Source organism: Notolepis coatsorum (genome assembly GCF_963971535.1).
Source record: "Notolepis coatsorum genome assembly, chromosome: 4".
Lineage (NCBI taxonomy): Eukaryota > Metazoa > Chordata > Actinopteri > Aulopiformes > Paralepididae > Notolepis > Notolepis coatsorum.
Window position 1 is genome coordinate 120,878,351 of NC_140168.1, and position 144,179 is coordinate 121,022,529.

The 144,179-nt window shown below is 45.8% G+C and overlaps 1 protein-coding gene across 1 annotated transcript; it reads left to right on the forward strand.

Moving 5' to 3' along the window:
- Positions 1–46,821: 46,821 nt before the first annotated feature.
- LOC311227198 (transmembrane protein 272-like) lies at positions 46,822–119,053 on the forward strand. The gene is made up of 5 exons (XM_084312757.1): positions 46,822–46,885; positions 105,841–105,972; positions 106,344–106,394; positions 115,359–115,565; positions 117,776–119,053. The coding sequence occupies exons 2-5, from the start codon at positions 105,867–105,869 to the stop codon at positions 117,997–117,999; spliced, it is 588 nt and encodes a 195-aa protein (XP_084168883.1). The 5' UTR covers positions 46,822–46,885; positions 105,841–105,866; the 3' UTR covers positions 118,000–119,053.
- Positions 119,054–144,179: the final 25,126 nt, after the last annotated feature.

Consider the following 144,179-nt stretch of genomic DNA (forward strand, 5'->3'; position numbering starts at 1 on the left):
GCTGTCAACCATTTTACACCTACCATGGTATAAATGCATGTGAAATGCATTACACCTTTGGTGTAAAAGACGAAAAAAACACTTTGCCTGAATTTAGGTGTTTATATACCGTAGTACTTATCCTGTTATAATCCTAACGAAAACCAGTCATATCTTTCAGCAGTGTGAAATGCTGTTTAGGGTTAGTCTTTGTATGGATGTGGCAGTCTGGAATGCTGTTTAGGGTTAGTCTTTGTATGGATGTGGCAGTCTGGAATGCTGTTTAGGGTTAGTCTTTGTATGGATGTGGCAGTCTGGAATGCTGTTTAGGGTTAGTCTTTGGATGGATGTGGCAGTCTGGAATGCTGTTTAGGGTTAGTCTTTGTATTGATGTGGCAGTCTGGAATGTTGTTTAGGGTTAGTCTTTGTATGGGTGTGGCAGTCTGGAATGCTGTTTAGGGTTAGTCTTTGTATGGACGTGGCAGTCTGGAATGTTGTTTAGGGTTAGTCTTTGTATGGATGTGGCAGTCTGGAATGTTGTTTAGGGTTAGTATTTGTATGGATGGATGTGGCAGTCTGGAATGTTGTTTAGGGTTAGTCTTTGTATGGATGTGGCAGTCTGGAATGTTGTTTAGGGTTAGTCTTTGTATGGATGTGGCAGTCTGGAATGTTGTTTAGGGTTAGTATTTGTATGGATGGATGTGGCAATCTGGGATGCTGTTTAGGGTTAGTCTTTGTATGGATGGATGTGGCAGTCTGGAATGTTGTTTAGGGTTAGTCTTTGTTTGTATGGGTGTGGCAGTCTGGAATGTTGTTTAGGGTTAGAGTATTTGTATGTATGGGTGTGGCAGTCTGGAATGCTGTTTAGGGTTAGTCTTTGTTTGTATGGATGTGGCAGTCTGGAATGTTGTTTAGGGTTATAGTCTTTGTGTGTATGGGTGTGGCAGTCTGGAATGCTGTTTAGGGTTAGTCTTTGTATGTATGGGTGTGGCAGTCTGGAATGCTGTTTAGGGTTAGTCTTTGTTCAAGTTCAAGTTCAAGTTCTTTAATAGTTGTCATACAGAAGTACAGAATACTTTCATACAAAATGCTTCTTACTGTTACGCTCCAGAGACTGTGCTAGACAAGATAGTATCAAATAACATAATATAGCATGAATTTAGAAGAAGAAAAATGAGGTCACAGTGTTCGGTATAGACATATGTACAATGTTCTGAGTTACCATATAATATACAATACTATGCAGTGTACTAATGTACAGTACTATCTAGTGCAAAGCAGAAATGGGATGAGGTACAATTTTAGGTACAATTTACAGTAAGGTGTACGAGTTGTAGTGCAATCCTTCATCCATAAATATAAAGTGTGGGGAGTGGGTGCTACAGTGTGTTTGTTTAAAGTGGGTGTGTGCTATAAAGTGTGTGGAGTGGGTGCTACAGTGTGTTTGTTTAAAGTGAGTGTGTGCGTGTGGATGTGTGTGCTATGTGCGTTTGGTGGTTGTTGTTGTGTAGTGTTCATTCATTGTTCGTTTAGCAGCTTGATGGCCTGGGGATAGAAGCTTCTTCTGAGTCTTTCTGTGCTCGCCTTGAGACTTCGGTATCGCTTGCCTGACCGCAGCAGTTCAAAGAGGCAGTTGTTCGGGTGACTGGAGTCTTTAATGATTCTCTTAGCCTTGCCCTTGCAACGCTTGTAGTAAATGTTCTGGAGGGTGGGGAGCCCCCCTCCAATTGTGCGTTCGGCTGAACGTGTCACTCTTTGTAGTCTGCTTCGGTCTTGTGCAGTGCTATTCCCAAACCAGGAGGTGATGTTGCCGGTCAAGATGCTCTCTATTGTACATGAGTAGAAGTTCTTAAGGATCTTCTGGCTGACTTGGAACTTCCTTAGGCGCCTGAGGAAGTAGAGGCGTTGTCGTGCCTTCTTCACAACACTGTCAATGTGTGTGGTCCATGTCAAGTCCTCGGATATGTAGGCTCCGAGGTACTTAAAGCTGTTGACTCTCTCAACCGGTGCCCCGTCGATGCTGAGGGGGCTGTAGTCCTTGACCCCCGACCTCCTGAAGTCCACAATCATCTCCTTTGTTTTGCTGACGTTCAGGGAGAGGCTGTTTTCCTGGCACCATCCCGCCAGGACCTTGACCTCTTCCAGGTAGGCCCTCTCGTCGTTGGCAGAGATCAGGCCCACCACCACTGTGTCGTCAGCAAATTTGATGATTGTATTGCTACTCCGCTGAGCCACACAGTCGTGTGTGTACAGGGAGTAGAGGAGGGGACTCAGAACACAGCCCTGGGGGGCCCCTATGTTGAGGGTGATGGATGAGGAGGTGCAGTTGCCTGCTCTCACCACCTGGGGTCTGCCAGTCAGGAAGTCCAAGACCCACTGGCAGAGGTCATAGCCCAAGCCCAGGTCCCTGAGCTTGGCTATGAGTATGGAGGGGACTATGGTATTGAATGCCGAGCTGTAGTCGATGAATAGCATTCTCACATGTATGGATGTATGTGGCAGTCTGGAATGTTGTTTAGGGTTAGTCTTTGTATGGATGTGGCAGTCTGGAATGCTGTTTAGGGTTAGTCTTTGTATGGATGTGGCAGTCTGGAATGTTGTTTAGGGTTAGTCTTTGTATGGATGTGGCAGTCTGGAATGTTGTTTAGGGTTAGTCTTTGTATGGATGGATGTGGCAGTCTGGAATGTTGTTTAGGGTTAGTCTTTGTATGGATGTGGCAGTCTGGAATGCTGTTTAGGGTTAGTCTTTGTATGGATGGATGTGGCAGTCTGGAATGTTGTTTAGGGTTAGTCTTTGTATGGATGGATGTGGCAGTCTGGAATGTTGTTTAGGGCTAGTCTTTGTTTGTATGGATGTGGCAGTCTGGAATGTTGTTTAGGGTTAGTCTTTGTATGGATGTGGCAGTCTGGAATGTTGTTTAGGGTTAGTCTTTGTATGGATGTGGCCGTCTGGAATGTTGTTTAGGGTTAGTCTTTGTATGGATGGATGTGGCAGTCTGGAATGTTGTTTAGGGTTAGTCTTTGTATGGATGTGGCAGTCTGGAATGTTGTTTAGGGTTAGTATTTGTATGGATGTGGCAGTCTGGAATGTTGTTTAGGGTTAGTCTTTGTATGGATGTGGCAGTCTGGAATGTTGTTTAGGGTTAATCTTTGTATGGATGTGGCAGTCTGGAATGTTGTTTAGGGTTAGTATTTGTATGGATGTGGCAGTCTGGAATGCTGTTTAGGGTTAGTCTTTGTATGGATGTGGCAGTCTGGAATGTTGTTAAGGGTTATAGTCTTTGTATGGATGTGGCAGTCTGGAATGTTGTTTAGGGTTAGTCTTTGTTTGTATGGGTGTGGCAGTCTGGAATGCTGTTTAGGGTTAGTCTTTGTTTGTATGGATGTGGCAGTCTGGAATGTTGTTTAGGGTTAGTCTTTGTATGGGTGTGGCAGTCTGGAATGTTGTTTAGGGTTAGTCTTTGTATGGATGTGGCAGTCTGGAATGTTGTTTAGGGTTAGTCTTTGTATGGATGTGGCAGTCTGGAATGCTGTTTATGGTTAGTCTTTGTTTGTATGAATGTGGCAGTCTGAATTGTTGTTTAGGGTTAGTCTTTGTATGGATGTGGCAGTCTGGAATGTTGTTTAGGGTTAGTCTTTGTATGGATGTGGCAGTCTGGAATGCTGTTTAGGGTTAGTCTTTGTTTGTATGGATGTGGCAGTCTGGAATGTTGTTTAGGGTTAGTCTTTGTTTGTATGGATGTGGCAGTCTGGAATGTTGTTTTGGGGTTAGTCTTTGTATGGATGTGGCAGTCTGGAATGTTGTTTAGGGTTAGTCTTTGTATGGATGTGGCCGTCTGGAATGTTGTTTAGGGTTAGTCTTTGTATGGATGGATGTGGCAGTCTGGAATGTTGTTTAGGGTTAGTCTTTGTATGGATGTGGCAGTCTGGAATGTTGTTTAGGGTTAGTATTTGTATGGATGTGGCTGTCTGGAATGTTGTTTAGGGTTTGTCTTTGTATGGATGTGGCAGTCTGGAATGTTGTTTAGGGTTAATCTTTGTATGGATGTGGCAGTCTGGAATGTTGTTTAGGGTTAGTCTTTGTTTGTATGGGTGTGGCAGTCTGGAATGTTGTTTAGGGTTAGAGTATTTGTATGTATGGGTGTGGCAGTCTGGAATGCTGTTTAGGGTTAGTCTTTGTATGGATGTGGCAGTCTGGAATGTTGTTTAGGGTTATAGTCTTTGTGTGTATGGGTGTGGCAGTCTGGAATGCTGTTTAGGGTTAGTCTTTGTATGTATGGGTGTGGCAGTCTGGAATGCTGTTTAGGGTTAGTCTTTGTATGGATGTATGTGGCAGTCTGGAATGTTGTTTAGGGTTAGTCTTTGTATGGATGTGGCAGTCTGGAATGCTGTTTAGGGTTAGTCTTTGTATGGATGTGGCAGTCTGGAATGTTGTTTAGGGTTAGTCTTTGTATGGATGTGGCAGTCTGGAATGTTGTTTAGGGTTAGTCTTTGTATGGATGGATGTGGCAGTCTGGAATGTTGTTTAGGGTTAGTCTTTGTATGGATGTGGCAGTCTGGAATGCTGTTTAGGGTTAGTCTTTGTATGGATGGATGTGGCAGTCTGGAATGTTGTTTAGGGTTAGTCTTTGTATGGATGGATGTGGCAGTCTGGAATGTTGTTTAGGGTTAGTCTTTGTTTGTATGGATGTGGCAGTCTGGAATGTTGTTTAGGGTTAGTCTTTGTATGGATGTGGCAGTCTGGAATGCTGTTTAGGGTTAGTCTTTGTATGTATGGGTGTGGCAGTCTGGAATGCTGTTTAGGGTTAGTCTTTGTATGGATGTATGTGGCAGTCTGGAATGTTGTTTAGGGTTAGTCTTTGTATGGATGTGGCAGTCTGGAATGCTGTTTAGGGTTAGTCTTTGTATGGATGTGGCAGTCTGGAATGTTGTTTAGGGTTAGTCTTTGTATGGATGTGGCAGTCTGGAATGTTGTTTAGGGTTAGTCTTTGTATGGATGGATGTGGCAGTCTGGAATGTTGTTTAGGGTTAGTCTTTGTATGGATGTGGCAGTCTGGAATGCTGTTTAGGGTTAGTCTTTGTATGGATGGATGTGGCAGTCTGGAATGTTGTTTAGGGTTAGTCTTTGTATGGATGGATGTGGCAGTCTGGAATGTTGTTTAGGGTTAGTCTTTGTTTGTATGGATGTGGCAGTCTGGAATGTTGTTTAGGGTTAGTCTTTGTATGGATGTGGCAGTCTGGAATGTTGTTTAGGGTTAGTCTTTGTATGGATGTGGCCGTCTGGAATGTTGTTTAGGGTTAGTCTTTGTATGGATGGATGTGACAGTCTGGAATGTTGTTTAGGGTTAGTATTTGTATGGATGTGGCTGTCTGGAATGTTGTTTAGGGATTGTCTTTGTATGGATGTGGCAGTCTGGAATGTTGTTTAGGGTTAATCTTTGTATGGATGTGGCAGTCTGGAATGTTGTTTAGGGTTAGTCTTTGTTTGTATGGGTGTGGCAGTCTGGAATGTTGTTTAGGGTTAGAGTATTTGTATGTATGGGTGTGGCAGTCTGGAATGCTGTTTAGGGTTAGTCTTTGTTTGTATGGATGTGGCAGTCTGGAATGTTGTTTAGGGTTATAGTCTTTGTGTGTATGGGTGTGGCAGTCTGGAATGCTGTTTAGGGTTAGTCTTTGTATGTATGGGTGTGGCAGTCTGGAATGCTGTTTAGGGTTAGTCTTTGTATGGATGTATGTGGCAGTCTGGAATGTTGTTTAGGGTTAGTCTTTGTATGGATGTGGCAGTCTGGAATGCTGTTTAGGGTTAGTCTTTGTATGGATGTGGCAGTCTGGAATGTTGTTTAGGGTTAGTCTTTGTATGGATGTGGCAGTCTGGAATGTTGTTTAGGGTTAGTCTTTGTATGGATGGATGTGGCAGTCTGGAATGTTGTTTAGGGTTAGTCTTTGTATGGATGTGGCAGTCTGGAATGCTGTTTAGGGTTAGTCTTTGTATGGATGGATGTGGCAGTCTGGAATGTTGTTTAGGGTTAGTCTTTGTATGGATGGATGTGGCAGTCTGGAATGTTGTTTAGGGGTAGTCTTTGTTTATATGGATGTGGCAGTCTGGAATGTTGTTTAGGGTTAGTCTTTGTATGGATGTGGCAGTCTGGAATGTTGTTTAGGGTTAGTCTTTGTATGGATGTGGCCGTCTGGAATGTTGTTTAGGGTTAGTCTTTGTATGGATGGATGTGACAGTCTGGAATGTTGTTTAGGGTTAGTCTTTGTATGGATGTGGCAGTCTGGAATGTTGTTTAGGGTTAGTATGAATGAATGAATGAAAACTTTATTTAACAGATTGCAGAATGGGTACAATACAGTACGGCTCAATACATACAATTGTTAAGGGGATGCAGACCTGAGAAAGACGTTTGTCTTGTTTCCATCAGGGTCCCCCATTTTCAAATCATATAGACATTTATGACATCACATACACAACATACATGACATTTATGGCATAGGGACATATAGGTATTTAGTACTGATACATTTGTGACATAAACGGTATTCAAATATACAGTACTGTTACCCCTAGATCCTGACAGAGTATATACATATGATGGGGAGGGGACTGTACATTAGGAGGGGGTGGGTGGGTGGGAGAGAAATATACATACGGCGGGGAGGGAATATATACATGCGGTGGGGAGGAGACTGTCTATTAGGAGGTGGTGGGGGTTTTGGGCATTTACGGTGGCCAGTTTCGAATTGCAGCCTCCCGTAGGTGCTCTTTAAGAGCGGTTTTGAATGTGGGCAGGGATTCACATTCCTTTACAGCTTTGGGTAGGGCGTTCCACATTGTTGTGGCATAATTGCGAAACGTGTTTAGTCCCTTGTTTGAGCCGAATCTGGGTTTAACATGATTTGTTGAGCTTCCTCTGGTGTAGTGGTTGTGGTATTCACTGACCTTTGGGAAGTATTTTGACATGTACAATCATCATAGATCTAGCCTCTTTATTTTGCTCTCAAAGTGCACCAGATTGATGCATTTAACTTTAAAATGTAAAAAAAAAAAAAATTACGGGGGGCATGCCCCCGGACCCCCCTAGAGGCACAGCACCGCTGCTGATTGATTGATTGATTGAAAAGTTTATTAACAGATTGCAGAATAGGTACAGTACAGTACAGCTCAATACATACAATTGTTAAGGGGATGCAGACCAGAGAAAGACTTTCGTCTTGTTTACATCAGGGTCCCCCATTTTCAATTCATCATAACATATATGACATACATTGATTGATTGATTGATTGAAAACTTTATTAACAGATTGCAGAATGGGTACAATACAGTACAGCTCAATACACACAATTGTTAAGGGGATGCAGACCAGAGAAAGACTTTCGTCTTGTTTACATCAGGGTCCCCCATTTTCAATTCATCAGGACATATATGACATACATGACATACAGATAGTCAGTACTGCTACATCTATACATTTATGACATACCAGATTTGCAAATACAGTACTGTTTGTGATACAGAAGGAGTCAAGAAAAGGGAGTATATACATTTGACGTAGAAACTGTACATTGGAGGAGGTTGGGTGGGGGGGGTTGGGTACATTGGGATATTGACAACCATACTGGGTAATTTACATTGGAGGTGGTTGGGGGGGGGGGGGGGGGGGGGGGGGCCCACTGTAGAAACACGTAAAACTGTACATTGACTCAAAATTATGCTAATAGTATTTGTATGGATGTGGCAGTCTGGAATGTTGTTTAGGGTTAGTCTTTGTATGGATGTGGCAGTCTGGAATGTTGTTTAGGGTTAATCTTTGTATGGATGTGGCAGTCTGGAATGTTGTTTAGGGTTAGTATTTGTATGGATGTGGCAGTCTGGAATGCTGTTTAGGGTTAGTCTTTGTATGGATGTGGCAGTCTGGAATGTTGTTAAGGGTTATAGTCTTTGTATGGATGTGGCAGTCTGGAATGTTGTTTAGGGTTAGTCTTTGTTTGTATGGGTGTGGCAGTCTGGAATGCTGTTTAGGGTTAGTCTTTGTTTGTATGGATGTGGCGGTCTGGAATGTTGTTTAGGGTTAGTCTTTGTATGGGTGTGGCAGTCTGGAATGTTGTTTAGGGTTAGTCTTTGTATGGATGTGGCAGTCTGGAATGTTGTTTAGGGTTAGTCTTTGTATGGATGTGGCAGTCTGGAATGCTGTTTAGGGTTAGTCTTTGTTTGTATGGATGTGGCAGTCTGAATTGTTGTTTAGGGTTAGTCTTTGTATGGATGTGGCAGTCTGGAATGTTGTTTAGGGTTAGAGTATTTGTATGTATGAGTGTGGCAGTCTGGAATGCTGTTTAGGGTTAGTCTTTGTTTGTATGGATGTGGCAGTCTGGAATGTTGTTTAGGGTTATAGTCTTTGTGTGTATGGGTGTGGCAGTCTGGAATGCTGTTTAGGGTTAGTCTTTGTATGGATGTATGTGGCAGTCTGGAATGTTGTTTAGGGTTAGTCTTTGTATGGATGTGGCAGTCTGGAATGCTGTTTAGGGTTAGTCTTTGTATGGATGTGGCAGTCTGGAATGTTGTTTAGGGTTAGTCTTTGTATGGATGTGGCAGTCTGGAATGTTGTTTAGGGTTAGTCTTTGTATGGATGGATGTGGCAGTCTGGAATGTTGTTTAGGGTTAGTCTTTGTATGGATGTGGCAGTCTGGAATGCTGTTTAGGGTTAGTCTTTGTATGGATGGATGTGGCAGTCTGGAATGTTGTTTAGGGTTAGTCTTTGTATGGATGGATGTGGCAGTCTGGAATGTTGTTTAGGGTTAGTCTTTGTTTGTATGGATGTGGCAGTCTGGAATGTTGTTTAGGGTTAGTCTTTGTATGGATGTGGCAGTCTGGAATGTTGTTTAGGGTTAGTCTTTGTATGGATGTGGCCGTCTGGAATGTTGTTTAGGGTTAGTCTTTGTATGGATGGATGTGACAGTCTGGAATGTTGTTTAGGGTTAGTCTTTGTATGGATGTGGCAGTCTGGAATGTTGTTTAGGGTTAGTATGAATGAATGAATGAAAACTTTATTTAACAGATTGCAGAATGGGTACAATACAGTACGGCTCAATACATACAATTGTTAAGGGGATGCAGACCTGAGAAAGACGTTTGTCTTGTTTCCATCAGGGTCCCCCATTTTCAATTCATATAGACATTTATGACATCACATACACAACATACATGACATTTATGGCATAGGGACATATAGGTATTTAGTACTGATACATTTGTGACATAAACGGTATTCAAATATACAGTACTGTTACCCCTAGATCCTGACAGAGTATATACATATGATGGGGAGGGGACTGTACATTAGGAGGGGGTGGGTGGGTGGGAGAGAAATATACATACGGCGGGGAGGGAATATATACATGCGGTGGGGAGGAGACTGTCTATTAGGAGGTGGTGGGGGTTTTGGGCATTTACGGTGGCCAGTTTCGAATTGCAGCCTCCCGTAGGTGCTCTTTAAGAGCGGTTTTGAATGTGGGCAGGGATTCACATTCCTTTACAGCTTTGGGTAGGGCGTTCCACATTGTTGTGGCATAATTGCGAAACGTGTTTAGTCCCTTGTTTGAGCCGAATCTGGGTTTAACATGATTTGTTGAGCTTCCTCTGGTGTAGTGGTTGTGGTATTCACTGACCTTTGGGAAGTATTTTGACATGTACAATCATCATAGATCTAGCCTCTTTATTTTGCTCTCAAAGTGCACCAGATTGATGCATTTAACTTTAAAATGTAAAAAAAAAAAAAATTACGGGGGGCATGCCCCCGGACCCCCCTAGAGGCACAGCACCGCTGCTGATTGATTGATTGATTGAAAAGTTTATTAACAGATTGCAGAATAGGTACAGTACAGTACAGCTCAATACATACAATTGTTAAGGGGATGCAGACCAGAGAAAGACTTTCGTCTTGTTTACATCAGGGTCCCCCATTTTCAATTCATCATAACATATATGACATACATTGATTGATTGATTGATTGAAAACTTTATTAACAGATTGCAGAATGGGTACAATACAGTACAGCTCAATACACACAATTGTTAAGGGGATGCAGACCAGAGAAAGACTTTCGTCTTGTTTACATCAGGGTCCCCCATTTTCAATTCATCAGGACATATATGACATACATGACATACAGATAGTCAGTACTGCTACATCTATACATTTATGACATACCAGATTTGCAAATACAGTACTGTTTGTGATACAGAAGGAGTCAAGAAAAGGGAGTATATACATTTGACGTAGAAACTGTACATTGGAGGAGGTTGGGTGGGGGGGGTTGGGTACATTGGGATATTGACAACCATACTGGGTAATTTACATTGGAGGTGGTTGGGGGGGGGGGCCCACTGTAGAAACACGTAAAACTGTACATTGACTCAAAATTATGCTAATAGTATTTGTATGGATGTGGCAGTCTGGAATGTTGTTTAGGGTTAGTCTTTGTATGGATGTGGCAGTCTGGAATGTTGTTTAGGGTTAATCTTTGTATGGATGTGGCAGTCTGGAATGTTGTTTAGGGTTAGTATTTGTATGGATGTGGCAGTCTGGAATGCTGTTTAGGGTTAGTCTTTGTATGGATGTGGCAGTCTGGAATGTTGTTAAGGGTTATAGTCTTTGTATGGATGTGGCAGTCTGGAATGTTGTTTAGGGTTAGTCTTTGTTTGTATGGGTGTGGCAGTCTGGAATGCTGTTTAGGGTTAGTCTTTGTTTGTATGGATGTGGCGGTCTGGAATGTTGTTTAGGGTTAGTCTTTGTATGGGTGTGGCAGTCTGGAATGTTGTTTAGGGTTAGTCTTTGTATGGATGTGGCAGTCTGGAATGTTGTTTAGGGTTAGTCTTTGTATGGATGTGGCAGTCTGGAATGCTGTTTAGGGTTAGTCTTTGTTTGTATGGATGTGGCAGTCTGAATTGTTGTTTAGGGTTAGTCTTTGTATGGATGTGGCAGTCTGGAATGTTGTTTAGGGTTAGTCTTTGTATGGATGTGGCAGTCTGGAATGCTGTTTAGGGTTAGTCTTTGTTTGTATGGATGTGGCAGTCTGGAATGTTGTTTAGGGTTAGTCTTTGTTTGTATGGATGTGGCAGTCTGGAATGTTGTTTTGGGGTTAGTCTTTGTATGGATGTGGCGGTCTGGAATGTTGTTTAGGGTTAGTCTTTGTATGGATGTGGCCATCTGGAATGTTGTTTAGGGTTAGTCTGTGTATGGATGGATGTGGCAGTCTGGAATGTTGTTTAGGGTTAGTCTTTGTATGGATGTGGCAGTCTGGAATGTTGTTTAGGGTTAGTATTTGTATGGATGTGGCTGTCTGGAATGTTGTTTAGGGTTTGTCTTTGTATGGATGTGGCAGTCTGGAATGTTGTTTAGGGTTAATCTTTGTATGGATGTGGCAGTCTGGAATGTTGTTTAGGGTTAGTATTTGTATGGATGTGGCAGTCTGGAATGCTGTTTAGGGTTAGTCTTTGTATGGATGTGGCAGTCTGGAATGTTGTTAAGGGTTATAGTTTTTGTATGGATGTGGCAGTCTGGAATGTTATTTAGGGATAGTCTTTGTTTGTATGGATGTGGCAGTCTGGAATGTTGTTTAGGGTTAGTCTTTGTTTGTATGGATGTGGCAGTCTGGAATGTTGTTTAGGGATAGTCTTTGTATGGGTGTGGCAGTCTGGAATGCTGTTTAGGGTTAGTCTTTGTTTGAATGGATGTGGCAGTCTGGAATGTTGTTTAGGGTTAGTCTTTGTATGGGTGTGGCAGTCTGGAATGTTGTTTAGGGTTAGTCTTTGTATGGATGTGGCAGTCTGGAATGTTGTTTAGGGTTAGTCTTTGTATGGATGTGGCAGTCTGGAATGCTGTTTAGGGTTAGTCTTTGTTTGTATGGATGTGGCAGTCTGGAATGTTGTTTAGGGTTAGTCTTTGTATGGATGTGGCAGTCTGGAATGTTGTTTAGGGTTAGTCTTTGTATGGATGTGGCAGTCTGGAATGCTGTTTAGGGTTAGTCTTTGTTTGTATGGATGTGGCAGTCTGGAATGTTGTTTAGGGTTAGTCTTTGTTTGTATGGATGTGGCAGTCTGGAATGTTGTTTTGGGGTTAGTCTTTGTTTGTATGGATGTGGCAGTCTGGAATGTTGTTTAGGGTTAGTCTTTGTTTGTATGGATGTGGCAGTCTGGAATGTTGTTTAGGGTTAGTCTTTGTTTATATGGATGTGGCAGTCTGGAATGTTGTTTAGGGTTAGTCTTTGTTTGTATGGATGTGGCAGTCTGGAATGTTGTTTAGGGTTAGTCTTTGTTTGTATGGATGTGGCCGTCTGGAATGTTGTTTAGGGTTAGTCTTTGTATGGATGTGGCAGTCTGGAATGTTGTTTAGGGTTAGTCTTTGTTTGTATGGATGTGGCAGTCTGGAATGTTGTTTAGGGTTAGTCTTTGTATGGATGGATGTGGCAGTCTGGAATGTTGTTTAGGGTTAGTATTTGTATGGATGTGGCTGTCTGGAATGTTGTTTAGGGTTTGTCTTTGTATGGATGTGGCAGTCTGGAATGTTGTTTAGGGTTAATCTTTGTATGGATGTGGCAGTCTGGAATGTTGTTTAGGGTTAGTCTTTGTTTGTATGGGTGTGGCAGTCTGGAATGTTGTTTAGGGTTAGAGTATTTGTATGTATGGGTGTGGCAGTCTGGAATGCTGTTTAGGGTTAGTCTTTGTTTGTATGGATGTGGCAGTCTGGAATGTTGTTTAGGGTTATAGTCTTTGTGTGTATGGGTGTGGCAGTCTGGAATGCTGTTTAGGGTTAGTCTTTGTATGTATGGGTGTGGCAGTCTGGAATGCTGTTTAGGGTTAGTCTTTGTATGGATGTATGTGGCAGTCTGGAATGTTGTTTAGGGTTAGTCTTTGTATGGATGTGGCAGTCTGGAATGCTGTTTAGGGTTAGTCTTTGTATGGATGTGGCAGTCTGGAATGTTGTTTAGGGTTAGTCTTTGTATGGATGTGGCAGTCTGGAATGTTGTTTAGGGTTAGTCTTTGTATGGATGGATGTGGCAGTCTGGAATGTTGTTTAGGGTTAGTCTTTGTATGGATGTGGCAGTCTGGAATGCTGTTTAGGGTTAGTCTTTGTATGGGTGGATGTGGCAGTCTGGAATGTTGTTTAGGGTTAGTCTTTGTATGGATGGATGTGGCAGTCTGGAATGTTGTTTAGGGTTAGTCTTTGTTTGTATGGATGTGGCAGTCTGGAATGTTGTTTAGGGTTAGTCTTTGTATGGATGTGGCAGTCTGGAATGTTGTTTAGGGTTAGTCTTTGTATGGATGTGGCCGTCTGGAATGTTGTTTAGGGTTAGTCTTTGTATGGATGGATGTGGCAGTCTGGAATGTTGTTTAGGGTTAGTCTTTGTATGGATGTGGCAGTCTGGAATGTTGTTTAGGGTTAGTATTTGTATGGATGTGGCAGTCTGGAATGTTGTTTAGGGTTAGTCTTTGTATGGATGTGGCAGTCTGGAATGTTGTTTAGGGTTAATCTTTGTATGGATGTGGCAGTCTGGAATGTTGTTTAGGGTTAGTATTTGTATGGATGTGGCAGTCTGGAATGCTGTTTAGGGTTAGTCTTTGTATGGATGTGGCAGCCTGGAATGTTGTTAAGGGTTATAGTCTTTGTATGGATGTGGCAGTCTGGAATGTTGTTTAGGGTTAGTCTTTGTTTGTATGGGTGTGGCAGTCTGGAATGCTGTTTAGGGTTAGTCTTTGTTTGTATGGATGTGGCAGTCTGGAATGTTGTTTAGGGTTAGTCTTTGTATGGGTGTGGCAGTCTGGAATGTTGTTTAGGGTTAGTCTTTGTATGGATGTGGCAGTCTGGAATGTTGTTTAGGGTTAGTCTTTGTATGGATGTGGCAGTCTGGAATGCTGTTTAGGGTTAGTCTTTGTTTGTATGGATGTGGCAGTCTGAATTGTTGTTTAGGGTTAGTCTTTGTATGGATGTGGCAGTCTGGAATGTTGTTTAGGGTTAGTCTTTGTATGGATGTGGCAGTCTGGAATGCTGTTTAGGGTTAGTCTTTGTTTGTATGGATGTGGCAGCCTGGAATGTTGTTTAGGGTTAGTCTTTGTTTGTATGGATGTGGCAGTCTGGAATGTTGTTTTGGGGTTAGTCTTTGTATGGATGTGGCAGTCTGGAATGTTGTTTAGGGTTAGTCTTTGTATGGATGTGGCCGTCTGGAATGTTGTTTAGGGTTAGTCTTTGTATGGATGGATGTGGCAGTCTGGAATGTTGTTTAGGGTTAGTCTTTGTATGGATGTGGCAGTCTGGAATGTTGTTTAGGGTTAGTATTTGTATGGATGTGGCTGTCTGGAATGTTGTTTAGGGTTTGTCTTTGTATGGATGTGGCAGTCTGGAATGTTGTTTAGGGTTAATCTTTGTATGGATGTGGCAGTCTGGAATGTTGTTTAGGGTTAGTCTTTGTTTGTATGGGTGTGGCAGTCTGGAATGTTGTTTAGGGTTAGAGTATTTGTATGTATGGGTGTGGCAGTCTGGAATGCTGTTTAGGGTTAGTCTTTGTTTGTATGGATGTGGCAGTCTGGAATGTTGTTTAGGGTTATAGTCTTTGTGTGTATGGGTGTGGCAGTCTGGAATGCTGTTTAGGGTTAGTCTTTGTATGTATGGGTGTGGCAGTCTGGAATGCTGTTTAGGGTTAGTCTTTGTATGGATGTATGTGGCAGTCTGGAATGTTGTTTAGGGTTAGTCTTTGTATGGATGTGGCAGTCTGGAATGCTGTTTAGGGTTAGTCTTTGTATGGATGTGGCAGTCTGGAATGTTGTTTAGGGTTAGTCTTTGTATGGATGTGGCAGTCTGGAATGTTGTTTAGGGTTAGTCTTTGTATGGATGGATGTGGCAGTCTGGAATGTTGTTTAGGGTTAGTCTTTGTATGGATGTGGCAGTCTGGAATGCTGTTTAGGGTTAGTCTTTGTATGGATGGATGTGGCAGTCTGGAATGTTGTTTAGGGTTAGTCTTTGTATGGATGGATGTGGCAGTCTGGAATGTTGTTTAGGGTTAGTCTTTGTTTGTATGGATGTGGCAGTCTGGAATGTTGTTTAGGGTTAGTCTTTGTATGGATGTGGCAGTCTGGAATGTTGTTTAGGGTTAGTCTTTGTATGGATGTGGCCGTCTGGAATGTTGTTTAGGGTTAGTCTTTGTATGGATGGATGTGACAGTCTGGAATGTTGTTTAGGGTTAGTATTTGTATGGATGTGGCTGTCTGGAATGTTGTTTAGGGTTTGTCTTTGTATGGATGTGGCAGTCTGGAATGTTGTTTAGGGTTAATCTTTGTATGGATGTGGCAGTCTGGAATGTTGTTTAGGGTTAGTCTTTGTTTGTATGGGTGTGGCAGTCTGGAATGTTGTTTAGGGTTAGAGTATTTGTATGTATGGGTGTGGCAGTCTGGAATGCTGTTTAGGGTTAGTCTTTGTTTGTATGGATGTGGCAGTCTGGAATGTTGTTTAGGGTTATAGTCTTTGTGTGTATGGGTGTGGCAGTCTGGAATGCTGTTTAGGGTTAGTCTTTGTATGTATGGGTGTGGCAGTCTGGAATGCTGTTTAGGGTTAGTCTTTGTATGGATGTATGTGGCAGTCTGGAATGTTGTTTAGGGTTAGTCTTTGTATGGATGTGGCAGTCTGGAATGCTGTTTAGGGTTAGTCTTTGTATGGATGTGGCAGTCTGGAATGTTGTTTAGGGTTAGTCTTTGTATGGATGTGGCAGTCTGGAATGTTGTTTAGGGTTAGTCTTTGTATGGATGGATGTGGCAGTCTGGAATGTTGTTTAGGGTTAGTCTTTGTATGGATGTGGCAGTCTGGAATGCTGTTTAGGGTTAGTCTTTGTATGGATGGATGTGGCAGTCTGGAATGTTGTTTAGGGTTAGTCTTTGTATGGATGGATGTGGCAGTCTGGAATGTTGTTTAGGGTTAGTCTTTGTTTGTATGGATGTGGCAGTCTGGAATGTTGTTTAGGGTTAGTCTTTGTATGGATGTGGCAGTCTGGAATGTTGTTTAGGGTTAGTCTTTGTATGGATGTGGCCGTCTGGAATGTTGTTTAGGGTTAGTCTTTGTATGGATGGATGTGACAGTCTGGAATGTTGTTTAGGGTTAGTCTTTGTATGGATGTGGCAGTCTGGAATGTTGTTTAGGGTTAGTATGAATGAATGAATGAAAACTTTATTTAACAGATTGCAGAATGGGTACAATACAGTACGGCTCAATACATACAATTGTTAAGGGGATGCAGACCTGAGAAAGACGTTTGTCTTGTTTCCATCAGGGTCCCCCATTTTCAATTCATATAGACATTTATGACATCACATACACAACATACATGACATTTATGGCATAGGGACATATAGGTATTTAGTACTGATACATTTGTGACATAAACGGTATTCAAATATACAGTACTGTTACCCCTAGATCCTGACAGAGTATATACATATGATGGGGAGGGGACTGTACATTAGGAGGGGGTGGGTGGGTGGGAGAGAAATATACATACGGCGGGGAGGGAATATATACATGCGGTGGGGAGGAGACTGTCTATTAGGAGGTGGTGGGGGTTTTGGGCATTTACGGTGGCCAGTTTCGAATTGCAGCCTCCCGTAGGTGCTCTTTAAGAGCGGTTTTGAATGTGGGCAGGGATTCACATTCCTTTACAGCTTTGGGTAGGGCGTTCCACATTGTTGTGGCATAATTGCGAAACGTGTTTAGTCCCTTGTTTGAGCCGAATCTGGGTTTAACATGATTTGTTGAGCTTCCTCTGGTGTAGTGGTTGTGGTATTCACTGACCTTTGGGAAGTATTTTGACATGTACAATCATCATAGATCTAGCCTCTTTATTTTGCTCTCAAAGTGCACCAGATTGATGCATTTAACTTTAAAATGTAAAAAAAAAAAAAAGTTACGGGGGGCATGCCCCCGGACCCCCCTAGAGGCACAGCACCGCTGCTGATTGATTGATTGATTGAAAAGTTTATTAACAGATTGCAGAATAGGTACAGTACAGTACAGCTCAATACATACAATTGTTAAGGGGATGCAGACCAGAGAAAGACTTTCGTCTTGTTTACATCAGGGTCCCCCATTTTCAATTCATCATAACATATATGACATACATTGATTGATTGATTGATTGAAAACTTTATTAACAGATTGCAGAATGGGTACAATACAGTACAGCTCAATACCCACAATTGTTAAGGGGATGCAGACCAGAGAAAGACTTTCGTCTTGTTTACATCAGGGTCCCCCATTTTCAATTCATCAGGACATATATGACATACATGACATACAGATAGTCAGTACTGCTACATCTATACATTTATGACATACCAGATTTGCAAATACAGTACTGTTTGTGATACAGAAGGAGTCAAGAAAAGGGAGTATATACATTTGACGTAGAAACTGTACATTGGAGGAGGTTGGGTGGGGGGGGTTGGGTACATTGGGATATTGACAACCATACTGGGTAATTTACATTGGAGGTGGTTGGGGGGGGGGGGGGGGGGGGGGGGGCACACTGTATAAACATGTAAAACTGTACATTGACTCAAAATTATGCTAATAGTATTTGTATGGATGTGGCAGTCTGGAATGTTGTTTAGGGTTAGTCTTTGTATGGATGTGGCAGTCTGGAATGTTGTTTAGGGTTAATCTTTGTATGGATGTGGCAGTCTGGAATGTTGTTTAGGGTTAGTATTTGTATGGATGTGGCAGTCTGGAATGCTGTTTAGGGTTAGTCTTTGTATGGATGTGGCAGTCTGGAATGTTGTTAAGGGTTATAGTCTTTGTATGGATGTGGCAGTCTGGAATGTTGTTTAGGGTTAGTCTTTGTTTGTATGGGTGTGGCAGTCTGGAATGCTGTTTAGGGTTAGTCTTTGTTTGTATGGATGTGGCAGTCTGGAATGTTGTTTAGGGTTAGTCTTTGTATGGGTGTGGCAGTCTGGAATGTTGTTTAGGGTTAGTCTTTGTATGGATGTGGCAGTCTGGAATGTTGTTTAGGGTTAGTCTTTGTATGGATGTGGCAGTCTGGAATGCTGTTTAGGGTTAGTCTTTGTTTGTATGGATGTGGCAGTCTGAATTGTTGTTTAGGGTTAGTCTTTGTATGGATGTGGCAGTCTGGAATGTTGTTTAGGGTTAGTCTTTGTATGGATGTGGCAGTCTGGAATGCTGTTTAGGGTTAGTCTTTGTTTGTATGGATGTGGCAGTCTGGAATGTTGTTTAGGGTTAGTCTTTGTTTGTATGGATGTGGCAGTCTGGAATGTTGTTTTGGGGTTAGTCTTTGTATGGATGTGGCAGTCTGGAATGTTGTTTAGGGTTAGTCTTTGTATGGATGTGGCCGTCTGGAATGTTGTTTAGGGTTAGTCTTTGTATGGATGGATGTGGCAGTCTGGAATGTTGTTTAGGGTTAGTCTTTGTATGGATGTGGCAGTCTGGAATGTTGTTTAGGGTTAGTATTTGTATGGATGTGGCTGTCTGGAATGTTGTTTAGGGTTGGTCTTTGTATGGATGTGGCAGTCTGGAATGTTGTTTAGGGTTAATCTTTGTATGGATGTGGCAGTCTGGAATGTTGTTTAGGGTTAGTATTTGTATGGATGTGGCAGTCTGGAATGCTGTTTAGGGTTAGTCTTTGTATGGATGTGGCAGTCTGGAATGTTGTTAAGGGTTATAGTTTTTGTATGGATGTGGCAGTCTGGAATGTTGTTTAGGGATAGTCTTTGTTTGTATGGATGTGGCAGTCTGGAATGTTGTTTAGGGTTAGTCTTTGTTTGTATGGATGTGGCAGTCTGGAATGTTGTTTAGGGATAGTCTTTGTATGGGTGTGGCAGTCTGGAATGCTGTTTAGGGTTAGTCTTTGTTTGAATGGATGTGGCAGTCTGGAATGTTGTTTAGGGTTAGTCTTTGTATGGGTGTGGCAGTCTGGAATGTTGTTTAGGGTTAGTCTTTGTATGGATGTGGCAGTCTGGAATGTTGTTTAGGGTTAGTCTTTGTATGGATGTGGCAGTCTGGAATGCTGTTTAGGGTTAGTCTTTGTTTGTATGGATGTGGCAGTCTGGAATGTTGTTTAGGGTTAGTCTTTGTATGGATGTGGCAGTCTGGAATGTTGTTTAGGGTTAGTCTTTGTATGGATGTGGCAGTCTGGAATGCTGTTTAGGGTTAGTCTTTGTTTGTATGGATGTGGCAGTCTGGAATGTTGTTTAGGGTTAGTCTTTGTTTGTATGGATGTGGCAGTCTGGAATGTTGTTTTGGGGTTAGTCTTTGTTTGTATGGATGTGGCAGTCTGGAATGTTGTTTAGGGTTAGTCTTTGTTTGTATGGATGTGGCAGTCTGGAATGTTGTTTAGGGTTAGTCTTTGTTTATATGGATGTGGCAGTCTGGAATGTTGTTTAGGGTTAGTCTTTGTTTGTATGGATGTGGCAGTCTGGAATGTTGTTTAGGGTTAGTCTTTGTTTGTATGGATGTGGCCGTCTGGAATGTTGTTTAGGGTTAGTCTTTGTATGGATGTGGCAGTCTGGAATGTTGTTTAGGGTTAGTCTTTGTTTGTATGGATGTGGCAGTCTGGAATGTTGTTTAGGGTTAGTCTTTGTATGGATGGATGTGGCAGTCTGGAATGTTGTTTAGGGTTAGTCTTTGTATGGGTGTGGCAGTCTGGAATGTTGTTTAGGGTTAGTCTTTGTATGGATGGATGTGGCAGTCTGGAATGTTTTTTAGGGTTAGTCTTTGTATGGATGGATGTGGCAGTCTGGAATGTTGTTTATGGTTAGTCTTTGTATGGATGTGGCAGTCTGGAATGTTGTTTAGGGTTAGTCTTTGTATGGATGGATGTGGCAGTCTGGAATGTTGTTTAGGGTTAGTCTTTGTATGGGTGTGGCAGTCTGGAATGTTGTTTAGGGTTAGTCTTTGTATGGATGGATGTGGCAGTCTGGAATGTTTTTTAGGGTTAGTCTTTGTATGGATGGATGTGGCAGTCTGGAATGTTGTTTAGGGTTAGTCTTTGTATGTATGTGGCAGTCTGGAATGTTGTTTAGGGTTAGTCTTTGTATGTATGGATGTGGCAGTCTGGAATGTTGTTTAGGGTTATAGTCTTTGTATGGATGTGGCAGTCTGGAATGTTGTTTAGGGTTAGTCTTTGTATGGATGTGGCAGTCTGGAATGTTGTTTAGGGTTAGTCTTTGTATGGATGTGGCGGTCTGGAATGATTCAGATTCAGATTCAGACAACTTTATTGATCCCGCGTGGGGCAATTCATATTTGCAGCTTCACCAACAAGCAACAAAGACAAACAAACAACAAAACATCTCAACGACAGCACGGCAAATAAAAAGAGAAACACTCCATGTGATACAATCCAGCAATAAAAGTAAAAGTAAAAACAGACAACCAAGTGCAAAAGGCTACTTAAAATGACTACTGTCTGTGTTTAAAAGTCTGATAGCCGAGGGGACAAAAGATTTGGCGTAGCGGTTGGTCCTACTTGGTGGGACGTCATAACGGCGGCCAGAACAGTGAAAACCGCTGAGACAGAGCGTGCAGAGGTTGATTTGTGATGCTCGTCCCTTTCTTGACCACCTGGTCCATCCAGAGAGAACATAGGTCTCTCTGTTTTACTCCAATTATTTTGGAGCACACTTTCACAATATACTGTAGGCTGTTCCTATCTTTAATGGACAGGCGACTGAACCAGCAGATAAAAGAAAAAGTTAGGAGTTAACCCTAAACAACATTCCAGACTGCCACATACATACAAAGACTAACCCTGCTGAGAAAGCTGAACTCTTTTAATGTTAGTGCGAAGATCCTGAGCACTTTTTATAGTTCTTTTATTGAATGTTGTTTAGGGTTAGTGTTACAAAGGGTCAGATTAAACCGAATATATATATTTATTGATTGATATATATTGTATACTATTTGTATATTGTCTGATATCCCTTGTGTATTCTTTGTACATATACACGGAATATCCCTTTAACCTAGTACAGACCATAATATTTCGTTCTCCTATTGGAAGCGATCCCCTAGGCGCCAACGGCCATACCCCCAATGCCGAGTTCAAAGCCACCGTCAAGGCTTGTCTCAACATGCCCGGTTCTGCGCAAGGATATGAGACAGGAATAAAGCTGGTACTAGTTTGTTCACCTAACATATAAATATGGCGCAGGTGAATACAGAAGTAGTTCGAGTTACCCAAGTGAAGCCTCACCCACGATACAACGTGCGGTGAAGTAGGGCCCGTTTGGCCCCAAATAGAGCATTGAGACCAGGATACAGCAGTAGTCTTGTCTTATCCTAATACGTTCGTTCAACGTATCGTTCGCTCCTTACTAGTAAAGCCTTCATCACGAGTCAACGACCAAGTGAAGTGAGCAACCGTGCGTCTAAATAGAGCACTTATAACCACGTGCGAATAGGATAGTAGTGTCAGAGCTTAGTGGAATAACGTCAAGTTCGACCTAGTTAATGTGAAGTACCGCGCACCGGAGAATCTACACCGGTGAATGCAGAGCCCCTTTCCGGCTGGATTATTATTATATTGCTTTGGTCCTGTTGGAGCGGAGGAGAATCGTCTACCAACCCACTACTGTGTGGGATTTACCCGTGAGGAACATCACTCGAGCCCGTCTCTTGGAGAGGCTGGCCGGCTTTCATCTATGCTGCACGCATACTTGGATTACAGCTGCTGCTTTTCGTCTGCTGATCCAGGGAGTAATATACCGCCTCCCATAGCAGGAGCTTATTGAGTCCCCGTTGATCCAGACTTTGCATTCGAACATTTCCTCCCCCTGCTGGCTTACAACCGGTGGGAACCCCCTACCAGTATCTCCCGCTGCCTCCCCAGAGTACCATAGATATAATTCCTAAGATTCAGGTTGTATTATTATCTCCTGCGTAATATGAGAATGGACATACGTTATTGATTTGCCTACGCACATTCCTTTGCCTTATAAGCGCATCCAAAGTAAAGTATATTATGTACTATCATTGCTGCTAATAAATACTTAAATCCAGTTTTGTGTGGAACCGAGTCATTGTGGGAAGTGTTCATCATAAGATACCTGTGTACTGTATGGCCAGTAGTAATGTACATAAGACGGTAGTGGTTTAATGATACCATACTTATTAATACAGTCAGGGAATTGTACCCCTCAGTTTGGTCCTTCAATTGGTCCTTCGAGCCCCGGATAAGAATTAGCGTAATATTAATATAATATTAATATTAACATGGCCGATGATGAACACTCCACAAACGGTTCTCCTAAGCTAGATCGCCCGGAGCGCAGACGGCAGCCACCTCTTCACCTAGAGGACTACGTTGTCAGTCCAATACCTAGCTTTAAAAGGAAGTTAAATACGGATAAAATAAATAAAGCGGATAGTAAAAGTATGTCAAACCCTACCGACCAGGCTACCCCGCCAGTAGAGACCCTAGTGGGTTCTAACGTAACTGACCAAGCTCACGGTGGGGACCAGGAGGGACCCGACATGACTTTACCCCCCGCCGACGCCAACGAGGTAGTCCCCGGAGAGCTCCAGGATAAAAAAAGCGCTCCAGGGACGGAACCCGACCCACTACCAGAAGAGACGCACACCCAGGAGAAGGATCTCATCGGAGCGCGACAGGAGAACGGATCTCCAACGAGCACTGCCAGAAGCCGATCACCTCCGCCTGTGTCTTCCCCCAGCGAAGCAGACAAGATGCTGGCGCAGGCACTCATCGCCACCCTGGCAGCCTCCACCGAACGCGATCGACTTCAGGGTGAACGCGATCGACTCCAAGCGCAACAGACGAGCGAGCGCGAACAAGCTGCAGACGAACGAGAGCGCCTTCACGCGCAACTCCAAGCGCAAGCCCTCCGTGAACGCGAACATTCTGCAACCGAGCGAGAGCGCTTCCAGGCGCAACAAGGAGTGAAGACGACCGCATAAGACTGGAGACCAGACGCCTTCAGACGGAAGAGAATATTGAGAGAAGCCGCGCCGATGCGCAGCACGCCGCCGCCAATGCACAACGCGACGCCGCCAATGCACAGCTCCACGCAGCCCATGCCAGCGCCAATGCGCAGCGCGACGCCGCCAATGCCCAGCGCGAAGCGGTGCGCGACGCCGCCCATGCCCAGCGCGAGGCAGAGCGCGACCGGCTGCAGGCGCAGATGATGGACAAATTGATTACCATGGCGACACCCCCTCTCTCCGCACGGAGCTCCCGGAGATCGTCACGACAAGGGTCTAGGACACACTCCCCTACCCGACCAAGCGACCCGGGACCCCGCCAACAGGAGGATCCTGTCCACGTCTCCGAACCCCCTCCCCGGCCGGTCCATACGAGACCCAGCAACCGGGAAGAACCGGACCACGCCGAGAGACTGAACAGAAGACTCCAGGACCTAGCAGAGGAAGAGGAGGAAGAGGAGGAATGTCAAGCCGACCAGCAGCAACGTACTCTGGACCAGGAGGCCCAGTACAGCCCCGACCAGCAGCAACGGACTCTGGACCAGGAGGTCCAGTACAGCCCAGACGTCAGCCCCGAGGCACTGCGCTACAAACCCCCGACTCAACTCACAGGTGAGTTTGACGCACCGCCAGCCCCGAGGAACAGCACCTGGGTACCCGGGCTTCGGTACCCACCAAGTACCAGCCCAAGACGACACGCACGGGGAGACTCGCCCAGGAGGCCTCTCCCCCAACGCTCACCGATGTGCCAGCCATCCATGGCATCGTACCTTGGCACACCGACGTTCCCGGACTTCACACACGAGAACAGAGCACAGTACACAGAGCTACGAATGTGCTTAGAGACAATGATGTCCGATGTACCGGATGAAACGTACAAGTATGCTATCCTACTCAAGCACCTGAAGGTGCCCAGAGCGCACAATATAGCGCTGGCATATTCCAACTCTACTACCCCATACACCGCGGCTCTAGTAGCCCTCGACCAACGTTATGGACGCATATGGGACTACGTGATACAGGAGATAAGAGACATTGACCGTCTCCCCCCAGCCAGAGACAACAGAGCATTGGATGACCTCTCTATCAAGGTACAGTCCCTGGTAGGGATGCTGGGGGCCCAAAAGGAAAAGGGGATATACGAACTGTACGCTAACTCTAATGTAGAGAGAATATTAGAGAAGCTCCCTCCCGCCCGACAAGAGCGTTTTCAGCGGCAGAGAGACCACCGCGACCCCAACGGTCCAGAGGCATCCCTCCTAGACTTGTCTGACTTCCTCGCCAGGGAGGTCAGCAGCCTACGACTGGACACGTTCGTATGGAGTGGACCAAGCCCAAGACCAGGACCTCGGGGATCAAATGATAACCGCCGGTCGGTGACCGTTATGCACCAAGCCGAATCAGTACCGCAGCACAAGAACCACAACACCCCCTCGACGAAAGAGGACCAGTGGAAGATTGAGTGCCAGTACTGTGAGGGAGAACATCGGCTGTATCAATGCGACGATTTCAAGAAGCTGACCACGGATGAGGTGAGTCAGTGGATCAAGGACCACCGCCGCTGCTTCCGCTGCGCGCGCAGCCACATGGCAGCTGCGTGCCGCTTGAAGAAGAAGTGCGGCAGGTGCGGCGGCACCCACTTGGAGGTCCTGCATGACATCAACAAGCGTCCGCCAGGACAACAGAGTGGGCCCGTCGCGGTAATGTACCATGCCGAGGCGGTGGCACCAGTACCAAAGATCCACCAGACCGCTCCCTACTGTTCCGACTGCTACAGCAGACACTGGGAGTCACGGTGCTACTCGGACGACCGCGAGTCGGCACCACCCCAGACGATCCAAAGCAACCGACCAACAGGAGTGCTCCACATTGACCAGCATAGCGGGACCCCCCGAGTGCTCATCAAAGTGGTCAGAGTGCTCCTGAGCTACGAGGACAAGGTCCTGGACGATGGGTCTGAAAAGACTCTCCTCCTCGCTTCCGCAGCAGCCCAGTTGGGCCTGCGGGGTGCCAAAGGTACCATGACAATACGCACCATCAGAAGGGACCAGAAGACAATAAAAGGTGAGAAGGTCTCCTTCAAGATAGCAACGGTGGACCAGCCCGAGAAGCAGTATAGCATAACCAACGTCTTCACCAGCCACGACATAGGCCTGTCCCAGTACACCTACCCCATCCCACAGCTGATGGCGAAGTATGTGCACCTACGTCAACTACCTATACCGCTTATCGACGGCGCCACACCGACCCTGCTCATCGGCTCCGACCACGCGGACCTCATTCTCCCAATTGAGGCGGCCCACATCGGACCCAAAGGATGCCCAGTCGCTGTGCAGACCCGACTGGGATGGACGCTCCAGGGCCCCCTCTATGGACTTGACAGTCAACCCACGTCTACACGCTGCCTACACACAAAGGCGAGCGACACCGGCCACTCCCTCGTACAGCCCGTTGAGAGGCTATTGACATTAAGCGAGAGGCCTGTGAGAGAACAGTGGGCACAGGAGGGAGTTCGGAACTCCACCCCCCTCAGCTGCGCTCCAGACGTAGCTGACCTCGAACCCAGCACCCTAAGCGACTCCTTGACGGGGCGGCCAGAACCGGCCCCTCCTCAGACGGGGTACAGAGCAAACAAGAGAAACAGACGGAGGAGGAGGAGGCACAGCCAAGCACAGATCAAAGCAGTCTCAGGCCCGCTTCCTCCTAAACCCCCCTTCATCCCGTCCAGTCGTCATGATCATAGACCAGTCACTACCCCGAGCTGCGTGGCCGGCCGGCCGCGTAAGCAAAGTGACCACTGGTGCCGACGGAAAGGTCAGAGCGGCAGAAGTGCTCGTCCAAGGGCGGACATACACCCGGCCCGTGGCGAGGCTGATAGAGTTGCCAAGGCTCCCCGACTTGCTTAATGACGACCATGACCCACTGACTTTGTGAACTGCCCTACCCTCACAACGGACATTGAGTAGTGGACAGTGCGGTTAATCTGTCTCTGCTTATCTAATTAGGTGGGACTAATTAGGAGGCGGCTGTTACAAAGGGTCAGATTAAACCGAATATATATATTTATTGATTGATATATATTGTATACTATTTGTATATCGTCTGATATCCCTTGTGTATTCTTTGTACATATACACGGAATATCCCTTTAACCTAGTACAGACCATAATATTTCGTTCTCCTATTGGAAGCGATCCCCTAGGCGCCAACGGCCATACCCCCAATGCCGAGTTCAAAGCCACCGTCAAGGCTTGTCTCAACATGCCCGGTTCTGCGCAAGGATATGAGACAGGAATAAAGCTGGTACTAGTTTGTTCACCTAACATATAAATATGGCGCAGGTGAATACAGAAGTAGTTCGAGTTACCCAAGTGAAGCCTCACCCACGATACAACGTGCGGTGAAGTAGGGCCCGTTTGGCCCCAAATAGAGCATTGAGACCAGGATACAGCAGTAGTCTTGTCTTATCCTAATACGTTCGTTCAACGTATAGTTCGCTCCTTACTAGTAAAGCCTTCATCACGAGTCAACGACCAAGTGAAGTGAGCAACCGTGCGTCTAAATAGAGCACTTATAACCACGTGCGAATAGGATAGTAAAGTGTCAGAGCTTAGTGGAATAACGTCAAGTTCGACCTAGTTAATGTGAAGTACCGCGCACCGGAGAATCTACACCGGTGAATGCAGAGCCCCTTTCCAGCTGGATTATTATTATATTGCTTTGGTCCTGTTGGAGCGGAGGAGAATCGTCTACCAACCCACTACTGTGTGGGATTTACCCGTGAGGAACATCACTCGAGCCCGTCTCTTGGAGAGGCTGGCCGGCTTTCATCTATGCTGCACGCATACTTGGATTACAGCTGCTGCTTTTCGTCTGCTGATCCAGGGAGTAATATACCGCCTCCCATAGCAGGAGCTTATTGAGTCCCCGTTGATCCAGACTTTGCATTCGAACATTTCCTCCCCCTGCTGGCTTACAACCGGTGGGAACCCCCTACCAGTATCTCCCGCTGCCTCCCCAGAGTACCATAGATATAATTCCTAAGATTCAGGTTGTATTATTATCTCCTGCGTAATATGAGAATGGACATACGTTATTGATTTGCCTACGCACATTCCTTTGCCTTATAAGCGCATCCAAAGTAAAGTATATTATGTACTATCATTGCTGCTAATAAATACTTAAATCCAGTTTTGTGTGGAACCGAGTCATTGTGGGAAGTGTTCATCATAAGATACCTGTGTACTGTATGGCCAGTAGTAATGTACATAAGACGGTAGTGGTTTAATGATACCATACTTATTAATACAGTCAGGGAATTGTACCCCTCAGTTACAGTTAGTCTTTGTATGGATGTGGCAGTCTGGAATGCTGTTTAGGGTTAGTCTTTGTTTGTATGGATGTGGCAGTCTGGAATGTTGTTTAGGGTTAGTCTTTGTATGGATGGATGTGGCAGTCTGGAATGTTGTTTAGGGTTAGTCTTTGTATGGATCTGGCAGTCTGGAATGTTGTTTAGGGTTAGTCTTTGTATGGGTGTGGCAGTCTGGAATGTTGTTTAGGGTTAGTCTTTGTATGGGTGTGGCAGTCCGGAATGCTGTTAAGGGTTATAGTCTTTGTATGGATGTGGCAGTCTGGAATGTTGTTTAGGGTTAGTCTTTGTATGGACGTGGCAGTCTGGAATGTTGTTTAGGGTTAGTCTTTGTATGGATGGATGTGGCAGTCTGGAATGTTGTTTAGGGTTAGTCTTTGTATGGATGTGGCAGTCTGGAATGTTGTTTAGGGTTAGTCTTTGTATGGGTGTGGCAGTCTGGAATGCTGTTTAGGGTTAGTCTTTGTATGGATGTGGCAGTCTGGAATGTTGTTTAGGGTTAGTCTTTGTATGGATGTGGCAGTCTGGAATGCTGTTTAGGGTTAGTCTTTGTATGGATGTGGCAGTCTGGAATGCTGTTTAGGGTTAGTCTTTGTATGGATGTGGCAGGGGGCTAGGCGCTGGGGGATGAATAGGCTGCTTCCTCCTCACGCAAATAATTCTTTCTTCTTTTAACTAGGGGGGGGGGGGGGCGGGGGGGGGGGGGGGGGGGGGGGCGGCGGCGCTCTAGCGCCCACTATGGACGAACCGCCACTGAGACAACATAATATGGTTCATATTTGCCTTTCACTTCTGCTAAATCACATTTATCAATCAAAGTGCTATTTGTTTTTTGTGATCAAATGGGAAAAAATTAATCCATTATAATCTCTGCTTCTCTGCTCACATCGCAGCGACGACCAGAACCTGCCGATTCCTCCTGAGCAACGTCAGAAGGATCCGCCCCTTCCTGACAAAAGAAGCCACCCAACTCCTCGTCCAATCAACAGTCATCTCCTGCCTCGACTACTGCAATGCACTGCTCGCTGGCCTCCCGGCCACTGCCACTAAGCCTCTTCAACTCATTCAGAACGCAGCGGCCCGCCTGATCTCAAACCTACCGAAGTCGGCCCATGTCACCCCACTTCTTAGGGACCTGCACTGGCTCCCCATTGCTGCACGAATCCGCTTCAAGGCCCTCGACCTAGCATACCGTGCGGCAAAGGGAACCGCTCCCGCCTACCTCCGGTCAATGGTCTCTAACTACACACCCTCAAGACCCCTACGTTCTGCATCTTCTGGCCGCCTCAGACCTACTCCTATCTTCAACCATTATCTGAATTAAAAAAAAATAATAATATAAAAAAAAAAATCTAACCCTAACTAACCGTACTGTCATGCACTTGTCCTAATAAACTAACCTACACTGTAGCACTCAACACTTTGATGAACATTGTTGCTCAGCTGATAGAGTTGTATCCTTCCTGATGGCTTGTTGTACAGAACTTGTAAGTCGCTTTGGATAAAAGCGTCAGCTAAATGACTAAATGTAAATGTAAATGTAAATGTAATCAAGACATGAATGGAATAAATCGTGTTTATCTTGAAAGATATAAATGAAACAAGGTGGAGGCAGACAGTGAAGGAACACAGTGAACCTTTTTGTTTCACATTCCCCATGATTACCCAAACACCACATAAATGTGTAGGGAGGGGTGCACAGTGTGAACTCAATGAAAGTGTGTTCTTTTATATGTTCTTCACAGAAAATGTATAATTTATCTTTTAGTTAGGGTGACCATATTTTGATTTCCAAAAAAGAGGACATGCTGTCATGGTTTTTGCCTTATTTCACCTTTCTGTGAGGGACAGCTGTCTATTTTTGCTTTATTTCACCTCTCTGTGAGGGATAGCTGTTAATCCCTGTTCCCTGTGGTTAATTGCCTCATGGGTCGGCAGGTGTGTGGGCTTGATTGCACCTGATGCAGTGCAGCTGTGCCTATGGCCATGTGGAGTCTATTTAAGTTTGGAGATTGCAGTGTCAATTGCTTTTTCATTTTCCTTGTGCTGGCTATAGTGTTGTCAAAAATATCGAAGTATCGATACATATCGATACTGAATATTTAAAACGGCTTCAATACTCATTTCCCGAAGTACCGATACTTTCTGCAGTATCGGTACCAGCTGGCTTGCTCCCGCAAGTTGTTGACAGACAGACGCGCTGCCAGAGCCTTGCCCTTCCGCCTCCTCCTCCTCCTCGCTCAGAGCAACAGACACAAGCTGCTGCAGCCTCCTCCCCCTCACAGCCGGGCAGGCAGCCCTGTCTTCAGTTTGTAAACAACGCTATTATTAGCTAACGTTAGCTGTCGTTCCTCCGTTAGCTTAATGCTAGCTAGCTGGCCACCTATTACTTCATGGAAACGGAGTAACGTCAAGCCGAGCCCACTACACCAGTACACGCATGAACTCGACACAACATTACCCCGCCTCCATGAAGTGTCCAATTAGCAGCAATGTTGTTGAAAATGTAACGTTAATAAATGCTCCGAGCATAGCTCCGGAGAAATCTCTCTCTCTCTCTCTCTCTCTCTCTCTCTCTCTCTCTCTCTCTCTCTCTCTCTCTCTCTCTCTCTCTCTCTCTCTCGTCATAACTAGGAAGGTGCGCTCAGTAGACCTAAAATCTCCAGCAGCCACTCTCTCTTTCTCTCTCTCTCTCTCTGATCTAAAGATAAACAAAGGGTTTTAAAAGTGTATTTATCTTCTCGTATAGTACCAGAGAGAAGCTGAGGAGAATCAACCAGCAACAAAAGCAAAATTTGTTAAAAAAAAATAAAAAAAATTATAATAAAAAAGAAAATTATTATAATTTTTTTTTTGGTATTGAAAGTATCGAAAGTATCGATACTTTTCAAGGTATCGTATCGAAGTCGAAATTCCAGTATCGTGACAACACTAGCTGGCTATACTTTTGGTCAGGCTTCTTATATTTAAGTGTAGTGTTGCCCTATTCAGCATTTAGCCTTCTTTTGTAGCTATACTCGTTTTCGTCTACTGGCTTAGTTTACACTTTATTTTATAAAGGCTGAGTCCTTTATGGTAGTGTTTTCTTTTGTTCTTTTGGAACTGCCCTTTGCACATAAACTCCCTTGGTGGAGGTTTATTGTTTTATGTTTGCAATATAAACTCTGTTTTTAGGAGTTGCCTTTGTGGCTTATTTATTTTCTCTACAATACCTCTTTAATGAGTGTCGTCCTGTTTTTTTGGACATTACTTATTTTCTTGAACGCTCACTTTGAGGCTTCCACCTGTAAAGGTTGTTTTGTGTTGTTTATTTTTCCCCTTCTCCTAAAACGTCTGCGTAAGCAGTTAGTGGTTATCCATTTTACGTATAACTTTAAGAATCCCTATTATCTGCTCATGACCCACACACACACCCACAGCCCTCACAGAATGAAAAAGCCATGAATGGGTCAGCGGATAATACTGGTCTCGAACGTGCACTTGCTGCACAGCATCAAGAATTACTTTCACATATGGAAGCTATCAAACAATTACAAGAGCAACAAGCCCTCATGGTGATACAGCATGGGGAGATGTATGAAAGGTTGTGCAATATGGAAGGTTCCATGCGTAATCTGGCTGACAGCATAGCCAATGCACAAGTATCTTCCCAAATATCTCCTAACGTCCCTCAAGCACAACACACAGTACCCCAGCCATTTCCTCGTGAGGCTAAAGTTCAGCTCCCCTCGCGCTTTAGCGGGGAGTCAGGTAAATGCCGTGGTTTTCTGGCACAATGCCAAATAGTGTACAGAGCCCAGCCTTCTCGTTTTCAGTCTGAGGATTCACGTGTTGCCCTAATTCTATCCCTGTTGGAGGGACCTGCCCTCGATTGGGCTGTTCCACTCATACGGGCTCAGGCCCCAGTCTTAAACGACTCACAGGGACTCATGAATGAGATGGAGATCGTTTTTGATCATGAACTCTACGATAAAGAGGTCACCATGAAGCTGCGCCAGGGCGCCAGTAGTGTAGCTGAGTTTTCCATCGCTTTCAGGACACTGGCTGGGGCTACAGGCTGGCCTGAGGGACCACTCATCACTTTGTTCACCAACGCGTTATCTAATCAGGTTAAAGATGCTTTGGCGGTTGTGGGATCTCCAGACAATTTTGACACACTGGTCACTACCGCCATACGCGTTGATAACCGGATCAGAGACCGTGAGCGTGAGAGGCGCGGCCAACGTTTTCGTGTCCCGCTGGAGGAGGTTTCGTCCTTTCCTCCACAACCTTCAGTGGCCAGCTCGTCTGAACCTATGCAGGTGGACAGCACTTATGTGCGTGACTCCAGGCAGACTGGTTCTCATGTGGACTGGTGCCGGTACTGCAGGAGAAAAGGTCACATGAGGGTGGAGTGTCCGAAACTGAAGGGAGACGGTCAGTCTCACTAGTGGGCCGAGAGACACTAGTGAGACATCACATCACCCCCTTTTGAACCGTTTTGCCTGTGGTTTTAGGCTGGAATAGGCAGTCTGTTAAGGTTGACGCCTTTTTAGACTCAGGGGCAGTGGACAGTTTCATCGATTCTAGATGGGCTGAGGACTCTAAAATACCTGTACATTCCCTCCATAAGCCCTGTAGTGTCACAGCGCTTGATGGACGGCCATTGGGTACAGGCAGTGTCACCAAAAGAACCAATTATTTATCTATGCGGGTTGCTTATGGGAACCATTCTGAGCGCATTCGATTCTTTTTGGTGGATTCCCCCACGTATCCCATTGTGCTGGGTCATTCTTGGCTTAGTAAACACAAGCCACAGATAAATTGGGGTGAGGAGAGGGACACTGTCATGCAGTGGGGCTCCCAATGCCGTCACTGTTGTTTCCAAATTCCTCCGTCACCCATGAGTTATGATCAGTTTAGTGAGAGCGGTTGTGATCCTGTTGAAGCAGTGGGCGGTCTTGGTTTCCAGAGCCCACTCTCTCAACCATTGCACTCCCAGCCATCTGTCGATCAGGATGGGAGTTTGGAATGGGATCCACAGTTTGATTGGGACTCCCTCGGTGAGGAGGTTCCGGCGGAGGACAGTTTAGACAGTTTAGAGGCTCTGTGTGAGGACTTCTCCTCGCTTACTTGTACAGCTGACCCCCTCATGGAGAGCACCAACATCATGAGCGTGGAGTCACACCCGTTACCAGAGGGAGCTACCACTGTCTATGCTGACCTCAGTGAGGTGTTTAGCAAACAAAGGGTCACCATCCTGCCACCGCACCGACCTTATGATTGCGCCATCGAATTGCAGCCGGGCTCTATTCCCCCTCGTGGTTCCTTGTACTCGTTGTCGGTCCTCGAAAGTGCAGCTATGAACACCTACATCAAGGAGGCTGTGGCTACCGGTTTGATTAGACCTTCCACTTCACCTGCGGGTGCTGGATTCTTTTTTGTGGGAAAAAAGGATGGAGGACTGAGACCCTGCATCAACTACAGAGGTCTGAACAGCATTACAGTAAAAAAACGGTATCCCCTTCCCCTGATGAACTCAGCGTTCGAACGCCTCCAGGGGGCATCCATTTTTACCAAACTTGATCTCCGCAATGCCTACAATCTGGTGCGCATACGCCAAGGTGATGAGTGGAAGACCGCGTCATAATGGTCACTATGAATACCTGGTGATGCCATTTGGTCTTACTAATGCCCCTTCAGTTTTTCAGGCGTTAATCAATGACGTGCTCAGGGAGATGTTGGAAAAGTTTGTTTTCGTCTACTTAGATGACATTCTGATTTTCTCCAAGTCCATTTCTGACCATGTCAAACATGTCAGGCAGGTCTTGAGGTGCCTTTTGGATGCACGGTTGTTTGTGAAGGCTGAGAAGTGTGCCTTCCATGTCCGCTCTGTGTCCTTTCTGGGATTCATTGTATCTGAGGGGAGGATTCAAATGGACCCCAAGAAGGTGTCAGCAGTGACAGACTGGCCTACACCCGTCTCGGTCAAGCAGGTGCAACGATTCCTAGGATTTGCAATCTTCTACCGTCGTTTTTATTCGTAATTTCAGTTCAGTGGTAGCACCTATCACTGCACTCACCAGGAAGACAGCACCTTCCCATTTCCAGTGGACTCCCAAGGCTGAGGCAGCGTTCATTGAGCTCAGGAGAAGGTTCAGTTCTGAGCCTATCCTCATTACTCCTAACCCATCCCTGCCATTTATCGTCGAGGTGGATGCTTCTGAGCTTGGAGTCGGAGCTATTCTGTCTCAACGCTCATCGTCCGACGGTAAGGTACACCCATGTGCGTACTATTCACGTGGGCTCTCGCCGGCTGAAAGAAACTATGATGTTGGGGACAGAGAGCTGTTGGCAGTCAAGTTGGCATTGGAGGAGTGGCGCCATTGGCTAGAGGGAGCTGAACACCCATTCACAGTCTGGACAGACCATAAAAATGTGGAATATATCCAGGGTGCTCAGAGGAGAAACTCGCGACAGGCTCGCTGGTCACTGTTTTTCTCTTGGTTTAATTTCCTCCTGACGTACCGTCCCGGGTCTAAAAATATCAAGCCGGATGCTCTTTCCCGGTTATATGATGGATCAGAGGAGGACCGTCCTCCTGAGCCCATTGTTCCTGCAGGACAGATCCTAGCTCCTGTGACATGGAGCATTGACTCTGCTGTACGGAGGGCACAACGTTTGGAACCAGATCCGGGTGGGGTGCCCCCGGGTCGGTTATTTGTACCAAACGGCATTCATTCTCGGGTGTTGAAGTGGGGCCACTCCTCTCGGCTGACGGGACATCCCAGAGTGCACAGAACTCGTGACTTCTTGGCCAGAAGGTTCTGGTGGCCTGGTATGATGAAGGACATTCGGGAATTTGTGGCAGCCTGCCCCGTTTGTGCACAAAACAAAGTTTCTCAACAGTCACCACCAGGGCTGCTTCATCCTTTGCCCATTCCTAGTCGTCCGTGGAGCCACATCGCCATGGATTTTGTGACTGGTCTGCCTCCTTCTGATGGTCACAGCGTCATCATGGTGGTGGTGGATAGGTTCTCCAAAGCAGCTCACTTCATTTTGCTGGTCAAGCTGCCATCTGCTCAGGAGACCGCTCAACTGTTGGTTGACCATGTCTTCCGAATTCATGGCATCTGCCAGGACGTGGTGTCGGACCGTGGACCCCAGTTTACTGCTCGGTTTGGGAAGGCATTCTGTGCTATACTGGGTGCGACGGTTAGCCTGTCATCAGGGTTCCACCCGGAGAGCAATGGGCAAACAGAGCGCACCAACCAGTCTATGGAGAGTACGCTTCGCTGCTTGGCCTCCTCCAATCCGACCACTTGGAGTCACCAACTGGCATGGGCAGAATATGCACATAATTCATTGTGCAATGCATCCACTGGGTATTGGGTATCAGCCTCCACTGTTTCCTGAACAGGAGAGGGACGTGGGGGTGCCATCTGCCGAGGCGTTCATCCGTCGGTCTCGGGCGACATGGAAGAGGGTGCGTTCGGCTCTTGTGCGTGCTGCGGCTTGGCACAAGCGGTCGGCGGATGTACACCGTCGCCCTGCGCCTTCCTACCGTGTGGGCCAACAGGTGTGGCTTTCCACACGCGACCTTCCATTACGGGTGGAGTCGCGCAAACTCGCTCCCCGTTTTGTGGGCCCTTTCACTATTGTTCGCAAGATAAACCCAGTCACGATGCGTCTTCGGTTACCCTCGTCGATGAGGGTACACCCTACATTTCACGTATCCCGCCTTAAGCCGGTTCGGAGGAGCAGGTTGGTTCCTGCAGAGAGACCTCCACCTCCCCCTCGATTCATTGATGGCCAACCTGTGTATACTGTACGGCGTATCCTGTCCAGTAGGCGGGTTGGTAGGGGTATACAGTACCCGGTGGACTGGCAGGGTTATGGGCCAGAGGAGCGCACGTGGGTTCCGGCCAGGGACATCTTGGACCCTGAGCTTGTTCGGGAGTTTCGGAGACGTGTCTCAGAGGGTCCGTCTGGAGCCGCCCCCTAGACCGCCCCCTAGACCCCTAGGGAGTCCTGTCATGGTTTTTGCCTTATTTCACCTTTCTGTGAGGGACAGCTGTCTATTTTTGCTTTATTTCACCTCTCTGTGAGGGATAGCTGTTAATCCCTGTTCCCTGTGGTTAATTGCCTCATGGGTCGGCATGTGTGTGGGCTTGATTGCACCTGATGCAGTGCAGCTGTGCCTATGGCCATGTGGAGTCTATTTAAGTTTGGAGATTGCAGTGTCAACTGCTTTTTCATTTTCCTTGTGCTGGCTATACTTTTGGTCAGGCTTCTTATATTTAAGTGTAGTGCTGCCCTATTCAGCATTTAGCCTTCTTTTGTAGCTATACTCGTTTTCGTCTACTGGCTTAGTTTACACTTTATTTTATAAAGGCTGTGTGAGGTTTTGTCCGCTCCCCACCCACTCGCTCCGTTCCTTTAAGGTATTTTGTTAATTAATTGCATTCCCCGCCACACGCTTATTTCCTGTAAGATGCCGTGTTGATTGGTGCTCTCCCCACCACACGCTTCTGGAGCAATGATCAATTTCATCCCGCAGCTGTCACAGCTTGTCATTAGCGCCCCGTGGCTTTATATACCCTGATCTCCCTAATATCGATGTTGGATCGTTTTGAATATTCCCTGCATCTGCCTGTTCTTTCCCGTCGCTGTTCCCTGTCTGTTGCTTCCCAGGACTTTCGTGAAGTATCCCTGTGGAGAAGCCTGATTCCCCGTACGAAGCTGCGCCTCGTTTATCTGCCCACTTTACGCGCTGCGCTCTGGTGAGTTTTTGGAAACAGTTCTTTTTGGATCACCCGTTTTTTGTGTGTTTGTGAAACACCGAAGAGATCCCGTTTTTGTTATACTGTTCTCACCTATTTTTTGTTGTTGGATTTACACCTTGGAATACCGTATTGTTTTTTCTCTGGACTCTCCTAACTGTGTGTATCACACCGAAGATCAAGTCACTTGGATATTTGTTTGGATCAGTCACCTCTCTGTTTCTGTTGTGCGCTGAGCTAACTGGGATTTCTCTCTCTCCCTCCGTTCCCACCTGGAGTGTATGCTGGGAGGATCTGCAGAGCGGCTCAGACGTCACAAGCTAATTCCTCACCATCACCTACTGGGAGAATCTGCAGAGCCGCAAACATTCTTCACATGCCAGATTCCCCGTTTGTTCTGTTGCTCAACCTAATTCTATCTTGTGACTCTGAGAATAAATACGCCCTTGCTTTGGCTAACTCTGAAACAACTCTCTCTGTGCCGTTGCGCTTGGGGTCGGTTACAAACCATAACAGGCTGAGTCCTTTATGGTAGTGTTTTCTTTTGTTCTTTTGGAACTGCCCTTTGCACATAAACTCCCTTGGTGGAGGTTTATTGTTTAATGTTTGCAATATAAACTCTGTTTTTAGGAGTTGCCTTTGTGGCTTATTTATTTTCTCTACAATACCTCTTTAATGAGTGTCGTCCTGTTTTTTTGGACATTACTTATTTTCTTGAACACTCACTTTGAGGCTTCCACCTGTAAAGGTTGTTTTGTGTTGTTTATTTTTCCCCTTCTCCTAAAACGTCTGCGTAAGCAGTTAGTGGTTATCCGTTTTACGTATAACTTTAAGAATCCCTATTATCTGCTCATGACCCACACACACACCCACAGCCCTCACACATGCTGGCCCCAGCCTCGAGATACTTAATGATAGTTTGCACAATCGAAGCGGGCATGGCCACCTTCATTTCACTATGTCTTGTGTACTGTACTGTATGTGATGAATAAACCTCTTGAATCTTGAATCTCTACTCAAAGTTTACTCAAAGATGCCTTTATTGTTTTAACATATGCTTGGAAACATGCGCCCAGAAAAGTGGCAATTTTTTTTACTTTAACTTGAGGACTGCATACTTTCTTTGCAAAGCTTATCTTTATACTTTATGCTTATAGCACATGCATAAGCCTGGTCTCTTTTGAAAGATAACATTCGGAGGTTTCGTACACAATAAAGAAAAATCACTTTTAGTGCTAATGAGTAACATAGGGCTGAACATGAGTTGAACTTGTGTACTCACGTTTTTGTGTAGTATAGTTGCAATATTCCAAAATAATATATATATTTTTTGTATAAGCTGGAAAACACCGCAAATCCATAGCCTGAAGGGACATGGGCCTGAAGGGACATTAACGTGTGTTGTCGGGCCTTACAAATACATTTGATTTTGATTTGATTATCAATAAGGTAGGATATCTGGAACACACAAACACACTATTTTTTAAATCACATGCAATGAAACTCTGGGACCTGGCTGAATTTAAGACTGCACAAATCATGTTTAAAGCACAAAACAATTCACTTCCGGGTAACATCCAAAAATTCTGTTATAGAGAGGGGGGTTACAATTTAGAGGAGAGTCTAACTTCAAGAAACAGGCTGTTCATTCAACAATGTATGTATATTTCAGTTTGTGGAGTGAATATGAGTTGCATAAGATAATAGAGTAAATGAAGGTATACTGAATACTGTCTTATCTGTATGTCATGTATGTCATATGTTATGATGAATTGAAAATGGGGGACCCTGATGTAAACAAGATGAAAGTATTTCTCTGGTCTGCATCCCCTTAACAATTGTGTGTATTGAGCCGTACTGTATTGTACCCATTCTGCAATCTGTTAATAAAGTTTTCAATCAATCAATCAAGGGGGTAGGAATACATACGTTTACACTTGATTCTATACTCCTGCTTGTTTGTTTTTTAATCTGTTTATTACTTGTTTTTTATTATTATTTATTTTCAATTTATGTTCGAAATAAATAAACGCATTCATTCAAGATATTGTGTGAGCAAAAGTATAGTTAATTTACTCCCTCGAGTCTGGCCCCGCGGATCTCGCAGCTGTGCCCGCACAGTGCAATACTCCAATTTAGCCATTGGCAATTCAGCCATTGGGTGGGTGGCGCTGCTGAGCAGCTGCATGCAGTCCGGGGTGATAATCTGGCGCGCCATGTAAAAAGTCGCACACCTGACATATCGGCATGTAACTCGAGAACCGAGGCACGGATTTTGGCGATTCAGATGGCATTCGAACGGCAACGAATAGCGCTTTAATTCGGTAATTTATAGGTTCGGCGAAAAATGCTGTCCCGAGCCTTCAGATGCTCGCAAAGGGCCGTGAAACTGAAACTGAAAAACAATGAAACCCCGGACATTTCCATGAATTTATAAACCCCCCCCCCCCCCCCCCCGGACGCCCCGGACAGGGCGTGAAAAGAGGACATGTCCGGGCAAAAGAGGACGTTTGGTCACCCTATTTTAGTAAACATTGAAAACGGGTCCAACAGACCCAAACAAGGGTTCAATAAAAAAGAAAAAATGGAATAAACAATTCGGAGAAACGACTCCATTCTAATCCCATTAGCATAGCTTGGAGTCATCTTCCTCATACACGGTATCTTTGTTATGGCTGTCCTCCTCACCTCATAGCCCACCCCGGGGCTGTGCGGAGGGATCTCCACACTGAAGTGGTCCTCCTCCATCTCCGTCCTGAAGTCCCCCATCTCCACCAGCTCCCAGTCCAGCCTGCGGGCCCCCAGGAACAGCTCCCACTGGAGCTCCACTTGGTCCCCGTAGTGCAGCAGGACCAGGATGCCCCTTTCCGTGCATTTCCCCTCCAGCCTGAGAGAACCTGGGCCTGGACCGGGACAGAGCATTGTGAATGAAGGACATTATTATGGAGGTTTGAAGTTCAGGTTTTGAATGTTTTTCGTTTTTGAAGACTTTTAATTCAATGATGGTATTAGTTAATTTTTAAGGCCCTTACTGGTAAGCTACCTCCTTACTACATCATTATTGGTAAGCTACCTCCTTATACTACATCATTATTGGTAAGCTACCTCCTTATACTCATTATTGGTAAGCTACCTCCTTATACTACATAATTTTTGGACATTTTGGAGCCTATGGAACCAGTTCTAGTGACTGGCTGGTTCTTAACACTAGAACAGCCATGGAGAAAATGTCACTGATTCCCGCCGGAAGGGGTCAGATGACCCCACAGCTTATATGAGGAATATGAGAAAAATAAACAGTGTAAACTAATTACCTCTTAATATAAAAATATGAGGTTTACCACAGGTTTGAGTAAAAAAAATATATATATAATAATAATAATAAATAAAAATATAATAAAAAAAAAAAAAAAATTGGATGGAAGAGCCACACATTGACGGGCAAAGGGCCACATGCGGCTCGCGAGCCATGGGTTGGCCACTCCTGCGGTAGACGCTCGCAAAGTGCTGTGACTTTCCACATATATATTCCATATATATGTGGAATAACGTTCTAATTACATTTTCCTGAAGTCATTTTGAAATTTCAGAAACCGTGCCAGATAAGACAGGTACTTTTAGGAAAAGTCATTGAGTGACAGAGCTGGAGCTCGACCGAGTGACGAGGACCCCTTGTCGGCTGTGCTAGTGGTCCCCAGAGTTTGCTCTTAACAGGGTCAAATCTGCATTTTTCTATGATGCCTCCCTAGCTCATGGAATGAACTCCAACAGTCCTTAAAGCTTGAAATTCTCCCCCCTGTTGCAGAGTTTAAAACCTTGATCTCCAACCTTTGTCAATCAAGTTGTACATGTTTTAATTTATTTGTTATCCTTGCTTTTTGCCTCATCTTGTTGTCTTATTGTTGTGATTTTATATGCTGTGTGATTCTATATGTTTTACATGACTGTAAAAGAGGGAAACCTCATTTGCCTTTCGAGTTTAAATAAAGGTTTGAAATGAAAGAATTAAAAAGTACAAGACAAAATAGCTAAAGAAATGAGCTTACGTGTTTGTTGTTGAACGTTGCTTTCTACGGTGGCTCGATGGTAGAAGAGCTCACCGTGAGGCGCGATGATGAGAGCAAAGAGGAGGGGGATACGGTACGCCATATAGCCCCCACTTGGATACTGGCAGAGAACAAACAACATGAACATGCAACTCAAGGACAAGGAGGAGAACATACATAAACATGGCTCTTTTGTCCTCCTTGAAAATTATTCTGAATCTTTGGAACCTATTCTTTTTTTTTTTCTTTCTTTTTTTTTTCTTTTTTTTTCCCCTCCTTTTTCCTCTGATTTTCTCCCATCCCAATGTTAGTCGTTATGCCAATTCCCAATCCCCTTCCTGGTCGCTGCGCACTTACCCCCCACAGTCGGTCTGGGAGAGTGGAGGCTACCACGTGCTTCCTCCGACACACGTCCAGCCAATCAACCGCTTCTTTTCACTTGGCAGCGCGGATTCTCACTGAGAGGGCGTAGCGTGTGGAAGGATCACACTATCCCACTTAGATCCTATCCGCGCTTAGCAGGCGCCCCGACCGAACTGTAGGAGTCGCTGTTTACAACGACCCGGACCCACCCCGCCAGCTTCTCCCACCCTCTAATACTGCCAATTGTATTAGTGTGAACGGCCAGCCAAGCTGGTGACAACCCCGGAGCTGTGAGCTGGATTCGAACAGGCGAAGTTTGGAACCTATTCTACACGTTCAAATGACTGGCTGGTTCTTAGGGTTCCTCCAGTTTGCTCTGAACCAGGAAAAACTGCTTTTTCCTTTGATGCTTCCAACACCTGGAATGTCCTCCTCCGACTGATTCTGAAGCTGAAGGTTCTTCCTTCTCTTGCTGCATTTAAAAGTATGATCTCCGACCACTGTGTGTCGACTTGTAACAACTTTTTTATTGTTTATTCTTATTTATTGTGCCTATACTGTATGTATAAGGGCTGATAATCTGTTTGTTTTGTAAGCTCGTTGTCACTGTAAATGAGGGTAACCTCCGCACCTTACGAGTTGAAATAAAGGTTTGTAATGAAATATATATGAAATAATGAAATATACATGGCTCTTTTGTCCTCCTTATGATGAATTGAAAATGGGGGACCCTGATGTAAACAAGACAAAAGTCTTTCTCTGGTCTGCATCCTCTTAACAATTGTATATTGAGCTGTACTGTACTGTACCCATTCTGCAATCTGTTAATAAAGTTTTCAATCAATCAATCAATCTCCTTGAAAATGATTGGGTAAACTATAGCAAATCCTCTAATTTGCTAAACTTGACCTCTAAATGGGTCTCACCTCTTGACCCACGGCGGGGTGTGTGAACGGGACGTGGAGGCGGTAGGAGTGGCTTCCGTTGGAGTGAGGAAGCCTGGACACCTCCGGGTCCCCGTGGCGGCTCCGGCTCTGGGTCCCGGTTAGGGCGTTGCCCTCGCCCCCCACTGTGACCATCCGGAGGGCCACATCGGGAGGGAAGGGCCCCAAGGTGATGGAGACGACCCCCTGGGATGGGTCTGTGTCTGTGGGAGGAGAGAGAGATAGAGAGAGAGAGATGGGGAAGTACTGAAACCTGCCCAATGTCCTGCCATTGACTAAAAACACACCTTTTCAATCAATATCTGAAATGGACATTTCTTTTTGTAATGTAAAATGATATATATATATATAATTTTAAATTAATAACTAAATAAGGGGCGGCTACGTGGCGTAGTGGGCAAGGCACTCGCCACGAATGCGGAGACGCTGGGCTCGCCTGTTCAAGCCCAGCGCTCCACATTGCTTTCAGTTTAGCTGGTCGTTCATACTAATACACATTGGCCGTATTAGGGGGTGGGAAACTGATGGGTGGGGATCGGGCGTTGTGGACAGCGACTCCTACAGGTCGGTTGGTGCGCCTGCACAGTAAAATCAGGAAGTGTCGGGGGCAGCGTGAGCCTCCCACGCGTTACTCCTCGCCACTGAGAGATCGAGCTGCGCAGGTGAAAAGATGCGACTGCTGTTACCTCAAGTACCGGAGGGGACTTGTGCTATGTATGACTTAGTCCACATTGCAGCCGGCTTGTGGGAGGCAAGAAACAGCGTTCGTGACAGGGGAGGGTTGAATTGGATGATACGAAATTGGGATGGGAGAAAATATAGAAAATGGGAGAAAAAGTGGATAAAAAAAAAAAAAAAAATCATAACTAAATAATAATAATAAAAATAACGAGTAACCTTAGTACCGTCTTTTACTAGTATACACTCTGATACTAAAGAATCTACCATGCCTATATTACTACCTACTATGCCAATACTGTATGTCTTTACTACTATGCACTCAAGACTGTAACAGTTCAACAATGTTTAATGAACAATATCACTGACCCTTCCTGCCGACTTGTTGTACAGAACTTGTAACTAAGTGACTTTGGATAAAAGTGTTCAGCTAAATGACAAAATGTAAAGTATCTTCATCAGACGATGCACTGGCCGTGACCGTTCCTATTGATCAATATCTCGTGTGGGTTTTTAAATACCAATCAATGAAAGGCTTTATTGACAGATTACCCATAAATAAGGAATGAACAATAGAGCAAAGCAGTGCATTAGGCCTAGCAGGTCAGAGTAAGTCTCATTGGAGGCTTTGAAACAGTACTGAACAGGACTGAACACAGACTAAACAACATAGACTGAAGCCTGCATTTCTCAACCAAGGTGCCTTGCCGACCGTTTTGCTGTGGAAAGGTGAGTGTCCACAACGGCTAGCTAGCTGTTCTACTTGAATACTGAATGTTAATATTGAATCAGACTATATTGAATACTGAATGTTAATTCAGGTTGACAGTTGACATCATTTGACAATTGACAGGGGGCTGGAAAGTTGATTTAATAAAAGAAAAAAGACAAATTTAATCAGATTAATCACTTTATTCAAATTGAGGATTTAGTTTGAGCCTCCACTCCTATAAAATAAAAGCATTTTGTCTCCTCAGTTCTAACTCACTCCACACCTTCTGTCATTGTGTTACAGCCACAGCCAGGGCCTTATATGGGTCTCTTCCTGTTCCCGCCACACCATCACCATCACCTACCTGGGCCGGCCTACACACCTGAGAACCCTCACAGTATCACGGAGCCAGTATAAGAGGGCTGCACCCCTAGATATCCTAGGGGAACACTAGATAGCTTGCCCGCGCTGCCGGCCAATGGAGAGCGACGTCACTGAACCGCCGCCATCTTGCCCAGGTCAGCCTTGAGTGAGAGTGAGTGAGCTGCACAGACAAAAATACTCATAACTCGCTGAAATATTGACGGATTTACAAACGGTTTGGTTTATTACAAGCATTATTAACGTGGCTATGATTTATAAAAAAAACATCTTTAAAATTTTTTTTTTTATAAGTATGCAGTATTATAACTACATCTTTGATGTTTATAGCAAACCAACCCGTTTGTAAATCCGTCAATATTTCAGCGAGTTATGAGTATTTTTGTCTGTGCGGCTCACTCACTCTCACTCAAGGCTGACCTCGGCAAGATCAAATCAAAATCAAATCAAATTTATTTATAGGGCCCGACAACACACGTTAATGTCCCCATGGGCCGTACAGGTCTTCTTTAAACAGGTCAAGAAGACAACATAACAATAAGTCAAGAACAGAACAAGAACACCATAGGGTCCAAATTTTTTTTAGATGAATGCAAATAAATGAAAGAATGCAAGCACTCCCAGACATACCCCACACGAAGGTAAGGAAAAACTCACAAAAACCTAACAATAGGGAAAAAAGCTCCACAGGCAGTGTGGAGGAGAGAAACCTTAGAAGGGCCGTTCAAGGGGGGATCTCCCTTCTTAGATGTTGGTGATAGTAGTGTTGCAGACGGACAGTTGGTAAGCATGCACTCATGTGTGTGGTGAAACACAGATGAGTGCATGCAATAGCAACTGTACATTTTGAAAAATTAAAGATAGAGCTAATAGCGATAGCAACTGAACATTTTGAAAGATTAAAGATAGAGTTGATAGCGGATCTATTTGAGGCACAGGGGCGGCGCAGAGAGGGTCACGTCCTCCCCGTCTTAGTCACGGGACATTCAACACTCCGGTCGTTGCTCAGGGACAGCCGGAGACAGGGAGATAGGGGGTGGCGCAGAGAGGGTCGCGAACTCCCCGACATCATCGCGGGACATCCGGCACTCCGGTCACCACTACGAGACCTCCGGAGACAGGGGGGCACGCAGAGGGGGTCGCAATCTCCCGGCCTTCGTCACGGGACGTCCAACACTCCGGACAACACTCCAGGACAGCAAGTCATAGGAAGACAGGGAGACGGGACAGGCGTTAGACAGCTCATGAGATTGTAGTAGGCGGACATAGCAATAGATACAAGTGGTAGGCATATATGTGAATGGAGTAGATATATGAAGTAAGCGTATTATGTGAATAGAATAGAAGTACTTAACCCAGCAATGAAACCGCGTTGACTGTTAATCTGTTAACAGTCTGTTAATCAGTTGACAGGACCACGGACAGACGGCGGAGAATAACTGATCCAAGGCCTCGGAGGTGCATGTAGAGCAGTCACTACAAGCTTGGCCAAGACCCCGAGGCATCCATCACCTTGGTCAGCGCCAGGAGACGGGTACTCAGAGAGAAGGGGGAGGGAGGGGGGGGGGGGGGGGGGAGGGGGGGAGAGGGGGGGGGGGGAAGAGTTAGAGAGTTCCCATGTTTGTGGTGCTGCAAAGGAGCAGACATGTAGTACCCTGTAGTGCCATGTAGTACCCCGTAGTGCCATGTAGTACCCTATAGTACCCCATAGTGCCATGTAGTACCCCGTAGTATCCTGTAGTACCCTGTAGTGCCATGTAGTACCCTGTGGTGCCTTGTGGTACCATGTAGTACCCCGTAGTGCCATGTAGTTCCATGTAGTGCCATGTAGAGCTATGTAAGCCATGTAGTACCCTGTAATGCCATGCAGTACCATGTAGTACTCTGTGGTACCATGTAGTACCCTGTACCCTAACTAAACTACCCTATAGTAAACTACCCAGTGGTACCATGTAGTACCCTGTACCATAACTAAACTACACAGATTAATCTAAAGGTCAGTCCCCGACCAGGTGAGATCAAGGTAGGTTGAAGGAGAGAGAGAAAAGATGAGTCTTAAGCAGGGATTTAAAAGCTTTGACAGAGCAGGCGCCCCTGATGACGGCAGGTAATTTGTTCCACAGGTAGGGAGCGCGGTAGACAAAGGCTCTGTGGCCGGCGGATTTCTTTTTAACCCTAGGGGTCGATAGAAGCCCCGCATTTTGTGAGCGCAGAGCACGAGCGGGCGAGTATCGGGAGATGAGATCGGATAGATAGAGCGGTGCAAGCCCATTTAAAATTTTGTAGGTGAGGAGTAGCACTTTAAAGTCAGAGCGGGCTTGGATAGGAAGCCAATGTAGGGCGGACAAAACTGGTGTGATGTGATCAAATTTTCTAGTTCTAGTTAGTATCCGTGCAGCCGCATTTTGCACGAGTTGAAGATTTTTGATGCTTGAATTAGGTAGGCCTGAAAAAAGTGCATTACAGTAGTCCAGACGTGATGAGACAAAAGCATGAATCAGGGTTTCAGCATCAGCCAGAGTTAAAATGGGGCGTATTTTTGCGATATTACGAAGATGGAAGAATGCAATTTTGGTGACATTTTTTATATGTGCATTAAATGAGAGGGAGGAATCAAAAATGACTCAGAGGTTTTTTATGGTGGAGCTCTGGGATACATGACAGGTATCAAAGTTGAGGGAGATGTCCTGAAACAGGCCTCTGTGGTTTGGGGGGCCAACAATTAACATCTCAGTTTTATCTGCATTAAGGAGTAGAAAGTTTTGCGACATCCATTTTTTGACGGCAAGCAAGCAGGCCTCAAGGTTTTGTAGTTGGGAGGAATCATTTGGCTTAATAGGTATATATAATTGGGTGTCATCAGCGTAAAAATGAAAGTTTATGCCAAATTTGCGTATGATATCGCCGAGGGGTAGCATGTAAATCGAAAATAGCAAAGGGCCCAGGACAGAGCCTTGTGGGACACCACATTGCACTGGGAGGGTCTCAGATGTTAAATCATTATAGACCACGCAGTGTGTTCTATCAGTTAAATAGGATTTAAACCAAGCTAGTGCGAGATGGCGGCGGTTCAGTGACGCTGGTGACTCCGTCCTTAAGCTATCTAGTGTTCTATATATCTATGGCTGCACCCCTGCCACTCCTGGTCCGAGTGTTGTTTTTGCCTCACGTGGTATTAGGACTCTTCGCTGGACCTCTTTTTGAAAACTCTAACCTGCGTCATCCTAACCCCTGTTCTCTGATGTGCAGGACCTCATCCCTGCGGCCTACAGCACTCACCCACAGATCTCACCAGCCTGCACCCCCCTGGAACTCACCTACCCACACAGCACTCACCCACAGATCTCACCAGCCTGCACCCCCCTGGAACTCACCTGTTTGTCTCTCCTCCTGCTTCCAGTTCCGGTACTTCTCCCCCGGCCCCTAGCCCTTGTCCTTCCCTGGCTTATTATTATTATCGATAAAGAATGAATTGCCTTGTATCACGAGGATATACATTTTGACAAATGATCCCGGGGTCGACAGGGAAATACTTGCGGCAACACGTTTGGTGTTGTAAATGCCTCATCGAGTTGCGGCACATCCTGTTGGCAAACTGCTTCGCCAAAGCAACGGCAGAAAGTCCACAGCGGTAGAGAAGGCAAGAGCTACAGAAGGTAGGACATTATTCCACTTTTCATATTTTTTTACAACCAATGATTGTGGAAATCCATCATGGAATTTGGATTTGTAAGAAATGGTAAATCTATTTTACTTAACAGATCTCACTTTGTATGTTATCTATGTAGATTATTAGGTTACTATGTAGATTATTAGGTTACTGTGTAGATTACAATGTAGATTACTACTGTAGGTTACTATATAGCAGGGGTTAGTAACCTTAGGCACGAGTGCCACCACGAGTGGCATGTGGTATCTTAACCAATGGCACACTAGCACTGTATGAAAAAGCTAAATTGTATATTATGCTGTATTGTATTATGAATTGATTATGAGTAGTTATTGTTGTATTGTATTAGGAATTGATTAGGAGTATGTATTGTTGTATTGTATTATGAATTTGATTAGGAGTATGTATTGTTGTTTGAATTGTCTGTATGCCATGTGAATGTTTGTGAGAATATAAAGTCTGTAACTGTATTTGACGTGTTATGGACCCCAGGGAGAATAGCCGCAGCACTGCTGTGGCTAATGGGGATCCAAATAAACTTAATAGCAAGTGTGTGAGAGAGGAACCTTTTTGGAAATGTTGAAGTGTCCTCTCATCCCCATGCCGAGTTACCGCTTTCACAGCCATTGACAGTTGCACAGTCTGTTATTTATGGTAGTTTGACTGATATACCAGGGATGTTTCAGGGTCAGAGCCAATCAGAAGGGTCAGTCTGTTGTTGTTTGCTGAACATTGAGTGTTAAACGCTATTTTGAGACCAAACATGAGAAAACTTTAACTCTTTTAAGCCTATTTACCACTGCTGCTTCTCTGTACCGTAAGTATTTGCGCTATCGAAGCTTGAGCTTTCTTCACATATATGGCGTATTACGGTAATCCAAAAACTGTGGGAGTTATTGAGGAAGTAAACACAAGTAGAATTCTACCTGCTTCAAGGTCAACCACCAAGGTCAAAATTCCACCTAGAAAAAAGTGAGTAAAAAGGAGCCTAAGAAGCATCATCTAAAAGGCCAGGGTTCACAAACTTGATTGCATTTGCATAATCCATCCACTTTTTCTCCTTATTTTTAAATTTGTCTCCCATCCCAATTTCGCCTCGCCAATTCTCCCTTCAATTCACCCCTCCCCTGTCTCGAACGTTGCTAGACCATGCCTCCCACTGGTCGGCTGCAGTGAGGACCGAGCCTTGCATCACGTGTCCCCTCCGGTACACGAGGAGGCAGCTGTCGCATCTTTTCACCTGAACAGCGCAATCTCTCAGTGGCGAGGAGTAACGCGTGGGAGGCTCACGCTGCCCCCGTCATTTCCTGATTCTGCTGTACAGGCGGACCAACCGACCTGTAGGAGTCGCTGTCCACAACGTCCCAGCATCTCCTGCGTTAGTGGCGAGCACCTTGCCCACTGCGCCACAGTTGCATAATAGTTCGAAGTTCAAAATGTACATGTGATAAACTAAATTGATGGTCAATTGCAGTGTCTACTTCACTAAAAACCTGTAAAAATCCCATTCCGATTTTTGTTTTTCTTGTCTAATAACTTGATACACACTAAAAACATACAGTAAGTTCAAACAATAACAGACATTGAAAGCTGAAGTAGTTCTGAAAAAAGGGTGAAAAGCACTTAACTCACAGCACATTCTCTGACAATCACACAGCAATAACGACTACATGTACCCAGGTGGACTGTTTCAGGCTTAGGTTTAAAACGGATGAGGCTGACAAGGCTGAATGTGTCCAGGTATGGCAAGCAAGCATCTCATAAAGACGGCAGCATTCTTGTATAGCGTCTTATATAATTATTAGAGGAAAATGGTTATTAAAACTATTTCTATGCATGTTGCCTATATGGATGGAATAGAATTACAGATCTGTTGGAGATTTACATTTTGATGTGGTGTCATAATTAAACTTACTGTTAAAGGCACACGCCAACATTTTGGGAAATTGGCTTACCGTCTTCTCCAGAGAGAGGCAAGAAGATAGATACCAGTTTCCTCTCTGTGCATTCAGTAGAAAGCTATCTGGCTGCATGTTAGCCTAGCTTAGCACAATGAATGGAAGCGGACAGTGACGGGTAGCCTTCGGGAGAGGTGTTGTTGGACAATGCTAGGCTACCCGTCACTGTCTTCTTCCATTCATTGTGCTAAGCTAGGCTAACGTGCAGCCAGATAGCTTTCTACTGAACGCACAGAGAGGAAACTGGTATCTATCTTCTTGTCTCTCTCTGGAGAAGATGATAAGCTAATTTCCCAAAATGTTGGCGTGTTCTATTAACCGTAATGTTGATATGGCACACTAATTAACAAGAAGATTTTAAAATGGCACTTCATATCAAAAAGGTTGCTGACCCCTGCTATATAGATTACTAGGTTACTGTTACATCTCGGGTATTGAACCCAATATGCAGTACAGAGCAAATATAGACAAGTCTTGGGTATATTTAATAAATATAGAATGGTTGATTATTCAAGCAGGGGTCGATACATGGAGGGAGCACTCGTACAGTCCAGGGGCGTGCGCGGGACAGGAGAGTCAGACAGGCAGGGGTCGATACACAGGAACGGAGTAGTCAGCCAGGCAGGGGTCAGAGGGGTACAGGGGAGTTAGTCAGGCAGGGATCAAGACGGGTGCAGGTCCTCAATACATTCCGGGAAAGGCAAGGAGAGTTTGTCAGGCAGGCAGGGGTCAGAGCACGTCTTATCGAGAGCCAGAGAACAGGGTGAAGAGCCAGGTAGGACTGCGGGATGGATGAGAACAAGGGTTAGACACGGTCAAAGAACAATGGGCTAGAGAACAATATGAGAGAGAGCAGAATAACACGACTAACTGGGAAATACGAAGTTACGATCTGGCAGCCTCATGACATCTGGGGCGGGGTTATATTACTAAAGTAATTGGCCCACAGACGTCAATCAGCTGCTCCGCTGACAGCATCACACCTGCATTCTGCACCTGACTTGATGAGAGAGAGATTACTAGGTTACTATGTAGATTATTAGGTTACTGTGTAGATTAATAGGTTACTATGTAGATTACTAGGTTACTGTGTAGATTACTAGGTTACTACAGTATGTAGATTACGAGGTTACTAAATTATATAGATCATTACGATTATGTTGAACGAAGTCACTCCACCCGGTTACAGTTATATATCATCTGGCTTTGCGTCTCGCTCTGCCTACTGAGATAATATCATTATCTCCAGCACCTAGTGTGCTCTGGGAAACAAAACAAATGCACCCACTTGCACGTGACCACGCCACTCCCATGCGTGCCTCTATATTACGCCGGAAGTGGTCACGCCTCACCCTTCCTCATTCGTTTCCAAACGCGGAAGCACCTCAGATGCACTTTTGAACTGGAACTTTGTTATGTAGGGAAAAATTACGCAATGTTGGGCTTCGCCAGAAGTATGCCAGCCCCCGGATCCTTCTCGGCACGTCCACAGCACGGCGGTCCTATCCTGTGTTTTTTCCTCTCACTTGACAGCGGACCGATGGACTTCGCGCAACGCTTGGCAGTCGATGGTACTGGCATGTGTAATACTGCTTGTTGTCTCGTGAGACGACCGGGCGATGTATTGGCGCGGGGGGGCGGGATATTTGGATAAACGTGGTCATCATGACTCACTGTTGGATGTTTCTCCAAGTATCTTAGCGCGCGCAGCTGGTGCTAATGCTACAATGTTGGGGTGCCGTTTCCCATGTACCCCGCCGGGGCTGTCTTTACTCTTCCCTCCTTTTTTAATTTGTATTTTTATTGATCTTTTTCCCCTTCCTTTTCCTCCGATTTTCACCCATCCCAATGTTAGTCGTTATGCCAATTCCCAATCCCCTTCCTGGTCGCTGCGCACTTACCCCCCACAGTCGGTCTGGGAGAGTGGAGGCTATCACGTGCTTCCTCCGACACACGTCCAGCCAATCAACCGCTTCTTTTCACCTGGCAGCGCGGACTCTCACTGAGAGGGCGTAGCGTGTGGAAGGATCACACTACCCCCCTTAGATCCTATCCGCGCTTAGCAGGCGCCCCGACCGAACTGTAGGAGTCGCTGTTTACAACGACCCGGACCCACCCCGCCAGCTTTCCCCCCCCCTCTAATACTGCCAATTGTATTAGTGTGAACGGCCAGCCAAGCTGGTGACAACGCCGGAGCTGTGAGCTGGATTCAAACAGGCGAATCAAGCGTCTCCGGCGTTTGGTGACGAACGCAATCTCCGCTACCACCTGACCGCCCCCTACTCTTCCCTCCTCTTAACCATTCATGCTGACGGTCAATCGGTGTCTAATGTTGGGGGTTTAGCGGAGGCTTATTTACCCTTTACATGGATGGATGGCCTGACGACAGGGCTCAATTGGCAAGTGTTAGAGGGTGGGGAAGCCGGTGGGTGGGGATTGGATGTTGTGGACAGCGACTCCTACAGGTCGGTTTGGTGACGCCGGTGCGGCGGAAACAGGAAGTAGCGGGGGCAGCGTGAGCCTCCCACGCGTTACTCCTCGCCACTGAGAGTTCGAGCTGCTGCGGTGAAAAGATGCGACAGGCTGCCTCCTCGTGTACCGGAGGGGACACGTGATGCAAGGCTTCTGTCCTCACTACAGCCGACCAGTGGGAGGCATAGTCTAGCAACGTTCAAGACAGGGGAGGGAAGAATTGGATCAAATGAAATTGGGATGGGAGAAAAATAGAAAATGGGGAGAAAAAGTGGATACAAAAAAAATCAATTGTGTGTATTGGGCTAGCCCATTCTGCAATATGTTAATAGAGTTTTCATTCATTTGTCCCTTCACGGGTGCACACCGCAGTGGAGGTTGTTGCATGGCTACTAGTGGAGCAGTGCTTCACTAGTAATAGACTTTGGTCAGCAGCCGCCACTGGTGTTCCGTTCTTAGTGGGGCAGGTGGCATCGGTCCTTTTGCCCTGACATGGTGGAACGGTATCCCGCCCGGCCGAGGCCAAGAGGCAAGTCGGCCCGGCAGGTGGCTGGTGGGCTGATGAAGCTTATACCGCCGCGGTACAGAATTTAGCAGCAACTAACAGCATTGCTCAATTGGCTGCTTTTCTGTCAAAAATGATGTCGGGTGGTGGGGCCTTAGGGCCAGCCGACGTCAAAACCATCGCGCAAGGTTTTGAGGTTATTCAGCTTTTGACCCAGCCGCAAGCTATAACCGCAGGGAGGGCTAGAACGGTTGTTCACAGGCATCTTGGTTGGAGCAATCTCCCCTTGAGGAGGGGAGGGGTCTCGTCCTCAGGGCTCCCCTCTCCGCGGGTGGACCTTGGTCTGTCCACGGAGGCGCGGGCGGTATTTGACCTGGGCTCCACGCCGCCCCACACCGCGCAGCCAGAGGTGAGAGCACGGCCTCGCCAGCGGCCATGTTTCCCATGCCTGAGATACCCTGGACACAAAGAAAACAGGTGATCAGAAGGCCGACAGCCTCGGCGGCCCAAGGGATCGGCTATATTAGATGGGCACGCTCTAAAAAAACTTTGCCATCTAGCTGTGTCTAGCACGCTCTCCGGTTACTCCCCCCCGCTACGCTATGGGACTCAGGGCTCTGATTTGTCCCCTTTGGCTGCGGGCCGCGTTCTTCCAGTGAAGCGCAAGCGGCCCCACATTTTGCTTCTCATGGAGACAGGGGCTGACACCCAGTTGCTAGCTGGGCCTGGGTCTGTCTATGAGAATGCTGTGCTGTCAAGCGGCTCCCACACAACACGTCCTGCGTCTGTGTTTGGTGAGCCTGGTGTTGTATCTGTCGACGGAGCAGGGTTCCCTGTATCTAAAAAATGTTGTCAGAGGGGGAACTCTAGGCCCAGGAGGTCGCAGCGTGGGTTCCCCCCAGCCCGCCCTCGCCAGGCCAGGTATTACGTTAGTGCCTCCCCCGTCTGGACTTCCGATCCCGCGGTGGTCAGTCAGGCATGTGTAATTTGGGTGGTAGTAATATCACTACAGGGCTATGGTGTGTAGAGACCCACCCTATCGGGCAGTGTGGGACCACACACCATGCATGTCCAGCTGCAGAGCAGGCTGTCCTCAGCAAGCTAGGCCGGGAAGATGCTCAGCGGGGGAGCCTATTTCACCAGGGGTGATGGCCGCTCCACCCGTATCAGACCACCCCTTCTGTCGGGGTCCCCCCCTTGGGTGCGATTGCCTCATTGGTAGAGTCAGGGTGCGATATCCCGGCTCCACGGGACACCCTGCTTGCGCGGTTGGCGAGACCAGGGTTGACAACACACAGCGGGAGGGACCGGGCTACCTATCTACGATTCCTAGCGGACCAGCGGCAGTTGGCGGCAGGGGCGCTTTGGAATTTTTACCACGTATGGCTGCAGTAGTAGCCATGTGTCGGTGTGGATGGAGAGAACGCTGAGGACAACACGACGTCAGCGTCGTATATCGACAGACAGGGAGGAGTACGCTCCCCCCGTCTGCACCGGGCGGCGGTCGAGCTCTGGCTATGGGAGTCTCTCAATCTGCGCAGCCTGAGGGCTCGCCACATCCCCGGCAGGGGGAATGTGGGTGCAGATGTGATGTTGCGGGGCGGTCCTCACCCCAACGAGTGGGGACTACGTCCAGACATAGTCAGACAGGTCTGGGACAGATTTGGGAAGGCCATGGTGGACCTGTTTGCGAGCAGACAGTCCCACCAGTGCCCCTTGTGGTTCTCATCAGTCGGAAGGACAACCCTTCTCTGGGGGTAGATGCCTTCTCGATGTATCCGTGGCCGCCCGGGATTCTGTACTCGTTCCCCCCCATACACCTGGTAGCTCAGCTGTTGGAGCGGGTACGTCGGGAGCGCAGGACTTTAATCCTGATCGCGCCGGACCGGGGCATGGCTGTGTGGTTCCCGGTCCTGATTCAGCTCTTGGTGGCCCCGCCGTGGCCTGTTCCGTGGTCACCGTGGGCCCTCTCTCAGGCACACGGGACGCTGTTTCTGCGTCCTGTTCTGGGGCAGCCATTGATGGTTTGGCTACTGAAAGGGTGAATCTGGAGGGGATGTGTCTTAACCCTACTGTGGTTAACACCATCCGGAACGTGCGCGCTCCGTCCACTACCGCGGTTTACGCTGGGAAGTGGCGTATGTTTCAGGAGTGGTGTGAGGTTGGGGACCTGGACCCAGTGTCTGGCCCCTGGACTCGGTTCTTTCCTTCCTCCAGTCTATCCTGAATAGGCTGTCGGCCTCGACAGTGAGGGTGTACGCCGCGGCTATATCCTCTTGTCACGTGGGCTTTGAGGGCGGTACGCTGTTCAGCCACCCTCTCATGAAATGTTTCCTGCTTGTCGCTCGGCGTCTCAAGCCTGTGGAACGTTCTCTGTCTCCGAGTTGGGACCTCCAACTGGTCCTGGGCTGGTTGTTGGAGGCCCCGTTTGAGCCTCTTGAGCAGGCGCCATTGGATCGGCTGTCTTTCAAGACCACGTTCCTTTTGGCCATCACCTCCGCTAAGTGCGTGGGTGAGCTGTGTGCTCTGTCGGTGCGGCCTGAGTGCCTGTCTATTCGGGCCAATAGCGGTGCGACTCTGAGGCCTAATCCGGTCTTCGTGCCAAAGAATATCCGGAGCTCTTTTCGCTCCAGGGATATTGTGATTCAGGCGTTTCATCCTTCTCCTCACGCTAGTGGGTTGGAGTCGAGCCTTCACCTGTCGTGTCCTGTCCGTGCACTGAGGGTTTACCGTAGTCGCACGCAGGATCTCAGGACTTCCGATCAACTGTTTGTTTGTTACGGTGCCCCTTGTGCGGGTAAGGCGCTGTCCAAGCAGCGCCTGTCACATTGGTTGTGCGAGGGCATTGCCCTTTGCTACACGTTGGCTGGACAGGTTCCCCCCGGGGGCGTCAGGGCGCACTCCACTCGTGGTGTGGCGGCCTCTTCTGCCCTGTTGGGGGGGGGCCTCGGTGGAGGACATCTGTGCTGCGGCCTCCTGGTCCTCCCCGAGTCCTTTCGTTAGGTTTTACCTCATGGACATGACTGGGGGTTCTGTCTCCCAGGCGGTCCTGAGGTCCGGGACCTCTCCTGCATCCCGCCATCAGGTGGGCTAGCAGGAGTGTGTGGGTGTGGACCGCGGGGTGCTGTGTCACACGTGGTCCCGCTTGCGCTGTGCGTTCGGGGGTGCCTGGTTCCCCTTTTTTCGCACTTTGGTTGAAGTTGACTGCCTCCCCCCCTTCGTTAGGACAGGCGGGTGGACGGGACTCCCCTCCTCCCTGGCTGGGGCTTACGGGCCCTCAGGGGGTGCATTTGATGTGGCCGCGCGTCCGTTCTGCCCTTTATCTCAGTAGGCAAAGAGAGACACGAAGCCAGATGATATATAACGTAAGGTTATCCTATAACCCTAGTTATATGAATACTGGCTGAGCGTCTCGCTCTTCAGCGCCCTGAGGTCCCTTGGATGTTTTCCGAGTATGGAATTCGAACTTGGAAGGGTGAGGCATGACCACTTACGGCGTAATATAGAGGCACGCATGGAAGTGGCGTGGTCACGTGCAAGTGGGTGCATTTGTTTTGTTTCCCAGAGCACACTAGGTGCTGGAGATAATGATATATCTCAGTAGGCAGAGCGAGACGCTCAGCCAGTATTCATATAACTAGTGTAGCTAAGGGGCTACACAACCCGGACTGTATTAAAGATTGTTTAGATTAAACCACTACTAAAGAATATTAATAGCCAGACAGTATAGTTAGACAAAATGGCGGACACTCAATGGACGGCACGGGGACAAGGATACCTGGTTTATAAGCATTTTAATCGTCATAGCAACATACATCTGAATTATCATGTTTCTCTTTTAATAATAGAATGTCAGAGTATCAAAGTCAGCGGTAATGAATAGTTCCTAGGTTACGAATACTCGACCGGAGCTCTGCAGGGAGTGAGAAGAGACGATGTGATACGAGGCAAAGCAAGGGTAGTTGGAGACGATGGTTCCCCTCTGGAGCTCCAAGCTCCGGAGGAATTGGAGACTGGTCGGATAATCCTGTCGTCGCTGGAAGAAAAGGGGTCTCGTACGGAACCTGTTGTGAAGGATCAGATTAAACCGAATATATATGTTTATTTATATATATATATTTAAATAGTGTTTGTATATCGTTTGATATCCCCTGTATATTCCTTGTACAATATGCACTGAATATCCCTTTAGTCTACTAAACAGCCCATAATAGTTTCATTCTACCATTGGACGAGAACCTGGCGCCAGGTTGCCATACCCCTAGGTTCAAGTTCAATCGTGCCGCCCAACATGTCGTGGCAAGCCCCGGTTCCGCGTAGGAATACGCCTGGCGAAATACGAATGGTACTATTTGTTCATAGCGCATATATATATGGCGCAAGTAAAGTAGAACTTCCTTTTAGTCCAGTTCTTTACCCCTCCAACAGAGTGACAGACGCGAAGCCTCACCCACGACGCACGTGTGGTGTAGTAAGGCCTACTTGGCCTCAGAATAGGCATTGAGATATCGTGTGGATTAATAGTTGAATAGTCATAGTTTGGCACTATACCGTCGAGTTGGACGTATTCTATTAAGCTAATAATAGTCTATTTATGTATGGTGCATCGTTCGGTTAGAGTTATAAAGTTATCCGTACCCCCATCGTTCCTGACGTTATCTGGACGCTTAACCAGGCTGGGCAGACCCCTAGTGGTGCTTGCATCCGAGGAGCTCCGGGCCAGGGCGACTGGACCTGTATATTGGATTACTCTACCCGGACGACGGCGAGCCTTCCACGGCTTGGATTATGCTTTGGGTGCTTTGATTATTCCATGGATAACGGCCAACACTGCGGAGTGTTGGAACTACCCCCCGGAGAGGACTCCAGGTGAGACGGCGCTCTACACCAGTGAGGTCGCCTCACGTCTCTCCGTTGTGGACCGGCAGCTACCGTCCACCAGAGGGTCCAGCTGTATTCGTCTGCGGACCGAGGTTCTGTGGGCACCGTGTTCAAGACTTTGAATTCTCCCAAGAAATCGTCGGCCAGATGGGATACCGCCAGCGGCTTCTCTAACCCCCCCCTCCTACTGTCTTACAACCAGCGGGACCCCCCCCCCCCCCTTAGTGTATCCAGCTATAATCATTTAAGTACCATCGCTATAGTTTCCTAAATATCCAGGTTGTATACTTACAGATACAGCTGTGAAAAGTCCTGGAACAGCTGTTTGCCTGCCGTTATGAAGTCGTTTTGGTGTGGTTAATGTTAACAATGACCAGCGGGGGCGCTCTTATACAGCTGGTGACAACGTGCTGGACGAGCTCCGCCCTCGGCAAAATGAGAGAGAGGCAGAGAGAGAGTGCCGTCATGAACTAGGAAGTAAATATTGCGTCTCTTCTGTCGGCAGTGGATTGCAATCGGTAAGCTCTTAATTTATATACATTACTATTGAAATGCATTTTTACTTAACTTTACAGCATTATTCAAACGTGATAGGAAGTTATGAGTCATCAGCCGTTTATATATGCAGTCCGTTTTGCCTACAGATTATACATGGCAAATGCCGCAGCCAGCCAGCTCACATACAGTAGAGTAACGTTACGTAACTTTCTCAGATAGCAATCTAACATTACGTTAGTGGAAATCAAACAACTCTAACCCAATACTAATAAGTTGTTTCACATTCTGTTAATCTGTTAGCAATTTTAGTATATAAACCAAACTTAGGTGTGAGGTTAAAATCTTTCTCCGTTTAAACAAACAGGACTCACAACAGAGCAGAAAACTGTCTTGAGTCTGATCTCTATTGTTAAACCTACATGTATGTAATCCAAGCCTGCTTGATTAATAACAAACACATCTTTCTATAATGTTGTGATAGAGCCTGCACAAGTATTATCTGTTCCAAGGTGATGGAGCCTACGGTAGTAAAGATGTAAAGAGTCTGCGGACAGTGTCTGGTTTTAATGTACTAATGGACTGATGGTCATTGTGTTTATGTTTGTGTACTTGTGCATGTGATTGTGTGTGTGTGTGTGTACTTATGTGCTCCAGCTCCTATCATATGTATTGTACTAATAATAGTGTTTACGTTCCATGTGTCCATATCTGGCTGCCAAGAGGTGCGAGGAGCTGAAGGAGAACACAGAGCTGCTGCGGGACCTGGAGCAGAAGAACGCCATGATCTCGGTCCTGGAGAGCAGCATCAAGGACATAAACTGTACATTGGAAGAGGTCTACAAATATACAGCATTGTTGGGGGGGGGGGGCTCTCTCGCATATAGTAATAATAGAGTATATACATTTGAGGGGGAATAAACTGTACATATACAGCACTGTTTGTGATACAAAAATAGTAGAGTACATTAACCTGGCACACAACATACTTGTTCACATGTCATTTTTCTTTCACTGTGGTTAATATTGTGATATATTCATGCTGTGATGTGAATGCCGTCCATGTTAGTTTACCTTCAATGGAGAAGTGCATTAAATAATTTTAATGCAAAAAAAGTGTCCTCTGTTCTTTCATTTCAGCATTGTCTATCGCAGAACACATTCCATTGTGGGCAGAGTGTATGCTTGGTTTCATTCCAGCCTTGCCTAAACACCAGCTGATGATTTCACTAATTGGCTCACCTCTTCAACTAACTCACCTGGTGCAATGTATAGTTAAAATGAAAACTTGGCCCACGATGGGTTGAGTTTGAGACCCCTGGTGTATCCCCTTTTTTTTTTAAATGTACTTTTACTTTTTAGTACTTAAGTACATTTAAAAGTAGGACTTTTTGACTTTTACTCAAGTGTGTTTTTAGCCAGATACTTTTGACTTTTACTTGAGTCAGATTTTGAGATGGTACCCATACTTTCACTTAAGTATAATTTCTGGGTACTTTTTACACCCCTGATAAATGTCATGTATGTTGAGTGTCATAAATGTCACTATGAATTGAAAATGGGGGACCCTGATGTAAACAAGACAAACGTCTTTCTCTGGTCTGCATCCCCTTAACAATTGTGTGTATTGAGCCGTACTGTATTGTACCCATTCTGCAATCTGTTAAACAAAGTATTCATTCATTCAACCAAAACCACAAAAACAAAACAACTGGATGAATGAATGAAAACTTTATTTAACAGATTGCAGAATGGGTACAATACAGTACGGCTCAATACACACAATTGTTAAGGGGATGCAGACCAGAGAAAGACGTGTGTCTTGTTTACATCAGGGTCCCCCATTTTCAATTATAGTGACATGACATTTATGACACTCAACATACATGACATCATGACATTTATGGCATAGGGACATACATGACATACAGGTATACTATATAGTACTGTAGTGTTACAATTGTGACATATACGATATGCAAATATACAGTACTGTTACCCAGAGATCCTAACAGAAAATATATACATATGATGGGGAGGAGATTGTACATTAGGAGGGGGGGGGGTTTGGACATTTACGGTGCCCAGTTTCTAATTGCAGCCTCCCGTAGGTGCTCTTTAAGAGCGGTTTTGAATGTGGGCAGGGGTAAAGTGGGTTTTAGGAGTGAGGTTAAGCAGTAGTCTGACCAGTTTGTTTTGTGATGTTTGTAATCTTGTTTTTAGGGCCTTTGAGGTGCTTTGGTACCATGAGGTGCAAGCATAGTCGTAGTACCCTTGAATGAGTGCTCCTGTTAGAGTCTTAAGGGTATTCTTGTTTACCAGAGAGGAGATCCGGCACAAGAATCTTGTTTGTTACAATAATAATATGTCAAATGTATACTCTCTTTTCTGGACTCTTTTCGTATCACAAACAGTACTGTATTTGCAAATCTGATATGTCATAAATGTATAGATGTAGCAGTACTGTCTATCTGTATGTCATGCATGTCATTATGTTATGATGAATTGTAAATGGGGGACCCTGATGTAAACAAGACAAAACGTCTTTCTCAGGTCTGCATCCCCTTAACAATTGTATGTATTGAGCCGTACTGTATTGTACCCATTCTGCAATCTGTTAAATAAAGTTTTCATTCATTCATTCATTCATGCTTGAGGAAGACCGGTAAGGTCGAAACGTTTATTTATATATTGTAAGAGTATATTTATGAGACAGTATATTTATTTTGTACAAGAATGTGAAACTTCCTATCACGTTTGAATAATGCTGTAAAGTAGCGATCAGGCATGCAGTAATGTCAGGAAGAATGAGGAGAGGTTGTATTCGTATATGATGGTTTAATTCCAGCTCAATATGGGTTTTACAGGTTAATACTCTCTCGTAACACACAACACAGACCTGCTAATTATATATACGCTCGCTTCACGACAAACTAACGTCCGGTCCCGGCCGGCGGTCCGTCCTCCTATATCTCCCGGGGGGAAACACCTCCAGCTAAACAGAGCGACACATAGCGCGTTGCATGACGGTTAGAATGTTGACAGCGCCACTATATGGCCAAAATAATACATGGTTTTGAATTGATTGGTTGAAAACTTTATTAACAGATTGCAGAATGGGTACAGTACAACTCAATACATACAATTGTTAAGGGAATGCAGACCAGAGAAAGACTTGTCTTTCATCCCCTTAACAATTGTGTGTATTGAGCTGTACTGTATTGTACCCATTCTGCAATCTGTTAATACAGTTTTCAATTAATGTCAGACTGCCAAATTACTTCCACCCTCATCTCCATATTGTGGTACAAAACAAAAAAATATATATATATATATTCTCCCTCTTTGGCCTTCAATACAAAATAAACAACAACAACAAAAAAAAACATATTGGCACATCCATGCTTTTCTTTCACTCTAACTAAGTGCCAAACAAATACTGAGCAAACTTCTTCAGTTGTAGCTTAGTGGCTGGTTTTGTCATCACATCAGCAATCATGTTGTCAGTAGGACAATATTCCAAACATATCCTCCCACTATTCACAGTTTCTCTTATGAAGTGATATTTTATATCAATATGTTTACATCTTTGCCTGTTTACAGGATTCCTGGCTAGTGCAATAGCTCCTTGGTTATCATCATAAACCTTGGTTTGTGCATACTGACATCCATCAATACCCTTGAGTAGCTGTTGCAAATACATACACTCCTGTATGGCTGATGCTAAGGCCATGTATCCTGCCTCGCAGGTAGAAAGTGCAACTGTTGGTTGTCTTCTACTCTTCCATGAAATGAGAGAGCTTCTCTCACTTAGGTGTACAGTAGGTGTGACATTGGATTGGCAACCCCCCATTGGTGTGGCACTGGCAACACACCATTGAAATGCTAATTGTTGGGGGACCCTGATGTAAACAAGACAAAAGTATTTCTCAGGTCTGCACCCCCTTAACAATTGTATGTATTGAGCTGGACTGTACTGTACCCATTCTGCAATCTGTTAAAATTTGATATTACATTTACATTTAGTCATCTACCTATTGAAGCGTTGAGAGAAAAAGACAGCCAAGATTGTACTTTAAACTATACTTTTATTTGCCTGTATTCTAAATTACATGCAATGCAAAGTAGAACTGTAATATGTACTTTCTCAGTCAGTGCTAAATGCAGTCCTCTTATGCAGCATCACTTTTCACATCAAAACAAAAGTAGAACTGTAATGTGGACTCAGTCAGTCACACTTATTTAACATGATCAAATAATTATTATAATATTTTTTACTTCACTTTGAAATATTATAGTGAAATATTTTGCAATGTTGTCGCATTTATCTTGTTGAAATCCTCCAACAGGCTCTTTTTTGTAAGTTGACTGGTTTGCACACCAATAATACAGTGCAATAATAGAATAGTAGAATAGATAGTAAAATTATGCAATAGAATGGCCAGAGTAAAATAGTGCTACAGTACAATCAACAGCGGGGTGTATTAGAAGGCTATGGTGAAGAGGTACGTTTTTAGCTTATTTCTGAAAATATTAAGAGATCTAGCTTCCCTAATGTCCATAGTGTGTTCCATAACTTTGGTGCATAGTTAGTTAGCAAAGGCTGCATCACTGATTTTCTTTAGACTGTGACTCGGAACCTTCAATAGTAGATGATCGCAATGTTTATACTTTGTATATAAGGAGGAGGACCTTGAAATCAATTCTAAATGTTACCGATGATTACTGATGTAAACAGGGGGATCCTGATGTAAACAAGATGAAAGTCTTTCTCTGGTTTGCATCCCCTTAACAATTGTATGTATAATTGTATGTATAACATCTGCCAAATTTTTTTATAGTTTTTGATTCGCAGCGGGATCCGGAAGCGCCACTGAACCGTGAGTCGAATCAGTGAATCGGTTCATTGCCGTGAGCGTGTATCGAATCGCTCACTCACTGAAATGATCCGTTGGGCACATCACTGACTGTTGCCTTTGACACACCTCTGATGTGGGAGATGAGGTCAAAGGACATGTCGTGACGCAGTTTGACAAGGGTGATAAATAGCTGATCTATGGGTGAGATTATGGTGCTCCTTGTCTTCTCTGTGTGCAAGAAAGAAAACAAGTGCTGAAGCACTGGCCAGGTAACACCTGTCATCATCTTGCATTTGGTGTCGTTGCTGTCCACAGATGAAGCGGTCAAGGAGCTTGACTCGACCTTGGTTCTCTGTTGGTCACCATCCTCCTTGGCTGCATCACTCTCCTTTTTTCACGCCGCTCATGGCGACTGATGTTTGTTGACGTAGATGGTGTAGACTGTGATGTTGAAGGGAATACAGGTATGTAGTCTGGGTGTGTTTGGTCATTGACCTTTGCTCCTGAATGAATGAATGAAAACGTTATTAACAGATTGCAGAATGGGTACAATACAGTACAGCTCAATACACACTCTTGGATCAAATAACAAACTCAGCAAGGCCAACGGCTTCTCTGTTACAGTGGGTGACAATATTGTCACAAGGAAAGATGAAATTACCTACCTGGGTTCCATCCTAGAGGCAAATCTTTCCTGTGACAAAATGGCAACCAATGTAATAAAAAAAAGTCAACCAACGAACAAGATTCTTGTACCGGATCTCCTCTCTGGTAAACAAGAATACCCTGAAGACTCTGGCAGGAGCACTCATTCAAGGGTATTACGACTATGCTTGCACCTCATGGTACCAAAGCACCTCAAAAGCGCTAAAAACTAAATTACAAACATCACAAAACAAACTGGTCAGACTACTGCTTGACCTTACTCCTAGAACCCACCTCACCCCTGCCCACTTTGACTACCTAGGATGGCTTAGAGTAGACAACAGAGTACAGAAACTTGCAATGGGCCTGGTCTACAAGATACTGTACACTACACCACTAAGATACCCATGTACATGTCGAAATACTTCCCAAAGGTCAGTGAATACCACGACCACAACACCAGAGGGAGTTCCACAAATCATGTTCAACCCAGATTCGGCTCAAACAAGGGACTAAACACGTTTCGCAATTATTAAAATGATAATACTTTTATTAATATTAATTAGGCTACTGCTGGCCATTCATCAAGCGAGACATTGCTGATTGTTTATGTATTTTATAAGACAAGACTACAGCAGCCGTGTATCTTGGATGTAATGATTGATTGATTGATTGATTGATTGATTGAAAAAAATTAACAGATTGCAGAATGGGTACAATACAGTACAGCTCAATAAACACAATTGTTAAAGGGATGCAGACCAGAGAAAGACTTTCGTCTTGTTTACATCAGGGTCCCCCATTTTCAATTCATCATAACATGACATACAGTACTGCTACATCTATACATTTATGACATACCAGATTTACAAATACAGTACTGTTTGTGATACAAAAAGAGTCTAAAAAAGAGAGTATATGATAACGTTAGCACACTGTCGATGGCTCATTGATTTAACTGTAGCTACTGTACAGTAGCAAGCCAAGTTACTATGGGGGACCCTGATGTAAACAAGATGAAAGTCTTTCTCTGGTCTGCATCCCCTTAACAATTGTGTATATTGAGCTGTACTGTATTGTACCCATTCTGCAATCTGTTAAATAAAGTTTTCATTCATTCGTTCATTCACTTACCGATCTTTGTGCACCTTCTTAGTTCAAGTGTCGAACGAAGTTGGACGTTGCATGATTGCATCTCCAACTGTGATCCTCGAACCGCACGTTTTGCATACTGCGATTCGTTTTGTTTATCACCGCATAGTTTTTATAACGAAACGCAACAATCTTGGGTAGCATTTTACATTTCGCCGTTCGGAATGAGTGAACTCAGCTCTAACATTACTTCCTGACTATGCATCGCTCGTGCTATCGCGCAACGTGATTGGTTGTTTCAAAGTGCCCTACTGTAAAATATGCCATACTTTGTTTACTTGTTTATTGCACAATGTCGCTCTATTGGTTGGATTCTTATTATATAATGAAGTGTGGATTCGCGCAAAATGAATTAATATATATACATTTACATACAGATCGTTATACAGTATACTGTGTAGGACGTTGTAGCGTCCGTCTAATGACTTTGCGCCTCCTGGCGGCATAAAATAGAACAGCAGCCTGGGTTCCTAATTCATTTCCGACGTGATATAACCGTGCTCACGTCGCGGCAAAGCGCCCAGGAAAACTAAACGCTTCATCTGTACTCCCTGCGTAACCAGAGATTGGACATTCAATGTTGATTTACCTACGAATACTCATTTGCCATACAAGTGCATATTTCAAATCATAAGTGGATTCAAACAGGCGAATCAAGCGTCTCCGGCGTTTGGTGACGAACGCAATCTCCGCTACCACCTGACCGCCCCCCTACTCTTCCCTCCTCTTAACCATTCATGCTGACGGTCAATCGGTGTCTAATGTTGGGGGTTTAGCGGAGGCTTATTTACCCTTTACATGGATGGATGGCCTGACGACAGGGCTCAATTGGCAAGTGTTAGAGGGTGGGGAAGCCGGTGGGTGGGGATTGGATGTTGTGGACAGCGACTCCTACAGGTCGGTTTGGTGACGCCGGTGCGGCGGAAACAGGAAGTAGCGGGGGCAGCGTGAGCCTCCCACGCGTTACTCCTCGCCACTGAGAGTTCGAGCTGCTGCGGTGAAAAGATGCGACAGGCTGCCTCCTCGTGTACCGGAGGGGACACGTGATGCAAGGCTTCTGTCCTCACTACAGCCGACCAGTGGGAGGCATAGTCTAGCAACGTTCAAGACAGGGGAGGGAAGAATTGGATCAAATGAAATTGGGATGGGAGAAAAATAGAAAATGGGGAGAAAAAGTGGATACAAAAAAAATCAATTGTGTGTATTGGGCTAGCCCATTCTGCAATATGTTAATAGAGTTTTCATTCATTTGTCCCTTCACGGGTGCACACCGCAGTGGAGGTTGTTGCATGGCTACTAGTGGAGCAGTGCTTCACTAGTAATAGACTTTGGTCAGCAGCCGCCACTGGTGTTCCGTTCTTAGTGGGGCAGGTGGCATCGGTCCTTTTGCCCTGACATGGTGGAACGGTATCCCGCCCGGCCGAGGCCAAGAGGCAAGTCGGCCCGGCAGGTGGCTGGTGGGCTGATGAAGCTTATACCGCCGCGGTACAGAATTTAGCAGCAACTAACAGCATTGCTCAATTGGCTGCTTTTCTGTCAAAAATGATGTCGGGTGGTGGGGCCTTAGGGCCAGCCGACGTCAAAACCATCGCGCAAGGTTTTGAGGTTATTCAGCTTTTGACCCAGCCGCAAGCTATAACCGCAGGGAGGGCTAGAACGGTTGTTCACAGGCATCTTGGTTGGAGCAATCTCCCCTTGAGGAGGGGAGGGGTCTCGTCCTCAGGGCTCCCCTCTCCGCGGGTGGACCTTGGTCTGTCCACGGAGGCGCGGGCGGTATTTGACCTGGGCTCCACGCCGCCCCACACCGCGCAGCCAGAGGTGAGAGCACGGCCTCGCCAGCGGCCATGTTTCCCATGCCTGAGATACCCTGGACACAAAGAAAACAGGTGATCAGAAGGCCGACAGCCTCGGCGGCCCAAGGGATCGGCTATATTAGATGGGCACGCTCTAAAAAAACTTTGCCATCTAGCTGTGTCTAGCACGCTCTCCGGTTACTCCCCCCCGCTACGCTATGGGACTCAGGGCTCTGATTTGTCCCCTTTGGCTGCGGGCCGCGTTCTTCCAGTGAAGCGCAAGCGGCCCCACATTTTGCTTCTCATGGAGACAGGGGCTGACACCCAGTTGCTAGCTGGGCCTGGGTCTGTCTATGAGAATGCTGTGCTGTCAAGCGGCTCCCACACAACACGTCCTGCGTCTGTGTTTGGTGAGCCTGGTGTTGTATCTGTCGACGGAGCAGGGTTCCCTGTATCTAAAAAATTTTGTCAGAGGGGGAACTCTAGGCCCAGGAGGTCGCAGCGTGGGTTCCCCCCAGCCCGCCCTCGCCAGGCCAGGTATTACGTTAGTGCCTCCCCCGTCTGGACTTCCGATCCCGCGGTGGTCAGTCAGGCATGTGTAATTTGGGTGGTAGTAATATCACTACAGGGCTATGGTGTGTAGAGACCCACCCTATCGGGCAGTGTGGGACCACACACCATGCATGTCCAGCTGCAGAGCAGGCTGTCCTCAGCAAGCTAGGCCGGGAAGATGCTCAGCGGGGGAGCCTATTTCACCAGGGGTGATGGCCGCTCCACCCGTATCAGACCACCCCTTCTGTCGGGGTCCCCCCCTTGGGTGCGATTGCCTCATTGGTAGAGTCAGGGTGCGATATCCCGGCTCCACGGGACACCCTGCTTGCGCGGTTGGCGAGACCAGGGTTGACAACACACAGCGGGAGGGACCGGGCTACCTATCTACGATTCCTAGCGGACCAGCGGCAGTTGGCGGCAGGGGCGCTTTGGAATTTTTACCACGTATGGCTGCAGTAGTAGCCATGTGTCGGTGTGGATGGAGAGAACGCTGAGGACAACACGACGTCAGCGTCGTATATCGACAGACAGGGAGGAGTACGCTCCCCCCGTCTGCACCGGGCGGCGGTCGAGCTCTGGCTATGGGAGTCTCTCAATCTGCGCAGCCTGAGGGCTCGCCACATCCCCGGCAGGGGGAATGTGGGTGCAGATGTGATGTTGCGGGGCGGTCCTCACCCCGACGAGTGGGGACTACGTCCAGACATAGTCAGACAGGTCTGGGACAGATTTGGGAAGGCCATGGTGGACCTGTTTGCGAGCAGACAGTCCCACCAGTGCCCCTTGTGGTTCTCATCAGTCGGAAGGACAACCCTTCTCTGGGGGTAGATGCCTTCTCGATGTATCCGTGGCCGCCCGGGATTCTGTACTCGTTCCCCCCCATACACCTGGTAGCTCAGCTGTTGGAGCGGGTACGTCGGGAGCGCAGGACTTTAATCCTGATCGCGCCGGACCGGGGCATGGCTGTGTGGTTCCCGGTCCTGATTCAGCTCTTGGTGGCCCCGCCGTGGCCTGTTCCGTGGTCACCGTGGGCCCTCTCTCAGGCACACGGGACGCTGTTTCTGCGTCCTGTTCTGGGGCAGCCATTGATGGTTTGGCTACTGAAAGGGTGAATCTGGAGGGGATGTGTCTTAACCCTACTGTGGTTAACACCATCCGGAACGCGCGCGCTCCGTCCACTACCGCGGTTTACGCTGGGAAGTGGCGTATGTTTCAGGAGTGGTGTGAGGTTGGGGACCTGGACCCAGTGTCTGGCCCCTGGACTCGGTTCTTTCCTTCCTCCAGTCTATCCTGAATAGGCTGTCGGCCTCGACAGTGAGGGTGTACGCCGCGGCTATATCCTCTTGTCACGTGGGCTTTGAGGGCGGTACGCTGTTCAGCCACCCTCTCATGAAATGTTTCCTGCTTGTCGCTCGGCGTCTCAAGCCTGTGGAATGTTCTCTGTCTCCGAGTTGGGACCTCCAACTGGTCCTGGGCTGGTTGTTGGAGGCCCCGTTTGAGCCTCTTGAGCAGGCGCCATTGGATCGGCTGTCTTTCAAGACCACGTTCCTTTTGGCCATCACCTCCGCTAAGTGCGTGGGTGAGCTGTGTGCTCTGTCGGTGCGGCCTGAGTGCCTGTCTATTCGGGCCAATAGCGGTGCGACTCTGAGGCCTAATCCGGTCTTCGTGCCAAAGAATATCCGGAGCTCTTTTCGCTCCAGGGATATTGTGATTCAGGCGTTTCATCCTCCTCCTCACGCTAGTGGGTTGGAGTCGAGCCTTCACCTGTCGTGTCCTGTCCGTGCACTGAGGGTTTACCGTAGTCGCACGCAGGATCTCAGGACTTCCGATCAACTGTTTGTTTGTTACGGTGCCCCTTGTGCGGGTAAGGCGCTGTCCAAGCAGCGCCTGTCACATTGGTTGTGCGAGGGCATTGCCCTTTGCTACACGTTGGCTGGACAGGTTCCCCCCGGGGGCGTCAGGGCGCACTCCACTCGTGGTGTGGCGGCCTCTTCTGCCCTGTTGGGGGGGGGCCTCGGTGGAGGACATCTGTGCTGCGGCCTCCTGGTCCTCCCCGAGTCCTTTCGTTAGGTTTTACCTCATGGACATGACTGGGGGTTCTGTCTCCCAGGCGGTCCTGAGGTCCGGGACCTCTCCTGCATCCCGCCATCAGGTGGGCTAGCAGGAGTGTGTGGGTGTGGACCGCGGGGTGCTGTGTCACACGTGGTCCCACTTGCGCTGTGCGTTCGGGGGTGCCTGGTTCCCCTTTTTTCGCACTTTGGTTGAAGTTGACTGCCTCCCCCCCTTCGTTAGGACAGGCGGGTGGACGGGACTCCCCTCCTCCCTGGCTGGGGCTTACGGGCCCTCAGGGGGTGCATTTGATGTGGCCGCGCGTCCGTTCTGCCCTTTATCTCAGTAGGCAAAGAGAGACACGAAGCCAGATGATATATAACGTAAGGTTATCCTATAACCCTAGTTATATGAATACTGGCTGAGCGTCTCGCTCTTCAGCGCCCTGAGGTCCCTTGGATGTTTTCCGAGTATGGAATTCGAACTTGGAAGGGTGAGGCGTGACCACTTACGGCGTAATATAGAGGCACGCATGGAAGTGGCGTGGTCACGTGCAAGTGGGTGCATTTGTTTTGTTTCCCAGAGCACACTAGGTGCTGGAGATAATGATATATCTCAGTAGGCAGAGCGAGACGCTCAGCCAGTATTCATATAACTAGTGTAGCTAAGGGGCTACACAACCCGGACTGTATTAAAGATTGTTTAGATTAAACCACTACTAAAGAATATTAATAGCCAGACAGTATAGTTAGACAAAATGGCGGACACTCAATGGACGGCACGGGGACAAGGATACCTGGTTTATAAGCATTTTAATCGTCATAGCAACATACATCTGAATTATCATGTTTCTCTTTTAATAATAGAATGTCAGAGTATCAAAGTCAGCGGTAATGAATAGTTCCTAGGTTACGAATACTCGACCGGAGCTCTGCAGGGAGTGAGAAGAGACGATGTGATACGAGGCAAAGCAAGGGTAGTTGGAGACGATGGTTCCCCTCTGGAGCTCCAAGCTCCGGAGGAATTGGAGACTGGTCGGATAATCCTGTCGTCGCTGGAAGAAAAGGGGTCTCGTACGGAACCTGTTGTGAAGGATCAGATTAAACCGAATATATATGTTTATTTATATATATATATTTAAATAGTGTTTGTATATCGTTTGATATCCCCTGTATATTCCTTGTACAATATGCACTGAATATCCCTTTAGTCTACTAAACAGCCCATAATAGTTTCATTCTACCATTGGACGAGAACCTGGCGCCAGGTTGCCATACCCCTAGGTTCAAGTTCAATCGTGCCGCCCAACATGTCGTGGCAAGCCCCGGTTCCGCGTAGGAATACGCCTGGCGAAATACGAATGGTACTATTTGTTCATAGCGCATATATATATGGCGCAAGTAAAGTAGAACTTCCTTTTAGTCCAGTTATTTACCCCTCCAACAGAGTGACAGACGCGAAGCCTCACCCACGACGCACGTGTGGTGTAGTAAGGCCTACTTGGCCTCAGAATAGGCATTGAGATATCGTGTGGATTAATAGTTGAATAGTCATAGTTTGGCACTATACCGTCGAGTTGGACGTATTCTATTAAGCTAATAATAGTCTATTTATGTATGGTGCATCGTTCGGTTAGAGTTATAAAGTTATCCGTACCCCCATCGTTCCTGACGTTATCTGGACGCTTAACCAGGCTGGGCAGACCCCTAGTGGTGCTTGCATCCGAGGAGCTCCGGGCCAGGGCGACTGGACCTGTATATTGGATTACTCTACCCGGACGACGGCGAGCCTTCCACGGCTTGGATTATGCTTTGGGTGCTTTGATTATTCCATGGATAACGGCCAACACTGCGGAGTGTTGGAACTACCCCCCGGAGAGGACTCCAGGTGAGACGGCGCTCTACACCAGTGAGGTCGCCTCACGTCTCTCCGTTGTGGACCGGCAGCTACCGTCCACCAGAGGGTCCAGCTGTATTTGTCTGCGGACCGAGGTTCTGTGGGCACCGTGTTCAAGACTTTGAATTCTCCCAAGAAATCGTCGGCCAGATGGGATACCGCCAGCGGCTTCTCTAACCCCCCCCTCCTACTGTCTTACAACCAGCGGGACCCCCCCCCCCCCTTAGTGTATCCAGCTATAATCATTTAAGTACCATCGCTATAGTTTCCTAAATATCCAGGTTGTATACTTACTCCCTGCGTAACCAGAGATTGGACATTCAATGTTGATTTACCTACGAATACTCATTTGCCATACAAGTGCATATTTCAAATCATAAGTGTAAACAAGTGAATGTTGTATATACCTTTTGCTATATTAAATATTCGATTTGTACATTTGTGTGGATTCGTTTCATCAGGTGGGAAAGTGTTCATCATACTTATATCATGTACTGGATGGCCAGAAGTTAAAGTACAAGAGGTAGTGGTATTAAATACCATATCTAACAATACAGTCAGGGAATTGTACCCCTCAGTTACAATTGGTCCTTCGAGCCGGAGGGTAACTAGTGTAATATTAATATAGTGTTATTAATATTGAAATGGCCTATGATGAACACTCCACGAAACGGTCCTCCTAACCTAGAACGCCCGCGGCGCAGACGACAGACACCTCAGTACTTAGAGGCTTACACTGTCAGTCAACTACCTAGCCTTCGACAAACGGTAAACGCGGTAAAAGTAGAAAGTCAAATTATGTCTGACCTTAACGACCAGGTTTCCCCGACCACAGAGGCCCTAGTAGGTCCTAATGTAACTGACCAAGCTCACGGTGGGGACCAGGAGGGAGCGGACATGCCTTTACCCCCCGCCACTACCCAAGAAGTAGTCCCCGACCAGCACCGGGAGGAAGACAACCCTACAGAGAGAGAACTCTGCACGGAAGAAGAGGAGGAGAGCGCCGAGGAAATAGAGCTCCAGGACTCCCCAACGAGTACCCCCAGGAGCGGCTCACGCAGGAGCGGCTCACCTCCACAACCGCCTTCCCCCAGCGAAGCGGAGAGGATGCTACAACAGGCGTTCCTCGTCAGCCTGACAGCCTCTACCGAACGCGATCGACTTCAGGGTGAACGCGACCGTCTCCAAGCACAGGCGCTCAGCGAGCGCGAACAACTCCAAGCGCAACAACGGAGCGAAGAAGAGCACACACGCCTGGAGATGAGACGCCTTCAGACGGAAGAGAATATGGCAAGAGACCGGGCCGACGCCCAGCGCGCCGCTGCCGGTGCCCAAAGAGAAGCAGATCTCACCAAGCGCGAAGTCGAGCGCGACAAGTTACAAGCGCAGCTAATGGAGCAGCTGATCCGCAAGGCAACACCCTCTCCCTCCGCCAGGGGTTCAAGGAACTCGTCGAGACAACAGTCAAGGGCAGCGACCAACAGACCGAGCCTATACCCCCCGCAGACCCCCTTCCCAGACCGGTCCAAGCGAGACCCAGCTACAAGGAAGGAGCGGCATACACTGCGGAGAAGCTAAATAAACGATTACAGGATCTGGAAGATCTGATAGAGGAAGAAGAGGGAGAGGAGGAGAACCAAGCCCGACGACAGCACAGTACTCCACCGGACCAGGAGGTCCAGTACAGTCCAGGCTATACCCCCGCGGCGCTGCGCTACAGACCCCCGACTCTATTCACGGGTGAGCACGACGCACGACCAGCCCCGAGGAATAGCACCTGGACCAGCGGGCCATGGTACCCTGTCAGTACCAGCCCACAGCGAGGCGCAAGAGGGGACTCGCCCAGGAGGTCTCTCCCCCAACGCTCGCCGATGTATCAGCCATCCACGGCGTCATACATTGCCACGCCGTCATTTCCAGACTTCGCCTATGAGAGTCGAGCACAGTACACGGAGCTCCGGATGTGCTTAGAGACAATGATGGTGGATGTCGCTGATGAACGCCACAAGTATGCAATATTACTGAAGCACCTGAAAGTACCGCGAGCGCACAATATAGCGCTAGCCTATGCCACCTCTTCGACACCATACACAGCGGCCCTAGCGGCGCTGGACCAGAGATATGGACGTATATGGGATTACGTAATCCAAGAGATAAGGCATATTGATCGCCTACCCCCAGCCACAGACAATCGCTCATTAGACGACCTGTCAATCAAAGTGCAGTCCCTGGTAGGGATGCTGGGAGCGCAACGGGAAAAGGGCATGCATGAGCTATACGCCAACTCTAACGTCGAGAGGATTTTGGAGAAGCTGCCACCCGCAAGACAGGAGCGTTTTAGGCGGCAGAGAGACTACCGGGATCCCAACGGCCCCGAACCATCCCTCCTTGATCTAGCCGACTTCCTGGCGAGAGAAGTCAGCAGCTTACGACTGGATACATTCGGGCGGAGCACGCCAAGCTCCAGAGAGGGACCCAGGAGAATAAATTATGGAAGAAGATCGGTGACTGTCATGCACCAATCAGAGTCAGTACCGAGCAGTAAGAGTCACAGCACCCCCTCGAGAAAAGAGAAGTGGAAGATAGCGTGTCCCTACTGTGAGAAAGAACACTGGCTGTCACAATGTGACCTATTCACAAAGATGAATGCAGAAGAAGTGAGTCAATGGATAAAGTCCAACAGGCGCTGTTACCGATGTGCGCGGCCACACATGGCAGCCGAATGCCGCCTAAAGAAAAGGTGCAGTCGGTGCGATGGAGCCCATCTAGATATACTACACGACAGTAACAGAAGACGGCCTCCACCTGCACCATCGAGCGGCACCAAGGCAAGTGTCATGTACATTGACCCCGCCAGCAGCAGCGGCGCCCAAGTGCTCTTAAAGGTAGTCCGTGTGACATTGAGCTACCAAGATAAAGTCATGGACACTTACGCCGTCCTTGATGACGGGTCAGAGAAGACCCTTCTGCTCGCGTCCGCTGCGGCCCAGCTGGGACTGCGGGGGAGCAAGAACGAAATGACGATTCGGACAATAAGAAGAGATTTAAAGACGATAAAGGGCGAGAATGTCTCCTTCACTATCGCAGCAAACGGGCAGCCAGAGCGACGGTATAAGATTACAAATGCTTTCACCAGCCAAGAAATAGGACTATCGCAGTACACCTACCCTGTCGCCAAGTTGATGGATAAATATGTGCACCTGCGCCAATTACCTATCCCGCTCATAGACGGCGCTACCCCGACCCTGCTGATAGGCTCCGACCATGCAGAACTCATAGTCCCGATTGACCGGGTCCATACAGGACCCCGAGGCTGTCCTGCAGCAGTCGAGACCCACCTAGGGTGGACCCTACAAGGCCCCCTCGCTAAATCTCTCAACCGAACAGCAGCCACTAGCTGCCTCCACTCCAGAACGACAGAAGAAGACACCACTCTCCTGCAGCATGTCGAGAGGCTATGGACACTAGAGACAATGCCCTTTAAGAACGAAAAGAAAGATATTCGTTCTAAAGAAGACATTTACGCCATCAACCTACTCGAGCAGGGGACAAAGAGAGTCACAGTCGGCGGAGTGATGAGATACGCAACTCCACTCCTGAGGCGAGAGGGAATGCCCACCTTTCACGCAAAGAAAGACGCCACGGAGCGCTATCTATTGAATACGGAGCGGCGCCTAGCCAAAGACCCCGCTCAAGAGAGTGTGTACCGCGCTGAGATTGAGAAGCTAATCACAGCGGGACACGTAACAAAGATTGACATTAAAGAGGCCGATCAGACGACCGAATCATGGTACGTGCCGCATCACAAGGTCCATCACAACGGCAAGGATTGCATTGTGTTTAACTGCAGCTACCAGATCGGATCCCAAAATCTGAATAAAGAGCTCTTGCCCGGCCCCACACTCGGCCCCTCCCTACTAGGCGTGCTACTGCGCTTCCGCCAGGACAAGGTGGCTATCAGCGGGGATATCAAAGGGATGTTCTTGCAGGTGAGACTAGTAGAGGAGGACAAGCCCCTGCTGCGGTTCCTATGGAGAGAGAGGATCGGAGATGAGAACCCGGCCATCTACCAGTGGGAAGTACTCCCCTTCGGAACCACATGCAGCCCGTGCTGTGCTACATTTGCACTACAGAAACACGTCGCAGAGGACCCAACAGCAGATGAAGAGGTCCAACACAGTGTGAAGAACAGTTTCTACGTGGACAACTGTTTACAAAGCGTTTCGACTCAAGAAGAAGCCGAGGCTCTCCTAATCAAGTTACGCGCCTCCCTGATCAAAGGCGGCTTTGATCTCAGGCAGTGGGCCAGCAGTGACCCGCACGTATTGCGCAGCCTCTCCCCCGCGGACAAGGCTGCCAGCAGCGAGACCTGGATGGCGACCATCCCAGGAGAAGCCCAAGAAATGACACTAGGACTAGTCTGGCGCTTCAAAACAGACTCGCTCCACTATAGACACAAACCCTTGGCTCCAGAGCAGGGAAGGTCGACGGCGATACCGACCACCAGACGGAGTGTGTACAGAACACTCGCCAGACAATATGACCCGTTGGGATGTATTCTACCTTACACCACCAGGGCAAAGATGATTGTACGAGCACTATGGGACAAGGACCAGGGCTGGGACGACCCAATACCCGCACACCTTGCCTCAACATGGAGAGAGTGGGAGACGGAACTCCGCTCACTCCCAGGCGTCAATATACGCCGCAGCTACTTCCCATCCACAGTGAGGCCAGAGACATGCGAGATTGATCTACACGTCTTCAGCGACGCCTCCGAAGTAGCCTACGGATCGGTGGCCTACTTGCGTGCCCAAGAGAAGGGAGGAAAGATACACACTGCTTTCATCCTGGCCCGCTCAAGAATAGCCCCACGTAAGCAACAATCTATCCCACGTCTAGAGCTCTGCGCAGCCCTAGCAGGAGCGCATCTAGCCACGTTAATCCAACGTGAACTCACCATTCCGGTGCACAGAACAATCTTGTGGTCAGATTCCACGACAGTACTCACATGGATCAAGTCTGATTCATGCAGATACAAGGTCTTCGTGGGAGTCAGAGTCACCGAGATTCAAGAGTTAACAGAAGCAGCGAGCTGGCGGTATGTGGACACCAAACACAACCCAGCTGACGTCATCACCCGGGGAATGTCTCTGGATGACCTAACCCGTCGCAACATCTACAGTGACGGACCAGAATTCCTCAAGCTCCCGGAAGGAGAGTGGCCTACGCCCACCCCACGGGATGCAAGTAACGAGGAGGCTGAGAACAAGAAACCTATGTTCTGTGGACTGAGCACAGTCGCCTCCACAGACCCCAACATAGATGACTGCATTACCCTAGAGAGTGCGCAGCAAAGAACATTCCTGCGGCACCACCCAGAGATTCAGTCCACCACTGACATGTCAGCAGCTGACTACGAAGAAGCAGAACTTCTTCTACTACAACGAGCCCAGAGAGACTCGTTCCCCGATGAGCTAGACTGTCTACAGGGAGGAAACCCCGTCCCATCAGACAGCAGACTGCTTCACCTGGCACCAGAGAGTGACGCCCATAATCTCATCAGAGTGGGTGGTCGCCTGCGGAGAGCCCCCGATCTACCGGATGATATTAAGTACCCGATCGTCTTGAACAGCCGACACAAGGTCACAGAGCTGATCATAAAGAAATACGACGAGGATGTACACCACGCAGGAGCAGAGAGAGTCTTCGCGGAGATCAGACGTCGTTATTGGATACTGCAAGGGAGAGAAGCAGTACGGCGCTTCCAGCGAACCTGTCTAGACTGCCATAAGTGGCGCGCGCAGCCCAGCATACCACGGATGGCTGACTTACCCCCCTGTCGCCTCCGAATCGGCGACAAGCCATTCCACTCCACAGGCATGGACTGCTTTGGCCCGTTGTATATAAAGAGAGGAAGAGGAACCGAGAAGCGGTGGGGTATTGTATTCAAATGCATGACCACCAGAGCGATACATATCGAGCTCCTTCCGACCATGAGCACAGACTCATTCCTTATGGCCTTCCGAAGATTCACATCACGGAAAGGAAAACCGTCTACATTGTTGTCTGATCACGGGACAAACTTCAAAGGCGGAGAAAGAGAGCTGAGAGAGAGCTTCCAAGCTATGGGCCCAGAACTTAAGACCCACCTCGCTCCATCCCAGATTGACTTCCAGTTTAATCCCCCGAACGCACCCCACTTCGGTGGAACCTGGGAACGAGAAGTACGTTCTATAAAGACAGCCCTGTACGCCGTGCTTGGGGCCCAGACTGTGGCGGAGGAAGTCCTAATGACAGTCCTCATGGAGATCGAGGGAGTATTGAACTCAAAGCTCCTCGGTTACGTCTCCAGTGATGTAGCAGATGTCGACCCAGTCACCCCCAACACACTCCTAATGGTGCGGCTGGACCCCGCGCTACCCCAGACAATGTACAGGCCTGAAGAAGCGAACGGCCGAAGAATGTGGAGGTACAGTCAAGTACTAGCTGACAAGTTTTGGAGCAGCTTCCTACTCCACTACCTACCATCTCTACAGACCCGCCAGAAGTGGGTAAAAGAGAGAGACAATTTGACAGAAGGAACAGTCGTCATGATTATCGACCAGTCACTACCCAGGGCTATGTGGCCGGCTGGCCGCGTAAGCAAAGTGATCACCGGTGCTGATGGCAAGGTCCGAGCAGCTGAAGTACTCGTCCAAGGGCGCACTTATACACGACCCGTGGCGAGGCTCATAGAACTGCCCCGACTCCCAGATACTATCGATGATGACCATGACCCATGACTTTGTGAGTTGACTGACCCTTACAGCGGACCTTGAGTGGTAGACAGTGCGGTTAATCTGTCTCTGCTTAGCTAATTAGGTGGGACTAATTAGGGGGCGGCTGTTGTGAAGGATCAGATTAAACCGAATATATATGTTTATTTATATATATATATTTAAATAGTGTTTGTATATCGTTTGATATCCCCTGTATATTCCTTGTACAATATGCACTGAATATCCCTTTAGTCTACTAAACAGCCCATAATAGTTTCATTCTACCATTGGACGAGAACCTGGCGCCAGGTTGCCATACCCCTAGGTTCAAGTTCAATCGTGCCGCCCAACATGTCGTGGCAAGCCCCGGTTCCTCGTAGGAATACGCCTGGCGAAATACGAATGGTACTATTTGTTCATAGCGCATATATATATGGCGCAAGTAAAGTAGAACTTCCTTTTAGTCCAGTTCTTTACCCCTCCAACAGAGTGACAGACGCGAAGCCTCACCCACGACGCACGTGTGGTGTAGTAAGGCCTACTTGGCCTCAGAATAGGCATTGAGATATCGTGTGGATTAATAGTTGAATAGTCATAGTTTGGCACTATACCGTCGAGTTGGACGTATTCTATTAAGCTAATAATAGTCTATTTATGTATGGTGCATCGTTCGGTTAGAGTTATAAAGTTATCCGTACCCCCATCGTTCCTGACGTTATCTGGACGCTTAACCAGGCTGGGCAGACCCCTAGTGGTGCTTGCATCCGAGGAGCTCCGGGCCAGGGCGACTGGACCTGTATATTGGATTACTCTACCCGGACGACGGCGAGCCTTCCACGGCTTGGATTATGCTTTGGGTGCTTTGATTATTCCATGGATAACGGCCAACACTGCGGAGTGTTGGAACTACCCCCCGGAGAGGACTCCAGGTGAGACGGCGCTCTACACCAGTGAGGTCGCCTCACGTCTCTCCGTTGTGGACCGGCAGCTACCGTCCACCAGAGGGTCCAGCTGTATTCGTCTGCGGACCGAGGTTCTGTGGGCACCGTGTTCAAGACTTTGAATTCTCCCAAGAAATCGTCGGCCAGATGGGATACCGCCAGCGGCTTCTCTAACCCCCCCCTCCTACTGTCTTACAACCAGCGGGACCCCCCCCTCCCCCTTAGTGTATCCAGCTATAATCATTTAAGTACCATCGCTATAGTTTCCTAAATATCCAGGTTGTATACTTACTCCCTGCGTAACCAGAGATTGGACATTCAATGTTGATTTACCTACGAATACTCATTTGCCATACAAGTGCATATTTCAAATCATAAGTGTAAACAAGTGAACGTTGTATATACCTTTTGCTATATTAAATATTCGATTTGTACATTTGTGTGGATTCGTTTCATCAGGTGGGAAAGTGTTCATCATACTTATATCATGTACTGGATGGCCAGAAGTTAAAGTACAAGAGGTAGTGGTATTAAATACCATATCTAACAATACAGTCAGGGAATTGTACCCCTCAGTTACAGAACCGGTCCTTGTAATCCTAGCGCCCGATGGCAGGGTTAATAGCTATTAATCCAAAAGCCCGATGGCATAGATGGTAGCTAGCTAGCTTCGTTTGTACTGGAAGCTAGCCCGCAGACGGTCTTCAATGAGTAGTTCGATCCAAACGCCGCTGGGTTTAACTATACGTTTCTCCACGTTACTTCGCTTACACAAGTCACTATACTGCGCCAATAATGGCTCCACAATATTATAGTTGTATCTAAGTAGCTACTAGCTATCTGTAACGATACACCGCTGGTAGGTCTGTGTACAACTGTACCGGACGTATCACGCTCTCGCTCTGCTGCTTCTCCTGTTCTGATACTGCCGACTCGTTACTTCCACTGCTGTTAGGTTACTGCTTCTGCGGCTGCTTGCACCATCTACAATATATATACTCAGACTGATTTCTAGGGCGCAGCCGATTTACCTGTCCGGAATCAATGCGCCTGCTATGGGCAAGTCTGAACTTGTCTGAACATGTCTAGAACCATGTCTGGGGGGCTCGTCTGGTGGCGCCTCCAATGTCAAGGGCGGGACCCAATGAGGCGAGCGAAGAATACTATTATGCAAACGGATGGCGTTGGATATATATCTTATATATATAAACAATATACAAGTTATACAAAATAATAAACGCAGACTTTCAGTGTTAATCTGGACCTTCAGAACAACTAGGGTTATAGGATAACCTTACGTTATATTGAGAAATCACGCTCCCACGGACAGGGAAAATGGATTAGCAATTTTCTACCGATCCAGCATTATACTTACTCCAATTACTGTTTCTGAATTCACCTCATTTGAATATCTTGCTTTCCAACTCAAAACTCCTGTCAACCCTGTGCTTGTCATTCTTTTGTATAGCCCCCCAAAGCCAATAACACTGTTTTTTTGAACGAACTATCTGAATGACTGTCTGCCCTGTGCCCCACCTACAAAAGAAATTGTACTGCTCCTGGGTGATTTCAATATACATGTAGACTCCTCACACTGCAACCTGGGAAAATTATTTCTTTCCCTGCTTGACTGTTACAATCTGCAACAATGTGTACATGTTCCGACTCACAAACACGGCCACACCCTAGATCTAGTCTGCTTATCTGGTTTATCTGTTACTTCTTTCACAAGCTCTGAACTTGGAATCTCTGATCACCTTGCCATTTGTTTTAATCTGTCTATTCCTCTACCACTCACTAACAGTAAACGCATACCGGTAATCACTTTCCGCAATGTACAAGCTGTTCATTCTCCCCATTCTGTGCAATGACATCACCTCCTCTGTAAATGTGTTTCAATCTCAATCCCCCAACCATGCTGTTCAACTGTATAACACATCTCGCATCTCCATTCTAGACTAAGCTGCCCCCCTAAAGTCACGTACAGTCTCCTTTTCCCGCTCTGTTTCCTGGTATACCCCTGAACTGCTTCAAATACTGATTAAAATCTCCACCTCCTTGCTTCTCAGTCCCATAAAATCCTATTGTAAAGCCTTGCAAACTGCCAGATCTCAATACTACTCCACCCAGATTGAAACACGCCGCAACAACCCCAGGTCTCTTTTTTCCACCATCAACACTCTCATTAAACCAGTTAAACCAGCCACACTCCCAGCATCCACGGACCAATGCAACCTCTTCATGAACTTTTTTATGAACAAAGTTGACAACATCCAAAAATATATTTTAGCCAACACCGCTCACCACGGATTGTGCTGACTGTAGCCTATGAGACCGAATTGCAGTTGTAAAAAAGGAAATTTAAAGGAGAACCTTTCCATATAAGGATATCGTGCAGCCAAAATATAACTGCCAGAGCTCACTTCAAAAGAGCAAGCTAATCTTTCATGTTGGGAGAAGGTGGCCCCCCTGTTTGAAAAGAGCCAAAAACAAGAACAGATAAAGTCGACGCCCCCGACAAGAAGGAGAGGGGGTAGACCGAATGTGTATAAAAACGGCTTGCTGTGAAAGATCATTACGTTTTTTTCCTCCAGACGAAGAAACTACGCTCCTGTTCTCATTGATTTTGCATTTATGTGAGACGCTATACTCTTGAACCAACTCTGATCTTGTAAAAGTAACTTCTGTCTTTGAATTTACTTGTTTTTAATAATAAATGACCTTTTTGGAAAGCAGTTGTTCGGGAGATCATTTTACAACAGTTTATGTTGTGATATCAGCTTTTTATCAACATTCTACCAAGAGAATTAGACACATCACAAACTCTCACACTTCGCTGAAGTTTCTACAGATACTATCACCAAGACTGTAATGCAATCAAAACCCACCACATATCTCTTTGACCCTATCCCCTCCTCTCTCACCAAATCTTGCATCTCTGCCCTCAGCCCCCCCATCACACACATGTGTTAATTTTGGCAGCTATTTTCATTTTAGTTTTAGTCTTAGTCATGTGTCAAGTGCTCCTTTTTCATTTTCATCATATTTAGTCATCTTAATTTATTTTTCGTTTAGTCAGTTTTAGTCAACTAAATGTCTGAGCATTTTAGTCTTAGTCAGTTTTTGTCTCAATTTTGTCTTTTTTGTTTTAGTCTAGATTTAGTTGACGAAAACGGATGACATTTTTGTCAATTCTTAGTTAATGTACTAAAAAAAATATATTATATAAATTATAAAACTTTTTTTTCTTTTCTTTTTACAGCTAGTGTTTTATATATAGGCCTACAGTTTTTTAGTAATAACTAGAAAGTAATGGTATTTATTCAACAACAGGTGATTGTATAGATTAGTATTAGGATCATTAAATGACAACTATGCTCAACTATGCTTCACCCACGGAAAGGTTGTTGGCACATTGGTTCCACACTGACATTATACGTTGTTGCACTTGCTTCCAGAAGGCTCTGTTTAGGTTAGCTAGTAGCAGAGGCTCTGTTGTGATTTTTAATGCACAATAAATATTCAACATTCTCTTTTGAGACTCCGCCTCAGACTCTTATCATTTGGCACAAAAAGCTCACCGGTATGGCTGTCCGCAACATGTCATTAATTGTGTGCGAGATGTCGATCAGTTAGCCACATTAGCGTGAGCTAGGTTAGCCACTAGTTAACGCGAGCTAGATGGAAATACAAACAATGTAACGTTACTGGTGAAAAAGTTATTTACCTTGGAATACTCCTTTGCCAACTTGCTGTACTTTGCTTGCAGGTCTGCAGCTGGATTATGAATAGTCCCAACTTTAGCCAAGGTAACGTTAAGCTAAAACTAGCTTTTCAAATAGCTCTTCAGCTAATGCTAATAACAGAGCTCCCCGTCACACTGCTCTGTCGGGACGATGGCATTAAGAAAAGTTATATGCAAAATCTGCATATGGCTCGCTGATAACAAACTATCACATGGGCAAAACAGAGTCCATTCTCTTCGGTTCAAATAACAAACTCAGCAAGACCGACGGCTTCTCAGTTACTGTTCTGAAGGTCCAGATTAACACTGAAAGTCTGCGTTTATTATTTTGTATAACTTATATATTGTTTATATATATAAGATATATATCTTTACGTCATCTGTTTGCATAACAGTATTCTTCGCTCGCCTTATTAGATCCCATTCTTAACGACTAGGCGCCAGAGACGCGCCCCCTAGACATGTTTTCTAGACATGTTCAGACACGTTCAGACAAGCCCAGAGCAAGCGCATTGATTCTGTACAGGTGAATAGGCTGAGCCCAACAGGGACCAGATAGAGTATATTGTGTAGACCAGTGGTTCTCAAACTTTTTACACCAAGTACCACCTGAGAACGTAGCTGGCTCTCCAAGTACCACCATATGACCGGCGTTAAAATACAGTCTAGTCAGCTATGCACAGTTCACACAGGAGGCAAATGTATTCCTAATACCATTATTTATTGTTAACTTTTGTCAGACACAGCCACAATGTACAAAGGGATAGCACTAGAACTAGCAAACGCTTCCACACAACTCATACAATTCAAGGGGCATTGAGAACATAATAACTAACATTCTCACATAGCAAGTGAGAAAATTAAGAACAACTGTATTTCAGCAAATGTACTTAATTCTCTCTCTCTCTCTCACACACAGCAAGCAATTATCCATCATTCTCTCTCTCTCTCACACACACACACACACACACACACACACACACACACACACACACACACACACACACACACACACACACACACACACACACACACACACACACACACACACACACACACACACACACACAATTATTTTGTTACAAAAACTTAATTTCCTGCATTCTGGTGCAGGAATATTTGAATTTTTACCCTTTAAATGCCAGTTTGTGTGATGGCATCACAAATTATTGTTAAAAAAAAACACACAAAAAGTAAAATATTTTCAATATATCAAATGCAAAGTAAATTTTTCTGGGGGGGATTATTACAGGCTAGGCAATTTGTCAATGATTAGCAGCAATTACAAAAAAATCTAAAAATAAATGGTTATGATCAGGGCTGAAGTTGAATTAAAGATTTATGACTGTTTAGACTGCATTACTCTCTGTCACAGTGATCTCCTGGTTGTTCCCCACTTAGATTATCTAACTATCGCGCCGCCGCAACCAGAACACTGGCCTGGCCTGCTTCTAAGTTCAGTGGCCTGACTAAAACTTTTTTTTTTTTTTTTTTTTTTTGGAAATGTTTTCAAGTACCACCAGCAGTACCACCAAGTACCACTAGTGGTACGCGTACCACAGTTTGAGAACCACTGGTGTAGACGGTGCAAGCAGCAGCAGCGGCAGTAGCATAACAGGAAAACTAGCAGAGCGAGAGTGAAGACGTCCGGTACAGTTGTACACAGACCGATAGCAGTGTATCGTTATAGAGAGCTAATGGCTACTTAGATACAACTATAATATTGTCGAGCCATTATTGGCACAGTATAGTGACTTGTGTAAGCGAAGTAACGTGGAGAGACTTATAGTTAAACCCAGCGCCGTTTGGATATAACTACTCATTGGAGACCGTCTGCGGGTTAGTTTCACGTACAAACGAAGCTAACTAGCTACCATCTATGCCAACGGGCTTTTGGATTAATAGCTATTAACCCTGCCATCGGGCGCTAGGATTACAAGGACCGGTTCCGTACGAGACCCCTTCTTCCAGCGGCGACAGGATTATCCGACCAGTCTACAGTCTCTCTGGGGCAGGAGCTCTAGAGAGAACCCATCGTCTCCAGCCACCATCTTGCTTTCCCTGTATCGCCTCGCTTCGTCTCACTCCCTTCAGAGCTCCACCGGTCGAGTATCCGTAGTCTAGGAACTATTCGTTACCGCTGACTTTGTTGCACTGACATTCTATTATTAAAGGAGAACCGTAATAAATAATATGTATGTTGCTATGACTATTAAAATGCTTGTTAACTTGGTATCCCTGTCCCTGCGCAGTCAATTGAGTGTCCGCCATTTTGTCTAACTGTACTGTCTGGCTATTAATATTCTTTAGTAGTGGTTTAATCTAAACAATCTTTAATACATTCAGGGTTGTGTAGCCCCTTAGCTACAGTTACAGTGGGTGACAATATTGTCACAAGGAAAGATGAAATTACCTACCTGGGCTCCCTCCTCTTTCCTGTGAATGGCATCCAATGTAATAAAAAAAAGTCAACCAACTAACTCGATTCTTGTACCGGATCTCTTCTCTGGTAAACAAGAATACCCTGAAGACTCTGGCAGGAGCACTCATTCAAGGGTACTACGACTATGCTTGCACCTCATGGTACCAAAGCACCTCAAAGGCGCTAAAAACTAAATTACAAACATCTCAAAACAAACTGGTCAGACTACTGCTTGACCTTACTCCTAGAACCCACCTCACCCCTGCCCACTTTGACAACCTAGGATGGCTTAGAGTAGACGACAGAGTACAGCAACTTGCAATGGGCCTGGTCTACAAGATACACTACACGAAATGTACATGTCAAAATACTTCCCAAAGGTCAGTGAATACCACGATCACAACACCAGAGGGAGCTCCACAAATCATGTTAAACCCAGATTCGGCTCAAACAAGGGACTAAACACGTTTCGCAATTATGCCACATCAATGTGGAACGCCCTACCCAAAGCTGTAAAGGAATGTGAATCACTACCCACTTTCAAAACCACTCTCAAAGAACACCTACGGGAGAGGGCAATTCGAAACTGGCCCCTGTAAATGTCCTAACCCAACCCCCTCCAATGTACAGTAAATGACCAAGTACGGTCTTGTCAATATTCCAATGTACAGTTTTGCTTGTACAGGTGTACAGTGTCCCCCACCCACCCCTCCTACCCAACCCCCCCCCCCCCCCACCCACCCAACCCCACCCCACCTACCCAACCTCCTCCAATGTACAGTTTTTACGTCTAATGTATATACTCTTTTCTGGACTCTTTTTGTATCACAAACAGCACTGTATTTGCAAATCTGGTATGTCATAAATGTATAGATGTAGCAGTACTGTCTAGCTGTATGTCATGTATGTCAGCGGTTCTCAACAGGGGTGCCTAGGCACACTAGGGTGCCTCAGAGAGCTGCCAGGGGTGCCTTGAGATTTCTCAAAAATATATATATATATATTTTTTTATATGATTAAAGAAAATGATCACTAAAGCTATCTGTTGCAGCTGCACTGTTTTCCATGAAAATACCACATTTGGATAAGTTTGACCATTTCTCAAAAACTGAAAATCATAATTCTTTTTTATATGTTTTGGTAGCTTTTTCATTTGTTTATTGGACAAGTCCGGCAGAGAGGAAGGATAGGAGAGAGATATGGGGGAAGACATTCGGCAAAGGTCGCCGGGTCCGGGAGTCAAACCCGGGACGGCCGTGCACCACCCTGGCACCCTGAAAATCATTATTTAATAAAACACAGAAAAGGATCACCAAGTTACCCTGGATAAAGAACCCTTTTACAGACAACATTGAGACAAAGCTTCCTGACACATCTCCATCCAAACTCTTGGAAGAACTCATTGAAATCTCATCTGATACCACCTGGAGAGCTGGTTTCAGTGAAGTGCCCCTGGAAACATGTTGTTACATATCGTGTAGCTCTGCTCAGCGCCATATTGCACATATCTCACTTCAGTACTTGTGCACTGAATAAAAACTCACAATGTACCTTTACATACCAACATCCGTCTGGCCACACCCCTATCCGCTACCTATATAAGCAGGGGTGTGGCCATGCACTCACCTCCTTCTTCACTTTCACCACAAGAAAGTGCCTTGTATACCAATCACTTTAAACGAATTAAGCTGAAGAAAGAAGAACAGAAGAGCAAGGAGATATGTTGACGTTATATCTTTGTTTTCTCTCTCACTTTTTTCGAGAAAATACGGCGATAATGTCTTTGTCACTGGGGTGTCTGGAAGATGATGATCATTCTGACCTCCACCGGCTTTTTCATATTAGGGGCTCGCGTCACTGGTCTAATCCACACCTGCAGTCCTATATGCTGCGGCTGGATAGGTATTGAACCTCCGGTTCTACAGCTGGACTGTGCAGGAGGCGTCGGCTGTTGTGAGAAACTGGCTGCCTCTGGGTGAGTGATGTTTTGCTATGCGAGTGCCGGTTGTGTTGCTATGGGGGTTAGCTGCACAATTTTACGAAGGCCGGCCCCAGACTAGTGTCCTTTATTCGGCCTCTTAGGCGGCGGATGGAGGGTCCTGGTTTGAAGCCCATGATAGTCAAGCTAGTGGGCCGTGACCAAGATCTGTGGTTGAAACCCGGGGTCTCTAGACGAGCGGATTCTTCTCTGTCCCGTGAAGGCCCCATCTTTCAAATGAGTGGAGGTTTAAACCCTAAACACGAGGAAAAGTGAGTCTGGATCTTCGTTATCGGAAGCTCCATGCTCAAGTCGGCTGCAGCCCATAAGGGAATTGTGCCGACTCCGCTGTATGTCTGTTAAATCACCATTCTGAAAACGGTGTTGACTTTTCTTTTTCTCTTCTCTCTTAGGATGAGGAGGGAGTCAGACGGTGGCCTGTCTGAAGTGTGGCTTATTATGTTCTTGTGTACAGTTCAGGTGATAGCTGCTTAGCTTGCGTGCTAGCTGGGTGGCCTACCTGTTGGCCAGTTAGCTGTTAGCTGCGGCCCTAGCTCGTTGCGTTCACTAGCCTAGGAACGTTAGCTTGTTGCTATCAGTCGGCCTGATTTGGATGTTAGCTTAATGCTACACTGTTGCTGTGTGAATAACAAGCCTTAACACTCTGACTACGACGTCATCTTTGACAGAGGATGTTAGTCGACCCTACACCGTGTGCCCTGCCAGCGAGGACTTCGTCAACATGGAGAACGTAGCGGCTGGTTGGCGCAGCGGACATTGCCCTCGTCACCAACGCAAGAGACGCCGGGTTCAACTCCGGCTGTCGCCGTTGACCAGTGTTTGCAGTCCTCTCAGCGCTCAGGGTGTAGATAGGAGTCCTGCTGGACGCTTAACACCTCTTCTTTCCTTCCCTTCTAAATGTTTTGTAATAACGATGTTTCCAAAACATATGTTGCTGCGCTACATTTGGGGATACGACATGTGTTGTGTGTGAATTGTCTTGTCGCTGGTATAGGTTTCTCTCTACCTAGAAAATCAGCGTTGTTTTTTATGTGAGTAAAAATGAACTGCTTTAGTTGTGATGAGAACTGGGGTTCATGTAACGTTAGTAACGTGGTTGAGCTCACAACTAAGTGGGTTGTTTACCCTGCGAAGCTATGCTTAGTGACATGTGATCGAGGAGTAAGTCCTTCTCTCAGCCTGTGATGATAATAAACAGGTAGCGTGTTCACATATTAACATATTACGACCTGTTCAACCTGGTCGTATCAAGGGTAAGGTGGGAAGTTTGGATCCCCCCGGTTTCCCTGGGGCTTCCCCCCTCCTCTCAAACATGTTTTGTTTACAATATATTGTGTCACTATGTTTGTGGGGATACGGTGTAATCCCTCAGCTTAAACTGCTGGGGTTGTGCTCCTGCTTGAGAAAACGATTTTTTCCTAGGGAAAAGATTGTTTTGGTCGCTGTCATGTGGGCTTAGCAAGGCCTGTGGCCAATACATAATCGAGGACTTGTGTCTTCTCTCGTTATGAAAAACGGCGTTCCTCTTACAGTGTACTTTGCCTTTTTTATTGTGATGAAGGGTTGTGTGTGTCGTTGAGATCTACAACTGGTTTAGGTGTTGGCCTACAGAAGCACATGTGTAAGTCTGGTACCGGGGCTCTTAAAGGGCCCTCTCTGGATCTGTGTTTTTTTTTCTTTGTAAAAAGCAGATGGCTGTTTTCTCTGGGTCTGTGTTTTTTCTTTGTAAAAATCAGATGGCAGGTTTTTCGCAAATGAGTCTATGTGAAGCTGTTAACGCTTCATGTAGCATGCTATGACTGGTGTCATGGCTCTACTTTGTCATTACATCGTATCAGGGGTGAGGGGTCGTAAAGGGGTGAACTGGTAAACCTTCCTCCCCTTTTCCTGATTGGTCAGGGGTTAAAACCCCCTGTCCTTCGGGCTTCCTGTCATGTTGCTGGATCAGCACGTTACAGGGTAGGGGGGGGAGGGAGTTTCCTGGTCCCACACCATGAAAGATTGGGCGTGTGAACCGCGGAAATTCCCCCGCCATAGAGTACGTCACTGGGCGCGTTTCTATTGGTAAGACTTCCGTGGGTTATTCAGGCTCCATGTTGTGGACCTCTGTTACAGGGAGTTTCAGAGCCTCCTCCTCAGGGAGTTCAGAGCCTCCTCCTCAGGGAGTTTCAGAGCCTCCTGTGAGTTCAGACCCTCCCTCCCAGTGAGGGAGCCTCCTCAGAGTTTCAGAGCCTCCTCCTCAGATTGTCAAGGTGAGTAGAACTTTAAAAGAAGTATATTGTATATTACAGTTATTTAAATGGTAATTTCATTGGATGTGCACTGTTAATTAATGCTTGTATATCTATCTATGTGTTTGTTTAAAAAATAAAAAGAAATTCGTTTTTATTAAAGAAAAAAAAAGAAAAAAAAGGAAGTTCTGCTCTGTTGTATGTGGTTGCAATATGTCTTTTTCAATCTATTGCTCATGTGGGAAGTCTCTCTGGGGGTTCTCCGTCCTCTCCTTTTTGGAGTAGGTGGACGGGGTATTGTTTAGGGTTTTCCCTGACTCCTCGCCTTAAAGGTCTGTTGAGTCATGGGTTTCCCCCCGTCATAGGGTTACGTCGCTCTCCGTCCCCTCTTTATGGAGCATGGTTGACGGGGTGGTGTTTTTCCCTCAGCCGCGTCGTATGGGACCCATGTCCGTATTATTTTTTCTTTTTTCTGTCGAAAATTTTAAATTAAAAAGGCGGCGTCTTGTCGTTCTCCAAGGCGGTTTGGAGGAACGGTATCTGGTGTCTTGTTAGACTATCCATTGATGTGTTTTGGGTCTCGATGTGTACATAGTGCTGGCCCTGGGTGTTTCTGATAGGAATCACGCATGAGGCTTGCGCGCCTTGGTTGCTCATCATTAAAACAGCGTTTTTATGGGGCAACTGGGATGGAGTTTGTCTCTTCCGAGCGCCAGTTTACTAGGTTTGTCTCGACGAATTCTCGTTCATATCTCGGGGATGTTAACGGAATAGATCAAAGCATAGGTAGAGGGGTCTCACACCCTTGGGGTGGGCCACTGAGCGCGGTACGAACGGGACCGTCTGGGTGGCGCCCTCTATAATGTTTTGGATCGACACGCGTACCTCCCCCCCTCCTAGTGTTGGGGATGTCGGCGTGATTAGGGCACGGGACTGGTTCTGGTCACGCCGGTCCAGGTCAGTTAACCCGTTGTCCGCCGGGGACGCAGATCTGCTGTTCTGGTACCCTGAGGGACTTGTGCTTTTTTCGGGGGGAAAAATGCCGGGTCGGCCCGGGTGTCACAGGGTTTGGCGTTATGGAGATGTTCGTGGTTGTGTTACTACGTATTACCCCTCACTGTTGTTGGTCCATGTTGTGTTGTACCTTGAGCTGCGCTAAGGGGGCCTGGTCCTTCTCCATTCTTTTCGCCCCTCTCTTCTCCTGCTTACGCATGGCTGAGAGGGGGCTGTTGAGGTGGTTCTTATGGAACTCCTCTGGCATCCCTGTGTATGTCCCGGTCCGCCGGGCCCGGTCCGAAGTTGTTCTCGTCGACCCGTAGGCCTGGGATAACCCCTTTTTGGAAACTGAAACACTTGTACTGCGGTATAGCCAGTGTATACCCGCAGGTGTGTTTTGGAGTTTTTCCCTGAGGGGTTATAGGAATAACCACCTCATGTTTAACCAAGAGGGTGGTTGGTTCCCTGGTGTGTTGGAGCGGAGTCAACTCCCGGGTTAACCGCCCCCTGCACGTTTCATGACGTCTGCCAATCGTGTCAGCCTTCTCTGCCTCGGCCCCTCTAGAGAGTCGGGGTTTTTTGTGGAGGCTGTGACATGGTGCACAACAATGCCAGCATACGCCCCTTCCGCTGGGGTGCGGTTTCAGCTGACCCCTTTGGCGCCTGTCTCGTCCACAGTGCTCCAGGCTCGGGTCAAGTGCCTGCTGCCTGGATTGAGGGACCGGCCTCTTCTGGAGGTCGTCTCCCCGGTGCACTGCCTGCTCCCGCTGTAGGTGTAGCCTCTTGAGCGCTTCGAGTTACAGCCATGCTGACAGTGAGCCAGGCGGCGTGCTATTGGGGGGAAGGGCCTGCTCTTGGATGGGCCCTGTCCGAATACGCTGGCGATGTGGGGGGCGGTGTCACTAGTGACCGCCTGGTGAGGTCTCGATGCTGTGGCATCATTGGCCTCCCCGGGCCCCCTTTTTCCGGGGGGATCCAGTCCCTTCTGGGTCTGGGTCCTCCTTTGCGCTCCGCTGCTACGGCCTTGCCACGGGGTCGAGCTTTGCTCTTGACCCCGTGATTTTGGGGGTGGTAACAAGGTTTGTTCCTTCCGTTCGTTCCCTGGTGGCATGCGGGTTGTGCGTGTGCGTAGTCGTGGGTACGCCCCACGGTCTGCTCTCCCTGTGCGTTAAGTTGCTCGAGTTCCTCTTCGCACGGTCGGATCCGTCTCCCTCCCGTCCTCCAATAGGGAGGGTCGGGGGGGCTCGGGTCCTCCCCGGTTCTGATGGTTGTGGGGGGCCTCAGTGGGGTACATTTGTTGAGCTTAAGCTCTGCTCAGCTCCTGTGGTGCAATATGGCACTGAGCAGAGCTACACGATATGTAACGTACGGTTATGTATATAACCATAGTTACATGAGTGTAGTGACGCTCAGCGCCAAGACGCCACTGCGGCCCTTGATCTTGCCTGTGGTGAAAGATTGAGAAGGAGGTGAGTGCATGGCCACACCCCTGCTTATATAGCGGATGGGGGTGTGGCCAGACGGATGTTGGTATGTAAAGGTACATTGTGAGTTTTTATTCAGTGCACATTGAAGTGAGATATGTGCAATATGGCGCTGAGCGTCACTACACTCATGTAACTATGGTTATATACATAACCGTACTGTCTGAGTGTGGAGCTGAGTACCAAGTATCTCATGATGCCGCAGTTAAGGTGTTGATACCATTCAGCACCACATATCTGTGTGAAGCTGGCTTTTCATCCATGACAGCTCTGAAAACTAAATATAGGGCCAACTTGAGCCTTGATGATGACATGTGTGTTGCCTTGTCAAATATATCCCCATGTATTGACCGTATTATTAGCCAGCAGCAGCAGCAGACCTCGCATTGAGCTAGAAATGTCCACTGAGTGAACGAGTGCTTATCTTCTGTATTTATTTATATTTTCGGAGAAATGGTAACTTGGTGATCCTTTTCTGTATTTAAAAGAAATACATGATTTTCTGTTTTTAAGAAATGGTCACACTTATCCAAACATGCAATTTTAATGGAAAACAGTGCAGCTGTAACAGATAGCACTTTAGTGATAATTCTCTGTAATTTTATTTAAAAAAATATGCTATTTGATTTACTACTACAAGCAGTGTAATGTCAACAGTACTAAGCCATTTAGACCTGAAATGCCATTTAGACCTTATTTTGAAAGCAAGCACTTTTGTCATCATTGTAGCAAAAAAGACAGGACCGGAAAAGTCTTTATCGTATATAGGGGTGCCCTGGAATATTTTATTGGACACAGAGGGGTGCCTTGGCAGCAGAAAGATTGAGAACCCCTGATGTATGTCATATATGTCCTGATGAATTGAAAATGGGGGACCCTGATGTAAACAAGACGAAAGTCTTTCTCTGGTCTGCATCCCCTTTACAATTGTGTGTATTGAGCTGTACTGTATTGTACCCATTCTGCAATCTGTTAATAAAGTTTTCAATCAATCAAACCACAGCACAGAATCTGCTCTTGTTAAAGTCACCAATGATATCCTGCTAAATTCAGATTCCGGTTTTCTGTCCATACTCATCCTCCTCGACCTCAGCGCTGCATTTGACACCATTGATCACAACATCTTACTCTCCCGTTTAGAACACGCAGTTGGCATCACAGGCTCAGCTCTCCACCTATTTCACTCCTATCTATCAGACAGACAGCAATTCACTACCATGGACACTGGGTGCGGTTACATGGTGACTTTTAATTCCGAATTATAACTTTGGAATCAAATCATTCGGATGTAAAAAAAATCCTGCGAGTTTACATGTCAAATCTTAAGGCGAGACACGGCAGGTGAAAAAGACGTTATGAGGTACAGCCGTCTCGCGCTGAGAGCTTGTCGTCACAGGCACCGAGGGCTGGTGCAGATTTCTGATAGCGTGATTGGTTCAGGTGCATCACATGCTCTGACATCCTGTTGTCAGCCGCGGGAGAGTCATTCCGCGGTAGATTCATTCCGCGGGAGACCTGATCTGTCAAAATGCTGAGGAAACTCAGCGTAAAGAGTTCCCAGAAAAGACAACAACAATTGTTGTTAGCAAGAGGGTGTAAACAAAAAGAAACTTCTACTGGAGTCAAGGACGCGAGAAGGGGGGGTGCGGCAGGGGCTGCAGCACCCCCTGCTGGATGGGAGTGTAACTGCAACTGCAAGGTTGTTTTGGATTTTATTCCAAATTTGTAACCGAGGCTACTCATGTCACAGAGCGGAACGGCACTGCAGATTTACCCTACTCTTGGAATTCATTCAGATCGTCATAGGGGCGCTGTCTCGATAATTCAGTGTTATTAACAGCATGTAGCCGACGCATGAACCGGTTGGGATTCGAATAGACGCGGCCTGGAAGCGTCAACGCGGAACTGGAAATCCGTTGGTAAAAAAAATAGACACAGCGGCTGGGATAGTTTCGGACTTTTGGGACGCTGAATTCGCAGTAAGGAATATATGAACAAGCCAGCGGAACTATCCGAGCCCCCGGGAGGGTGATCGAAGACCTTTTCCATGCCGGCGATCATGTATGCGGGGAACGAATTGCAGAGGGAGGAGGCGCAACAGCCAGGTGGGGTAAACTGTAAAAACCTCGTTCCCAGCTTTATAGGTAAGCTGGGCTGTGATGTGTGCATCAGAGCGGTTAATTGTCTCGCACCGTCGCACGCTCAGAGCGCGGAGTTGGGCAGCGGTTTTGATTGAAAAGTTTGATTGAAAAGTTTATTAACAGATTGCAGAATGGGTACAGTACAGTACAGCTCAATACATACAATTGTTAAGGGGATGCAGACCAGAGAAAGACTTTCGTCTTGTTTACATCAGGGACCAGGGTCCCCCATTTTCAATTCATCATAGTATCCTCTCTAGTGAACGAGAGTGTTGGTTATGACGTGACAGACAGTGGAGCTGTTTGCAGATAGCGAGCATTTTGACGTGTTGCGTGGTGGCGATGTCTCGCAGACAATACAACTACAAGTATAATTATATAATATATATATTTTATATAAAAAAAAAAAATCATATAAAAAAAAAAAAAATTATCAAAAACGATCGATATCTCAGCACCCCCACTCCCTGCGGACTTCTCGCGTCCCTGACTGGAGTAGAAGATGAAATGCCTTCACAAAGCGCATCGATGCGTAAGCTGTCAATTGGAAAGCAGGAGTGTTTAGACAGCGGGGCAGTGGCGTCGCGTGGGTACAATAACAGGGGAAGCAAAAAAAAAATTATTACAAAAAAAATTATTAAATATTTTTATTAATATTTTTTTTTTCTTTTTTTTTTTTTAAGTCAAGCAGTCACCATGCACACTACAGTATGGCTCGGCGGCCAGTCAAACTTTCTTTTTATTTATTTAACAGATTTCAGAATGGGTACAATACAGTACGGCTCAATACACACAATTGTATAAGGGGATGCAGACCAGAGAAAGACGTTTGTCTTGTTTACATCAGGGTCATTAATACTGCTGGAGCATTGGTTCATTTTTGGTCAGATTTTTCCTTGCACGATTTTGCGCGCCGCGCGGGAGCAAATTCGAGACACATATTCTTGCAAAAAGGTGTCCCACGGTCTCCTCTATGGCCGTGAATATTTTCACGCGGATCGGAATCACGGCGCGCCCGTGGGACACTTTTCCGTTTCGGCGAGTTTATTCCACGCTTTCGGTTTTCCTTTTCTAAGCATTTTCGGGGCTACATGTGAATGAGTAAAAGTTGCGGGACGCCCAGATGTTTCCACGATAGAAAGCTCGCGTGGATCCCATAATAGGCTCACTTAATACAGCGTTTTTAAAATCACGCGACATATTCAGGGTCGCGAGCCGACCTTTTCCCCTCGTTTTCGATGATGGAAGTGATTTAGGAAAAGCTTCGGCACGCCGAGAGGTACCCGTGGATTTAATCTCGCGAGGATCGGGGCAATATTCGGCCCGTGGGAGCAGTCACGGGTTAATACAATGTTCAGAGTGCAGAGGGGAGGTGTGCAGAGGGGAGGCCACACTCAGGATTCTTCTCACAGCCCCGTTTTAAACTTTTAGGGTGTGGCAGTCAGCTCGAATCTGATTGGCTAGGATCGGATTTGGACTCTAGATACATGAATCACATGGTTGAGGCTGGAGAAAGAGACCTACCCCCTGCCTCCTCTCCTCTATAGCTGCAGTGAGCACAGTGACAGTGTGTTAGAGGGAGTGAGAAGGAGAAGAGGGAGACATTTAAAAAAATAAATAAAATTATAACACAGATGAAAAATAATGTAAACTATATATATATATTTTTTTTTTCATATTTCATATTTGATATTAATTCATATTTTAATAGGGAGGCATGGCTTCCGTTGGCTTCCATAAGGATTCGCCACTGCAGCGGGGGTGAACAAACACCAAGCCTCGTCACACAGCAGTGGCTGATAGTTCATGTAGCCTGCTTGATCATGCGCAGAATGTGATGCGCAGAAAGACCGGGAGAAACTAATTCCGAAAAATGCGTGAAAAGCTGGGTACATGGACAGAAAAAGCTTTAATTCGGAATGATAAACGGAATAAACAGGCCACTTACATCGGAATGGATTTTATTTCGGAATGGCCATTTTCATTCGGAATTAAGTATTTTCAGATGTTTACATGATAACTTTAAATAGGATTGAACGTTAATTCCGAATGAAAAGGGGAATAAACCGTCCATGTAAACGCAGCCAGTCATACCTCAACTTCTTTCCCTGTTACATCTGGTGTCCCCCAAGGCTCAGTCCTTGGTCCCATACTTTTCTCCCTCTACATATGTTACCCCTCTGCCACATCTTCAGGACACATGGGGCTAGATCCACAAAGAATGGATTGCACGTTTTTTTTTTTTTTACCAGAGCTCTTGGGGGGCCACATCAAATGACGTGGCGGGCCACATTTGGCCCGCGGGCCATGAGTTTGACACCTATGCTCTACTCTATATATGTTACCCCTCTGCCACATCTTCAGGACACATGGGGCTAGATCCACAAAGAATGGATTGCACTGTGCTAATTGCACCCTTACTTACAATTCAGTATGAATTGAAAATGGGGGACCCTGATGTAAACAAGACAAAAGTCTTTCTCTGGTCTGCATCCCCTTAACAATTGTGTGTATTGAGCCGTACTGTATTGTACCTGTAAGGGCAACCCAACAACAAAAATATGCCAGTGAGGGAATATGGTACGAAGCTCTTTCCAACGCGTGGTGCTTGTTGATAATAAATGATGTCTTCTCGTTGAGTGCGTTTAAAAGTTTTATTTTTGCTTGCAGAGTGGAAAAAGCAAAGCATAACGTAAACTCTGTGTTTAAACTGTAACTTAAACAAATGACTAGTGCTGCAAAGTAAACCTGAAAAGTAACTCAAAATAACTGAAAACAAACAAACACGCACGGTTGAAAAACTGTGTGGCTTCCCTGTGATGATTACCCAATTCCCTCCCGCTGCCCACCTGTGAACACATACATATAGGCTGTGCCTGAGAACATCTGAGCCCCACCTCCTATGCCCACTGCCCAGCTAATTAGTCAACACCTTCACAATAACACAGTGCCTTCATTCAATAAAGTAACCGCAGAAAGATCATAAAATTGGCTACAACAGTACCCATTCTGCAATCTGTTAATAAAATCTTCATTCAATCAATCACCGCTCAACCTCCCCCACGTGAAAAATGTGGGTGTTCTATTTGACCCCAAACTATCATTTGAACCACACATCAATAACATCACCAAGACATGTTACTTTCACCTCAGGAACATTTCACGCATTAGACCACTACTGTCCCCCTCAGACACTGAAAAGCTGGTTCATGCCCTCATTTTCTCCAGTCTAGATTACTGTAATGCATTGCTCATTGGCTCAACATCTAAATCCCTCCATAAACTTCAACTAGTTCAGAACACCTCAGCCTGCATCATCAGTCCTCTCCTCACTTCACTGGCTCCCTGTTAAGTATAGGATTGACTTTAAGATCTGTCTCCTCACTTACAAAGCCCTCCACTCCCTAGCACCTGCCTACATCTACAACCTCCTTCAACACTTCACTCCCACCCGCTCATCCAATTTAGCCCTTCTGAGCACACCACACTACCGCCTTAAGTCCACAGAAAACAAATCATTCTCCTCCTCCGCTCCCTGACTCTGGAATCAACTCCCATCACACATCCAAGAAGCCCCATCCGTAGAAACATTTAAGTCCCACCTCAAGGCCCACCTGTTCAACCTTGCATACCCTCACTCCTGACCCTCCAACCCCTGCATCACTTACATTTACACATCTGTACATACCTATATATTATTTATTTTTTATTATTATTATTTATTTACATTTGTAGTCTCTAAGCGGACTCCCTTTCTCTGTAGTATCCCCACCATGTTGTCATTGTGAAAGTTTGTACTGTGTTTGTCCATGTACTGTAATACAATGTCTGTAAAGTGTTTTGAGATATCATACTGTATGTAAGGCGCTACATAAAATAAATGTATTATTATTAGGTTACTGTGTAGATTACTAGGTCACTATGTATATTACTAGGTTACTGTGTAGATTACTTGGTTACTCTGTAGATTACTAGTTTACTGTGTAGATTACTAGTTACTGTGTAGATTAATAGGTTACTGTGTAGATTACTAGGTTACTATGTAGTTATGTGTAGATTACTAGGTTACTGTGTAGATTACTAGGTTACTGTGTAGATTACTAGTTACTGTGTAGATTACTAGGTTACTGTGTAGATTACTAGTTACTGTGTAGATTAATAGGTTACTGTGTAGATTACTAGGTTACTGTGTAGTTCTGTGTAGACTACTAGGTTACTGTGTAGATTACTAGGTTACTGTGTAGATTACTAGGTTACTGTGTAGATTACTAGGTTACTGTGTAGACTACTAGGTTACTGTGTAGATTACTAGTTACTGTGTAGATTACTAGGTTACTGTGTAGATTACTAGTTACTGTGTCGATTAATAGGTTACTGTGTAGATTACTAGGTTACTATGTAGTTCTGTGTAGATTACTAGGTTACTGTGTAGATTACTAGGTTACTGTGTAGATTACTAGGTTACTGTGTAGAGTACTAGGTTACTGTGTAGACTACTAGGTTACTGTGTAGATTACAGGTTACTGTGTAGATTACAGGTTACTGTGTAGATTACTAGGTTACTGTGTAGACTACTAGGTTACTGTGTAGATTACTAGGTTACTGTGTAGATTACTAGGTTACTGTGTAGACTACTAGGTTACTGTGTAGATTACTAGGTTACTGTGTAGATTACTAGGTTACTGTGTAGATTACTAGGTTACTGTATAGATTACTAGGTTACTGTGTAGATTACTAGGTTACTGTGTAGACTACTAGGTTACTGTGTATGTAGTGGCCGCTTGTCGCTCCCCAATGAATAGACAAGCGTCCACGATGCACCCGCATTTACTTATCCTACTCAGTCCCAAAGTTGTGATGTTGAATGAATTGAATGTCCAAAGTTGCCGCCGGTTCGGTTTACAGGGTTTATTGTTGTCCAAAGGTAAATGATAGTGAATGAAGGGTTTAAACAGAACAGTTGTCAATTGCTCAGATCCAACAGTGAAACAGCAGTGAAACAGTGAAACAGCAGTGAAACAGGTAGAAAATTGTATCCTAACACAGGTGCACAAGATTACAGTGATCACCTTGGCCATTTATAGGAGTGGGCTGTAATGGGTGGTGAGCCCTCTAGTGTCCAAACATAAATAAGACAGTCTAAAAACAGTGCATAGATCTAATATATAATATAATATATAGATAATAATAATACTAATAATAACAATAATAATCTATAACAAGAACACTCATTGGCCTTTACAACGGCCCCTAATTGTGCCTACACAATTACAAAATAAATAACATGGTCGGGTGAGTGTTCATTATAGCCTGCAATCCTCAATAATAATCAATCTCAAATCATAGTTCTAAACACGAAGAAGCTTGACTGGGTCTCTGGTTTTCGCTTGTTGTCCCTGTGCATGGGAAGAACAAATTAATTAGTAATTCGAATAACAGTCAAGGAAACTCAATGATAATATTCAAAGTGTTTTTATTTTTTATTTTATTTTAACAAACAGAGCCATATAGCTCTGATAGGCTTATAGCCAATGTATATTCAAAGTTCAACAGAGCCCTATAGCTCTGATAGGCATACAGCCAATGTCCACTGGTTGTGAGACTCCATCGGGGTCGTCAGGACTTTCTGCGGTAAGTCGGTCGGGAGGTTTCAGCCATTCTTCCCTGCAGGTTTCCTTTATGCCGTCGTCTTTTGTAGTTTCTCCTTTTGGAAACTGGCATATCCAAAAGTGTTTGGCCATCACCGGCCCCGGTAACACCATGGGCTTCCATGGGCTTCACTTGATAAGCTTGTTTAGGCAGTTGCTCCTCCACCGGCTCGTCATCTCCTCCAACACTCCCGTCCTCAGCAGGTCCTTGCAGAGCAGAGCCATGTCTCGGGAGATTCAGATTCAGATTCAGATTCAGATTCCTTTATTGAGCCATTTGTGTAAAACACATTGGTAATTGTTGCAGCAATACGGTGTATGCATTCTTTCTTTTTTCACAGTAAACAAACACCAACACAGACAAGAAACGAAAACAGTGCAGTGGGGGATTAATCAATAAATAAAATACATATATATATATATATAAAGTGAAGTGTGCAGAGATCCAGTACGGACTAGTGCAGTGCAGTCAATGTCATTGAGCCAGTGTCACTTGGGGGCAGAGGGGGGGGGGGGGGGGGGGGGGGGGGGGTACCGAGGGGGGGGGGGGGGGGGGGGGGGGGGGCCTGAGGCATTGATCAGCCTGGCGGCTGAGGGGAAGAAGCTCAGTCTGTGTCGAGCTTTCACAGCCTTTGGGATCCTCAGCCTTCTCCCAGAGGGGAGCAGGGTGAAGAGGCTGTGACCGGGGTGGGAGGGGTCGGCCATGATCTTTCTCGCCCTCTTCAGCGCCCTGGAGTCGTGCAGGGACCTGAGGGAGGGCAGGGGACAGCCGATCACCCTCTCCGCGGAGCGAATCACCCGCTGCAGCTTGGCAAGATCTTTTGCCGCTGCAGCAGGGAACCAGGAGATGATGGAGTGGGTGAGGATGGACTCAATGATGGCCGTGTAGAATTGGGCCATCATGGTCCTCGGCAGTTTATATTTCTTCAACTGCCGGAGGAAGAACATCCTCCCCTGGGCCTTCTTGAGCAGGCCCGTGATGTTGAGCTCCCACTTCAAATCCCGGGAGATGGTCATGCCGAGGAATCGGCATGACTCCACGGAGGTCACCTGAGTGCCTCCCAGTATGATGGGAGGGGGCAGGGCTGCTTTCTTCCTGAAATCCACTACCATCTCCACTGTCTTTTGAGCATTGAGCTCCAGGTTGTTGCAGCTGCACCAGCTCTGCAGCCTCTCGATCTCCCTCCTGTAGGCCGACTCGTCCCCCCTGGAGATGAGACCCACCAGGGTGGTGTCGTCAGCGAATTTCAGGAGTTTGACCGAGGGGTGTAGAGAGGCACAGCTGTTTGTGTACAGGGAGAACAGTAGTGGGGATAGAACGCAGCCCTGCGGGGAACCGGTGCTGGTGGACCTGGAGCTGGAAATGCTCTTCCCCAGCCTCACCCGCTGAGACCTGTTGGACAGGAAGTCGGTAATCCACCTGCGAGTGGAGGCCGGCACCTGCAGCAGGGATAGCTGGTGCTCCAGGATGGGTGGAAGGATGGTGTTGAAGGCCGAGCTGAAGTCCACATACAGGATCCTGACATAGTTGCCCGCGTAGTCCAGATGTTCCAGCGTGTAGTGCAGAGCCATGCATCCTCTGTGGATCTGTTGGCTCTGTACGCGAACTGCAGCGGGTCGAGCACAGGATCAGTAATGAGCTTCAGGTGGGCCAGGACAAAGCGCTCCAGGACCTTCATGACCACAGAGGTCAGGGCGACAGGTCTGTAGTCATTAAGGCCCGTGACCTTGGCCTTCTTGGGGACGGGGATGATGGTTGAGGCCTTGAAGCATGCTGGGACGTGACACAGCTCCATCGATGCATTAAAAATGGTGGTAAACACCGGTGCGAGCTGGTCAGCGCAGTGCTTCAGGGCAGAGGGGGAGACAGAGTCCGGGCCGGCCGCCTTCCGGGGATTCTGACTGGAAAACAGCCGTTTCACCTCTCTCACACTGACAGAGAGAGGGGGGGGGGGGATGTGGGGGGGGGGGGCCCACTGGGGTGGGGGGATGGAGGTTGTGACCGAGTGGGTGAAGGAAGAGGGCGGGGGGGAACCTCTTTCTCAAACCTACAGTAAAATGTGTTTAGCTCGTTCGCCAGGGGGAGGTTATCAGGCGCCTGTGGTGACTTCGGCTTGTAGTTTGTAATGGTCTTGAGGCCTTTCCAAACGGAGGAGGAATTCCCCTCAGAGAGCTGCTGCCGCAGTTTCTCTGAGAAGCGAAGTTTCGCCTCCCTCACCTCTTTGGCGAACTTGTACTTGGCCTGCCTGAACCGATGAGCATCACCACTGAGCCTGGCCACCTCCTTCTCCGACCTCAGCCGCCTGAGTTGGGCTGAAAACCAGGGTTTGTTGTTGTTGTAGATCTTCCTAGTGCGGAGGGGGACACACACCTCCTCGCCGAGGCTGATGAAGGATGTCACAGTGTCTGTGTAGTCATCCAGGTTGTTACCAGCCTCAGGCCCCGCCCACTCAACAAAGTCCTGGTCACAGCCTGCCCTCTCCAGCCAGGCGCGGAGACACTCGCATGCCTCACTGGACCACACTCTGAAGCTCCGCACTACAGGTTTTGATTGTTTTAATCTCTGCCTGTAGCGAGGGATCAGGTGGATGAGATGATGATCACTGTTGCCCAGTGCAGCACGGGGGACAGAATGGTAGGCCTGCCGAATAGTACAGTAGCAGTGATCCAGAGTGTTCACTCCCCGAGTTGGGCAAGTGACTTGCTGCCTGTATTTAGGGAGAGACCGCACCTCCATGCTGCCGTCCCTCTCCTCCTCCGGACGGTGCCGCCCGGTCAGCCCTCCTGGACTGGCTGCGACTGCTGCTGTCCTGCTTCTGAGAGCTCTCGTTTTAAACACTGGAGGTTCAGTAGTGGCCCTGTTGTGTGCATCTTCCTTATGTGCATCTTCCTCCTCCTCTGCCTCACTCTCTGAGGAGCTGCAGCCGCACACATCATCTGGTTTCCCAGTACGTTCCTCATCTGTGGAGTCATCTGATTCTCTCTCTCATCATCCTCCTCATCCTCGTCTTCATCAGGTGCCCATGTAGCAGAGTCAATGGTTGGTTTTGCTGGTGCTGTTTCAGGTTCTTCCTGCATTTCCTCTGCAGCACTCTCCCCCACAGCTGCCACACTGTACCTCTCCCTCTCGGCGTCTGACACAGTGATTTCCTCTGTCACTGCTTCTTCCTCTCTGCCTTCGTCATCGGCGTCCTCCTCTTCATCACTGTCCTCTTCCTCACTGTCCTCCTCCTCATCATGTTGCCTTTGCAGTTTGTTTTCGTCTGCTGCGTCCTCCTCATCATTGACGTCATCGACGTCGTCCTCTTCTTCCTCATCGACGCCGTCCTCCTCACCACCATCATCATCGACGCCGTCCTCTTCCTCACCATTGTCATCTGGTTCCTTCGGAGGAAGTCTCTGGGTAGGACTCAGCAGGTCACCCTCCACCATCCACTCCTTGGAGGGAACATGAGGCGCGCTTGCTTCGTCGTCCTCTTCTTCCTCATCATCGACGTCGCTCTTTATCATCCACTCCCTGGAGGGGACATAAATGGGGATCGACTCGTCATCGTCGTCCCCATCTTCATCGTCGTCCTCGCCTTTGGACTCCGACCCCAACTTTGGCTTAAAGGGGAGTTTAAGTATTTTGTACCTGCACTCCTTGGAGGTGAAATCATCACAGTGATTAATACACACATTTTCAGCGTTATTAATATGATATTCATCTAATTCCTTGCTGCGCCTTTCAGTCAAGATTTGATTATACCGTTGATTTTGTTCCTCTAAACTTGACAATGTTCTTATTTTTGCAGCTATGGCTTCGATGTTAGTTTGCAGCTCAAGCTCCTCTTGTAAGGCCCTTATAGCTGCTTGCTGCTTCTCGAGCTCTTGCCTTTTCTTTAAATAGGCAAAACGTGTCATCAGGCCTGCCTTTTCAGCTTTAGCCTTTCTAATCATAGAGGCTGTTTTACTACCTCCATGACTGGTTGGCCTCATCTTGGCTTCAGACATGTTATTTATGTAGGGCTATATGGAACTGGGAATTTATTTGCCACACATCCGCGATGTCCAAGCAAACAATTTCATTTCCATACGTCCAGATGGCATTAATTGCGATGGTTCAACATAATACGGCATCCAATCCGTTCCATTTAATACGGCTTCCATTCCATTCCGGGGGGGGGGGGGGTCTGCTGATGGAGACTCAGTGTTCAGGGTAACAGAGCATGAGGTGAGACGGATCTTTAAAAAAGTGAATATCAGGAAGGCAGCAGGACCGGACGGCATCCCCGGCCGCGTCCTAAAAGTCTGTGCCGACCAACTGGCCCCGGTATTCACTGACATCTTCAACCTGTCCTTGGAACAGGCTGTCATCCCCACCTGTCTGAAGAAGTCCACCATCATCCCTGTACCCAAAAAATCTACGCCCGCTTGCCTCAACGACTACCGCCCTGTAGCCCTCACCTCCATAGCCATGAAGTGCTTTGAGAAGCTAGTGAAGGGCTACATCTGTTCCTCCCTCCCCATCAACCTGGACCCTCTGCAATTTGCATATCGCCCCAACAGGTCCACGGAGGACGCCATAGCCCATGTGCTGCACACAGCAGCATCACACCTGGACAAGAGGCAGGGGAACTATGTGAGAATGCTGTTCATCGACTACAGCTCAGCATTCAATACCATAGTCCCCTCCAAACTCATAGCCAAGCTCAGGGACCTGGGCTTGAACTATGACCTCTGCCAGTGGGTCTTGGACTTCCTGACGGGCAGACCCCAGGTGGTAAGAGCCGGCAACTGCACCTCCTCATCCATCACGCTCAACATAGGGGCCCCCCAGGGCTGTGTTCTGAGCCCCCTCCTCTACTCCCTGTACACACATGACTGCGTAGCACAGCGGAACAACAACACCATCATCAAATTTGCTGATGACACAGTAGTGGTGGGCCTGATCTCTGCCAACGACGAAAGGGCCTACCTGGAAGAGGTAGAGAACCTGTCACAGTGGTGTCAGGAGAACTGCCTCTCCCTGAACGTCAGCAAAACAAAAGAGATGATTGTGGACTTCAGGAGGTCGGGGGTCAAGGACTACAGCCCCCTCAGCATCGACGGGGCACCGGTTGAGAGAGTGAACAGTTTCAAGTACCTCGGAGCCCACATATCCGAGGACTTGACATGGACCACACACATTGACAGTGTTGTGAAGAAGGCACGACAACGCCTCTACTTCCTCAGGCGCCTAAGGAAGTTCCAAGTCAGTCAGAAGATCCTTAGGAACTTCTACTCATGTACAATAGAGAGCATCCTGACCGGCAACATCACCTCCTGGTTTGGGAATAGCACTGCACAAGACCGTAGCAGACTACAAAGAGTGACACGTTCAGCCGAACGCACAATTGGAGGGGGGCTTCCCACCCTCCAGAACATTTACAACAAGCGGTGCAAGGGGAAGGCTAAGAGAATTATTAAGGACTCGAGCCACCCGAACAACTGCCTCTTTGAACTGCTGCGGTCAGGCAAGCGATACCGGAGTCTTAAGGCGAGCACAGAAAGACTCAGAAGAAGCTTCTATCCCCAGGCCATCAGGCTGCTAAACGAACAATAATCACTATGCAACAACCATCAAATGCACACAGCACACACACCCACACGCACACACTCACTCAAACAAACAACACACTGCAGCACCCACTCTCCACACTTTAGATCACACAAACACACTTACACTTTATATTTATTGATAAAGGATTTGCACTACAACTCGTACACCTACTGTGAATTGTACCTAAATTGCACCTCGTCCCATTTCTCCATTTCTGCCTTGCACTATATAGTATTGTATATTAGTACACTGCACAGTATTGTATATTGTATGGTAACTACGTCTATTCTGCATCGAACATTGTACATATGTCTAAACTGAACACTGTGACCTCGTTTTTTTTTTTTTTTTCATTATTTTTTTTACTTCTAATTTTACTATGTTATTTTATTTCATACTTATCTTGTCTTGCACAGTCTCTGGAGCGCAACAGTAAGAAGCATTTTGTATAAAAGTATTCTGTACTTCTGTATGACAACTATTAAAGAAACTTGAAACTTGTTCCATAATCCACAATTAATTAGTCTGACGTAAGGATCCTCCTCCTCCATTTCAATCTCAGGTAATCCAATAACAGAGGTTTCAAATCTTCTTACCTCTCTTTCATTAGTGAGGAAAGTTGTCCTATACTTTACTCACGTCCTTTTTTCGTGAGGAGTTTTCCAGCCTTGTACTCACTCAGCACACGTCCTTCTTCCATTAGGTAATTTTCTACTTTGTAGTGGCCGCTTGTCGCTCCCCAATGAATAGACAAGCGTCCACGATGCACCCGCATTTACTTATCCTACTCAGTCCCAAAGTTGTGATGTTGAATGAATTGAATGTCCAAAGTTGCAGCCGGTTCGGTTTACAGGGTTTATTGTTGTCCAAAGGTAAATGATAGTGAATGAAGGGTTTAAACAGAACAGTTGTCAATTGCTCAGATCCAACAGTGAAACAGCAGTGAAACAGTTGTTTCACGGGAGGCTGCAATTCGAAACTGGCCACCGTAAATGCCCAAAACCCCCACCACCTCCTAATAGACAGTCTCCTCCCCACCGCATGTATATATTCCCTCCCCGCCGTATGTATATTTCTCTCCCACCCACCCACCCCCTCCTAATGTACAGTCCCCTCCCCATCATATGTATATACTCTGTCAGGATCTAGGGGTAACAGTTGTATATTTGAATACCGTTTATGTCACAAATGTATCAGTACTAAATACCTATATGTCCCTATGCCATAAATGTCATGTATGGTGTGTATGTCATAAATGTCTATATGAATTGAAAATGGGGGACCCTGATGGAAACAAGACAAACGTCTTTCTCAGGTCTGCATCCCCTTAACAATTGTATGTATTGAGCCGTACTGTATTGTACCCATACTGCAATCTGTTAAATAAAGTTTTCATTCATTCATTCATTCATTCAGTGAAACAGCAGTGAAACAGGTAGAAAATTGTATCCTAACACAGGTGCACAAGATTACAGTGATCACCTTGGCCATTTATAGGAGTGGGCTGTAATGGGTGGTGAGCCCTCTAGTGTCCAAACATAAATAAGACAGTCTAAAAACAGTGCATAGATCTAATATATAATATAATATATAGATAATAATAATACTAATAATAACAATAATAATCTATAACAAGAACACTCATTGGCCTTTACAGTGTAGATTACTAGGTTACTGTGTAGACTACTAGAACAAATCGTAAAAATATACAATTGACACATATTTTTCTCTCTTCTAGAATAACTACTGTTTACCTGTTTCAAAATGGGAGATGTGATGATTGACAACGACGATGTTCCAATCGAACCAAACATAGCGGATTTTCACCAGATGCCAAGCAGCAATCACTGTAGGCCGTCTACTGGATGTGGTATGTATTTTGAGTAATTAAAGTGGTAATCCACAAGATCCAAATGTTTGTTTGTTTTGGCGACATCTATTGGTGATAAGCAATCATTGCTGTGGTGTTTTCACACTGTATTGACTTGCTTTCCATCTTGAGAACAGTAATGTAAAAGCATTCATGAACTGGGCATAGATAGAATCACTATTGTGTTATATCAACTGGTGATAGAGAGTGGCAAAATAGACATTTCTTTATATGAAAATGTTGAAGATTATTACTTACAACTAAGAATGATGTGATGCACAAGCCTACGATACACCTTCACCTCAGATAGCTTATTTCCATTAATTAAAAACTGTGTCTGTATGATCTGTATCTCTTTCATTCCTGTTTAGTGGGTACCACACTCGTTGGAGGTGCTTTTTCAATTGTCCAAATCACCATGGGTAAGTGCAGTCACAGCCAATACTAAACATTAGGGGTGTAACGATGCATCGATTAATCGAAATGCATCGATTTGAATATGTTAGAATCGATTATAATCGAAATTAATCGAAAATAATCTAAATAAAAAAAAATATATATATTTTTTTCGAATCGTTGTGAGGTCGAATCGTTACACCCCTACTAAACATGTCTCCACTATTCCTGTAGGTTTTATGATTGGTTGTGATGAGAAAAAGAAGAAATATTGAAATGTATGAAACGTTGAAGTTTCGTTGTTCTTCTGACTGGAACATATTGCCAGAGAGAGGGCAGCTGAAAACCCACCTGTTCAGGTTGGCGTTTGGCCACGTACACACATGAACTGGTGATTTAGTTTCTTCTGTCCGTGCCTGTCTTTATATTGTATGTTTTTATGATTTGCCCTGTTTATTCTTTTGTTTTTAAACTTGCAAAGCTCTGTTTTCACAGTTTTTATATAGTATGTTTTTATGAATTGCCTTGTTCATTCTTTTGTTTTTAAACTTGTAAAGCACTGAGCATTTGTGCTGGGAAGGGTGCTATATAAATAAAGTCTTACTTACTTACTTACTTACTTACTTACTTACTTACTTACTTACTTACTTACTTACTTACTTACTTACTTACTTACTTACTTACTTACTTACTTACTTACTTACTTACTTACTTACTTACTTACTTACTTACTTACTTACTTACACACTAAAAACAGATTGGTCAAATTTGACCCAATTTGGGTTATTTTTGACCCAATTCACTGGTCAAAAAGGGCCCGACCAGTGTGTGGGTTAATTTGACCCAATATTATTGGTTATTTCATTTGACCCATAACTTGGGTCAAATAAACGAATACTAACAACCCATTTTAAGGGTCAAAATAACCCAACCTCCAAGTTGATTTGACCCCATATTGGGTTATACCAACGACCCATTTTAAGGGTCAAAATAACCCAACTTCCAAGTTGATTTGACCCCATATTGGGTTATACCAACGACCCATTTTAAGGGTCAAAATAACCCAACTTCCAAGTTGATTTGACCCCATATTGGGTTATACCAACAACCCATTTTAAGGGTCAAAATAACCCAACTTCCAAGTTGATTTGAGCCCATATTGGGTTATACCAACAACCCATTTTAAGGGTCAAAATAACCCAACTTCTAAGTTGATTTGACCCCATATTGGGTTATACAAACGACCCATTTTAAGGGTCAAAATAACCCAACCTCCTAGTTGATTTGACCCCGTATTGGGTTATACAAACGACCCATTTTAAGGGTCAAAATAGTTGCTTTGACTGAATCTTGGGTTACATCAAAAGGGTCAAATAGACCCTATTCACAGCAGCCATCTTGTGAGCCAGATTGACAACGATTGACCAACAGATGGACACAGCAACATGATTAGTTACACATGTGTCAGTCTGGTTCACATGATGTAGGTTTACCCTGCTGTGTCAAGATGGCTGCTGTGAAAAGGGCCTATTAACACAACTGCTATAGTTAGTACACTACATTAGGTTGGCACAGATGCTTGATTGAAAGGTATAACAGTCTAAATGTGCTGAAATCAATGAAAAGAACAGACCGAGGCGTAGAATACATTTAACTTCAACATTTATTACACTTGTTGCATATACATGTCACGGCGTGTGGACATCAAAAAGTGCTTTCATGTCAAACTGATATTTTACTAACTCTGGGAACTTCATCCAGCCAATTGAGGAGTGTTTCTCCGATAACCAAACCTTTGTACAGCGGAGAGACTCTGCCACTGGCACCGTTCAACAAGTTGCTCTGACTGATACCTTTCAGCGTATCCCACTAAAGCGTCTTCTGGTCAAGATACTGGAGCTTCCTGGTGTTTTACAGGCCATGATGTAATGGCAACAGAGAGAGAGAGTGATGCTCTTCAGGATATATTTGATGGAGATTTCTGTAAAAATCCTCCACTCTTTTTGAAAGAGGTGTCAATCCCATTGCTGTTATACAATGATGATTGTGAAACTGTGAACCCCCTCGGGTCAAAGACTGGGGCTCACAAGTTAGGATTTATATATTTTATCTTGAAGAGTTTGCCACCAGACATCCTATCCAATTTGCAGTCACACTTCTTGTTGGCAGTCTATAAATCAGATGATGCAAAAACCTATGGCATTGATGCAGTGTTGCGCCCTATTGTGGAAGAACTAAAGTGTCTTGAGAGGGATGGCATAACTGTTAACACGCCTATCTTCCAAGGCGTTGTCAAATTCGCCGTTGTTCAGGTAGTGGGAGACAATTTAGGATTGAACGCAATACTTGGTTACATAGAGAGTTTTTCGGGGAACCATGTGTGCCGTTTATGCAAAATACACAGAGATGTCTTGAAAGTACAGACACAGGTAGACGATACGCTGTCCCGAGATGTGAATACTCACGCAGAGGATTTACGGACAGACAACCACTCTCAGACAGGCCTTAAAAGAGACAGTGTCCTCAACAGTCTGTCTTTTTATCATGTTACGGACAATATGGCACTGGACATAATGCATGACATCCTCGAAGGGGTAGGGCCATACGAATTTAAACTTGTGTTAAATGCACTCATAGAACAAAAGCTTATCTCACTAGATAAGCTAAACTATCGTATCACCAGCTTTGATTATGGCTTTTGTGATGTGGGAAACAAGCCCTCTGTAATAAGTAAGAATGATTTAAAGAACCTTGGAAGCCCTCTGCATCAGTCTTGTATTATATTGTGTGCTACTCGTAAATGTGAAAAGAGAGACTTGGCATCACCAGGAATTAGCCTTTTGCATTTAAAGCATGTATACGCCATCTGCCTTGATGTTAGAACACTTAGTGATCACTTACAAATTCTCTGTAAAGTTTTGAAAACTTGAGCCTGGGGCCTATTTTGGGGATGAGGTTCCGGATTGTTTCGCCATCTAAAAGGTGAAACGCCTCCTCATCGATATCTTGATCTGAAAGACAAAGACAGAAAACAAAAATACTTTTACAGTAATTTCAGTGCCATCCAGTGGCAGCTAACTCCAACACAGGACCAGGCTGGCAGGACCAGAGAACCAAGATGAAGAACAGAATACTGTGTGTGTGCCTGCATGTGTGTTGAAACCCTATACAATACTGCTTTGTCATGGAAACATTTTCATGGTCAAGAAAGTAAAAATTCTGACCTTTAAAACTGTCTGTGAGCTCTGGCAATTGCCACTCAATAAGCTTTTCTGCGACAAAGCTGTCCATCAAGACTGGCCTGAAACAAAAGAGAAAGCAATGTGGAAATGAACACATCTGCAATTAATTAATGCCTCATGCCCAAGTACTCAGCCACGTGTGAACGATAGGCCAAGTATACTTGCTGACATAGCAGCCTAGAATATTTAGCACTGATTTCAGGTGTAAAAAGCCTCACCACATGTCTGGCTTCCGCAGTCTACTGCTTAATTTAGTATAGGATGTTGTAAATTGATGCCCGAATCGCGGGACATTAGAGAGATGATGGAAATGTTGTGAGGTTTCGCCTTTCCCTGGACCTTTAATTCCCTGTCTCCTCACCTCACCAGCCCCCACCCTCACGATGTTTTACTCTCCTCTGCTCTTCACCAGCCCCCACCCTTGGACTACCTTTCACAGCTGTGATAAATTATGATTAGCGCCCCAGAGGGCTTTAAATACCTGGACCTCCCCTCCAGTCCTCGTCGGGTCGTTCTGTATGCTGGTTCTTTGTTCTGGACTCTTTATCCTTTTCTGTGTTCAGTGTTCATGGAGTCCTGGACGTTACCATCACCTGCCGTGTCTCCGGCGTGAGACGAGGTGCCAGCCATCACCACCTGTCGCCGTTTGCCTGGAGTGGGACACCGTCTACGCTCTCTAATCCTCTACGGGAGGTTTTCCAGTGTCCCACTCCAGACGTCAAGCCGGCGCGCTCCAACTCCAGACGCTCAAGCCGGCGCGCATCGCTTCCTATCCCACGGGAGGATGCGTCTCTTCAAGCCGGCGCGCTCCTACTCCAGACGCTCAAGCCGGCGCGCATCGCTTCCTATCCCACGGGAGGATGCGTCTCTTCAAGCCGGCGCGCTCCTACTCCAGACGCTCAAGCCAGCGCTCATCGCTTCCTATCCCACGGGAGGATGCGTCTCTTCAAGCCGGCGCGCTCCAACTCCAGACGCTCAAGCCGGCGCGCATCGCTTCCTATCCCATGGGAGGATGCGTCTCTTCAAGCCGGCGCGCTCCTACTCCAGACGCTCAAGCCGGCGCGCATCGCTTCCTATCCCACGGGAGGATGCGTCTCTTCAAGCCGGCGCGCTCCTACTCCAGACGCTCAAGCCGGCGCGCATCGCTTCCTATCCCATGGGAGGATGCGTCTCTTCAAGCCGGCGCGCTCCTACTCCAGACGCTCAAGCCGGCGCGCATCGCTTCCTATCCCACGGGAGGATGCGTTTCTTCACTTCCGAGGATGATCTCCTTGCCAGGCTCCGCCGTCTGAACCCTGCCATCCCTGTAAGCAGCTCTGGCCCTCGCCCTGTCCAAGGCCTTAACCCTGTTTCTCTGTCCCTGTCTCCAGCCCGCCTCCCCGGGCCTCTGTCCCTGTTTCCCCCTCTCCAGTGCCCCTGTTCCTGCCCTGACCTTTTTGCCCTGGCCCTGTCCTTTAGCCTTAGCCCCTTAGCCTGCTCGCCTCTTAAAGGCACAGTGCCACATTTTTCCCTATTTCCTTGTTTCCAGTATTTTTGTGTTCTCCCTTAAAGGGACAGTGCCGCTTTTTGTTTTTATTGAATAAATGCCCTGTTTTGGCTTACTCTCATACCTGTCTTGTGTTGTGCGATTGGGGTCGGTTACAAACCATAACAGTACGACCCGACCCATCGACGACCCCAGCCAGCACAGACAGTGTATGTGAGTTTGCCCTTTTTAGTTCCCTCTAACCCACTCTAGCTCCCTCAAGCTCCCTTTAGTTTCCCCTGTTAATTCTCTTGTTAGCTCCCCTGTTAGCTTCCCTGTTAGCTCCCCTGTTAGCCTGTTAGCTCCCCTGTTAGCCTCGTTAGTCTCCCCTGTTAGCTCCCCTGTTAGCCTCGTTAGCTCCCCGGTTAGCTACCCAGTTTCCCCACTGCTAGGACTGCCCCTTCAGCTAGCAAGGTCAGTTTCCCCACTGCTAGGACTGCCCCTTCAGCTAGCAATGTCAGTTTCCCCACTGCTAGGACTGCCCCTTCAGCTAGCAAGATCAGTTTCCCCACTGCTAGGACTGCCCCTTCAGCTAGCAAGGTCAGTTTCCCCACTGCTAGGACTGCCCCTTCAGCTAGCAAGGTCAGTTTCCCCACTGCTAGGACTGCCCCTTCAGCTAGCAAGGTCAGTTTCCCCACTGCTAGGACTGCCCCTTCAGCTAGCAAGGTCAGTTTCCCCACTGCTAGGACTGCCCCTTCAGCTAGCAAGGTCAGTTTCCCCACTGCTAGGACTGCCCCTTCAGCTAGCAAGGTCAGTTTTCCCCACTGCTAGGACTGCCCCTTCAGCTAGCAAGGTCAGTTTCCCCACTGCTAGGACTGCCCCTTCAGCTAGCAAGGTCAGTTTTCCCCACTGCTAGGACTGCCCCTTCAGCTAGCAAGGTCAGTTTCCCCACTGCTAGGACTGCCCCTTCAGCTAGCAAGGTCAGTTTCCCCACTGCTAGGACTGCCCCTTCAGCTATCAAGGTCAGTTTCCCCACTGCTAGGACTGCCCCTTCAGCTAGCAAGGTCAGTTTCCCCACTGCTAGGACTGCCCCTTCAGCTAGCAAGGTCAGTTTCCCCACTGCTAGGACTGCCCCTTCAGCTAGCAAGGTCAGTTTCCCCACTGCTAGGACTGCCCCTTCAGCTAGCAAGGTCAGTTTTCCCCACTGCTAGGACTGCCCCTTCAGCTAGCAAGGTCAGTTTCCCCACTGCTAGGACTGCCCCTTCAGCTAGCAAGGTCAGTTTCCCCACTGCTAGGACTGCCCCTTCAGCTAGCAAGGTCAGTTTTCCCCACTGCTAGGACTGCCCCTTCAGCTAGCAAGGTCAGTCTCCCCACTGCTAGGACTGCCCCTACAGCTAGCAAGGTCAGTTTCCCCACAGCTAGGACTGTCCTTCCAGCTAGCTTGTTCTCTCATGCTGTTCCAGCCCTGTCTGCTAGCCTAGCTCCGGCAGCTAGCGCAGCCTCTATGTTAATGTAGCAGTACAGCTAGCATAGGCCCTGTAGCTAGCAGTGCCCTGGCAGCTACCCTGTCCCTCTGCTAGCCCACTTTAGGTGTAGCTTCCCCTGCTAGCATGGCCCAGTTTTTTTTTGTTTGTTGCTTTGTCGTGTCCCCTGCCCCGCTGTCTGATTTTTTGGGTCGCCCGGTGGCTCCCGTGGAGGGGGGGGTACTGTGAGGTTTCGCCTTTCCCTGGACCTTTAATTCCCTGTCTCCTCACCTCACCAGCCCCCACCCTCGCGATGTTTTACTCTCCTCTGCTCTTCACCAGCCCCCACCCTTGGACTACCTTTCACAGCTGTGATAAGTTATGATTAGCGCCCCAGAGGGCTTTAAATACCTGGACCTCCCCTCCAGTCCTTGTCGGGTCGTTCTGTATGCTGGTTCTTTGTTCTGGACTCTTTATCCTTTTCTGTGTTCAGTGTTCATGGAGTCCTGGACGTTACCATCACCTGCCGCGTCTCCGGCGTGAGACGAGGTGCCAGCCATCACCACCTGTCGCCGTTTGCCTGGAGTGGGACACCGTCTACGCTCTCTAATCCTCTACGGGAGGTTTTCCAGTGTCCCACTCCAGACGTCAAGCCGGCGCGCTCCAACTCCAGACGCTCAAGCCGGCGCGCATCGCTTCCTATCCCACGGGAGGATGCGTCTCTTCAAGCCGGCGCGCTCCTACTCCAGACGCTCAAGCCGGCGCGCATCGCTTCCTATCCCACGGGAGGATGCGTCTCTTCAAGCCGGCGCGCTCTTACTCCAGACGCTCAAGCCGGCGCGCATCGCTTCCTATCCCACGGGAGGATGCGTCTCTTCAAGCCGGCGCGCTCCAACTCCAGACGCTCAAGCCGGCGCGCATCGCTTCCTATCCCACGGGAGGATGCGTCTCTTCAAGCCGGCGCGCTCCTACTCCAGACGCTCAAGCCGGTGCGCATCGCTTCCTATCCCACGGGAGGATGCGTCTCTTCAAGCCGGCACGCTCCTACTCCAGACGCTCAAGCCGGCGCGCATCGCTTCCTATCCCACGGGAGGATGCGTCTCTTCAAGCCGGCGCGCTCCTACTCCAGACGCTCAAGCCGGCGTGCATCACTTCCTATCCCACGGGAGGATGCGTCTCTTCACTTCCGAGGAGGATCTCCTTGCCAGGCTCCGCCGTCTGAACCCTGCCATCCCTGTAAGCAGCTCTGGCCCTCGCCCTGTCCAAGGCCTTAACCCTGTTTCTCTGTCCCTGTCTCCAGCCCGCCTCCCCGGGCCTCTGTCCCTGTTTCCCCCTCTCCAGTGCCCCTGTTCCTGCCCTGACCTTTTTGCCCTGGCCCTGTCCTTTAGCCTTAGCCCCTTAGCCTGCTCGCCTCTTAAAGGCACAGTGCCACATTTTTCCCTATTTCCTTGTTTCCAGTATTTTTGTGTTCTCCCTTAAAGGGACAGTGCCGCTTTTTGTTTGTATTGAATAAATTCCCTGTTTTGGCTTACTCTCATACCTGTCTTGTGTTGTGCGATTGGGGTCGGTTACAAACCATAACAAATGTAGACCTCAAAATGGCGCAAAATGGCGCTAAATCTCAGTATGTAGCTAGCTAGCGAACCAGCTATGTCACCGCATTGAGAGGACAACAGCTTTATTACACACATATGGTTAATAAAGATATCAATCATATAACGTTACACAGCTATAGATAGTCTCCAGTTAATCTGGTATCATTACAACCCAAAACACGGTAAAATTAGCAATAACAGTAACGTTACTAGTACTGGTTAACTAGGCCTAGCTACTAGCCAGAACCTTTGTAATACTCATAGACTTGGTCACTTTCGGTAGCATGCTTGAACGGTAATGATTTATGTGTTGTGTCGTGTGGCTTATTTATTAATAAAGGTTACCACATATTTTCACAAGGTTAGAGATGAACCGATTATAGAAATGAGTAGCTAAGTTGCAACTTGCGGTGGATAGCTAGCTAGCTAGCTAGCTGATGACACGACAGATAGCTGTGAAGAGCTAGCTAATTTAGTTCCACAATGTTCACAGTGCATGGTTAACACGACGCAATAGGTACAATGGATGGGTTGAGATATAAATACTGTGCTAACGAAACGAGATCTTACCTTGAGTCAGTGAAGTCTTTTCCGTGATCGTGAAGAGGGTTTGTTGGACCGTGTTGACTGTGAACGTGGGACCGTGTTGACTGTGAACATGACCGTCTGACTGACTGGAACATATAGTTCCCAGTGGGGGAGGGGTGTAGCTTTGCAGATCCCGGCGGAAACACCCAGCTCTCTGACCCAACACATGGGTTATGTCTCAGAAAATTTACCCATAATTATTATAACTCACAAATTGGGTCAAAATTGGGTCAAAATTAAATCTCAATAACCCAAATAATGGTTATGCTCAGAGAATTAACCCATAATTTTAACCCAACATGATTAACCAAGAAATTGGGTTATAGAATTGACCCATCTGTTTTTAGTGTGTACTTACTTACTTACTTACTTACTTACTTACTTACTTACTTACTTACTTACTTACTTACTTACTTACTTACTTACTTACTTACTTACTTACTTACTTACTTACTTACTTACTTACTTACTTACTTACTTACTTACTTACTTACTTACTTACTTACTTACTGAAAAACACATTCACACATTTCCAGTTAATGAAACTGTATCAGAATCTGTTCAATTGTTCAAACGCAACACAGGAAAAACCTGTTACTTTCAGTGTCCACTCTAATCACATGCTCACACCCTACAGGCGCCGTGTTCCTGTATGCGTGTCCGCTGGCGTCATTCATCCCAGTCTATGTGCTGGTGTCAGGGGTCGTGACCCTGTTGCTGGTGATGCCCCGGGCCATGCCGTGGGCTCTAGAGCCAGACAAGTCGGGCCAGAGCAGCGAGGTTGATTTCTGGAAATTCTTGATAGTCATCTTGGCCATATTTCTCTTCTTCTGGTTCTTCATTGGTAAGTGGTGTGCAGTATACAGTGTGGAGATGTCTGGGGGGGGGATCAGGACAGTGACTAGCTCCTATCTAGGTATAAGATGGACAGGTGGATAAGGTGTTTTTATGCTACATAGTAGACTACTTTAGACTGCATAGTCTATCCCAATCACCATTATCCCCATACATAGGCACAGTTTTAGGGGGGGTTGCAGGGGACATGTCCCCTTCAATATTGAGAAGAGGTAAATTTGTCCCCCTCAAATAATATAGCAAATTCATTCATTCATTCAATATGAAAGACAACTCAAATTAATGGGTTCAAAACCCAAATCCTTCTTACCTGTAACTATATATAATACAGGAGAATAAATATATGCCTGAGAGCCTTACTGCATTATATTTGTGTCAGCGGGTATCTGAATGTTGTCTTTTCCTTTTACATAATTAAAGACATTTCCACCATAAATGGATGCAGAAAAGGCACAAATTAGTGCATAAAAGGTACACCAGAATGCAGGAAATGAAGTGTTTGACGCTCCAAATCTCCTGGGGGAGGACCTCTGCACCCCCCCGCTGTGCCCCCCCCCCATGTTGAAACCAAACCCCCTTGTCCCTAAGTCATTTGAATATTGCAAGTATTGGTAGGAAGGTGAGGCACAACACTATAAGTAATATAAGTAATTACAATATTGCAAGTATTGGTAGGAAGGTGAGGCACAACACTATAAGTAATATAAGTAATTACAATATTGTGAGTCTTGGTGGGAAGGTGAGGCATGATACTATAAGTAATATAAGTAATTACAATACTGTGAGTATTGGTGGGAAGGTGAGGCATGATACTATAAGTAATATAAGTAATTACAATATTGTGAGTCTTGGTGGGAACTGGGAAGGTGAGGCACAACACTATAAGTAATATAAGTAATTACAATATTGTGAGTCTTGGTGGGAAGGTGAGGCATGATACTATAAGTAATATATGTAATTACAATATTGTGAGTCTTGGTGGGAAGGTGAGGCATGATACTATAAGTAATATAAGTAATTACAATACTGTGAGTATTGGTGGGAAGGTGAGGCATGATACTATAAGTAATATAAGTAATTACAATATTGTGAGTCTTGGTGGGAACTGGGAAGGTGAGGCACAACACTATAAGTAATATAAGTAATTACAATATTGTGAGTCTTGGTGGGAAGGTGAGGCATGATACTATAAGTAATATATGTAATTACAATATTGTGAGTCTTGGTGGGAAGGTGAGGCATGATACTATAAGTAATATAAGTAATTACAATACTGTGAGTATTGGTGGGAAGGTGAGGCATGATACTATAAGTAATATAAGTAATTACAATACTGTGAGTATTGGTGGGAAGGTGAGGCATGATACTATAAGTAATATAAGTAATTACAATACTGTGAGTATTGGTGGGAAGGTGAGGCATGATACTATAAGTAATATAAGTAATTACAATATTGTGAGTCTTGGTGGGAACTGGGAAGGTGAGGCACGACACTCAGTCACTCACTGCACACTTTGAATATTGATCAATATCAAACTCTGCCTTCTTTTCTTGACCCTCCAATCACAACTGCTGCTTTCCTCTTTCAAAGAAAGATCTTCGTCCCTCTTCTTTTCTCCACCTATCACAAGCGTCGCTCTCTCCTCTGTCAAGCTGAGAGAGGGGCGGAGCTTGAGAAGGCTCAATTCGTAGGAAGGGCAAGGTGCTGCGTTCTATAAGTAGCCTAATGGAAGCCATTCGAATATTGAGAGCATTGGGGAATATTGGGAGTATTGGTAGGAAGGCGAGGGGGCGAGGCATGACGCTCTATAGGTAATTGGCTATAAGTTATGAAAATATAACTAAACTGAATAGCATGGAACCCTTATTGACATTCTAAATATTTTTCTGAGGGAATGGGATAGGGAATGCGGAAGGCGGGGAATGCGGAAGGCAGGGAATGCGGGAATGTGGAAAACGGGGAATGCGGAAGGCAGGGAATGCGGGAATGTGGAAAGCAGGGAATGTGGAAAACAGGAAATGTGGAAAACAGGGAATGCGGAAGGCAGGGATGCGATTTGGGTCTGGCATTGTGAGACTAGTGGTAGCTAATGAAAAGCAGGGAGGCCCTTTGTGCCCATTCAATGGTATTCACTTCATAGTTGTTCACTGAAAATATAACTTTTATTGATTTTCAATTAATCTCTTTCCCATTCTTAGGTAGTTTTGCAATCTACTCCGTGTTTCCACCCAACTATGACAAGAACATCACCATTGAGGGCCTTCACCATCACCCAAACCAGACTGAGAGTGTCTTGCCTTACTGTGACCGGAGTCTGTACCTGTTTGCCTTCGTGACAACCAGCCTGGTGTATATTTTACCCATCCTTGTGTTTGCGTGTATCTGTGCCCACAGCATGATTTCACCAAAGCACAAAGTTTAGTAGCACCACTTAACTAAATTGTTACACTCTTACCATTAAGGGACAAAATTGTCCTCTTCAAAAACGCCATAGAAATATTACATGTTGAAATAATCGTCCACTTTTTTTTCCATAAATCTTTTATTCAACTTCAGCCCTGATCATAACCACCAAATATTCAATACATTTTTGAAGTTTAACCCTTTAAATGCCAGTGTTTGTGATGGCATCACAAATTATTGTAAAAAAAAAAAAAAACACAAAAATTTAACTATTTTCAATATATCAAATGCAAAGTAGATTTTTCTGGGGGGGATTATTACAGGCTAGCATATGTCAATGATTAGCAACAACACAGATTTAGATGGATTTTTAGTTTTTTTGTAATGTCAGATTAAAAATGAAATACTCAAAATCAGTGTTGTTGCTAAACATTGACACATGCTAGTGAAAAGAGGTCTCTACACTAGTGCTATATGTAGTAACAGCGTTATACATTTGCGTACAGTAACAGCATCTTTTGTGTCCACTATTTTCCTCCTGTGATTCGCTTCCCACAGCGATGTGAATGTGCTTCGATTTTTTTTATCATTAGCGTTTGTTTTACTTGGCTTCTTTTGACTTGTTCTCAGAGCTTCGGAAGTTGCGTTTCATTGACCGTATTCACGTGGCGGCCATTTTTCTCTCATGCCATGCATAAGATTCCTTTCCTTTCCTGCCAATGGGCAAGGCACTGAATCCCCAACTGCTCCAGCAGAGCTGCTCTGCGGCTCCCAGGAGCTGAAATGTCCTTATTTGTTATGTATTTGATACATTTCTACATGAACGTAGTCTTCGTTTACACAAGGCCCAACTGGAAAATGGAAGAGATTTTCTCTTGGCGTGGTCCTCTGTATAAATAAAGGCTTAATTACAGAATACAGTTTGTTGTTATTTTTCTAAAGCTATATAGGAGTATGTTCTAGGCAGCACACTGTAAGATTTTTCACCGTAAAGTTACAATAGCTTACTGGCAATATTTTGCATGACTTTTACAGTAAGATTCACAATAATTTACTGTGAATGGCTTCACAGCAATGTGTTGTAATTTCACACTAATGGTAGTACAATACAACTTCACAACTTCACAACTTCTTACTGTAAGAAATTACTGTGATATCACATTACTTACTGGCAATATTTTGCATGACTTTTAGTAAGATTCACAATAATTTACTGTGAATGGCTTCACAGCAATGTCAACATCAAATTGTAAGGAATTTACTGTAATATCACATTATTTTGTTGTATATATATTACAACAATGTATTGTGACTTCACAACATCAAATTGTAAGAAATTACTGTGATATTACAATATTTTGTTGTATATTATATTACAGCAATGTATTGTGACTTCACAACATCATATTGTAAGAAATTACTGTGATATTACAATATTTTGTTGTATATATATTACAACAATGTATTGTGTATTTACAATAGCCTACATGTATTTTTGTAGTCCAGCTCCAGTACACTTCCTGAAGGTCACACTTTGGTTTCCTGTCGTGATTAATCACGTCATCCTATTGTATTTTGACATGAAACTATTGTATGAGCTTCCTCCAGAAGTATACTGGAGCTGGGGACTATAGAGTTATGCATGTCTATCATTGTAAATTGACTGTTATTTTGCCAAATTATATAATATAATAATTATTTTTCAATTATTTTGTTGGCAAGTCTTTTGCATTACTTTTCAGACTTGCCAACAAAATAATTGAATAATAATAATAATTATATTATATAATTATAAATAATTTGGCAAAATAACTGTCAATTTACAATGGTATGCATAACTGTATAGTCCCCAGCTCCAGTATACTTCTGGAGGAAGCTCATACAATAGTTTCCTGTCAAATACTATTGGATGACGTGATTAATCACGACAGGAAACCAAAGTGTGAGCTTCTGCCAGGAAGTACACTGGAGCTGGACTTAAAAAATGCACGTAGGCTATTGTACATTAAAAACAACAGTCCAAAGGCACAAATGAGGTAAGCCAGCATTTATTGTCAAAAGACAGAATTATTACAAATAATTATATACAAAGAATTACAAAGAATTATATTCTTATTCTTGAAATGGTAAATGGCTGTTTTCTTTTTTACAATTTGTGCACATTTTACCCATAGGAAAATCCCGCTCGTTGTACAAGTATCGCAGAGAAAATTCAAAGGTACTCACAGTTGCACGAGAGTTTCGGACAGAGAAACGCAATGGTTTGAAAGCTCGGTGTTGCTAATAAACATTTTAAATATTATTTTATAAACTGCTGGTCAACACTGCTCAAAACGGCTTTAGCTGACAGATGCGCCTTGTACATCGAGCGTTTCGCCAGTTCTTCAGAGTTAATTATGGGATTTTATTGTCAAAAGACAGAATCAAATTTTAAAAGGGGCCTAAAACATTTCTTTTTAACAAGGCTTTTGCCTGAATTTTCTTTTACTTTTATTTTTACTTCTATTCATTTTATTATTATTTTTATTTTATTTTACTCTTAGGTTCTTCCATTTCACTGGTTGTTAGTCTTTTTAATTGTTTTTATTCATTTTAAATTGTTTTATTCATTTAACTTTTGTCTATATCTCCTGTAGCACTCTGAGATTCTCACGAATATAAAGTGCGGTACAAATTGAATCCATTATTATTATTATTATTATTATTATTATTATTATTATTATTATTATTATTATTATTATTATTATTATTATTATTATTATTATTATTATTATTATTATTATTATTATTATTATTATTATTATTATTATTATTATTATTATTATTATTATTATTATTATTATTATTATTATTATTATTATTATTATTATTATTATTATAATATTACAAAGAATTATATTCTTATTCTTGAAATGGTAAATGGCTGTTTTATTTCTTTTTTACAATTTGTGCACATTTTACCCATAGGAAAATCCCATATTAACTCTGAAGAACTGGTCCTCTGCGAAACGCTCGTTGTACAAGTATCGCAGAGAAAATTCAAAGGTACACAGTTGCACAGGAGTTTCGGACAGAGAAACGCAATGGTTTGAAAGCTCGGCGTTGCTAATAAACATTTTAAATATTATTTTATAAACTGCTGGTCAACACTGCTCAAAACGGCTTTAGCTGACTGATGCACCTTGTACATCGAGCGTTTCGCCAGTTCTTCAGACTTAATTATGGGATTTTATTGTCAAAAGACAGAATTATATAAACTGCTGGTCAACACTGCTCAAAACGGCAAAACTAAGACAAAGTAATCATATTCGTAAGTAAAATGGTAAATGGCTGTTTTTTTATTTTTTTTTACAATTTGTGCACATTTTACCCATTCACACACCGACGGCAGCGGCAACCATGTAAGGTGCCAACCTGCTCATCGGGAGCAGGTAGGGGTTAAGTGTCTTGCTCAAGGACACATCGACACGCTGCCCGGGGAGGAGCGGGAATCTCCGGATTGCCAGACGACTGCTCTACCTCTTGAGCCACTGTTGAGCCTTTCTCCGGGTTGATGACCAAGAAGCACCTGTTAATAGGCAAAGATACGTTTCAGTTTTAAATAGACTCAGCATTTATCAAGGTGCTCACCTGTGTTTTTTCCCACACCACACCCTGATGAAGACTGCTACTAGTTCAAACTTGTTGGATCATCCTCACAATACAAATATTTGTTTAGCCTAGCAGAGTGCCTCATGGTACCTCTAACATAATGTTTACTTATCCGAATTTTGAAGCCATACTATAATGTGAATTAAACCATTATGTCAATTTCTTAACAAGATAGCAGCAACATCAAGTGATGGTGTGGTCCCAATTCACATAGTTCAGGGGTGGGCAATTATTTTTCCCGGGGGGCCGAATGAGCAACTGAAAATATGTTGGGGGGCCGGGCCAAAATTCCAAACTCAATTATGCATAATATACATTTTATTTCTATATAAAAAGCAGTAAATGGCATTGTTTTGACCCCTGGTAAGAGTGTATGTTATTATTTGGCAATTAAAAGGTGAGGTTAGCTTTCAAAAATATAATTTATTCAAATAGAATTTATTTCCAAAATGATAAACTAAATGTGAAACATTAATAACGAGTTTCTATTGTTTCTATTGAAACAAGGATTTTCTTTGCTTTCTAAAGACATCACATCATCTTATAGCAAAAATAAACAAGACATGTCACTGAACTGTGTAAAGAAAAGTGTCCCCGTTTTGTAGCCTTTTTTACTTTACATGCCTATATTAAACATTTAAGAAAAAAAAATATCAAGTGTCCCATTTCACTTGTTATATTTCCACATTTTAGTGTTCTTCAGTTCTTTTTTGTTTCATTCAGTGTGAGAAATCCAGTCTCTGTTGAGCTTTAACAAGTCCATCAAAGCCAGGTTGCATGTCTGAGGTGGAGATGCGAAGCACAGCTGCCAGATGTTCATCAGTGAGAGAGGATCTGTACCTGGACTTGGTAAATGTCATGACTGAGAATGTCTGTTCACATATGTAGGTGGATCCAAAGAGAACCAACATCTTCTGAGCATGTCTCCTAAGCGTATATTGTGCGTGTGAACGTTGACATGAATTTTTTTTTTTTTTTTTTTTTTTTTTTTTTATCATGTAATCTTTCGCGGGCCGGTCAGAATCATCCCGCGGGCCGGATGCGGCCCGCGGGCCGTACAATGCCCAGGTCATAGTTGGTTCCAGGCTTCATACTCAAAGCATTTAATCTACTTTATGGCCTCTGTAGAAAGGCATGGACTTAATAGCCATAGATAGTCTTTGCATGATAAGTCTTACTGATGACATTGATCATGTGTTCAGAGAGTTAAAATACCTTTGGATGAACTCCAGTGTGGATGATCCAACGGAAGGATACTCCAGGTTGAAGACATAGTAGCTGGTGAATAAAGCAGCTACCCCATGCTAAAAGAATGGGTGTGGGCCCATCACATCTTCTCCCTTGATGGATAGCATCCATCCAGAAGGCTGCATTGTGTCACCTGAAATGAACAGATACTCCATCATGCGTTATTGTGGATAGGTATACATTCCTGCAAGGACATGACAGAGAACTTGGGCTGTCTTAAATACTTCAAAGCTTTGTTCGATGGGCATGGGATTCGAATATGAAAATAAAATTCGATTATAAAAAAAAAGAAAAAAGAAAAGCATATATATATATTTTTTTTGGTGCAAAATCAACTCTGCCTCTCTTTGTTAATAACAACAAACAATGCTGTCTGTTATTTAAGATGAGGTCGCACTGACAGATTTGTGTTCATTGTGCTGCTTTTATAAAGCCTCAAATGACGGCTTACAATATTTCATGAAAGCAAAGTGTTTTGTTTGTCTAAGATTTAAAAAGGTTTAAACTTTACAGCACTGACAAAGTTGAACAAAGTGCTGTACAAGTCCCACAACATTAAAAAAAATATATATAAAATATAAAATAAAAAATATATATATTTTTTTAATTTCGAAGCTTCGAATTAAAATCGAATCTCGGCCCCGAAGCTTTGAATTCCAAAAAAATTATCGAAGGTCAGCCCTACACAGAACCCTGCAGTTAAGGTGGACAGCACTTTTCTACTCCACCATCAGATGGGTATAGGCTATACTTATCAGCCTGTAAAAGAGTCCCTGTGCAGATAGGAAAATCCGGCTAAAGGACCAAGCAACTCCTAGCCCTCCAGTTACAAGCGCAGATGGAATGGAGACATGCCAGCTCAGGATATTATTTATAAGCGTCATATGTGTGCCGTATCACAAACTGCCTTCTGTCAGATTTTCCCCCTCGATGCAAAGGAACACGTAAGCTCATCCCTGAACATTACATTACCTTGAATTATCAAACAGGGGGTGCTTGGGAGTGCTGCAGTATTGACATCAGCAGCAGTGGCACAGGTCTGCAACAAAGTAACACACAATAGCAGATTTAACATTATGAAAGGATGAAGATAAGCTAATCCACGCACTACAGCTCACCACACATCAGTTCGGCCCATTTGGAGCAACTTGGGGGTTAAGTGTCTTGCTCAAGGACACTTCCGACATGCGGACAGTCAGAGCCAGGATTCGAACCACCAACCCTACGGTCGATGAACGACCATCTCTACCAACTGAGCTTCAGTCGTCCCTAATGTAATCACTCACATTTCAAATATTTTAATATTTAAATTAGAGCTGGGCCGTTAACGGCGTTAACGTGCTGCGTTAACGCGATACTAGTATCGCGCGATAATATAATTAACGCCTTTTTTTTACCTTTATTTACCCAGGGTAGGTTCTCTGAGCACAGATGCTCTTTTTCAGGAACGCCCTGCTTCACATTCACACAGTTCCATTCACACCTGGGAGCTGCCCAGTACAACCACAGTTGACACCATTGGCCACTGAGCAACTCCACTGGAGCAGTTGATTTGCATTGGCAGGGTTTGGCCCTGTCTGGCACCCAACGGGAAAAATATTATAGGCACTATAAGTAGACACCGCTACATAAAACAAGCTGGTCTGCCTGAGTGACTGGTGGAATAAGGAGAAATAGAGATTGGACTGATTGAGTCAAGTCATGTCACATAGTTCAAGTTTGAAATGCTTCTTTCTGTTTTGCTCCTGAGAGTGTGCTAGATACTGTACTGTACTGGTAATATTATTTATTTGTGTTAACTTCTGAATAAAACAACTTATTAAACACAAGTACATCTTATTGAACATTATTTTGATATTTCATTACCAATTATCATAGCAAAACAGCTTTTTCAAACAGTCTGTAATGCATTTTGGAAACGGGAGATGGGCTCATGGTGTAATGGGCCACCTGGCCTGAGAAACATAAGGAGGAAAGAAAAAGTAAGGACTTACTTCTGGTCATTATTTGGGTCGAACACACATATTTTGAATGCCTTCGGCATTTTTTTTTTTTTTTTTAGCCATTTTAATAGATTAAATCCAGGATTGCAGATAGATTAATCTAGATTAAAAAAAATTATCTATGCCCACCTCTAATAAATAAATAAAACTTACATCAACTTCGAGCAGTAGTTTCTCCGTAGGCTCCTTGAAGTACACCATAAGGAGCAGGACGATGCAGGCACTGATCTCCGAAACCTCTGGATCATATCTGGCCAGAACATCCCTGATCTTCGTGTTGTCCAGTTTCTGGCAGAACTGCAGGATGGTCCGTCCTCGATGACACAGGGCATCTTTGATCTTTTGAAGGACATCGGTGTCTGTCAGGAGGCCAAAGTGGGAGAAAAGCCCCGTCTGAGAGAAGAGAAAAGGCCATTCTTCTTTGACCTCCACCATCGTTGGTGCAGGCATTTTGTTCAAGTAAAGCCGCAGGATGACGTAGGTCCTCTCCATCAGAAGTTCCGCTCTCGCTGTCCCACCCATCCCTTCCTCTGTGTACAGACATACAAACCAAGTAACAACAATTAGATTTGATGTTGCAACATCTGGGAAATTGAGTGGCAAACCTTTAATTGTATGCTCTCTCATCATTACTCATTCTGAATATTAAGGTGGCCTTTTTGCTTAATGTGGGATGTTTATTCAGGTGTCAATTCACCAACAGTAAAGTAGATAGCATGCCTGAGTAGATGTTCCGCAGATCCCTTTTCAAAGCCGCCAAGGTTTCCTCTGTCTCCCCGTCCGGTAAGTCTGCTGGGCCCCACCTCACACACCTAGGGATAGGAAGGAATCATAGGTTAACTCAATACTATTGGGGGAAATTATTAGGGCTGACCCCTATTAGTCGATTAATCGGTCGAAAGGAGCCGTAGTCGACTGCCAACCTCTTAGTGGAATACATACACACAAAAAAAATTTATAATATATATATTTTTGTATCATTCTTTCCAAAAGAAAAGAGGCCTCTAACGCTAATGGCACGCATACCAGAGGCTAACTGCCTATGAAAACAGGCACAGAGGCACTGAAAGATGATTTCACCCATCTAATGAACACACTACTAGACAAATATCAAGATGTATCCATCAGTGGACCAATTGCATGCTTTTGCAGAGGACAAGAAGCCTTCAGTCGACTCCTTCAGACATTAAGCACCCCCCACAGCCCAAATGGAATGATACATATATATATATATATATATATATATATATATATATATATATATATATATATATATATATATATATATATATATATATATATATATATATATATATATATATATATATATATATATATGGACTCGTTTTTGCTTATTTATTGTTTGCACAACGCGTTTCGCTGTCGCTTCCTCAGGTGCTATGCGGACAGCTGACCAAGCGAATACTGACTCATAACGTTACCCGAGACGTGAGCGATTCGACTCACGCTCACGGCAATGAATCGGCTCTTATGAACGAGTCGCTCGTGACCGACACATCACTAGTTACTCGGTTTCCAACGTTAAGTCGAGTTCATTCATACTACACTAGTACACGTATGATCAATCCAATAATGAACACATATATATCTTGTCATTTTAAACAAGTTACCATTCATTCATTCATCCATTATGCGTCACCTGCGGCGAAATTAAATTTTATAGTTCAACAACAACACGCTGTGTTGAGAGAGAGAGAGAGAGAGAGAGAGAGAGAGAGAGAGAGAGAGAGAGAGAGAGAGAGAGAGACTGCATTAACTCACTTTGTTTAGTTGAAACGTGGTCCAGGAGGGCTTGATGATAAAGTGTATATGTCCACTGTCCCACAGTCCCAGACTGTTGATGTATATCCACTGTCCAGACTCCATCCAGCTAGCCAAATAGCTTCTTGTTAGCCAGGTTAGGCACACCAACACAAGTACTGTGACGACGAGCTGTGTCTTTGCCCATTTCCGCATCGAACAGCCTGCAAACTACCTGGCGTTCTATCGCCCTGCTCTAAGACAAACTCTAACCTTAACCAACTTTGAAAGAGTGCCTAAGCTTAACTGTCGAAAGAACTTGCCTAACCTTAACCAACTTCGAAGAGTGTAGAACCAGTGTAGAAACTGACGTCGGCCAATCAGAGAGCGTCTCCGAGAAATGCGGCTAGAGCGCCTCCGAGAAATGCGGCTACGGAAAGTATAGACGCTGCTTGCTTAGATGATATAGATCGCTTGAAAACGCGCCCGGCTTCCATCATATTACATCATATTTCAATGCACAGTGCGTTACGTGCGTTGACCTATTTGATTGGCTGCGAGGATACAGTGATGAAACCTGTGAATGAAAAACTATTATTTATATTTGATATATTAACGTTATATTGTGCATTGGAAACACAAACATACTTAAAATGAGTAAATATTATTCACTTTAAACATGTTTATTTTATTTCTAGGACTTACTTACTTACTAAATTCTTCTTCTTCTCTCTTTTAACCAGGGAGGGCGGCGTTCTAGCGCCCACTATCGGCCGGCCGCCACTGTGCTACAGCAACTAACGCAACTGCAACACAACATCAGCACGACTTCAACGCAACATGTTGCAGAGGGTGTTGTAGAGTGTGTTGTGAGGATGTTGCGTACCTCTCCCCAAAATATAATCTGAACAACCTTGCGTTGATGTTGCATAGCAGTGATTGGTTGGTTAGCGAATGGGGGGCGGGGCTGTCATAGAATAATATTGGTCCCGCAGGGAGGAATACCATCCTCGAGTTAATGTAATTTATACAAATGGAAGTATTGATTTCGCCATAACGAATCATTAAAAAAATATACCGTTAACTAGAATATGTTGTTTCTTTACACATATGTTGGATTATGTAATTGGTTTGTCATGACAAACCAATAAAAAATCGCGAATTAGAAAAAGCTATAACTCCCATATTAACTCTGAAGAACTGGTCCTCTGCGAAACGCTCGTTGTACAAGTATCGCAGAGAAAATTCAAAGGTACACAGTTGCACAGGAGTTTCGGACAGAGAAACGCAATGGTTTGAAAGCTCGGCGTTGCTAATAAACATTTTAAATATTATTTTATAAACTGCTGGTCAACACTGCTCAAAACGGCTTTAGCTGACTGATGCACCTTGTACATCGAGCGTTTCGCCAGTTCTTCAGACTTAATTATGGGATTTTATTGTCAAAAGACAGAATTATATAAACTGCTGGTCAACACTGCTCAAAACGGCAAAACTAAGACAAAGTAATCATATTCGTAAGTAAAATGGTAAATGGCTGTTTTTTTATTTTTTTTTTACAATTTGTGCACATTTTACCCATTCACACACCGACGGCAGCGGCAACCATGTAAGGTGCCAACCTGCTCATCGGGAGCAGGTAGGGGTTAAGTGTCTTGCTCAAGGACACATCGACACGCTGCCCGGGGAGGAGCGGGAATCTCCGGATTGCCAGACGACTGCTCTACCTCTTGAGCCACTGTTGAGCCTTTCTCCGGGTTGATGACCAAGAAGCACCTGTTAATAGGCAAAGATACGTTTCAGTTTTAAATAGACTCAGCATTTATCAAGGTGCTCACCTGTGTTTTTTCCCACACCACACCCTGATGAAGACTGCTACTAGTTCAAACTTGTTGGATCATCCTCACAATACAAATATTTGTTTAGCCTAGCAGAGTGCCTCATGGTACCTCTAACATAATGTTTACTTATCCGAATTTTGAAGCCATACTATAATGTGAATTAAACCATTATGTCAATTTCTTAACAAGATAGCAGCAACATCAAGTGATGGTGTGGTCCCAATTCACATAGTTCAGGGGTGGGCAATTATTTTTCCCGGGGGGCCGAATGAGCAACTGAAAATATGTTGGGGGGCCGGGCCAAAATTCCAAACTCAATTATGCATAATATACATTTTATTTCTATATAAAAAGCAGTAAATGGCATTGTTTTGACCCCTGGTAAGAGTGTATGTTATTATTTGGCAATTAAAAGGTGAGGTTAGCTTTCAAAAATATAATTTATTCAAATAGAATTTATTTCCAAAATGATAAACTAAATGTGAAACATTAATAACGAGTTTCTATTGTTTCTATTGAAACAAGGATTTTCTTTGCTTTCTAAAGACATCACATCATCTTATAGCAAAAATAAACAAGACATGTCACTGAACTGTGTAAAGAAAAGTGTCCCCGTTTTGTAGCCTTTTTTACTTTACATGCCTATATTAAACATTTAAGAAAAAAAAATATCAAGTGTCCCATTTCACTTGTTATATTTCCACATTTTAGTGTTCTTCAGTTCTTTTTTGTTTCATTCAGTGTGAGAAATCCAGTCTCTGTTGAGCTTTAACAAGTCCATCAAAGCCAGGTTGCATGTCTGAGGTGGAGATGCGAAGCACAGCTGCCAGATGTTCATCAGTGAGAGAGGATCTGTACCTGGACTTGGTAAATGTCATGACTGAGAATGTCTGTTCACATATGTAGGTGGATCCAAAGAGAACCAACATCTTCTGAGCATGTCTCCTAAGCGTATATTGTGCGTGTGAACGTTGACATGATTTTTTTTTTTTTTTTTTTTAATTAATTAATTTTTTTTTTTTTTTTTTTTTTTTTTTTTTTTATCATGTAATCTTTCGCGGGCCGGTCAGAATCATCCCGCGGGCCGGATGCGGCCCGCGGGCCGTACAATGCCCAGGTCATAGTTGGTTCCAGGCTTCATACTCAAAGCATTTAATCTACTTTATGGCCTCTGTAGAAAGGCATGGACTTAATAGCCATAGATAGTCTTTGCATGATAAGTCTTACTGATGACATTGATCATGTGTTCAGAGAGTTAAAATACCTTTGGATGAACTCCAGTGTGGATGATCCAACGGAAGGATACTCCAGGTTGAAGACATAGTAGCTGGTGAATAAAGCAGCTACCCCATGCTAAAAGAATGGGTGTGGGCCCATCACATCTTCTCCCTTGATGGATAGCATCCATCCAGAAGGCTGCATTGTGTCACCTGAAATGAACAGATACTCCATCATGCGTTATTGTGGATAGGTATACATTCCTGCAAGGACATGACAGAGAACTTGGGCTGTCTTAAATACTTCAAAGCTTTGTTCGATGGGCATGGGATTCGAATATGAAAATAAAATTCGATTATAAAAAAAAAGAAAAAAGAAAAGCATATATATATATTTTTTTTGGTGCAAAATCAACTCTGCCTCTCTTTGTTAATAACAACAAGCAATGCTGTCTGTTATTTAAGATGAGGTCGCACTGACAGATTTGTGTTCATTGTGCTGCTTTTATAAAGCCTCAAATGACGGCTTACAATATTTCATGAAAGCAAAGTGTTTTGTTTGTCTAAGATTTAAAAAGGTTTAAACTTTACAGCACTGACAAAGTTGAACAAAGTGCTGTACAAGTCCCACAACATTAAAAAAAAATATATAAAATATAAAATAAAAAATATATATATTTTTTTAATTTCGAAGCTTCGAATTAAAATCGAATCTCGGCCCCGAAGCTTTGAATTCCAAAAAAATTATCGAAGGTCAGCCCTACACAGAACCCTGCAGTTAAGGTGGACAGCACTTTTCTACTCCACCATCAGATGGGTATAGGCTATACTTATCAGCCTGTAAAAGAGTCCCTGTGCAGATAGGAAAATCCGGCTAAAGGACCAAGCAACTCCTAGCCCTCCAGTTACAAGCGCAGATGGAATGGAGACATGCCAGCTCAGGATATTATTTATAAGCGTCATATGTGTGCCGTATCACAAACTGCCTTCTGTCAGATTTTCCCCCTCGATGCAAAGGAACACGTAAGCTCATCCCTGAACATTACATTACCTTGAATTATCAAACAGGGGGTGCTTGGGAGTGCTGCAGTATTGACATCAGCAGCAGTGGCACAGGTCTGCAACAAAGTAACACACAATAGCAGATTTAACATTATGAAAGGATGAAGATAAGCTAATCCACGCACTACAGCTCACCACACATCAGTTCGGCCCATTTGGAGCAACTTGGGGGTTAAGTGTCTTGCTCAAGGACACTTCCGACATGCGGACAGTCAGAGCCAGGATTCGAACCACCAACCCTACGGTCGATGAACGACCATCTCTACCAACTGAGCTTCAGTCGTCCCTAATGTAATCACTCACATTTCAAATATTTTAATATTTAAATTAGAGCTGGGCCGTTAACGGCGTTAACGTGCTGCGTTAACGCGATACTAGTATCGCGCGATAATATAATTAACGCCTTTTTTTTACCTTTATTTACCCAGGGTAGGTTCTCTGAGCACAGATGCTCTTTTTCAGGAACGCCCTGCTTCACATTCACACAGTTCCATTCACACCTGGGAGCTGCCCAGTACAACCACAGTTGACACCATTGGCCACTGAGCAACTCCACTGGAGCAGTTGATTTGCATTGGCAGGGTTTGGCCCTGTCTGGCACCCAACGGGAAAAATATTATAGGCACTATAAGTAGACACCGCTACATAAAACAAGCTGGTCTGCCTGAGTGACTGGTGGAATAAGGAGAAATAGAGATTGGACTGATTGAGTCAAGTCATGTCACATAGTTCAAGTTTGAAATGCTTCTTTCTGTTTTGCTCCTGAGAGTGTGCTAGATACTGTACTGTACTGGTAATATTATTTATTTGTGTTAACTTCTGAATAAAACAACTTATTAAACACAAGTACATCTTATTGAACATTATTTTGATATTTCATTACCAATTATCATAGCAAAACAGCTTTTTCAAACAGTCTGTAATGCATTTTGGAAACGGGAGATGGGCTCATGGTGTAATGGGCCACCTGGCCTGAGAAACATAAGGAGGAAAGAAAAAGTAAGGACTTACTTCTGGTCATTATTTGGGTCGAACACACATATTTTGAATGCCTTCGGCATTTTTTTTTTTTTTTTTAGCCATTTTAATAGATTAAATCCAGGATTGCAGATAGATTAATCTAGATTAAAAAAAATTATCTATGCCCACCTCTAATAAATAAATAAAACTTACATCAACTTCGAGCAGTAGTTTCTCCGTAGGCTCCTTGAAGTACACCATAAGGAGCAGGACGATGCAGGCACTGATCTCCGAAACCTCTGGATCATATCTGGCCAGAACATCCCTGATCTTCGTGTTGTCCAGTTTCTGGCAGAACTGCAGGATGGTCCGTCCTCGATGACACAGGGCATCTTTGATCTTTTGAAGGACATCGGTGTCTGTCAGGAGGCCAAAGTGGGAGAAAAGCCCCGTCTGAGAGAAGAGAAAAGGCCATTCTTCTTTGACCTCCACCATCGTTGGTGCAGGCATTTTGTTCAAGTAAAGCCGCAGGATGACGTAGGTCCTCTCCATCAGAAGTTCCGCTCTCGCTGTCCCACCCATCCCTTCCTCTGTGTACAGACATACAAACCAAGTAACAACAATTAGATTTGATGTTGCAACATCTGGGAAATTGAGTGGCAAACCTTTAATTGTATGCTCTCTCATCATTACTCATTCTGAATATTAAGGTGGCCTTTTTGCTTAATGTGGGATGTTTATTCAGGTGTCAATTCACCAACAGTAAAGTAGATAGCATGCCTGAGTAGATGTTCCGCAGATCCCTTTTCAAAGCCGCCAAGGTTTCCTCTGTCTCCCCGTCCGGTAAGTCTGCTGGGCCCCACCTCACACACCTAGGGATAGGAAGGAATCATAGGTTAACTCAATACTATTGGGGGAAATTATTAGGGCTGACCCCTATTAGTCGATTAATCGGTCGAAAGGAGCCGTAGTCGACTGCCAACCTCTTAGTGGAATACATACACACAAAAAAAATTTATAATATATATATTTTTGTATCATTCTTTCCAAAAGAAAAGAGGCCTCTAACGCTAATGGCACGCATACCAGAGGCTAACTGCCTATGAAAACAGGCACAGAGGCACTGAAAGATGATTTCACCCATCTAATGAACACACTACTAGACAAATATCAAGATGTATCCATCAGTGGACCAATTGCATGCTTTTGCAGAGGACAAGAAGCCTTCAGTCGACTCCTTCAGACATTAAGCACCCCCCACAGCCCAAATGGAATGATACAAATATATATATATATATATATATATATATATATATATATATATATATATATATATATATATATATATATATATATATATATATATATATGGACTCGTTTTTGCTTATTTATTGTTTGCACAACGCGTTTCGCTGTCGCTTCCTCAGGTGCTATGCGGACAGCTGACCAAGCGAATACTGACTCATAACGTTACCCGAGACGTGAGCGATTCGACTCACGCTCACGGCAATGAATCGGCTCTTATGAACGAGTCGCTCGTGACCGACACATCACTAGTTACTCGGTTTCCAACGTTAAGTCGAGTTCATTCATACTACACTAGTACACGTATGATCAATCCAATAATGAACACATATATATCTTGTCATTTTAAACAAGTTACCATTCATTCATTCATCCATTATGCGTCACCTGCGGCGAAATTAAATGTTATAGTTCAACAACAACACGCTGTGTTGAGAGAGAGAGAGAGAGAGAGAGAGAGAGAGAGAGAGAGAGAGAGAGAGAGAGAGAGAGAGAGAGAGAGAGAGAGAGACCGCATTAACTCACTTTGTTTAGTTGAAACGTGGTCCAGGAGGGCTTGATGATAAAGTGTATATGTCCACTGTCCCACAGTCCCAGACTGTTGATGTATATCCACTGTCCAGACTCCATCCAGCTAGCCAAATAGCTTCTTGTTAGCCAGGTTAGGCACACCAACACAAGTACTGTGACGACGAGCTGTGTCTTTGCCCATTTCCGCATCGAACAGCCTGCAAACTACCTGGCGTTCTATCGCCCTGCTCTAAGACAAACTCTAACCTTAACCAACTTTGAAAGAGTGCCTAAGCTTAACTGTCGAAAGAACTTGCCTAACCTTAACCAACTTCGAAGAGTGTAGAACCAGTGTAGAAACTGACGTCGGCCAATCAGAGAGCGTCTCCGAGAAATGCGGCTAGAGCGCCTCCGAGAAATGCGGCTACGGAAAGTATAGACGCTGCTTGCTTAGATGATATAGATCGCTTGAAAACGCGCCCGGCTTCCATCATATTACATCATATTTCAATGCACAGTGCGTTACGTGCGTTGACCTATTTGATTGGCTGCGAGGATACAGTGATGAAACCTGTGAATGAAAAACTATTATTTATATTTGATATATTAACGTTATATTGTGCATTGGAAACACAAACATACTTAAAATGAGTAAATATTATTCACTTTAAACATGTTTATTTTATTTCTAGGACTTACTTACTTACTAAATTCTTCTTCTTCTCTCTTTTAACCAGGGAGGGCGGCGTTCTAGCGCCCACTATCGGCCGGCCGCCACTGTGCTACAGCAACTAACGCAACTGCAACACAACATCAGCACGACTTCAACGCAACATGTTGCAGAGGGTGTTGTAGAGTGTGTTGTGAGGATGTTGCGTACCTCTCCCCAAAATATAATCTGAACAACCTTGCGTTGATGTTGCATAGCAGTGATTGGTTGGTTAGCGAATGGGGGGCGGGGCTGTCATAGAATAATATTGGTCCCGCAGGGAGGAATACCATCCTCGAGTTAATGTAATTTATACAAATGGAAGTATTGATTTCGCCATAACGAATCATTAAAAAAATATACCGTTAACTAGAATATGTTGTTTCTTTACACATATGTTGGATTATGTAATTGGTTTGTCATGACAAACCAATAAAAAATCGCGAATTAGCGATATTTCATGATTTCCGCGGATCACTTTCTATATTCTATAGCAGGGGTCAGCAACCTTTTTGACATGGAGTGCCTGTTTGAAATATAGTTGTAACTAGTGTGCCTCAACAATATTCCATGCATCGTACATTTTTTTTCTCATAATCAGGTCTGATAATTTTTACATTATTACATCATTATTGTTACTGTTATTATTAACAATATTATTATGATGGTTGTATCAACCCTAAATCTGAGTTGGGGGGGGGGGTGTAATGCAGACAAACAGCTGCATACAGTGCAACCATTTCACTCACATTTGCCCATTCATTTTTGGACACATCACACACCATCGGTACGTGTGCTGAGACTGCAATTCAACACTGGCCCCTGTAAATATCCTAACCCAACCCCCTCCAATGTACAGTCATTTACCTAGTATGGTTTTGTCAATAGTCCAACGTACAATTTTGTTTGTTTGTACAGTGTCTCCCCCCCCCCCCTCAATGTACAGTTTTGCTTGTATATACAGTGTGCCCCCCCCCCCCAACCACCTCCAATGTAGATTACCCAGTATGGTTGTCAATATCCCAGTGTACCCAACCCCCCCCACCCAACCTCCTCCAATGTACAGTTTCTACGTCAAATGTATATACTCACTTTTCCTGACTCCTTCTGTATCACAAACAGTACTGTATTTGCAAATCTGGTATGTCATAAATGTATAGATGTAGCAGTACTGACTATCTGTATGTCATGTATGTCATATATGTCCTGATGAATTGAAAATGGGGGACCCTGATGTAAACAAGACGAAAGTCTTTCTCTGGTCTGCATCCCCTTAACAATTGTGTGTATTGAGCTGTACTGTATTGTACCCATTCTGCAATCTGTTAATAAAGTTTTCAATCAATCAATCAATAGCTCCACCTACAGGCCTAATGGAGAACACCAGGAGAACACCAGGATGTGAATGGAGGGTGAATGTGAGGTATATCGTGTAAATACGTTTTTATTGATCGCAAGACTACACTGTAAAAAAATAAATAATAATAAGTTACCAGAACTTAAAAATATTGAGTTCACTTACTGTGCATTAAGGTTTTCAGTTTTCAATCCATAATAAGTTAACAGAAAAATAAGTACACAACCACATTATTTCAACCTAATAAAACTATGTTTATTGTCATTGTTTTAAGAACACAAGTTGACTTGGTAATACTCACATTTTGAGTAAAAAAGAATGGCTTTTAACATGTGCAATGTTCAATGAAATAGAAAAATAAATAATAAAATTTGTTGATTAATCCCACTGGTCACAATGGTGACCGTAATAATGTTTTTGTTATAAGGCTCTGCAAATGTTACTGAATGATGTAGCAATGTATTTCCAGCTAAATTGAAATAATAAACAAATAAAGGGTCTCAATTAAATATGTGGTAGTGAAAATAACCTGTGGGAGGATTTCAACAAGATAAATGCGACAACAGTGCAAAATATTTCACTATAATATTTCAAAGCAAACAAAAAAAAGAAAAAAAGAATTAATTATTTTTTTTATTTTTTTTTTACTGCTACGCCCTGTGCCTATTGCTTAATAACAGCGGAGCAGTGCTGCCGTTGCTTCCGCGTTTTCCCTGATTGGCTGCGACACGCCCTGCGGCAGGCGCGGCAACCGCAGAGCGGAGCGGCAGAGCTTGCGGCATTATGTAACCGCCCTAATCTGCCATGATTTTCATTCGGCGCTCAGCTCACCTGGCAGAGCAGCGGTCCTGCGGTCCTGCGGTCTGTTGTTGACAAGTTCGAATCCCATCAAAAAAAATTTTTTTAACGTGATTTTTTCTTTTAACGTGTATTCTTTCGCCGGTTAAGGTTAGGCATGGTTAAGGTTAAGGTTAAGGTTAGGCATTGTTTCGGAGTTGGTTAAGGTTAGAACGGTTGAGTTTAGGCGCTGTTAAGGAGCTGGTTAAGGTTAGAGTTTGTCTTAGAGACAGCCTATTTCCGCACTGCCGCTCTCCCGCGTTGCCGCGGTCACATGGTCAAATTGTCACATTCTTGCACTGCTCCGCTGTTAAAAAGCAACACGCGCCCCCTGTGCCTATGAAAATGCAGGCACGCGTGCCTAGGGTTGCCTACCCCTGTTCTATAGGGACAACAGTGGCTCAGGAGTTAGAGCGGTCGTCTGCTGATCAGAAGGTTCACACTTAACCCCTAACTGCTCTCCGTTGATAGATGCATACTTTCTTAGCTTTTCTTACACTTTTGTTTTCCTTCTGTATTAGACCTTTGTTGTATGTAAATAAACTATAATTTTTTTTTATATAAAACAGTCCGATTCAGTGTACGATTGTTCCAAATGCACGGGGGAAGAGATGTGTGTTTTAGCCAGTAAGCCCAGGGAGTACGGAATTTCACCATGAACGATTGCCCCAATGAAAAACACAACACAACGCAGAGGATCGAGAGATGGCATGGACAGAGGCTGATAACAATCAACGACCCGGCTGAAACACAGTTTTCTAACACTGCCAAATCCATACAAAGACTAACCCTAAACCTAAACAACATTTCACACTGCCAAATCCATACAAAGACTAACCATAACAGACTGAAGACAAATCCATACAAAGACTTAGCCGAACCATATAGGTTTTAGCATATGAAACCACATTGGCACAAGACAGTAGTTGAACTGTGTAGTACGGCATCTTAGCTAAACGTTTTTTCTTAATACAGACTTGTAACTGAGGGGTACAATTCCCTGACTGTATTGATAAGTATGGTATCATTAAACCACTACCGATTGATGTACTTTAACTTCTGGCCATCCAGTACACGATATCTAAGTATGATGAACACTTTCCCACATATGAAATCAGGTCCACACAAATATAACAGGCGAAGGTTTAATATAGCAAAAGGTATATACAACATTCACTTAATTACATTTATGATTTGAATGCACTTGTAAGGCAAATGAGTATTCGTAGGCAAATCAACACTGAATGTCCAATCTCTGGTTACGCAGGAAGCAAGTATACAACCTGGTTCTTTAGGGAAACTATAGCGATGGTACTTAAGGATTATAGCGGGATACTAAAGGGGTCCTGCTGGTTGTAAGTCAGTAAGGGGGGGGGGGGGGGTTTGGAGAGCCGTCAGCTGCATCCCATCTGGCCAACGATTCCTGGGGAGAATTCAGGTACAGAAAACAGTGCCCGCAGGATCTTGATCCACAGATGAATACACTTGGGCCCTCTTGTAGACGGTAGCTGTAGGTCCACAACGAAGGAGAAGCGAGGCGGCCTCGGTCTGGGTTGAGCGCCGTCTCACCTGGGCTCCTCTCGGGGGTAATTCCAACACTCACTGGCGTTGGCTGTTATCCGCTCCACAAATCAAAGCACCCAAAGCAAATAGATATTCCATGCCGTATAGGCTCAGCAGTCGTCCGGGTAGGTAATCCAATGTGCAGGTCCACTCGTCCTCGCCCAGAACTCCTCGGATGAAAGCACCACGCGTGGTCTGCCCAGCCTGGTTAAGACTCTAGATAACGCGAGGAACGATGGGGGTGCTGCTCACTTTAGAACTTTAACCGAACGATGCACCATACATAATAGACTATTATTACTTAATAGAAATACGTCCCACTCGACGGTACAGTGCCAAACTATGACAATTCAGCTATGAATTTACACGAGGTCTCAATGCCTATTCTGGGGCCAAAATAGGCCATACTGCACCACACGTGGGTCGTGGGTGAGGCTTCACGTCTGTTACTAGGTTGGAGGGTAAAGGACTAATGGACTAAAAGAAAGTTCTACTTTACTTGCGCCCTATTTATATGCACGGTGAACAAATAGTACCATTCGTATTTCGGTAGCCGTATTCCTACGCGGAACCGGGGCTAGTTGGGACATGTTCGTCGGCACTATTGAACTTGACTCAAGGGGCCTGTCTGCTGGCGCCAGGTTCTTGTCCAATGAGAGAATGAACTATTATGGGCTGTAGTAGACTAAAGGGATATTCAGTGTATATGTACAAAGAATATACAAGGGATATCAAACGATATACAAATACTATTAAATATATATCCATAAATAAATATATATATTCGGTTTAATCTGATCCTTCACAACAGCCGCCCCCTAATTAGTCCCACCTAATTAGCTAAGCAGAGACAGATTAACCGCACTGTCTACCACTCAAGGTCCGCTGTAAGGGTCAGTCAACTCACAAAGTCATGGGGTCATGGTCATCATCGATAGTGTCTGGGAGTCTTGGCAGTTCTATTAGCCTCGCCACGGGTCGTGTGTAAGTTCGCCCTTGGACGAGCACTTCAGCTGCTCGGACCTTGCCATCGGCACCGGTGATCACTTTGCTTACGCGGCCAGCCGGCCACATAGCTCTGGGTAGTGACTGGTCGATAATCATGACGACTGTTCCTTCTGTCAAATTGTCTCTCTCTTTTACCCACTTCTGGCGGGTCTGTAGAGACGGTAGATAGTGGAGTAGGAAGCTATTCCAAAACTTGTCAGCCAGTACTTGACTGTACCTCCACATTCTTCGGCCGTTCGCTTCTTCAGGCCTGTACATTGTCTGGGGTAGCGCGGGGTCCAGCCGCCCCATCAAGAGTGTGTTGGGGGTGACTGGGTCGACATCTGCTACATCACTTGAGACGTAACCGAGGGGCTTGGAGTTCAATACTCCCTCGATCTCCGTGAGGACTGTCATTAGGACTTCTTCCGCCACAGTCTGGGCCCCAAGCACGGCGTACAGGGCTGTCTTTATAGAACGTACTTCTCGTTCCCAGGTTCCACCGAAGTGGGGTGCGTTCGGGGGATTAAACTGGAAGTCAATCTGGGATGGAGCGAGGTGGGTCTTAAGTTCTGGGCCCATAGCTTGGAAGCTCTCTCTCAGCTCTCTTTCTCCGCCTTTGAAGTTTGTCCCGTGATCAGACAACAATGTAGACGGTTTTCCTTTCCGCGATGTGAATCTTCGGAAGGCCATAAGGAATGAGTCTGTGCTCATGGTTGGAAGGAGTTCGATATGTATCGCTCTGGTGGTCATGCATTTGAATACAATACCCCACCGCTTCTCGGTTCCTCTTCCTTTCTTTATATACAACGGGCCAAAACAGTCCATGCCTGTGGAGTGAAAGGGCTTGTCGCCGAGTCGGAGGCGACAGGGAGGTAGGTCAGCCATCCGGGGTATGCTGGGCTGCGCGCGCCACTTTCGGCAGTCTAGACAGGTTCGCTGGAAGCGTCGCACTGCTTCTTTCCCTTGAAGTATCCAATAGCGACGTCTGATCTCCGCGAAGACTCTCTCTGCTCCTGCGTGGTGCACATCCTCGTCGTATTTCTTTATGATCAGCTCTGTGACCTTGTGTCGGCTGTTCAAGACTATCGGGTACTTAACGTCATCCGGTAGGTCGGGGGCTCTCCGCAGACGACCACCCACTCTGATGAGATTATGGGCGTCACTCTCGGGTGCCAGGTGGAGCAGTCTGCTGTCTGATGGGACGGGCTTTCCTCCCTGTAGACAGTCTAGCTCATCGGGGAACGAGTCTCTCTGGGCTCGTTGTAGTAGAAGAAGTTCTGCTTCTTCGTAGTCAGCTGCTGAAATGTCAGTGGTGGGCTGAATCTCTGGGTGGTGCCACAGGAATGTCTTTATCTGCGCACTCTGTAGGGTGAGGCAATCATCTATGTTGGGGTCTGTGGAGGCGACTGTGCTCAATCCACAGAACATAGGTTTCTTGTTTTCAGCCTCCTCTTTACTCGCTTCCCGTGGGGTGGGCGTAGGCCACTCTTTTTCCGGGAGCTTGAGGAACTCTGGTCCGTCACTGTAGATGTTGTGACGGGTGAGGTCATCTAGGGACATTCCCCGGGTGATGACGTCAGCTGGGTTGTGTTTGGTGTCCACATACCGCCAGCTCGCTGCTTCTGTTAACTCTTGAATCTCTGTGACTCTGACTCCCACGAAGACCTTGTATCTGCATGAATCAGACTTGATCCATGTGAGTACTGTCGTAGAGTCTGACCACAAGATTGTTCTTTGCACCGGGATGGTGAGTTCACGTTGGATTAACGTGGCTAGATGCGCTCCTGCTAGGGCTGCGCAGAGCTCTAGACGCGGGATAGATTGTTGCTTTCGTGGGGCTATTCTTGAGCGAGCCAGGATGAAAGCGGTGTGTATCTCTCCTCCCTTCTCTTGGGCACGCAAGTAGGCCACAGATCCATAGGCTACTTCGGAGGCGTCGCTGAAGACGTGTAGATCCATCTTGCATGTCTCTGGCCTCACTGTGGGTGGGAAGTAGCTGCGGCGTATGTTGACGCCTGGGAGTGAGCGGAGTTCCGTCTCCCACTCTCTCCATGTGGAGGCAAGGTGTGCGGGTATTGGGTCGTCCCAGCCCTGGTCCTTGTCCCATAGTGCTCGTACAATCATCTTTGCCCTGGTGGTGTAAGGTAGAATACATCCCAACGGGTCATATTTTCTGGCGAGTGTTCTGTACACACTCCGTCTGGTGGTCGGTATCGCCGTCGACCTTCCCTGCTCCGTGGTCAGGGGTTTGTGTCTATAGTGGAGCGAGTCTGTTTTGAAGCGCCAGACTAGTCCTAGTGTCATTTCTTGGGCTTCTCCTGGGATGGTCGCCATCCAGGTCTCACTACTGGCTGCCTTGTCCGCGGGGGAGAGGCTGCGCAATACTTGCGGGTCGCTGCTGGCCCACTGCCTGAGATCAAAGCCGCCTTTGATCAGGGAGGCGCGTAGCTTGAGTAGGAGAGCCTCGGCTTCTTCTTGGGTCGAAACGCTTTGTAAACAGTTGTCCACGTAGAAACTGTTCTTCACACTGTGTCGGACCTCTTCATCTGCTGCTGGGTCCTCTGCGACGTGTTTCTGCAGTGCAAATGTAGCACAGCACGGGCTGCATGTGGTTCCGAAGGGGAGGACTTCCCATTGGTAGATGGCTGGGTGCTCATCTCCGATCCTCTCTCTCCATAGGAACCGCAGTAGGGGCTTATCCTCCTCCACTAGTCTCACCTGCAGGAACATCCCTTTGATATCCCCGCTGATAGCCACCTTGTCCTGGCGGAAGCGTAGTAGCACGCCTAGTAGAGAGGGGCCGTGTGTGGGGCCGGGCAAGAGCTCTTTATTCAGATTCTGGGATCCGATCTGGTAGCTGCAGTTAAACACAATGCGATCCTTGCCGTTGTGGTGGACCTTGTGGTGCGGCACGTACCATGATTCGGTCGTCTGATCGGCCTCTTTAATGTCAATCTTCATTACGTGTCTCGCTGTGATTAGCTTCTCAATCTCAGCGCGGTACACACTCTCTTGAGCGGGGTCTTTGGCTAGGCGCCGCTCTGTGTTCAATAGATACCGCTCCGTAGCTTCTTTCGTGGCGTGAAAGGTGGGCATTCCCTCTCGCCTCAGGAGTGGAGTTGCGTATCTCATCACTCCGCCGACTGTGACTCTCTTTGTCCCTTGCTCGAGGAGGTTTATGGCGTAAATGTCTTCTTTAGAACGAATGTCTTTCTTTTCGTTCTTAAAGGGCATTGTCTCTAGTGTCCATAGCCTCTCGACATGCTGCAGGAGAGTGGTGTCTTCTTCTGTCACTCTGGAGTGGAGGCAGCTAGTGGCTGCTGTTCGGTTGAGAGATTTAGCGAGGGGGCCTTGTAGTGTCCATCCTAGGCGGGTCTCGACTGCTGCAGGACAGCCTCTGGGTCCTGTATGGACCCGGTCTATCAGGACTATGAGGTCTGCATGGTCGGAGCCTATCAGCAGGGTCGGGGTGGCGCCGTCTATGAGCGGGATAGGTAGTTGACGCAGGTGCACATATTTATCCATCAGTTTGGCGATGGGGTAGGTGTACTGTGATAGTCCTATTTCTTGGCTGGTGAAAGCATTTGTAATCCTATACCGTCTCTCTGGCTGCCCGCTTGCTGCGATAGTGAAGGAGACATTCTCGCCTTTTATCGTCTTTAAATCTCTTCTTATTGTCCGAATCGTCATCTGGTTCTCGCTCCCCCGCAGTCCCAGCTGGGCCGCAGCGGATGCGAGGAGAAGGGTCTTCTCTGACCCGTCATCAAGGACGGCGTAAGTGTCCATGACTTTATCTTGGTGGCTCAATGTTACACGGACTACCTTTAAGAGCACCTGGGCGCCGCTGCTGCTGGCGGGGTCAATGTACATGACACTTGCCTTTGTGCTGCTCGATGGTGCAGGTGCAGGCTTTCTTCTGTTACTGTCGTGTAGGACATCTAGGTGGGCTCCGTCACACCGACTGCACCTCTTCTTTAGGCGGCACTCGGCTGCCATGTGACTGCGCGCACATCGGTAACAGCGCCTGTTGGACTTTATCCATTGACTCACTTCTTCTGCATTCATCTTCTTGAACAGGTCACATTGTGACAGCCAGTGTTCCTTCTCGCAGTACGGGCACACCATCTTCCACTTCCCTTTTCTCGAGGGGGTACTGTGGTTCTTACTGCTCGGTACTGATTCTGATTGGTGCATGACAGTCACTGATCTTCTTCCATCGTTTACTCTCCTAGGTCCCTCTCTGGAGCTTGGTGTGCTCCGCACGAATGTATCCAAGCGTAGGCTGCTGACTTCTCTCGTCAGGAAGTCGGCTAAATCGAGGAGGGATGGTTCGGGACCGCTAGGATCACGGTGGTCTCTTTGCCGCCTAAAGCGCTCTTGTCTGGCGGGCGGCAGCTTCTCTAAAATCCTCTCGACGTTAGAGTTGGCGTATAGCTTGTGCATACCCTTTTCTCGTTGCGCTCCCAGCATCCCTACCAGGGACTGCACTTTTATAGACAGGTCGTCTAGTGAGCGATTGTCTGTTGCTGGGGGTAGGCGGTCAATATGCCTTATCTCTTGGATTACGTAATCCCATATACGTCCATATCTCTGGTCCAGCGCTGCTAGAGCCGCGGTGTATGGGGTCGTAGAGGTGGCATAGGCTAGCGCTATATTGTGCGCTCGGGGTACTTTCAGGTGCTTCAGTAATATTGCATACTTGTGACGTTCGTCAACGACATCCACCATCATTGTCTCTAAGCACATCCGGAGCTCCGTGTACTGTGCTCGATTCTCATGGGTGAAGTCTGGAAACGTCGGTGTGCCAATGTATGACGCCGTGGATGGCTGGCACATCGGTGAGCGTTGGGAGAGAGGCCTCCTAGGCGAGTCTCCTCTTGCGCCTCTCTGTGGGCTGGTACCGGCAGGGTACCATGGCCCGCTGGTCCAGGTGCTGTTCCTCGGGGCTGGTCGTGCGTCATGCTCACCCGTGAATAGAGTCGGGGGTCTGTAGCGCAGCGCCGCGGGGGTATAGCCTGGGCTGTACTGGACCTCCTGGTCCGGTGGAGTACTGTGCTGTCGTCGGGCTTGGTTCTCCTCCTCTCCCTCTTCTTCTTCTGTCAGGTCCTCTAGATCCTGTAGTCGTTTATTTAGCCTCTCCGCAGTGTATGCTGCTCCTTCCTTGTAGCTGGGTCTCGCTTGGACC

Excerpts from the sequence above, each read along its gene's own strand:
- LOC311227198 (XM_084312757.1), top strand. The coding sequence starts at position 105,867 with ATGGGAGATGTGATGATTGACAACGACGATGTTCCAATCGAACCAAAC. Across the intron at positions 105,973-106,343 it reads TAGGCCGTCTACTGGATGTG|TGGGTACCACACTCGTTGGA; the intron begins GTATGTATTTTG and ends ATTCCTGTTTAG. Across the intron at positions 106,395-115,358 it reads AATTGTCCAAATCACCATGG|GCGCCGTGTTCCTGTATGCG; the intron begins GTAAGTGCAGTC and ends CACACCCTACAG.